The sequence below is a fragment of the Lithobates pipiens genome, unplaced genomic scaffold (genome assembly GCF_037356315.1).
Source record: "Lithobates pipiens isolate NorthernLeopardFrog02 unplaced genomic scaffold, aLitPip1_a1.2 Scaffold_6, whole genome shotgun sequence".
In the NCBI taxonomy this organism is placed as follows: Eukaryota; Metazoa; Chordata; class Amphibia; order Anura; family Ranidae; genus Lithobates; species Lithobates pipiens.
Window position 1 is genome coordinate 11,586,187 of NW_027507881.1, and position 144,179 is coordinate 11,730,365.

At 46.0% G+C, this 144,179-nt stretch overlaps 1 protein-coding gene across 2 annotated transcripts; it reads right to left on the reverse strand.

Annotated features, from left to right (window-relative positions):
* Window positions 1-15,074: 15,074 nt before the first annotated feature.
* LOC143958234 (pleckstrin homology domain-containing family O member 2-like) lies at window positions 15,075-120,882 on the reverse strand. 2 transcript variants are annotated; one of them, XM_077467749.1, is made up of 6 exons: window positions 120,792-120,882; window positions 56,415-56,561; window positions 35,228-35,344; window positions 29,418-29,522; window positions 25,175-25,276; window positions 15,075-17,251 (listed from the first exon to the last, which is right to left on the reverse strand). In XM_077467749.1, exons 1-6 carry the CDS (start codon window positions 120,873-120,875, stop codon window positions 16,013-16,015), a joined length of 1,794 nt encoding a protein of 597 aa, XP_077323875.1. In that variant the 5' UTR covers window positions 120,876-120,882; the 3' UTR covers window positions 15,075-16,012. The 2 variants fall into 2 exon arrangements, with proteins under 2 accessions (XP_077323875.1, XP_077323877.1); XM_077467751.1 differs by lacking the exon at window positions 120,792-120,882 and adding an exon at window positions 120,561-120,756.
* Window positions 120,883-144,179: the final 23,297 nt, after the last annotated feature.

The following is a 144,179-nucleotide window of genomic DNA, read 5'->3' on the forward strand; positions in this document are numbered from 1 at the left end:
CGGGATAGTACCTTCCTGACATGCTCCCGGTGTTCTGCCAGAGAAGAGGAAAAGATCAGGATGTCGTCCAAGTAGGTAATGACGAACAGGTCTAGATAGTCCCTAAAAATATCATTGATAAAGTGCTGGAACGTGGCGGGAGCGTTACATAAGCCGAAGGGCATGACGAGGTACTCGAAGTGCCCGAAGCGAGTACGAAAAGCAGTCTTCCACTCGTCGCCATCACGGATGCGAACCAGATTGTAAGCCCCTCTGAGATCTAATTTTGAAAATACTGCCGCTGACCCCAGTCTCTGAAACAGCTCCGGCACAAGTGGTAGGGGATAACGGTTCTTGATCGTTATTTTATTAAGGGCCCGGTAGTCCACACAGGGGCGCAGGGTCTGGTCCTTTTTTTCTACGAAAAAGATCCCTGCTCCCGCCGGTGAAGTGGAGGGACGAATAAATCCCTTCCTGAGATTATCGTCCAGGTAGGACTTCAAGGTCACCAACTCAGTCTCTGATAGCGGAAAGATCCTCCCAAAGGGAATTTCTGCCCCAGGAAGTAATTCAATGGGACAGTCGTATGGCCTGTGAGGGGGTAAGGTCTCTGCACCCTTCTTGCTAAACACATCTAGATAATCATGGTAGGCAGCAGGTACAACTTGGCGGGTTTCTTCGTCAACTTCCAGACAGAGCAAAGAAGAGGAAGAGGCCTGGTCGGTTCCCGACAGACAGTGTTGGAGGCAGTAAGGTGATGGAAATCTCAGCTCCCCGGTGGTCCAGTCAACAAGGGGGTTATGTGCCCTCAGCCAGGGCATGCCGAGAATGATAGGGAAGAGAGGAGAAGTGATAATGTCCAGACAGAGTAATTCTTGATGGGTTCCGGCAATAGTGGTTAACAGGGGCTGAGTCTGCTGGGTAACAGGTCCGGACTTGAGGGTGGAACCATCGGCCAGATGTATAGAAAGTCCCCTTGCCCTAGGCCGAAGTGGGATGTTATGTTTAGAGGCAAAGGTTAAGTCCATAAAGCCACTGCAAGCACCCGAGTCAATAATGGCGTTGGTCTGGACGTTCCCTCCTGGTAGCTGCAAGGAAATGGACACAGTCAAATGGGAGGCAGCACTAGGACAGTCTAATGTAAGGGCAGGAGAAACGAAGAGGGACTTACGGAGCTTAGCAGGGCAATTGCGCACGAAGTGTCCAGACCCACCACAGTAAAGGCAGAGATTTCCTTCCCGGCGGCGCTGGCGTTCTTCAGGCGTTAAGGAAGGCCGGAGTAAGCCCAGCTGCATGGGCTCCGGGAGGTCTTGACTGGTCGTGGTGACAGCAGGAGGGGTGAAATGAGGAGAGCTGGGGACTCGAGGAAGCATCCATACCGGACGAGAAGTGGTTGAAGACCGCTCCAGGCGGCGTTCTCTCAGCCGTCTGTCAATCTGGATTGCCAGCTCCACTAAGGCTTCTAGAGTCTCTGGAATGCCCACTCGGGCGAGCTCATCCTTCAACGGTTCCGATAGGCCCATCCGGAATTGATAACGTAATGCTGCGTTATTCCAGTCCGTGTCAGAGCTCCAGCGTCGGAACTCTGACACGTAGTCCTCTACAGGCCGGCGACCTTGCTGCAGCGAATGCAGGGCAGCTTCAGCGGTGGCGGTTAGCTGTGGGTCTTCGTATAACCGCGACATGGCCTGGAAGAAAATGTCCAAGGTTTCAAGGGAGTGATCCTTCTTTTCAAGTAGACGGTGGGCCCAAGACTGAGGTTCACCGGTTAGCAAGGAGATCACATAGCCCACCTTGGTGGCCTCGAGGGAGAAGGTCCTCGGCTGTAGAGCAAAGAACAGTTCGCATGAATTCCGAAAAGACCAGAATTTCCCTCGATCTCCGGAGAATCTCTCGGGTGTAGGCACCCTGGGTTCGGGTGGCAACATAACTACGGCAGGAGGAGCAGAAGATCCGGAAGAAGCAGGAGAGGAGGCGGACAGGGCCTGGACCCGTTCCTCCAGTTGACTGTAGCCCTCCTGTAAACTCTTCACTGCTTGAGTGAGGCCTGCGAGGTGGTGGCAAAGTTCGTCCATTGGAGACGCTCCCTGCGTGGGCTCGGACATGGCTGTCCTGTACTGTCACGTACCTGGTGGTGAGAGCCCGGAGTGCAGGGAGCGGCCTCTCGTAAGCCTCTGGCTCGAGACCCCCTGGGAGTGAGAACAGGGGTTCTGGAGGGCAGAGGGCACAAGTGCCAAGTCCGTGTAGGAGGGCCTGGTCCAGGAACTGGCGTCAGACAGTAGTGGAAGAAGACAGGTGACTTCTGGAACGGCTGGAGGTCAGCAGCTGGCAGCGAGCAGGTGGGCACACCGGGAGAGCTGACAGGCAGGCGGTAGGCAGCGGTGGTCACAGAACACGGACTGGAACAGCAGGCAGAAGCTGGGTAAACACAGGCCGGGTCGTCAACGGGCTGGCAGCAGAGGTACCGAAGGAGCAGGCAGAAGAATAGTCAGGAGGTCCGAAGGTCAGGGCTGGCAGCAGGCAGGATAATCAGGAACAAGCCGAGGTGGATCAGAGACAGGAACAATCAGGTAATCGGAGGCAACTCTCAGGAACGCTGTAGACAGGACAGCAACGGGCCACTAGAATGAATCACTTAAGAAGCCTTCTGGGCGCCAAGGGCGGTCGCACGGCACGTCCGTTCGCGCCCACGTCAACCGTGCAACCGACCGTGACCCCGCGCACCCGCGTGCGCACGTTTGCAACCCTGCGCACCCGCGTGCGCCCGATCGTGCCTGCTCGCACCCGCGTGCATCCGTTCGCGTTAACGCGCGCCCGGGAAGACCTATCAGCGCTCAACGGACCAACATTGTGGGTAAGTCTTCCACGGGCTGCTGGGACTCGGGACCGACCATGACACCCGCTTGGTAGCGGCGGATGGGTGAAGATTGTGTCTCGGCCGGCGGAGCTCAGCAGGGATGCGACCTTTCCCCAGCACTTCCGGTCACGCCCCCCCTGGCCACAGATTCTCTATTGGATTTAGGTCTGGACTTTGACTGGGCCATTCTAACACATGAATATCCTTTGATCTAAACCATTCCATTGTAGCTCTGGCTGTATGTTGCGGGTCGTTTTCCTGCTGGAAGGTGAACCTCCGCCCCGGTCTCAAGTCTTTTGCATGCTCTAATGCCACGTACACACGACCGGACTTTTGGGTAGAAAAGGTCTGACGGTCTTCCCGGACGGCGTTCTGACAGACTTTCGACGGACTTCCGACCAAACGGACTTGCCCACAAAAGAACGGACCAAAGTCCAATAGTTTTGAACTTGATGACGTACGATGGGACTAGAAAAGGAAGTTCAATAGCCAGTAGCCAATAGCTGTCCTAGCGTCGTATTTGGTCCATCGGACCAGCATACAGACGAACGGTTTTCCCAGAAATTGGTTCCGTCAGACAGATTTGAAACATGTTCTATTTCTAGGTCCATCTGAATTTTTGAAGAAAAAAAGTCATATGAAGCCCAGACAAGATAGTAATATCCGACGGAATGATTCCATCTGACCTTTCCTGCCGGAAAGTTTGCTTACCAAAAATCTGGCGGACTTTAGAAATAGAACATGTTTTAAATTTTCCCACTGGAACTCCGCCGGACCGAGAAATCCGTTTGTGTGTATGCTAGACCGACGGACAAAAACCAACGCTAGGGCAGCTATTGGCTACTGGCTATGAACTTCCTTATTCTAGTCCGGTCGTACGTCATCACGTTCAAATCTGTCAGACTTTGGTATGATTGTGTGTGGCCAAGTCCGTTCATTCGGAAAGTCCGTCGGAACTCCGCTGAAATTCCGTCGGATAGACTGTCGGACCTAGTCCCTCAAAGTCCGGTCGTGTGTACACGGCATAAGATTGCCCTGCATTTGGCTCCATCCATCTTCCCATCAACTCTGACCAGCTCCCCTTTACCTGCTGAAGACAAGCATCCCCACAACATGATGCTGCCACCACCATGTTTCACGGTGGGGATGGTGTGTTCAGGGTGATGTGCAGTGTTTAGTTTTCTTCCACACATAGTGTTTTGCTTTTAGGCCAAAAAGTTAAATTTTGGTCTCATCTGACCAGAGCACCTTCTTCCACATGTTTGCTGTGTCCTCCACATGGCTTCTCACAAACTGCAAAGGGGACTTCTTATGGCTTTATTTCAACAATGGCTTTCTTCTTGCCACACTTCTATTTACGACTAAGGCCGCGTACACACGCGCGGACTGTTCGCCCAACCTTGTTCGTCAAACAGTTTGACAAACAGTCCGCTCAAAATTAGCATGAGCGGACTTGACCACACACGATGAACGAACAGTCCGCTGAAACCGTGCGCGATGACGTGAACGGCACGTACGACGGGACTAGAAAAACGACGTCCTATACACTGCAATGCAACCTTCGGCGTGTAAATCCTTTCTGAGCATGCGCGGAACTTAGTTTGACGAACAAGCCTACACACGAGCGGACTGTCCGCTCAAACCAAGTTTCAGTGGACAGTTTTACGGGATTTCCGAAAAACTTTGTTCGTCAGACTGTCCGCTGAAACTGTCCGCTGAAGCCCACACACGAGCGGACTGTCCGCTGAAACACTGTTCAGCGGACAAAGTTGGGCGAACAGTCCGCCCGTGTGTACGCGGCCTAATAGTTGTCCTGTGGACAGATTCTCTCTCCTGAGCTGTGGATCTCTGCAGCTCCTCCAGAGTTACCATGGACCTCTTGGCTCTTCTCTGATGAATGTTCTCTTTGCCCGGCCGGCCAGTTTAGGTGGACGGCCATGTCTTGGTAGGTTTGCAGTTGTGCCATACTCTTTACATTTTCAGATGATGGATTGAACAGAGCTCCGTGAGATGTTAAAAGATTGGGATATTTTTTAATAACCTAACCCTGCTTTAAACTTCTCCACAACTTTATCCCTGACCTGTCTGGTCTGTTCCTCGGCCTTCATAATGCTGTTTGTTCACTAAGGTTCTCTAAGAAACCTTTGAGGGCTTCAAAGAACAGCTATATTTATACTGATCTTTAATTACACACAGGTGGACTTTATTTACTAATTAGGTGACTTCTGAAGGCAATTGGTTCCACTAGATTTTAGTTAGGGGTATCAAAGTAAATGGGGCTGAATACAAATGCACCCCCCACACTTTTCACATATTGATTTGCAAAAAATTTTGAAAAAAAATTATAATTTTCCTTCCACTTCACAATTATGTGGCACTTTGTGTTGGTCTATCACATAAACTCCCAATAAAATCCATTTTACGATTTTTGTTGTAAAATGACAAAATGTGGAAAATTTCAATGAATACTTTTTCAAGACAGTGCATATGGAGAAACTAAGCAGTTGCTCTGGAAAAAAAAAAGCCTATCTGAAACAATTATTCATTAGAACAAAAATAAGGATAGGTAGGTTTAAAGACTTGCAATCACTTTTCACTGCACCTACCACCCAATCTGTGTGTTTGTGGCACAGTAGTTTAACATTTCCAGTGTAGTGCCAAGGCACACAATTTTACTGATGGGTCACTGATTACAGCTATGCCAGCCAATGAGGTTTGATGGGCTGCAGCCTCACCTTCTCTCAACACCCAGTAGCACACCTGTGCGCCCCACTGCACCTGCATGGCATGCCTCACTCTGACCACTGAGCCTGACCCCCCACCCCCTCCATGACCATGGTTGAAAGGGTCCATACCACTATCACCTCCATACAGTGCCTTGCGAAAGTATTCGGCCCCCTTGAACTTTTCAACCTTTTGCCACATTTCAGGCTTCAAACATAAAGATATAACATTTTTATATTTTGTGAAGAATCACCAACAAGTGGCACACAATTGTGAAGTGGAATGAAATCTATTGGATTTTTTAAACTTTTTTAACTAATAAAAAAATGAAAAGTGGGGCGTGCAAAATTATTCGGCCCCCTTGCGTTAATACTTTGTAGAGCCACCTTTTGCTGCGATTACAGCTGCAAGTCGCTTGGGGTATGTCTCTATCAGTTTTGCACATCGAGAGACTGAAATTCTTGCTCATTCTTCCTTGCAAAACAGCTCGAGCTCAGTGAGGTTGGATGGAGAGCGTTTGTGAACAGCAGTTTTCAGCTCTTTCCACAGATTCTCGATTGGATTCAGGTCTGGACTTTGACTTGGCCATTCTAACACCTGGATACATTTATTTGTGAACCATTCCTTTGTAGATTTTGCTGTATGTTTGGGATCATTGTCTTGTTGGAAGATAAATCTCCATCCCAGTTTCAGGTCTTTTGCAGACTCCAACAGGTTTTCATCCAGAATGGTCCTGTATTTGGCTGCATCCACCTTCCCCTCAATTTTAACCATCTTCCCTGTCCCTGCTGAAGAAAAGCAGGCCCAAATCATGATGCTGCCACCACCATGTTTGACAGTGGGGATGGTGTGTTGAGGGTGATGAGCTGTGTTGCTTTTACGCCAAACATATCGTTTTGCATTGTGGGCAAAAAGTTTGATTTTGGTTTCATCTGACCAGAGCACCTTCTTCCACGTGTTTGGTGTGTCTCCCAGGTGGCTTGTGGCAAACTTTAGACGAGACTTTTTATGGATATCTTTGAGAAATGGCTTTCTTCTTGCCACTCTTCCATAAAGGCCAGATTTGTGCAGTGTATGACTGATTGTTGTCCTATGGACAGACTCTCCCACCTCAGCTGTAGTTCTCTGCAGTTCATCCAGAGTGATCATGGGCCTCTTGGCTGCATCTCTGATCAGTCTTCTCCTTGTCTGAGCTGAAAGTTTAGAGGGACGGCCAGGTCTTGGTAGATTTGCAGTGGTCTGATACTCCTTCCATTTCAAAATGATCGCTTGCACAGTGCTCCTTGGGATGTTTAAAGCTTGGGAAATCTTTTTGTATCCAAATCTGGCTTTAAACTTCTCCACAACAGTATTACGGACCTGCCTGGTGTGTTCCTTGGTCTTCATGATGCTCTCTGCGCTTTCAACAGAACCCTGAGACTATCACAGAGCAGGTGCATTTATACAGAGACTTGATTACACACAGGTGGATTCTATTTATCACCATCAGTCATTTAGGACAACATTGGATCATTCAGAGATCCTCGCTGAACTTCTGGAGTGAGTTTGCTGCACTGCAAGTAAAGGGGCCAAATAATTTTGCACGCACCACTTTTCAGTTTTTTATTTGCTAATAAAGTTTAAAATATCCAATAGATTTCGTTCCACTTCACAATTGTGTCCCACTTGTTGGTGATTCTTCACAAAAAATTAAAATTTTATATCTTTATGTCTGAAGCCTGAAATGTGGCAAAAGGTTGAAAAGTTCAAGGGGACCGAATACTTTTGCAAGGCACTGTATCTGCCATAACCCCATCACACCTTGACCTAACCTCCATCCTTCAGAAAAAAAAGTCTAAACATACACCCCAGAGCTTAAGAGGCATAGACATCTGGATAGAGACAACTGTGATTATAATGATCTCAAGAAAAGTCTTCAACTAATATTCTCCACCAATGCAGCCCTCCTCAGACAGGGAATCTTGACAGAAAACTGTCAAAAAGAAAAGGGTGGAGCAAACGCCTAGTGCATTGCCAAAAACTTGCTCACAAGTAAGCCAATAGGCAAGAGATGTAAAACACTGTAGAGTTATCCAGCAGTGGGTTGGTGTCACCAGGGCCAAACTGTCACTTCAATCTGCAGGCTTATGTATTTTGGGGGGACACACCCTCTTGCTCATAGCTCTCAAGAAGGGGGTGCATCGCCTGAAACCACACAAGCCTGCCAATTCTAGTGATGGGTTGGGTCTGATAACACTGCCCAGCCCCACTGCTGGATCACTCTACAGTTATGTACATTGCTTGCACATTGACATACTTGTGAGTATGTTTTTGTCTTTGGGTGTTTTACAATAAAGGTTTTTGGTAGTGCACTAGGCATTTGTGCCCCCTTGTTTACGGTAACCACCATCCTTAAAGGAGAAGTACGGGGAAAGCTCGTTTGGCCGTACTTCTCCTGTGGGTCACATGAGTGCAGTTCGTTCTGCACTCCTGTGACCTGTTTTGTGCATCACAGAACCGGTTCAGGCTGGGGAAAGATTGTGATCATGTGGGCAGGATCTGCCCACATGCCTGGGCCGGCACCCAGCTCAGCCTTTCAGTGAGCCGCTGAGAGCCTGTGCCGGCCGCAGGGGCAGAGCAGAAAGCTGGTGACTGACAGTTATCAGCTCTCTGCTCAGGGAGCTCTGAGAACTGAGCGATCGGTGGTGTTTGATCGCTCGGTTCTCAGTGTTAGAGCCAGAAGGGAACTGATGCAGCATCGGGCCGTGGCTGCATCCAGCTAGGTAAGTATGATTATAGAAAAAAAATCCCATACTTCTCTTTTAACCTTGCCTGTTCTGGAACGGGCACACTTTTGCTAGTCTGAATGTCTAGATTAGAAGGTGAGTGCTCCACAATGTTTCTGCATATGAGGAAACATCCAAGAACACCTACAATTGGCTTTTCTATGCCCAGGAATAAAGAATTCAGGAAAGAAAAATGGGCCCTCCAAGATTAAGCTTAATGACATTGTTACTAAGATGACTTAATATGTTGAAGGACTTATATTCAGTAAGGTATGGTTCTGTTTGGACCCTCAGGGAAATGCAGGTTCTATTATTCTTATACTTTGCTTAGTCTTGGTCTTTGAATATTTGGCTTCTTATGTATTTTAGGCATGGCCAGTAATAGGCAAGGGGTTATTGATTATCATATGGTGCAATTTTCTTTATAGCAAGTACTTGCTAAAACTACTTTAAGCAGCATTAACTGAACAATAGGAGTACAGTGAATGCCCTTTTCAAATCTAAACGTGAAAGGGTTTGTTAGATGACCATGAAGGAGACTAATCAATTTGTGGAAAGGATAGATAGATATAGCTTTCCACAGTAATATGTAGCCTATTGCATTAGGGTGTGCACCCCAAAACTAAAACACACGTGTGTGTGTGTGTGTGTGTGTGTGTGTTTGTGTGTATATAGATATATATCTATACACACACACACAGACTCTTTTAAATAAATGTAAAGAAACATTTTGAGTTTTTATACATTTTACATCTTATGACAGAGAGGGCGTTGAGGCGAGGAGAGAGGGGGGTGAGGGTGGGAGGGTGAGAGTGGGAGGGTGAGAGTGAGAGAGAGGGGGTGAGACTGGAAGAGAGGGAATGAGAGAGAGAGGGGGGTGAGAGAGAGAGGGGGTAAGAGAGATGGGGGTGAGAGAGATAAGGGAGAGAAAGAGAGGGGGGTGAGTGGGGGAATGAGAGAGAGAGGGTGAGCAAAAGAGAGAGGGTGGTAGAGGGAGGGGCGTGAGAGAAGGGGTGAGGGGGAGAGATGGGTGAGGGGGGTGAGGGGGAGAGGGGGGAGAGAGAGGGAGAAGGGGGGAGAGAGGGAGGGCCCACTTCTGTATATTGTGACACTTCTGTACACTGGATCATACACTGGATGGCACTGGCACAGGGGATGATTAGGGTGTGCCAAGGCACACCTGGCACCCTCCCCCCGCGCACACGCCTATGGCAGCAAGTATTGTAGGGCCATTGCTGCATCAATGGCCCAAATGTAATCAAGTGGCAGATGTGATACATACAGAAAGCTTTTAACAATGAAATATAATGGCCATTGACTACTCCAGAAGAGTAGTCCCCCCCCCCCCCCCTCACTTGATAGTCTTCTCTTCACATAGCCCAGCATCTCTACCCCTCAACTCCCTATATAACCTCTTATGTACTTGTAAGGAGAGGAGTGAAAGAGAATACTATAAAGCAAGGATCTCCAAACTTTCTGAACAAAGGGGCAGTTTACTGTCCTTCAAACTTTAGGGGGGCTGGACTGTGGTCGGTGGGAGAAATTGTGCCCCACTGATGGTGCCAGTGTAAGGAACAGTGCTTCTTCAATGGTGTCAATGGGAAGAATAGTGCCTCATATCAGTGGGAGGAACCCCCAAAGGGCCAGATAAAAAAAATGCACGGAAAGGGCAACATCTGGTGTTTGAAGACCACTGCCACAGAGTGTCACTTGAGTGACATCTTTAACCACTTCCCGACCACCGCGCGACGATGTACGTCGACAGAATGGCACGGGCAGGCATAAGGGCTTACATGTACGTCCTTGCCTTCCCGCGGCGGTCGGTATTCGTTCGGGAGCGATCCCGGATGAGGGGACGGCCATTCATTCATGGCCACCCCCTCGCGATCGCTCCCGACGAATGAAAATCCTCCGTGACATCACTTCCTCTCCTGTAATGTAAACACAGGAGAGGAAGTGATGTAATCTCTCCTCCGTGTCAGTATTTTTCGTTCCGACACCGAGGAGAGAGGATCGGTGAGTTGCACCAACACGACACTACACAGTAGAACATGCCAGGCACACTCACACCCCCCCGATCACCCCCCCAATTACCCCTGCCCCCCAGTCACAGTGACACCAATGTCATTTTTTTTATTTATTTTTTATTTTTTATTTTTTTTGCATTGGTGTCATTTGTGACTGTAATAACTGTTAGGGCAGTTAGGGTTAGCCCCCTTTAGTTCTAATGTACCCCCCTAACCCCCCCAATAAAGGTTTAACCCCGTGATCACCCCCCGTCGCCAGTGTCACAAAGGCTGGGTTCACATTGCAGCGGTTTATGAGAACGAATGTGATTCGCACCGCACTGCAGTGCAAATCACATCCGATCTCTGTGCGATTCGAGTTCAGCCATACAGATAGTATGGCTGAATTCGCATCGCACCCGCCGCAAATTCGCACGGGACCCTTTTTTTGGCCCGCAGCAGAATCGGATCGCATGGGTGTTCACACCATGCGATCCGAGTTTGCAGATCGCACTGCGATATGCGAACTGATCTGGGGGTGTCATTAACATTTCACTGACACTCCCAGCAGTTCGCATAGGGCAGTGTGAACTGCCGCCGGGAGGCATGCGATGCGGGAACCCGCCGCGGATTTGTGGCGTTCCCGCATCGCTCCAGTGTGAACCCAGCCTAATAAGCGATCGTTTTTCTGATCGCTGTATTAGTGTCACAGGTGACGCTAGTTAGGCAGGTAGGTATTTAGGTTCGCCGCAGCTTTTTATAGCGCCAGGGACCCCCATATACTACCGCATAAAGCCCCCTGATTGCCCCCTAGTTAACCCTTTCACCAGTGATCACCATATAACTGTTACAGGTGACGCTGGTTGGTTAGTTATTTTTTTATAGTTTCAGGGCACCCGCCATTTATTACCTAGTCTCACTAGTGTACCCCTAAATTTAGGGGTGTCTACTTTCCAAAATGGGGTCATTTGGGGGGGGTTTGTGCCATCTTGGCATTTTATGGCCTTCAAAACTGTAACGCCCTTAGAAAGCCTGAAGGCGGTGCTTGGTTTTCGGGGCCCCGTACGCGGCTAGGCTCCCAAAAAGTCCCACATATGTGGTATCCCCGTACTCAGGAGAAGCAGCAGAATTTAACCATTAACCACTTAACGACCAGCGCACGCCGATGTACGTCCTATTTTTCAGCTGCCACAACCGAGATATCCATCTCTACAGGCGTCGGTCGTCTGTACGATAACGGTGGTCTCCACGCCGCGAGATCACCACTATCGGCGGCGGGAGAGGTGACACCCCCCTCCCGCCGTCTCTATACCATAGGAGGGCGGAAACGACGTTGAAACGTCACTTCCGCCCATACCTCTTAAAGGTATATTTTTTTTAAATGTCATTTTTTTTATTTTATTTTTTTGCATTTTAGTCCAAATATGAGATCTGAGGACTTTTTGACCCCAGATCTCATATATTAAGAGGACCTGTCATGCTTTTTTCTATTACAAGGGATGTTTACATTCCTTCTAATAGGAATAAAAAGGATCCATTTTTTTTTAAAACAGTGTAAAAATAAATAAAATCAATTAAAATAAATAAGAAAAAAAAAAAAGGTTTTTAAAAACACCCCGTCACGACGAGCTCGCGCACAGAAGCGAGCGCATACGTGAGTAGCGCCCGCATATAAAAACGGTGGTCAAACCACACATGTGAGATATCGTTACGATTGGTAGAGCGAGAGCAATAATTCTAGCCCTAGACCTCCTCTGTAATGCAAAAAATGCAACCTGTAGAATTTTTTTAAATGTCGCTTATGGAGATTTTTGAGGCTAAAAGTTTGCCGCCATTCCACGAGCGGGCGCAATTTTGAAGCGTGACATGTTGGGTATCAATTTACTCGGCGTAACATTATGTTTCACAATATAAAAAAAAATTGGGCTAATTTTACTGTTATCTTATTTTTTTATTCAAAAAAGTGTTTTTTTTTCCAAAAAAAGTGCGCTTGTAAGATCGCTGCGCAAATACGGTGTGAAAAAAAGTATTTCAATGACCGCCATTTTATTCTCTAGGGTGTTAGAAAAAAACAATATAAAATGTTTGGGGGTTCTAAGTAATTTTCTAGCAAAAAAAACTGTTTTACACCAAATCTGAAAAAAGAGGCCTGGTCCTTAAGTGGTTAAATTATATGTTAAGTGCACATATAACTGTATGAATTTTTTTGTTGAAATTAATGGCCTGGGGACAGTGTGTCTTTAAAGAAAGCAGATAGTGCTTTAATGGGAAAATAAAGCCACCAAAGGGTTTATAGCATATTTGCATTACCATACATGTACTGTCTATAACCCAGTTTGACACTTGGAATTGCTGTTCCAGAACAAGCAAGAAGTTTAGCATGTGGCTAGAGGCAGCTTTCATTGTACCGTCTTTCTGCCAGCCCTGACCAATCACTGCCAGGAAGAAAGACAGATATCTGGACAGATCAAGAGCTGTTCAGGTTGACACTGTTCCCCCTATGTTGGAAGGGTACAATAGGATCTAAACTGGTTTTCTAACCTTTACATTCAAACAAAAGCCTACCTGACCTCAAAGACTTAAAGTGGTTGTAAACCCCATTCGTGAAATCTGACCTAAGCACATATATCCGTAGTGCTTACTTATCTCTCTCCAAAGCTCTGAGAGACATTTCTTTCTGCTGCTCCGTTCCTCTGTTATCATAATGAGTCACTTCTGAGAAGTTCTCTGACACATGAGATAACAGCAGCTGAAAATTTGTGTCGGGGAGGGAGCTTAGAGTTAGGTAAGAAGAGAGCTTGTCTATTCAGACTACAGCCCTGCATGTTCCTTCGTTCCTCTGGAGTGGGGGAATGTGCCTTTCCTCCAATCAGCTCTCACACACTGTAAGCCCAAACTTCCCACCCACTGCTGAAAGAGAAAGAAATATTTCTAACAAGATCTGCACTTTCCAAAGAATGTAGAAAGGGAAAGACAGAAGATATACATGCAAAACTTATGTAGGAGGATTTGTTTCATCTCTGTGTATCATCTGAGGCTGTTCACATCACTGGATATATATGAGGGTTTACATCCACTTTGAAGAAGTCACCCAATTCAGCCAACTATGATCAGCTTAGGTGTGCACAATTCACATAATTTGCCACCGTCTCAGTATATATACACTGATCAGCCATACCATTATGACCATCCACCATAACATTATGACCACCCACCTAATACCGAGTAGGTTCTCCTTTTGCTGCCCAAATAGCCTTGACCCGTTGAGGCATTGAGTTTACTAGATCTCTACAGGTATGCAGTGGTATCTGCCTCCAATGGCTTGCCTTCTTCCCATACTGTATCCTTGTGCCATCTCTTTCCCAGGTAAGCAACACACACCCAGCCAGCCACATAATGTAAAAGAAAATGTTATTCATCAAACCGGGCCACCTTCTTCTATTGCGCCGTGGTCCAGTTCTGATGTTCACGTGCCCATTGTAGATTCTTTTTTCTGTGATCAGCATGGGCACCCTGACCAGTCTGCAGCTATGCAGCCCCATACACAACAAACTGTGTTACTCTGTGTGTTCTGACACCTTTCTAATGGAAACAGCATTAATGTTTTCAGCAATTTAAACTCCAGTAGCTATTCTATTGGATCGGACTACACAGGCCAGCCTATGCTCCCCACGTGCATCAATGAGTCTTGGCCACCCATTATCCTGTCACCAGTTGCCCAGTTTTCCTTCCTTGGACCACTTTTGGCCAGGCCACTGCAGACCTGGAACATTCCACAAAAGCTGCAGTTCTGGAGTTGCTCTGACCTAGTCATCTAGCCATTACAATTTGGCCCTTGTCAAAATCGTTTAAATCCTTATATTTGCCAATTTTTTTCTGCTTTTGAACACATCAACTTCAGGTACAACACGTTGACGTGCTGCCTAATATATCCCACCCACTTTCAGGTGCCATTGTAACAAGATACTGTAATCTGTTTATATTGTCATAAACAGTATCTACAACCAAACTTTTTGTTTTATTTGGATAGAGTGTAGAAGGTGTAGAACCCCTGCCATTTTTTCCCCGCTTGGAAGACTTACCCTCTCTTTGTCCTGGTGGCCATTGTCCTCATCAGGACAAAGAGTGATCAGAAATCTAAAACATTACAATTGTCACCTGAATAGGAAGTGAGTAGAAATCTTCCCATGCATAATCCTGTTCTGGTGAAGCCTGACTAGGCCGAGATTTTCATTAATCTACTTTCTGTTTTTGGAATGGTAATGAGAAGAAATTTGTGACCCCATACAAATAAATGAAGGGTGCCACTTCAGGCTTGAATAGGTCCTTATATGCTGACAACCACTGAGATTGTAGGCAGGGAAAGCACCCATCTCAGCTCCATAGAAGTCAACGAGGAAGGAAAAGAAATGGCAGGAGCCACACATCAAGCTAAATCCTCATGTGATGAGTGGAGGCAGCCTCAGCATAGACTCTGTCCATGCCACAGCTGACATGTTTTGTCCCACCCACAGGGCTTAGTAATGGGAAAGGAAGCCCCCATGAATTGGGTGGGACGAAACATGTTGGATTTTTGGCCAGGATGAACCTACTTCAACTAAGTTTTTTTTTTTGACGTGCTGCTCCTGGGACTTCTTTTCATTCCTCAATGAGAGGAAATTTGCCCAATGGGACACAGAGTGTAAAAAAAAAGCCTGGCAGTTCCTCTCTATCCAAATAAAAATTAAAAATGGGTATAAGTAATTTTATGTTTTGTGATTACCAATGGCTTTATTGTTTTTTTTTTTTTTTTTACATAAACATGGAATCTTTATACACGAAAATGCTTCTGAAATAAGGCTCAAATATAGTAACCCACAGGAACAAATCAGATTTCAGATTTTGCTGACCTATCCCAAGTAGACTAAGCCCCTGTACACACGGTCGGAGATTCTGCCAACCAAATCCATCGGATTTTGTCCGTCGGATTTAGTCCGACAGATTGTGTCCGAAACTGTTGCATACACACGGTCGGACTAAGTTGTCGAAAAATCCGATCTTTCAGAACGTGATTACGTAATTTCGTTACGATGGGACTACATTCAGGCTAGTAGCCAATAGCTTTGATGTAGGAATTTGATCTGAGCACGCGTGGCACTTGGTCCGATCAAAATTCGCTACACATGATCGGAGTATGTCCGATCGAACCAGTTGGTCAGGAAATATTTCCAACATGTTGGAAAATTGGGTCAGACGGATATTCGGACGGAATCAGTCTGATGCATATCACACACAGTCGGATTATCCGACGACACGGTCCGATAGGACACATTCCGACGGATTCTCCGACCGTGTGTACAAGGGCTAAAATGGTTTCGTTATGGTGACTATACTTTGCACATCATCCTAGCTCTTTGAGCTATTTTCTCCAGCAGACCTGAGGGTGTTTTTCTATTAACAGTATATACATTTATTTATTTCAAGTTTCTTGGCTTTTGTGGTCTAGTCCCTCAGAGCCTTCAGAAGATTTCATAATATACAGTAAAAAACATAATAGATTTCTTTACTGCAAAAATATTGGATTTACATGAACTTTAGCTAGTTTGGTCCTCAAGCTGTGCCAGCAGGATTTTAAAGAGTAAAGTGCTAAAGCAGTTTGCATTTCATTCTATCTTCACGTTCTTCCACTTTCTATACATTTACTAAAATGGAACACTTCTCCTTTGCAGTGCCATCAGTTCTTTCTGCTTTTCTTTCTGCTTATCAGTCCCTATATCTGATGCGTTTGAGATATTTCTAGGCTCCTGGTCCTTTATCTCTTGAAGAACTTCAGAGGCTTCTTGAAGTTGGGTCATCAGATCATTTAGAATTGTTTCTGGATTACATTCCACCCCATTTCCTTCTGCAGTCTTTCCAAGTTGTCCCTTCAAGATCTGGTTTAGCAGAGTCTTTGTTCTCTCCTTTCCACAGGCTAGCTTCATCTCCACTTGATCGAAATGGTCTTTAGTTAGATGTAGCATGGTGCTGTCCTTATCTGATGTTGGAGATAAGAGGTCTCCCAAGGAAGACGCTTTCATTTTACCTTTAATGTGATGTGTTTGCGTTGTCACGTGGCCAGTTTTCTTTTTGTGTTTTACATATCTGAACTTCTTCTCATCAGTTGGTTGTGTAGTATTGTGTTCTTGGATGTCACTTGTTGGTGAATGTTTCTTCGCCATCTCATTTTTGTCTTCATCCTTATTGCTGTTACATATACCATCTGCAGATGTCCCCTGAAGAGCTCCTTCATCTGTGTCATCATCATTCAGATATTGAGACGACCTCTTACGCTCTTCTTGAAGGCTATTTGAGAGACTTCTTAACTCCTCTGCTTGTAAGTCTTCTAATGACTCTGCTTGAAGTGGAATTGATGGTTGTTCCAGGTCATCAGACCCAAAGTCAACTAAGTTCTCTTTGCTTCCTCTCTCATCTGACACCGTGTCCTCTTTCTCCTCCAAGTCTGATGATGAACCAACCCACTTAATCGTCATTTTCTCAGAAAGAATTTTCGGAGGTGGTTTGGGAGGAGAACTCATCACTTCATTTAGATTTTCTTTGCTCTCACTTTGAAGAACCTTGACTGCTAAATTTTCTTCCATGCTTGTCTGTTCATTTTCAGACTTTAGCTTCTCACGGGCATAAACATCTTCTTTAAGTTTTTTCGAAGGAGGAGCTGGTGCTGGAGGTGCTCGATCTTTGCTGTCTGTTGTGTCTGGAATGGTAGTCTCCAAAGTTGGGGGAGGATTTGGTTTTGTGGGTGGCATAGGGATCTTTACAGGTTCTTTTTGAGGTTCTGGTTGTGCTTCCTTAGGCTTGGGCATTGGTGGAACTATTGTTAATATTCCAGTGTCCAGCGATTCCAGACCCAACCTTAGGGAGTCATCGTTAGCTGCCTCTGCCACCTGAGTAAGATAGTTAAAAAAATCTGTTAGAAGTTATAAAGACAAAATGTCAACAACTGTATACATGTCTGAAATTACACATACATCCTCAGGTTACTTCACTAGAAAGTGATAATGAACACTACCAACTAATGGGGGTATTGGTTAATACGCCATGTTACTTAGTAAGGTTGAATAAAGACACCAGTCCATCCAGTTCAACCTGAGTGTCTACAATTGTCCCTATCCCTGTACATTGTACACTCACATTGGTCCCTACCCTCAAGGAGCCCTCAATCCAAGGTCCTCATTCACATACTAGGGCCAATTTTTGGACAGAAGCCAATTAACCTACCTGCATGTCTTTGGAGTGTGGGACGAAACCGGAGTACCCGGAGGAAACCCACGCAGGCACAGGGAGAACATGAAAACTCCAGGCAGGTAGTGTCGTAGTTGGCATTCCAACCAGCGACCCTTATTACTGCTAGGTGAGAGTGCTAACCACTACACCACTGTGCCGTCCTCCATGTTGCATGTTGGGAAATCAAATTCTTCACTCATTGGTGCAGTAGAGTAAGAGCACTTGCTACTTCCAGAAATAGAGGGGAAATCTCCCAAATGGATGCACAAGTTCCGGTGACCCTGCTGACAAACAGGGATTCCCCCACTTTGGAGGGATTTCCTCTCACTTCCTGTTTTGGCTGTGGGACAGGAAGTGAAGGTTAATTTCCCCAAGGGAGAAATGACAAAAACAACTGGTTTCATTGTCAAAGTTTAGCCTGCAGTTTCCTGCCTGTGGATTTATTATCCTCTTTGCTGCAGTAGCTCTGCTAGACCTCTGATTCTATTCACATGTGTTGTTTGGCTTCTGTGTTCACCTATGGGCATAGCCTGCTACTCTGTGGGTTTATATTCCTTTCCCTTCTATAACTGCCTAGCCCGCCTTCCAGTTTGGTTCCATATATAAGACATGCTCGGTGCAGCTCGCATTGCCTGAGAAACTTCCTAGTTTCTCTAAGTTCCTGGTTTGCTTTTCTTTACTTGTATTTTGTGTCAGGCTTGTCTGCCGCCTGCCCTGACCTTGGCACATTTCTCAGATCCTCTTCTGTCTCCTGCCATCTGTACTCTGCACAGGTGAGTGGTCTCCGTATTCTCAGCTGGGCGTACCAGGGGGCCACAACCTGGTTCCAGCTCCAGGTCCATCCCCACCAACAGGGACCCGGTTAAAAAAGTAGGCTGGTGCTTAGACTCCACACCCTGGGGAACCCTGAGCTGGTGTTCTATAGGGGCTCATAAGTCACACTTACCTCATCTATCATTCCGTTCGGCGTCCCCTGCGTCTCTTCCTCCTCTGAATCACGGCAGTTTTCACTGTGTGTCTCCTCCCTCCTCCTCATAGGCGACCAATAGGATTGCTTCTCCCTTCGCCCAATTGGGTGAAGGGTCTCAGAACCCGCTTCCTGATTGGCGAGGAGACTCAGGAAGACAATAGCGATATATATTCATTCGCTATTGTCACAACTGGGTGGGCTTGGGGCACGGCGCTCTGCGCCCCGAGCCCACCCTTTTTTGAAGCCAATTAGAGCCTCTGGCTCTAATCATGTGCTTCAAAAAGAAAAAACCCCTATTGAAATCCATGCGTCTGGTGCCCCACATGTAGATTAGGGGGCCGGATGCACGGATAGGGGAGCGACGTCCATGCGCCCTGCATTATGGCCAATGCTAATATGAACACAGAATTAAACCAAAAATTAAAATGAGCTATCTCTGTGCCAACCAATTAGATAGGGGAAAAGGGATATTGCTGCATGCACTGAAAGGGGTTATTCAGACCAAAAAAGGAAAAACAAATGAGGTGTTGAGGTGAGAAAATTAGGCTATATTAATACAAAGCAAAGGAATGCATATAATTTATATGCCATGGCTGCAGTGTTGAAGGAACTAGAGATCACAGTCTGTCTATATAAAAACTCCTTCTAGTGCGAGAATATTCAAATACATTAATATAAATATAAATAAAGTATCTGATTCAATTAAATCGCGAAAAACAATCCAAAAAAGTTCATAAAAAACTCAACATAAATGTCCATGTAAACACTGTAGACCAAACAAAATTTACATCCTTTTTTTCCCACAAATAGAGCTTTCTTTTGGTGGTATTTGATCACCTCTGCGGTTTTTATTTTTTGCGCTATAAACAAAAATAGAGCGACAATTTAAAAAAAAATGCAATATTTTTAAATTTTTGCTATAATAAATATCCCCAAAAAAAACAAAAAAAAACATTTTTTTTCCTCAGTTTAGACCGATACGTATTCTTCTACATATTTTTGGTAAAAAAAAAAAAAAACGCAATTAGGTTTGCGCAAAAGTTATAGCATTTACAAAATAGGGGATAGTTTTATAGCATTTTTATTATTATATTTTTTTTTACTAGTAATGGCGCCGATCAGCGATTTTTATTGTGACTGCGACATTATGGCGGACACATCGGACATTTTGTACACATTTTTGGGACCATTGTCATTTATACAGCAATCAGTGCTATTTAAATGCAAATGTTAAAGCGGAGGTCCACCTTAAAGTGGACCTTCCGCTCATCGGAACCCTCCCCCCCTCCGGTGCCACAATCGGCACCTTTCAGGGGGGAGGGGGGTGCAGTTACCTGGATAATCCAGGTAACTGCACCCACTTCCGGGACAGCTCTCTGCGGAAATGGGCGTAACTTACTCCCCTTTCCGCAAGTGCCCGCCCCTTCCCGCAAGTGCCCCGCTGCCTGCTGGGAAACACACAGCTCCCAGAGGCAGCGGGGAGCGTCCTTATTGCGCAGCGCAATTCGCGCATGCGCAGTAGGGAACCGGGAAATGAAGCCGAAAGGCTCCATTTCCTGATTCCCATACCCAAGATGGCGGCGGCAGGACCCGACAGACGACCTAGCGATCGGCTTCGGGTGCCGACATCGCGGGCGCGCTGGACAGGTAAGTGTCACTATTTTAAAAGTCAGCAGCTGCAGTATTTGTAGCTGCTGGCTTTTAAAAAAAAAAAAAAAAACGCGGAGTCCCGGTGGACTCCCGCTTTAAGTGTAAATGACACTGGCAGTGAAGGAGTTAACCACTAGGGGGCGAGGAGGGGTTATGTATGACGTTATGTGTTTTTTTTTATTGTAGGGGGGTGTGGCCTGGCATGTGACATCACTGATCGTCTTTCCCTATAACAGAGAACAGACGATCGGTGACAGCCACAGTAGGAAGTACAGGGAGAGGTTTGTTTACACAGACCTCTCCTCATTCTTCAGCTCTGTGACCCGATCGTGGGACACCAGCGGCGATCGGGTCCGCTGGTCCTGCGGCCATGGTCACGGAGCTCAGGACCGGGTCGGGAGCGTGCCGCCGGCGCGCTCCTGACCCACGGTTGGGCACTTAAAGAGCAACGTACCTGTACGTGCTTGCGCCCAGCCTTGCCATTCTGCCAACGTATATGTGCAGGAGGCGGTCCTTAAGTGGGTAACCTTACAGCAGTAAGGTAAGGGGACACCCATCCACTTTATTAGCGGAGCAGGAGAAAGAAAAAATCACCCATCACCAGTAGTGCACTACCTAGCAGCACCAGCACTTTATTTGTAAACATTTTGGTCACTTGAAGTTTGTACATCTTTTGCGTTGTTTGCACGGACATTTATTGGCACCTGCACTTTATATGCGTTATTTTGGATCACTACAATTTTGCACTTTATATTTCTTGCAGTGTTTACATGGACATTTATGTTGAGTTTTTTATGAACTTTTTTGGATTGTTTTTCTCGATTTAATTGAATCAGATACTTTATTTATATTTGATATTAATGTATTTTAATATTCTCGCACTAGAAGGAGTTTTTATATAGACAGACTGTGATCTCTATTTCCTAAAACACTGCAGCCACGGCATATAATTTATATGTATTCCTTTGCTTTGTATTAATATAGCCTAATTTTCTCACCTCCACACCCCTCCCCCCCAACCCTACCACCCCCCCTCCCCCCCCCACACTTTTTCATATAGCGCAGCACTACTCTATTGAACACAGAATTATCTGTTTATAATAGTTCTTTATGTAAAAATAAATGTATCAACTTTTTTTTTATGAAATGCAGATTGAATGATGAACTCCAGGCAAAGGACCAAAGCCATACAATTTGCTGGCAAGGGTACAAAGAAGCAAAGAGCGGCGAGAGGTGCGGGCTGAGCTCTCTGCCTCTTCTGTACTCTTGCTGGCAAATCAAAAAGCTGACCTGACCGCGTCCTACCAACCGATGACGTCATGGGTTGCTAAGGACTTGCCAGCTAGAGTACAGAGGGGATGGGGGTGGAGCTCTCTGCCTGCTCCCTACACAGGAGCTAACAGAGGATCGCTCAGATCAGACTGTTGCCGCGGAACCCCTGAGGACCCCTCATGGCACCCGTTTGAGAAGCATCGGGTTAAGCAATACACATTTAGGGTCCAAACCCACTTGCTTAAAAAAAAACGTTGCTTCTAGAGGAGTTTAGCGTTTTTCCTGTAGAAGCAGCTAATGTTATCCCATGGGGCCATGCACATTAGGACATTTAGAGGCATATTGTAAAAAACCCTTCTGGTTTGCATTTTTAAGAAGAGTTTTCTGGCAAAAAAAAAAAAAAAAGGTTAAACAATCCCAAATGTTTCTATGGCGGCATGACGAATGACGGCTACAGCGCGGATCTGCTTTGCTGGGAGGCCGCCAATAGACGTCCTCCCCTTTGCACGCTCCCCGCATGCCCTGCCAATGAGACCGTCAATGAGACTCGGGTGATCACAGACCGGGTCGATCCCCGCCCCTTACCATGTGATCAGCTGTCAGCCAATGACAGGTGATCATGTGATGTAAACAGAAGATCGGTAACAGCGTGTGGAGAAAAAAAGCCGCTCGCCAGCTTCTGTTGAAGGGACATCGGTCCCTCATATGTGCCCACCGGTACTGCCTGTCAGTGCCACCTGCCAGCCCCACAAATCAGTGCCCACAGTGCCAAAAATCAGTGCCCACCAATACATAAGTGCCAACAATCAGTGCCACCTATCAATGGCTACAAGTGCCACCTATCAGTACCCACCAGTGGTGCCAATCAGTGCCTCAGTGCCACCTAGCAGTGCTGCTTATCAGTGTCACCTACCAGTGCCCATCACTGTCACCCATCAGTGTCAATCTCTGCCACCCATCAGTGCCAGCTATCAGTACCACCTATCAGTGCCATCTATTAGTGCCCTTCAGTGCCACCTATCAATGCCCTTCCATACCTCCCCTCAGTGTCCACCAATGCCACCTATCAGTGCCCACCAGTGCCACCTCATCATTGCCCATCTGTGCTGCCTTATCAGTGCCCTTCAGTGCAGCCTATAAGTACCCATCAGTGTAACCTCATCAGCGTACATCAATGAAGGAGAAAAATTACCTGTTTGCAAAATTTATTAACAAAATAAAAAACGATTTTGTATTTTTTTTTTCGGTCTTTTTACATTTTTTTAACAAAAGGTGATAAAATACCACCAAAAGAAAGCTCTATTTGTGGGAAAAAAATTATAAAAATGTCATTTGGGGTGCAGTGTTACATGACCACGCAATTGTCCTTCCTTCCACCTGGCTGCATCCACCCTGTCCTCCCCTAAGACCCGGATTGGCCATAGGGCAAACCGGGCACTTGCCCGGTGGGCCGCGGCCGCCGGGGCCGCCAGGCTGCAAGTTTTTGCGGGGCTTGAGCTGGTGCCTCTGCTCGGCTGCCCGGCTGCTTAGCCATTGGCGCTGGGGGGAGGAGCTAGATGAGACTCCTTCGGCTTCTGCGTGGCCGCCTGTACAGGTCAGCCGTCGGTACAGGGAGGAGGAGCCAGAGCAGACACCTTGGAGCCGGTGAAAATGTGAGTTCAGCCCCCCCCCGTAAACTGCATAGGAGGAGGGCTGGGGGCAGCTGCATATAGAAGAATACTTCTCTCCATCTTCCTCCTGCAGTAGCGGAACGCCTGCGAGAGGGAGAGGAGAAGCATTCAGAGACTGCAGGAGGAGGATGGAGAGAATTATTCTTCTTTATGCAGCCGCCCCCACCGCTCCTCCTATCCTGCTTCTCTCTGCTGCTCCCCCCTGGGCACTCCACGGCACCCATACTCTCTGCCATCGCGTGCTCTCTGCCACCCCCCATGCTCTCCACCACCCCCCATACTCTCCACCTCCCCCCATGTTCTCCACGGCACGCATACTCTCTGCCATCCCCCCATATTTTCCACCTCCCCCATGCTCTCTGCCACCCCCCCATGCTCTCTGTCACCCCCCCATGCTCTCTACCACCCCCCATGCTCTCCACCTCCTCCCCATGCTCTCCACCTCCCCCCCATACTCTCCACCTCCCCCCCATGCTTTCTGCCACCCCCCATGCTCTCCACCTCCCCCCCTCCCCCATGCACTCTGCCACCCCCCATGCTCTCCACCTCCCCCATGCTCTCTGGCCACCCTCCCTGTGCTCTCTCCCCACCCCCCGTGCGCTCCGCCACCCCCATGCTCTCCGCCATCCCCCCATGCTCTCCGCCACCCCCCCATGCTCTCCACCTCCCCCCATGCTCTCCGCCACCTCCCCCCATGCTCTCCGCCACCCCCCCATGCTCTCTGCCACCTCCCCCATGCTCTCCGACACCTCCCCCATGCTCTCCGCCACCCTCCCTGTGCTCTCCACCACCCTCCCTGTGCTCTCTGCACACCCCCCGTGCGCTCCGCTGCCCCCCCATGCTCTCCACCTCCCCCCATGCTCTCCGCCACCTCCCCCCATGCTCTCCGCCACCCCCTCATGCTCTCCGCCACCTCCCCCATGCTCTCCACCACCTCCCCCATGCTCTCTGCCACCCTCCCTGCGCTCTCTGCACACCCCCCGTGCGCTCCGCCGCCCCCCCATGCGCTCCGCCACCCCCCGTGCTCTCCGCCACCCCCCGTGCTCTCTGCCACCCCCCGTGCTCTCTGCCACCCCCCCATGCTCTCCGCCGCCCTTCCTGTGCTCTCCACCTCCCCACATGCTCTCCACTGCCCCCCTGTGCTCTCCACCTCCCCCTATGCTCTACGCTGCCCCCCTGTGTTCTCAAGGTTCTTCCTTGTGCTCTCCAACCCCCCATGCTCTTTCCTGGTCCCACCTCACCCCCTCCACCTCTCAGGGGATCTGTCAGGGGTGGACAGTGGGGAAGGGGCCGGTTAACATGTCATGGGCTGCTCAATGCAAAATGCCCGGGCCTATTTTTTGTCCCAGTCTGGGCCTGCCTCCCCTCCATTTGGCTGCAACCACCAATAATTTTTTAAGACACTGTGTATTTATATGTGTGTGTATATATAATTGCATTTTATAGTTGCCCCCCCCTACTTTTGTCTCTGTCCCCCCATGTGCCCCCGCTAAATATGAAATCTGGAGACGCCACTGTCTCTCACTGCCCCCCTGCATCACTGCATTTCTGCATCTAAAAGAAGACTGTGCAGGGGCAGGCAGCAGAGAGATGACATCATCTCTCACTGCCCACCCTCACTCTGGGACAACAGGGACACTGTCACTGGCCACTGGCAAGTGACAATCCCCATCTGGCGACAGGCAACTGTGGCAAGTGACAAGCTGCATCTGATAACAGGCGACGTTGGCAAGTGACACGCTCAGGGCTCCCACTGATTCTGCATTATGGTGAGTTGAACTATTTCATTTTATATGACAATGTAATAATAGAAATAATGCGCTTCAATCATCCTGACACCATATTAACCATGGTGCCGTGATGATTGAAGTGCCAACACCAGCCATTGCCCCTACAAATTGCCCGCCAAAAATGTTGGCAGTGCCCCTCCCGAGATTAGACTCTGGATCCGCCCCTGCACCAAAGATGTGGCTACATGGATTCAGACACCTTTCAGTCTACATTTGATCTCTATCACATACCTCTTTGAGGTGGATCCTGGTTGGAGGTCTTCTTTTTGCTGCTCCAACTTTAACTCTGTCCCGGGTCACATGTTCCAAAGAGATTGAAGTGTCTACCGTCACCTACCCAACAAACAAAAAATACAGGTCCTCATTAGGTCATGTTAATGTTGTCCACCATCTTGACCAGCTAAACCACCACTTCACTCATTCTATACTGCTGTAAGTATTGTCAATTACTCCACAAACTCTACAGACCTGGACCATTTATATCCTATTAGACATGTGCATTCGTTTTCGTCCGAATTTCAGCTATTTTCGTTTTAGTTTTGACAAACGATAACGAAAGCACAGAATCCGAAAAACGAAAGATCCGACATAAATAAATGCTTTATTTTCGTTTTGGTTGTTACAACAGTTCGATATAGAAAAGGAGATTCAACGTGACTCTGACAATAACAATCTGTGTCTATAGAACCTGTGGTCGAATGTGCCTAACCTTACCTCTATTAGTCCAAGATTATATAGAGAAAATATTCGACAGAGAAAAAAGATTCTGCAAGTTACTGTCCTAAAAAGTGTATGGGCACCTGGGTCCTGCCACAGGGGACATGTATCAATGCAAATTTTTTTTTTTAAAACGGCAGTTTTTTCGGGAGCAGTGATTTTAATAATGATTAAAGTGAAACAATAAAAGTGTAATATTCCTTTAAATTTCATGGGGGGGGGGGAGGGTGTCTATAGTATGCCTGTGAAGGGGCGCATGTTTCTGGTCCTTAGAACTGTCCCTGCACAAAGTGTCATTTATGCAGGAAAAAAAGTCCTTTAAAATCACTCGCAGCTATTATGACTTGTTGGCTCCGTAATACAGAGAACACTCACTGAAAGTCATTGATAAAAAATAAAAATAAAAAAAAAAGCGTGAGAGTCCCCCAAATTCAATTACCAGGCCCTTCAGGTCTGGTATGGATATTAAAGGGAACCCCGCGTCAAATTTAAAAAAAAATTGACGTGGGGGTCCCCCTAAAAATCCATACCAGACCCTTTATCCGAGCACACAACCTGGCAGGCCGCAGGAAAAGAGGGGGGGACGACAGAGCGGCCCCCCTCCCTCCTGAACCGTACCAGGCCACATGCCCTCAACATTGGGAGGATGCTTTGGGGGTCTGTGACCCCTCAAAGAACCTTGTCCCCATGTTGATGAGGACAAGGGCCTCATCCCCACAACCGTGGCCGGTGGTTGTGGGGGTCTGCGGGCAGGGGGGCTTATCAGAATCTGGAAGCCCCCTTTAACAAGGGGACCCCCAGATCCGAAAAAACTCCCGAAAAAAACTGCAGTTTTTAAAACTTTTTTTTGCATTGATACATGTCCCCTGGGGTAGGACCCAGGTCCCCAAACACTTTTTAGGACAGTAACTTGCATATTAGCCTTTAAAATTAGTACTTTCGATTTTGAATGTTGGAGTCCCATAGACTTTAATAGGGTTCTAAAGTTCACACGAAGTATGCTATATACTAGCTCCGTCGAATCTTCTTTATACATTCGACAGACACCATAAGCCTTCAAAGACAGATTCGACCGTAATTCATGTGGATTTTCGTTCGGACGAATGCAATTTTTGAACGAAAAACAAAATAAATAAAAATGAATTTCGGGAGTAACTAAATAAATTTATTTTTCGGACGAAAACGAAATTCCGAAACGAAAAATATTTTACTCTGCACATGTCTATATCCTATACAAATCTTCAATATTTGTCAACTTCAGCAGTCTACAAACATTATTCCTGCCACTGTCAGCAACAGTGGGGCATAGTTACTGACACCAACAATGAGGCACTACTCCTCCCCCTGACACCAATGATGGGGCACTATTCCTCCCACTGATACCAATGATGGGGCACTATTCCTCCCCCTGACACCAATGATGGGGCACTATTCCTCCCAATGATACCAATGATGGGGCACTATTCCTTCCAATGATACCAATGATGGGGCACCATTCCTCCCACTGATACCAATGATGGGGCACTATTCTTCCCACTGATACCAATGATGGGGCACTATTCCCCCCCCCCCTGATACCAATGATGGGACACTATCCCTCCCCCTGATACCAATGATGGGGCACTATTCCTTTCCCTGATAGCAATGATGGGGCACTATTCCTTTCCCTGATACCAATGATGGGGCACTATTCCTCCCCCTGATACCAATGATGGGCATCATTCCTCCCCCTGATACCAATGATGGGGCATCATTCCTCCTGCTGATACTAATGATGAGGAACTATTCCTCCCATTGATACCAATGATGGGGTACTATTCCTCTCACTGATACCAATGATAGGGCACTATTCCTCCCACTGACACCAATGATGGGGCACTATGCCTCCCACTGACACCAATGATGGGGCACTATTCCTCCCACTGATACCAATGATGGGACACTATTCCTCCCACTGATACCAATGATATGGCACTATTCCTCCCACTGATACCAATGATGGGACACTATTCCTCCCACTGATACCAATGATGTGGCACTATTCCTCCCACTGATACCAATGATGGGGCACTATTCCTCCCCCTGATACCAATGATGGGCATCATTCCTCCCCCTGATACCAATGATGGGGCATCATTGCTCCTGCTGATACTAATGATGAGGAACTATTCCTCCCATTGATACCAATGATGGGGCACTATTCCTCTCACTGACACCAATGATAGGGCACTATTCCTCCCACTGACACCAATGATGGGGCACTATGCCTCCCACTGACACCAATGATGGGACACTATTCCTCCCACTGATACCAATGATGGGACACTATTCCTCCCACTGATACCAATGATGTGGCACTATTCCTCCCACTGATACCAATGATGGGACACTATTCCTCCCACTGATACCTATGATGGGGCACTATTCCTCCCACTGATACCAATGATGGGACACTATTCCTCCCACTGATACCAATGATGGGACACTATTCCTCCCACTGATACCTATGATGGGGCACTATTCCTCCCACTGATATTCCTCCCAATGATGGGGAATTGTTCCTCTAAGAGCCCTTTCACATTGAAAGCACGGGGGCGTCTGTAAAGCGCGGCTAAAACTAGAAGAGTTTTATCGTCATTTTAGAGGTGCATTTTTAATGTTCCATTTTTCATTTCTATTTTTAATTTTTATAATTGTATTTATTTTAGTATTATTAATTATTTGTATTTTATTTTATATATATATATATATATATATCTTGTTTTCTTTAGCACTGGCATGTGTTCCTGAAAACAGCACCCCCCCCCCCCATTCTGTTTTTGACACCCCCTTAACAGGCAGAATTAGGACACCCCAGGCACAATATTTAAAGGAATTAGAAATTTTTTATTTCTACTTTAACTTTTATAATTTTGTTTTTTATTTTATTGTTTTCAATAATTTTTATTTTATTATTTTTAATTATTATTTATTTATAGCTACGTAAACAGTCAACGCTATTTAAATCCTGTATAATAATCATACATTTATTTTTTTTTTTTTTTATTTGAACTATTTACATTTTTCATGTTTAAAAAAAATCAATGCATCTGACCCTGATTGGAATTTTTTATTTTTCTATTTTTATTATTATTCTATTTTTTGACACCTCCTTGCTTATTAGCCCAGAAAACGGGTGTTTTTAATTGAACTGATTTGGCTCCCATTGACTTTAATGGGGATTAGGTTTAGCATACAACAAACTTCCTTAATGCCCTGTACACACGGTCGGACATTCCAACGACAAAATCCGTCAGATTTTTTCCAACGGATTTTGGCCCAATCTCATCTTGCATACACACGGTCGCACAAAGTTGTCGGAAAATGCGATCGTTCAGAATGAGGTGACGTACAACATGTACGACGGGACTATAAAGAGGGCCAGTAGCCAATAGCTTTTGTCTTGTAATTTATTCTGAGTGCGCATGGCACTTTGTGCGTCGGAATTATCTACACGCGATCGGAATTTAAACGATTGAATTTTGTTGTCGGAAAATTTATATCCTGCTCTCAAATTTTGTGTGTTGGAAATTTCCGACGGAAAAAGTCAGATGGAGTCCACACAATGTTGGAATTTCCGACAACACAATCCGATCGCACATTTTCCGTCGGAAAGTCCGACCGTGTGTACAGGGCATAACAGTGCTTGAACTGAACCCAGGGCAGTAGGGCTCATCCCCCGTTCTTCACCCAACAGACCAGTGTGAACTGCCCGTACCTCATCTAGGACCTTGTTTTTCCCCCGGTTTATGCCCTCGTTCAAGGCTTGGATCCATGCGTCTCGTTCCTCTGCATTTCTGGCCAGAAATTTGACCTCTTGCACCTAGGACATATTAACATTAAAGTGATTGTAAACTCAGATTTTTTTTTATTAATTTTTTTAATAACAAACATGTTATACTTACCTGCTCTATGTAATGGTTCTGCACAGAGCAGCCCCGATCCTTCTCTTCTCGGGGTCCCTCGCCGGTGCTCCTGGCTCCTCCCCCTTGTGGAGTGCCCACCATAGCAAGTTGCTCTCTCCTGAGCTGGCACACAGAGCCCAGTTCAGCCTCCCCCCCATCTCTTGCGCCCTCCCCACAACCAATGGCTCCCGCTGCTGTCTTTGAGCCAATGAGGAAGGAGAGAGCCAAGAGAGACGCCGCTCTTGTGCACATCTCTGGATCGTGGTCGGACTCAGATCAGTATGGGGGGGGGGGAGTTGTACGCAACAGATTTTTATTTTAATGCATTAAGGTAAAAAAAAAAATTCAGCCTTTAGAACCACTTTAGTGAGTGTTCATTTATCAGAAATGTGCAATAACTGAATGCAGATGGGAGGAAGAAGTTGATTACAAGCATCATTATACTGAATTCTTGCAACACACGTCCCAAAAAAAAGTCGCTGCTTGTGATTGCTCCACATCAGACTTTCCCCGTCCGCTGCTGGCAATGGGCCTTGCTGGTAGACTTTATACTGTATGACATTATCAGTCACACTTTACTTAATCCACTTCCTTCATTAGGATTACTGGAACTGTATGCAAGCAGATACAAAGATCCTAATGGAAATACTTCCTGTTAATGTCACTTGTATATCATTAAAAAAATACAATTAATTAATTTTACGGTGCCTTGAAAAAGTATTCATACCCCTTGAAATTTTCCAAATTGTGTCATGTCACAACCAAAAACGTAAATGTATTTTATTGGGATTTTATGTGAGAGACCAACACAAAGTGGCGCATAATTGTGAAGTGAAAGGAAAATGATAAATGGTTTTCAACATTTTTTTACAAATTAATATGTGGAAAGTGTGGGGGGTACATTTGTATGGCGCCCCCCGGAGTCAATACTTTGTAAAACCGCCTTTCTCAGTAATTACAGCTGCAAGTCTTTTTGAGGATGTCTCTACCAGCTTTAAACATCTAGAGAGGGACATTTTTGCCCATTCTTCTTTGCAACATAGCTCAAGCTCTGTCAGTTTGGATGGAGAGCGTCTGTGAACAGCAGTTTTCAAGTCTTGCCACAGATTCTCAATTGGATTTAGGTCTGGACTTTGACTGGGCCATTCTAACACATAAATATGCTTTGATCTAAACCATTCCATTGTAGCTCTGGTTGTATGTTTCGGATCGTTGTCCTGCTGGAAGGTGAACCTCCACCCCGGTCTCAAGTCTTTTGCAGACTCTAACAGGTTTTCTTCTAAGATTGTCCTGTATTTGTCTCCATCCATCTTCCCATCAACTCTGACCAGCTTCCCTGTCCCTGCTGAAGAAAAGCATCCCCACCACATGATGCTGCCACCACCATGTTTCACGGTGGGGGTGGTGTGTTCAGGGTGATGTGCAGTGTTTTCTGCCACACATAGTGTTTTGCTTTTAGGCCAAAAAGGTAAATTTTGGTCTCATCTGACCAGAGCACCTTCTTCCACATGTTTGCTTTGTCCTCCACATGGCTTCTCACAAACTGCAAACAGGACTTCTTATGGCTTTCTTTCACCAATGTCTTTCTTCTTGTCACTCTTCCATAAAGGTCAGATTTGTGGAGAGCACGACTTATAGTTGTCCTGTGGACAGATTCTCCCCCCTGAGCTGTGGATCTCTGCAGCTCCTCCAGAGTTACCATGGGCCTCTTGGCTGCTTCTCTGATGAATGCTCTCCTTGCCCGGCCGGTCAGTTTAGGTGGACGGCCATGTCTTGGTAGGTTTGCAGTTGTCCCATACTCTTTCCATTTTTGGATGATGGATTGAACAGAGCTCCGTGAGATGTTCAATGCTTGTGATGTTTTATTTAGAACCTAACTCTACTTAAAACTTCTCCATAACTTTATCCCTGACCTGTCTGGTGTGTTCCTTGGCCTTCATGATGCTGTTTGTTCACTAAGGTTCTCTAAAAAGCCCATGAGGGCTTCACAGAACAGCTTTATTTATACTGAGACTAAATTACACACAGACAGACTCTATTTACTAATTAGGTGACTTCTGAAGACTATTGGTTCCACTAGATTCTAGTGAGGGATATCAGAGTAAAGGGGGCTGAATAAAAATGCACGCCACACGTTTCACATATTTATTGATAAAAAATGTTAAAAACCATTTTTCTGCCACTTCACAATTATGTGCCATTTTGTGTTGGTCTATCACATCCCAATATAATACATTTACATTTTTGGATTTAACATGACAAAATGAGGAAAACACCAAGGGGTATGAATTATTTTTCAAGGCACTGTATATCCAGAGGATTAATATAAGTAAAGGGTCTTTCACATCCCCCTTGAAAAAGCCACTGTGATGTAACACATAGGGGAGGGGCTTGCTGATGTCACAAGTGAATCCCCTTGGTGTAGCTCAGAGGCGTAGATAGACCATACCAGTCCTCACTGACCCTAAGGTGAGGGCACATCTGGTGAAGGGAGCCTCACACTGCATGGTAGAAGTTATTTGCACAAGGTGGTGGAACACAAAGATTATTTTCCATTATTTTCATTATTATTAATATATACACTTCATTGGACTACAGTGGGGAAAATAATTATTTGACCCCCCTACCAGTGTTCATTTTGGCAGAAAATTTCTATTTAGTTTCAGACTTTGTCTTAGGACTAAAATGGCATTTTAGTTTTAGTACCATTTTAGTCTTCTGCCATTGTTTTAGTTTTAGTCGTATTTAGTCGACTAAATCTCCAGGACGTTTTAGTCGACTAAAATCTCCAGTACGTTTTAGTCGCCTAAAACTCATTTCAGTCATCTAAAATCCAATAGGTGTAATTAAATTGTAATGCATTATTTAAGCATTTCTCTACAATTTCCAAACTCATTATATACTGCTGGAGTGAAAAATCGAATATGTTATTATTTATGCTATTGAGGTATGAACATGCACTACAGACCAGTGTTCATTTTGACGTCAAATTTCAATTTAATTTTAGTCTTATTCTTTTGACTAAAATTGCATTTTAGTTTTTAGTCGTATTTTAGTCATCTCAATTGTTTTAGTTTTAGTCAACTAAAATGATATTAAGTTAGTTGACTAAAATGTTTTAGTCTGTTGTAGTCAACAAAATTAACACTGCCCCCTACAGATTTTGTAAGTTTTCCTACTTACAAAGAAATTAAGAAATTAAGAGATGTATTTTAAATTATAGACAGAATATCAACCAAAAATCCAGAAAAAACACACAATACAAATGTTTTCTTCCTCCAAGCAGGGTGAGTCGCGTTAATGCCAAAGCGTTCAATTTTGGTCTCATCTGACCACAGCACTTTCTCCCAGTCCTTCTCTGAATCATTTAGATGTTCATTGGCAAACTTCAGACGGGCCTGTACCTGTGTCTTCATGAGATGGGGGAATCATCGTGTTTGGAGGAAGAAAAATTCTGACTATTACCCGAGGAACTCCATCCCTACAGTCAAGCACAGAGGTGGAAATATTATGCTTTGGGGCTATTTTTCTGCTAAAGGTACAGGCCAACTTTGCTGCATTGAGGGGCCTCAAGATCTTCTCCAAATCCTTAAAGTGGAAGTAAACTCCCCTATCGTTTTCATCCACGGAAGCTGACATCTTTGCCTCTGTTTAATCTTCAGTTGCCACGGTGCTGCACATGTGATCCGTTATGACACCAGCCATTGGGTGGTTTGACAGTTTGGTTGAGAGCACAGCCAATGTGCAGTTAGCATTCCCGGCATGCCATTTTTTGAAACTGTTTAAATCGATGGGTTTACTTCCACTTTAAGGTTTCTTGGCTGAGAACCTTCTTCCCTCAGCCAGAATACTGAAGGTGGGTTGTGGATGGGTCTTCCAGCATGAGTATGACCCAAAACATACCGTAAAGGCAACAAAGGAGTGGCCCAAGAAGATGCACATTAAGGTCATGGAGTGGCCTACGCCTAGCCATTCTCTACACAAGGCTTTCTCAACTTTTTAACCCTAGAGGAACCCCAAAAGTTATTTTCAGATCTCGAGGAACCCTTACTAAAACAAATATATCAGCGATCAATAGGAACAATGCCCCTGATACTGGTGGCCAATAGGAAGAATGTCCCCCTTAAAGTGGTACTCAGATTGCCACCCTTAAAGACGGCTAAAAAGATACTTGGTGTCATGCTGCTGGCTTTGCTAAGTGATGCTGAACCTTGAACTCTGTAGGCATCATCAAAAAGGTGGTTTATCAGCCACAGCTCAAGGAACCCCTAGCAACCTCTGGAGGAACCCCAAGGTTTCACGGAACCCTGGTTGAGAATGGCTGCTCTAGACCTTAATTCTATAGATTTATTGAGGGAGATGAAACTTTGAGTTGCCAAGAGGCAGCCAAAAAACCTTAAGGATTTAGAGAAGATCTGTAAAGAAGAGTGGACCAAATCCCTCCTGAGATGTGTGCAGACCTGGTCACCAACTACAAGAAACGTCTTTCTTCTGTGATTGTCAACAAGGGTTTCTCCACCAAGTACTAAGTCATGTTTTGCTTGGGGATCAAATACTTAATTTTACTCACTGAAGTGCAACTCAATTTATTACTTTTGTATTGTGTTTTTTTTTCTGGATTTTTGGTTGATATTCTGTCTCTATCATTCAACAGACACCTATGATAAAGATTATAGACCCTTCATTTCTATGTACCGTATATACTCGAGTATAGGTCGATCCGAATATAAGCCGAGGCCCCTAATTTACCACAAACAAAATGGGAAAACTTATTGACTCGTGTATAAGCCGAGGGTGAGACATGCCTGTCCATCCCTGTGTGTCCATCCATCCCTGTGTGTCCGTCCATCCCTGTGTGTCCGTCCATCCCTGTGTGTCCATCCTACCTGTGTCCTGTGCCTTTGTCCTTCTGCAGCCTGTGTCGATCTGCATGTAAAAACATGCCAGGATCGCCGCACCTCTTCTTGTCTGTGACAGACGGCGGCCATTCCACTGTTCAAAAGCTGCGCCTCCGTCTGTGATAGGCGGAACACTCAATTTCCCAGCAGTCAGTGTTCCGCCTATCACGGACATCCTCTCATCCTCCTCCGTAGTACGAGGATGAGCGGATGTCCGTGATAGGCGGACCACTGACTGCTGGGAAATTGAGTGTTCCGCCTATCACAGACAGGGAGGCGTGGCTTTTGAATTGTGGAATGGCCGCCGTCTGTCTGCTCGACACGCTGATCGGGTAGACAGACGGCGGTGACTCCAGTATAAGCCGAGGGGGGCACTTTCAGCCTCAAAAAAGGGGCTGAAAATCTCAGCTTATACTCGAGTATATACGGTAAGTGGGGAAACATACACAATCTGCTGGGGATCAAATAATTATTTTCCTGCTGTCCTTATGAAAGCACTACAATGGTGTAAACAATTCACTCGGAGATACATTTAATTTTTTTGCTTATGCATTTGTACTGCATTTAAAAAATGTTGACTATATGAACAGTAAAATTTATATTGTATAGATTTCACAAAGAATATAAACTAGGTGTAAAGAAACATAATGAAATGTGAGGAAGCGGCCCTTAAGTGTAATTTAGTTTATTTTTGTCGTAAAGTTCACTTTCTGAATATTTATTACCTTCGTTCCCGCGGACGGAATCAATGAGAAATGCCTTTTGCGTTTTAGGAGGCCTTTTTGGTCCTGACATCGCTCAAAGCTGGCAAGCTCAAATGTCTCCAAACACTTCTGATCACCCTATGGAGACAGAAAGATTCAAGAGACGTTAACCACTTTAAGTCCATGCTTTTTTTCTGACATTTTGTTGTTTAAAAGTAAAAATTAGTACTTTTTGCTAGAAAATTACTTAGAACCTCCAAACATTGCATCATTTTTTTTCTCGCAAAGACACTAGAGAATAAAATGGTGGTCATTGGCAATATTTGAAGTCACACTGTATTTGCACAGATGTCTTTCAAACACAATTTCTTTTGGAAACAATACACTTTAACCACTTGCTTACTGGGCACTTAAACCCCCCTCCTATCCAGACCAATTTTCAGCTTTCGGCGCTGTCGCACTTTGAATGACAATTGCGCGGTCATGCTACACTGTACCCAAATAAATTTTTTAGCATTTATTTCCCCCAAATAGAGCTTTCTTTTGGTGGTATTTGATCACCTGTGCGATATTATTATTATTATTTTTTTTTAATGTAAAAAGACCGCATGAAATTTATTATTTTTTTTTAATTTTGTTTTAAAATTTTAAAACGGGTAATTTTTGTCCGTCATTGATGTACGCTGATGAGTGATGGGCACTGATGGGTGGCAGTGATGGGCACTAATCAGTTACACTGATAGGAAGCACTTCTAGGTGGCACTCATTGGCACCACTGGTGGGCATTAAAAGGTGGCACTGGTGGGCACTGTTAGACGGCATAAATGAGGCATAATTGCCTTTTCCTTTTTCGGGACCGATGTCCTTTTAAGATGAGCCGGCGAACAGCTTTTTTTTTCTCCTCCGCTGTCAGCGTAAGGAGAAAAAAAAAACGATCACTGAGCTTTTGTTTTGATCATGTGATCAGCTGTCATTGGCTGACAGCTGATCACATGGTAAGGGGCCGGGACCAGCCCCTTACTCGGATCAGTGATCACCTGAGTCTCATTGACTCGTGATCACAGTGCGCTCCGCGCGTGACCTGTAGGGCACGCGCAGGAAGCGTGCACAGGGCAGGTGGTTAATGAATTTTAAAAAAAAAACAGTGAAGTTAGCCCAATTGTTTTGTATAATGTGAAAGATGATGTTACGCCGAGTAAATAGATACCTAACATGTCACCGCTTAAAAATTTGCGAGCGCTCATGAAATGGCAGCAAACTACAATAATTAAAAATCTCCATAGACAACGCTTTAATAATTTTTACAGGTTACCGGTTTAGAGTTGCAGAGGAGGTCTTGCACTATAATTATTGTTCTCGCTCTTATTATCGCAGCAATACATATGCGGGTGCGAATTACGTATGCGTTTGCTTCTGCACACGAGTTGGGCGGGATGGGGGCGCTTTAATTTTAATTTTTTTTCTTATTTATTTTACTTTTTATTTTTACACTATGCCCCGATCTCTGATTTACCTTTAAAAGCAGATACAAAAAAATTTAGTTTTTCCTTAGAGAAAAAAAAGCAATCCTTTCTGTCTGCCTAAGAACAGGAAGTGACATTAGACGTCACTCTGGTCCTCCAAGGGCATAGAGCTGAGTATGGGGCTATCTTGCCCTGACTCGGCTTCCTGCCTAGCCATTTTTCACACCGGATCTGTTCCGAGCTTACCGACGGCTCTGGTTAAGCTTGGAAACCATCGGTGTGGGGGTGCACCTCTCCCGCCGCCTATAAGTGATCCCGTGGTGAATCTGCCGCTGGGATCACTGTTATCTTAAAGCTAACCGCCAGAAGAAAAAATATATATACTGGGGGGTTATGGCATCTAGCTGCAGCCACAACCCCGGTATTTTCCTGTAAAGTACTGATGTATATTTACAGTTAGCTGTTTGCTGACCCATCCCCCCATCCCATCTCCTCTTAGCTGTGACGCCCTCATCAGAAAGCAAACTCACCTGCCCAGCGGATCAAGCGCTGCCCTGCTTATGTCTCGCGCCTCTCCCAGGTTCAGGCAGCCCGTCTCTGCTGACGGTTGCCAGCTCAGGCCATCCTCCGCTCCTGCAGCCTCCTGGGATATGTGAAGGGGATATCTCAGGAGGCTGCGGGGGTAAGGCAGGTCATTCTTGCCAATGGCGGCAGGAGGTGGGGCCAGAGCAAAAAAATGAAAACATTTTAGAATGATACAAAAAAAAATATCCGGAGTCAGTTTCAGTTTGAGGGCCACATGTAATTTTACAAATATTTGCACGCCGAAAAAATATGTTTTACAAAAAGTTCCTTCTTACATCCAGGAGTGCCCATCAGAGTCCCCCTTCATCAAAGAGTGCCCATCAGAGCCCCCCCTTCATCAAAGAGTGCCCATCAGAGCCCCCCCTTCATCAAAGAGTGCTGTTAGGACCTGGGCTTGAACCTGGGACCTCTGGTGTGTCTGGCAGTGACTCTGCTTGCTGAGCCACCTGGAATGCTGGACAGCTCCTTGGACAGCTCCTTGAACAATTCCTTTAGTGATCATGTCTTGAATCTTGTTTGCCTTGAACCTTGAACCCTTTGCTCCTCCCATGAACTTCCTATATAAGCCATGTCTCTGCACTTCCCCCTTGCCAGAATATTGTGCCTTTACCAGCCAATATCTTGCTTCTATCTCTCCTGCTGCCGACCGTATCCTTGCTACCTTTCGTTACCGACATTTGGCTTGCTTCTGGACTACGCTTCTGCTGAATCCCAACCTGCAACTATTGGTTACCGACTTTTGGCTTGTTTCTCAACTACGCTTCTGCTTGATCTCTACCTGCTATATCTGCTACCAGACCCCCAGCTTGCTCACCTCCTGGTGGGGCTATCCTAAGGACCGCGACCTGGCACTAACACGCAGCCAAGCCCATCTCCACCTTTGGGAGCTCTGGTGAATACCGGTTAGTGCTTAGACCCCGCACCTCAGGTGAACCCGTGCCATCAGCCAGGGTGACCTGTGTGAATATCTGCTCTGCTGCTATAGCTATTGGTCTCTGAGCCTGACTCCAGATCGTGACAAGTGCCCATCAGAGCCCCCCCTTCATCAGAGTGCCCATCAGAGCCCCCCTTCATCAAAGAGTGCCCATCAGAGCCCCACTCTACATCCAGCAGTGTCCCTGCTTATATCCAAGAGTCCCCCCCCCACATACGGTTGCCAGCTGTTTGGGATTCACCCGGACAGCCCAGGTTTTGCATCTTGTGTCCAGTTTCAGGTGGACTGAAACCTGGATACATGATTCAAAACCCGGACACATTATTTAGACAGGATTGTGGCTCAGAACAGGGCCTGACAGGAGGGTGAGGGGGCACATTACTATTCTCTTTGGAGCGCCAAAGGTTTCCCGGGTCTGTTACAATTCTACAGTGTGTACTGAAAAAAATTGTGTTCGGGTTTGGCTTGAAGAAAATGTGATAACCCTACCCCCACATCAAGGAAGGCCCATTAGAGTCCCTGCTTATATCCAGGAGTCCCCCCCCCCCCCCCCACATCAAGGAAGGCCCATCAGAGTCCCTTCCCCCACATCAAGGAAGGCCCATCAGAGTCCCTTCCCCCACATCAAGGAAGGCCCATCAGAGTCCCTTCCCCCACATCAAGGAAGGCCCATCAGAGTCCCTTCCCCCACATCAAGGAAGGCCCATCAGAGTCCCTTCCCCCACATCAAGGAAGGCCCATCAGAGTCCCTTCCCCCACATCAAGGAAGGCCCATCAGAGTCCCTTCCCCCACATCAAGGAAGGCCCATCAGAGTCCCTTCCCCCACATCAAGGAAGGCCCATCAGAGTCCCTTCCCCCACATCAAGGAAGGCCCATCAGAGTCCCTTCCCCCACATCAAGGAAGGCCCATCAAAGTCCCTTCCCCTAAATCAAGGAAGGCCCATCAAAGTCCCTTCCCCTAAATCAAGGAAGGCCCATCAGAGTCCCTGCTTATATCCAGGATCCCCCCTGAATCAAAGAGTGCCCATCAGGGTTCCCTCTCCACATCAGGGAAGGCCCATCCATGCCCTCTCCCACATCAAGGAAGGCCAATTAGAGTCCCTGCTTACATCCAGGAGTCCCTCCTCCACATCAAGGAAAGCTCAGAGTCTCCCCCCCCCCACAACAAGGAGTACCCATCAGAGTCCCCCATACATCAAGGAAAGCCCATCAGAGTCCCTGCTTATATCCAGGAGTCTTCCCTCTACATCAAGCAAGGCCCATCAGAGTCCCCCCCCCCCCCCACATCAAGGAGCACCCATCAGAGTTCCCCCCCCCCCATCAAGGAAGGTCCATCAGAGTCCCTGCTTATATCCTGGAATCCTCCCTCCACATCAAGGATTGCCCATCAAAGTCCCCCCTATATGAAGTCCCTGCTTATATCCGGGAGTCCCCCCCAAATCAAGCCATGCCCATCAGAGCCCCCCCCCCCCCATCCAGGAAGACCCACCAAGATCCCTGCTTATATCCAGGAGTCTCCCCATACACGTCAAGGAAGGCCCATCTTAGCCCCCCCACATCAAGGATTGATCATCAGAGTCCCTACCTACATCAAGGAGTGCCCATCGCACCCCCCCCCTCATCAAACAAGGCCCATCAGAGTCCCTGCTTACATCAGGAGTGCCCATCAGGCTCCACCCCCCCCCCTTACGTGTAAGCCCGTGTACACGGGCGGACATTCCAACAGAGAATGTCCAATCGGACCGTGCTGTCGTATAATCCAACCGTGTGTGGGCTCCATCGGACTTTTTCCGTCGGAATGTCCGACCAACAAAGTTTGAGAGCTGGATATAAAATTTTCCGACAACAAAATCCGATCGGACTTTGTCCGATCGTTTGTAGAGAATTCCGATCGGACAAAGTGCCACGCATGCTCAGATCAAATTATGAGACCAAAGCTATTGGCTACTAGCCTGAATGTAGTCCCGTCTAAACGAACGAACGTCATCACGTTCCAAACGATCTGATTTTCCGACAACTTTGGGCGACCGTGTGTATGCAACACCAGTTTCGGACAAAATCCGTCAGAAAAAATCAGATGGATTTTGTGGTCGGAATGTCCAACCGTGTGTACAAGGGCTAAAAGAGTCCAGCTGAGTCCCTCCTTACATCCAGGCGTGTCTATCAGAGTCCTTTCTTAAAACATAGGGTGCCTATTAGAGCCCCTCCTTACATCCATGAGTGTCCAGCATAGTACCCACATATATATGTAGAAGGGTGATGGCTAGCTGTCTGGCAGTGGATGTGCCAATCGCCATATTGGGATACACAGACCAGCACATCCACTGCCAGCCAGCCAGCCGGGGTATTGTACTGGACAGTTGTTGTGGGCCGGATAAAATCTTGTAGTGGCCCAGATGTGGCCAAAGCTGGGAGACCCCTGCCCTGGTTTGGACAATGGAAGGCATGGCCAAGGCAGGGACTTAAAGCTCCTATCTATGGTGAAGCTCCACTTTAACCCCCTCCCTGCCTTGGCCAATTTTCAGCTTTGAGCGCTGTCACACTTTGAATGACAATTGCGAAATCATGCAACACTGTACCTGTATGAAATCTGTATCTTTTTTTCTTTTAGACAGATAAACAATTTTTTTTTTCGCTAAACAAATAAATTTTTTTTTTTGGTTTCTGTTGTAAAATTTTGTAAATAAAAATGTTTTCTCCTTCACTGGGCACTGATGAGGTTGTACTAATATTCAGCACTGATGGGCACTAACAGTGCAGCTTATCAGTGCACTGATGAGCACTGATAAGCTGCACTGATGGGCACTGATAAGCTGCACTGATGAGCACTGATAAGCTGCACTGATGAGCACTGATAAGCTGCACTGATGGGCACTGATAGGCGGCACTGATGGGCACTGATAAGCTGCACTGTTAGGCACTGATAAGCTGCACTGTTGGGCACTGATAGGCGGCACTGATGGGCACTGATATGCTGCACTGATGGGCACTGATAAGCTGCACTGATGGGCACTGATATGCTGCACTGTTGGGCACTGATAAGCTGCACTGTTGGGCACTGATAGGCGGCACTGTTGGGCACTGATAGGTGGCACTGATGGGCACTGATAAGCTGCACTGTTGGGCACTGATGAAGCTGAACTGATAAGGTGGCACTGATATGCTGATATGCTGAACTGATGATCTGTGGCCTGCTTATCGTAACTGCGAAGCTGGTTATCAGCTTTCCTTTCCTCGGACAGTGACAGCACTGAAGAAAGGAAATGCCGATAACCGGCATTTGTTTACCTGGGATTGGCTGTGATTGGACACAGTTGATCACATGGTAAAGAGCCTACATCATCATCTTTTTACCCTGGGTTGACAGGTTGAGAGGTATCTTGATATAGCACAATCTTACCCCGAAGGGTCCCGACGCGCTTGACTAGGGCCAATTTAGACGGGAGCAAATTAACTTGCCAGCATGTCTTTATAGTTGCCCTGATTAGTGATGCACTGTGTCCAAGGGACACGTCTCACCACTGATCGCCGCACTGCATGCCCCCGGGGCGTGCACGAGCAGGACACGTGAATGATGTCATATAACATCCAGTCAGGATCTTAAAGCTACCGCTGTCATTCTGCTGTAGGCCAGGCTAGAAGGTGTTAAACAACATTAGGTAAGTGGGAGAAAACCGCAGTTATTTTGGTACATAAATGAAAGCTTGCCAGTCACTTCCAAGCTTAAGTAACTGCAGTCTGCTTACGTAATTTGTAATAAAAACATCTTTGCCATTCTGAAGCTTCCCTCCAACCACTTTTCATATTATTTTATATACAGTGGAACCTTGGTTAATGAGTAACATGGTTAACGAGCATTTTGAAAGTAACGTTAAAAAAAAAAAAATCTTGACTCGGTTTCCGAGTGTTCTCTCGCAAAATGAGCAGAATTCAAGCTAATGTGCTGTGCAGTACTGCATTTGGCCAGAGGTGCGGGGGCGCAGGTGACAGAAATACTTGGAATCAGCCTTTCCGAGGGTTTCCGAGTTCAGCTGAGCTGTCCCGGAGTATTTCTGAGGTTCTCCGGCGCCCCACCCCACCTCTGGCCACATTTGGTATTGCATGCAATAGAAGTCGTGGAACTAATTATCTTAAATTTCCATTGACTTCTATAGGGAAACTCGCTTTGATATGCGAGTGCTTTGGTTTACAAGCATTCTCCTGGAACAGATTATGTAGCCCAAGGTTCCACTGTATACCGTGATTCTGTACTTGCCAAGTATGCTGCAGAAATCTCCCTCCACTGAGACTGGCGACAACCATTTTAACTGTGGGCAGCTGAAGCTGCCGGCTGTTTACTTCCTGGATTTACACAGACACACAGAGGCACACCTCCAGCTCTGCAGTTTTCATTGGCCCTCCAATGACTCACCCCCCTTCCTTCCTGGCAAACTCTCACCAGAGTGTGAGAGAGAGCTGTGCATGATGTCATAAGCCTAGGCTAATGACCAGACAAGAAACAGGAAGGGGGCTGTATAAGGTTTTTACTGGCAGAAAAAGTTTACTATCCATAGTTAAAATAACAACAAAGGCAGAAGAATTAATAGATGGAAAGTTGAAAAAAATGACTGTAGTTTCACTTTAATTGGGCTATTAACACGCCCCCCACAGGTAGAAGAGGGAATCACGTGCAACAATTTCACCTCCATCCCACAAGACTCCCATTATCTTCTTTCTACATGTATAGGGAGTTTATAGATTACAGTATCAGGTTATAAGTGACAGAAGTTCCTTTTTTGTTTTAAACTGGGTAAGGGGAAATGATATTTTGTAGAATGATCTTCCCCGAGTACCAATTAGTTGCAGACAAGAAGGTACTTTCCACCTCAGAGTTTATCGTTTTTTTTTTTTTTATCTGCCGGCTTTTCCATGTTTCATTAAGTGGGAAATCAGAACCCCGGAGATAAGATTAAGGGAGAAAAAGGGATGACAGGCGCAGGCAGCAAAGATAATTGTCATCTTCATAAGTGTCATCAAAGAAAGTGCTTCACAAGTATCTATTCCACACAGGCAATCACAAATAATTGGTAATAAGAAAATAAAAAAATAAAACGGTAAACTGTTTTGAAGAGGAACTCACCTGTATGGTGTGGTTGTGCCTCACATAATGAGCAGAAAAAAAAAAAAAAGGAGAGAGATAGTGATAGAGCACACTATGCAAAAAAAGGTGGGCACCTAAAACCCAAGCCGTTCGATTCAATTATTTTATTAATTAAATTTAGAATTTGTCGGGTGACAAATTCCAATCGAAATCACCTTTAATACTTTAGAAAACATAAAACATACAAAAAACATTTAATAAAAAGACAATCCGGATTGTTGACCCACATGCTGGAAATTCTATCATATAATTAGGTATCTAAAGATGGAGGAATTGAAATATACTGTAAAGTGCACACTGCCAAAGATATAGGCTATACAGCAATATAAATTAACTTGTATATGAGGAACACATGAATCGTAAAATAATTGCCAGAGAATATCTCATATATAGCCACAGTTTAGATATGGAGCAAATGTCTTAAAGAGTGGTAACTTTCAATGTATAGCCAAACAATCCTATATATTGCGGTTAATCACACATTGTTAATAACCAGCATTCAGTCCTATCCACGGCCGCCACATCCTAATTAATGCTCTATGATCAATAACAGCTACCCCCATTCATGCATCCAGCCCCTGAATTACAACGGACAGGGGGTGGCGGGGGGGGGGGGGGGTTTAAGCACCTGATTAGAGCCAGAAGCTCAGAGCTTCAAATTAGGGTGGGCTAGTGGTGCAGAGCATTGTACCATGAGCCCACCCAGGTGTTACATCAGAAAATTAATATTCGCTGTTGCAACACTGATCCTCCTGGCAAATCGAGAAGCGGGTCTGATATCCGTCATCCGATTGGCTGAAAGGACAGGCAATCCTATTGGATGCCTAGAAGGAGGAGAGGTAACGCACAGAGGAAATAAGAAGGAAAAGACACAGGAGCCGATGCCTGCTGCAACCTGATGTCCGCCGATGACCCGATCCCTGTCGCTGCCTAATGTGCCCGCTGCTGCCCAATGTGCCCCCCTGCCTAGATGGGGTAAGTGGCAGTGGACCGGCAGACAGCAAGGGGGGTTGAGGTGCCGAGGGGTGGTTGTTTGTGCCCCCCAAACAAAAAAACAGCTGCCACCACTGGCTGGATGTAGGATCCCCTAAGCTTGCACATCATGAGCGGGGGAGGGGATGCATTTTGGGATCTCTGCCCTGGGCGCGCATCCTTAACAAGGGATGACTCATCAGCTGTCAGTTGGGTTCCCCATACTCATTCACACAGGGGGAATGGCGGGATCTGGGGGCTTCCAGATTCCAAAAAGCCTCCTGCCTACAAAACCCCACAACCTCAGGCCAGGGTTGTTGGGAAGAGGCCTTTGTCCTCATCAACATGGGGACAAGGTGCTTTGGGGGGCAGTGCCCCTATCCCAAATCACCCTCCCTATGCTGAGGGTATGCGGCCTGGTATGGTTCAGGAGGGAGGTTGCTCACTCGCCCCCCCTCCCCTGAATACTCGGGTAAGAGTCTTGATAGATTTTTTTTGGGGGGGGGACCCAAAGCCATTTTTTAAATTTTGTAGTTCCCCTTAAAATCTGTAGCAGACCGAAAGGGGCCTGGTAGATATTAATGGGAAACCCCACACTCTTTTTATGGAAGACGATATCGCTCCTAAACACTTGTAAACGCTCCTAAACACTGCAAAAACGCGAAATATTTTAATGTTTTTTTTAGCGTCTATTGTGCATGGAGCCTCGGTGTGTTTTACTTAGGATACAAAAAAAAATAAAAATGCTCACCATTGTTTCTGGGCTGTACTATGGGTACAAACAACAAATAACACATACCGTCAGGTCCATAAATATTGGGCCATCGACACAATTCTAATCTTTTTGGCTCTATACAGCACCACAATGGATTTGAAATTAAACAAGCACGATGTGCTTTAACTGCAGACTTTCAGCTTTAATTTGAGGGTATTTACATCCAAATCAGGTGAACGGTATAGGAATTACAACAGTTTGTATATGTCCCTCCCACTTTTTAAGGGACCAAAAGTAATGGGACAATTGGCTGCTCAGCTGTTCCATGGCCAGGTGTGTGTTATTCCCTCATTATCCCATTTACGATAATGAGCAGATAAAAGGTCCAGAGTTCATTTCAAGTGTGCCATTTGCATTTGGAATCTGTTGCTCTCAACTCTCAATATGAGATCCAAAGAGCTGTCACTCTCAGTGAAGCAAGCCATCATTAGGCTGAAAAAAACAAAACAAACCCATCAGAGAGATAGCAAAAACATTAGGTGTGGCCAAATCAACTGTCTGGAACATCCTTAAAAAGAAAGAACGCCCCTGTGAGCTCAGCAACACCAAAACACCCAAAAGACCACGGAAAACAACTGTGGTGGATGACAGAAGAATTCTTTCCCTGGTGAAGAAAACACCCTTCACTCTTCTCTCCAGGAGGTAGGTGGTGTATGTGTGTCAAAGTCAACAATCAAGAGAAGACTTCACCAGAGTGAATACAGAGGGTTCACCACAAGATGTAAACCATTGGTGAGCCTCAAAACCAGGAAGGCCAGATTAGAGTTTGACAAACAACATCTAAAAAATCCTTCACAGTTCTGGAACAACATCCTATGGACAGATGAGACCAAGGTCAACTTGTACCAGAGTGATGGGAAGAGAAGAGTATGGAGAAGGAAAGGAACTGCTCATGATCCAAAGCATACCACCTCATCGGTGAAGCATAGTGGTAGTAGTGTCATGGTGTGGGCATGTATGGCTGCCAATGGTACTGGTTCTCTTGTATTTATTGATGATGTGACTGCTGACAAAAGCAGCAGGATGAATTCTGAAGCGTTTCTGGCAATATTATCCGCTCATATTCAGCAAAATGCTTCAGAACTCATTGGACGGTGCTTCATAGTGCAGATGGACAATGACCCGAAGCATACTGCAAAAGCAACCAAAGAGTTTTTTTAAGGGAAAGAAGTGGAATGTTATGCAATGGCCAAGTCCATCACCTGACCTGAATCCGATTGAGCATGCATTTCACTTGCTAAAGACAAAACTGAAGGGAAAATGCCCCAAGAATAAGCAGGAACTGAAGTGAAACCCAGCGTCTGGTGATGTCTATGCCTTCCAGACTTCAGGCTGTAATTGACTGCAAAGGATTTGCAACCAAATATTAAAAAGTGAAAGTTTGATGGATGATTGTTAATCTGTCCCATTACTTTTGGTCCCTTAAAAAGTGCGAGGCACATATACAAACTGTTGTAATTCCTACACCGTTCACCTGATTTGGATGTAAATACCCTCAAATTAAAGCTGAAAGTCTGCAGTTAAAGCACATCTTGTTGGTTTCATTTCAAATCCATTGTGGTGCTGTATAGAGCCAAAAAGATTAGAATTGTGTCGATGTCCCAATATTTATGGACCTGACTGTATGTGGTTAGAGATGGCCTTGCATTTCGCCCGGCAGTCGGTTCGTGGCGAACTTTGCTCGTTCGCGATTCGCCAAACCGGCGGACTTCTGGCGCTGTTCGCGGCTGACATATTCGTTTACATTGTCAAGAACTTTGACCCATGACACATCCATCATGGGGTACAGGACAGCCAATTGAGACATTTCAGCACATGGACATACCCCCTACCTTTTTAACCACTTGCTTACTGGGCACTTAAACCCCCCTCAGTCCCAGACCAATTTTCAGCTTTCAGCGCTGATGCACTTTGAATGACAATTGCGCGGTCATACAACACTGTACCCAAATGAAATTTTTATCACAACAAACAAAAAAAGATGCAAAAAAAAATAAATAAATAAATCATGTTTTAATAGTTTGTTATAAAATTTTGCAAACGGGTCATTTTTCTCCTTCATTGAAGTGCGCTGATTAGGCGGCACTGATGGCTGCATTGGTGGGCACTGATGGGCTGCATTGGTGGGCACTGATGGGCTGCACTGGTGGGCACTGATAGGCTGCACTGGTGGGCACTGATAGGCATAGTTAAGGCGGCACTAATAGGCACAGATAAGGCGGCACCGATGGGCACAGATAAGGCGGCACTGATGGGCAAAGATGGGCACAGATAAGATGGCATGGATGGGTGGCACGGATAAGTGGCACGGATGGGTGGCACGGATGGGCACTGATAGGTACCACTGATAGATGGGACTGATGGGCACTGATAGGTGGCACTGATAGGTGGCTCTGATAGGTGGCACTGCTGGGCACTGATGGGCGGCACTGCTGGGCACTGATGGGCGGCACTGCTGGGCACTGATGGGCGGCACTGGGTCGCAGCACCTTTGAGGCAGATTGTGGGCACTGTGGGTGGCACTGTTGGTGGCACTGCTGGATGGCACTGTGGGTGGCATTGTGGGTGGCACTGTAGGTGGCACTGTGGGCACTATGGGCACTGATGGGGGGCACTTACTTTTATTCAGGATGGCACGGCGGTGGGCAGGTGGGCACTGGCAGGGGGCAGGTGGTCAGCTGTATTGCTGGCCGTGATCGGGACTGATGTCCCGATCACGGCCGCCGGTGATCGGCTTTTTTTTTCTCTCCTCGCGCTGTCAGCGCGAGGAGGAATAATAGCCGATTACCGGCTCCGTTTTATCACATGATCAGCTGTCATTGGCTGACAGCTGATCACGTGATAAGGGGTCGGGATCGACCCCTTGCACGGATCGGTGATCAGGCGAGTCTCACGGACTCGCCGATCACAGAGCGCGCCGCGCGCGCCCCTCAGGGGGCGCGCAGGCCGCTCGTATCCGGGACGACGTCAATAGACGTCGTCCCGGAAATGTAGGTCCGCGCTAATGCCGTCATTTGGCAATAGCGCGGATCTGTAGTGGTTAAATAGACCTGATCTGGCTGCAATTTTAAATTCTGTCTGTTCTCAGTGTAGGGAAAGGACGCTGTGTGGAGCAGGGACAGTCAGTCTGTAATCACTAGCTATTACTATTAGGCCCACAAAAGTCCCTTTAAGGACTGGTATAGGTGTACAGTATATAGGGTTATAATATACTTTCTTTCAAATATAGAAAGCATATTATAGTGCACTGCAGTGCTGAAGTGACCGATTCTGCAGCTGTCTTTTCTCAGTGTAGGGATAGAGTTTGCTGTTTGGAGCAGGGACAGTCTGTAATTCACTAGCTACTAGCTAGCTACTATTAGGTCCACAAACGTCCTTTTAAGGGCTGGTATAGGTGTACAGTATATAGGGTTGTAATACATATATAATATACTTTCTTTCAAGTATAGAAAGCATATTATAATGCACTGCAGTGCTGACCGATTCTGCAGCTGTCTTTTCTCAGTGTAGGGATAGAGCATGCTGTTTGGAGCAGGGACAGTCTGTAATTCACTAGCTAGCTACTATTAGGTCCACAAAGGTCCTTTTAAGGACTGGTATAGGTGTACTATTTGGTGTGCAGTATATAGGTGTGTAATACACGTATAAAATACTTTCAAATATAGAAAGCATAGTATAGTGCATTTCCACTGTGCAGCATTGTGACTGCTGAGCGGTTCTGCAGCGATACTACAAAGAGTGACAAACGCAATTAGAAAAAACTATTATAACTGGTGTGATAGACCAGTGGCCCCCAAAAACGACAAATTGAAGCGGGGTGTTATATACCTTCTTCCACATATACTGCACTTCTCTAGAGACTTTTGTCACAGGGTCATTTAAAAAAAGACAGGCAGAGGAAGAGGCAGGCCTTTCCGCAGGGGTGGTAGGGGTAGGGCAGGAGCAACAGGCTTGAGCCAAAGTGGAAAATTGCAGAAGTGCTCTCTATCTCGGTGCTGGTGTCAGTGCTCTCTATCTCGGTGCTGGTGTCAGTGCTCTCTATCTCGGTGCTGGTGTCAGTGCTCTCTATCGCGGTGCTGGTGTTAGTGCTCTCTATCGCGGTGCTGGTGTCAGTGCTCTCTATCGCGGTGCTGGTGTCAGTGCTCTCTATCGCGGTGCTGGTGTCAGTGCTCTCTATCGCGGTGCTGGTGTCAGTGCCCTCTATCGCGGTGCTGGTGTCAGTGCTCTTTATCTCGGTGCTGGTGTCAGTGCTTAGTCTCTATCGCGTTGCTGGTGTCAGTGTCAGACAGTGAGGGAGATAGTAGCGGAGAAGCCAATCAGCAGGCAGTGCCAGCACCATGGCTGAGGATCAGCACTGGACTGGCCCCTCCAGACCACCGCAGTGGAGACCTGCATAGGTGGGGGTAAGGGCCAGGCAGAGGGAGGGGCTCAAGCACAGGTTGGGACACTGGCACAGGACTGCGCTGCCCTGACTGTGGCACTGATCATCTCCTGCACCCCCTTCATAGCCTGGCCTGACCTTGCCTCTCCTCCATGGAATGCTTGTCGTTGTCGATTCCAGATTCACTTAATACTTTTGTTATGTAAGTCTCCATGTTGTGGGACTATGTGTGTACAGCTAGTAAGTATTTTGTGGCTGAAAATATGACCTGGAGGTTTTTAAGGTTCGCCTGCCATTAAAGTGAATGGGGTCCACTGCGAACTTGAGGTTCGCGAACATTTGGGCACGTTCGCGGATCGCGTTCACGAAACGTCCTATCGGAAGTTCGTCCATCACTATATGTGGTATCATTGCAATCGTCAGGAGCAGGAGAATGGGGGTTCTTTGCTTGTGGGTTATGGTAATAGCATGCAATATACAGCTATTTATTTATTTTTTATTATATTTTTTACTAGTTTTTGCCAGTTTTTCTTTGATAAAAAAAAAAAAAAAAGGAGATATGCATAACCATTTACCAACAAATGAAAGACCATTTTTTTCTGAAACATGTCAAAGGTGCAAAATTGGGTTCAGGTGTTAGAATTTGTTTTACCTTCGTCATGAAGGGGTAAATGGTATTAAAAACAATCCTTCCATTTCAGTCTGTAATTTTCTGTAAAATACAATGCAATATGGCAACCGCTGGTATACAGAACGCCCCCAAAAATGACGTCTCCTGCTTGTGTGATTGGCTCACTGGCAGGGCTGGCGCTCTTTCTAGGAAATTTAGGCAGCCATCTAGGGAGCACTGCTGCCTTGGGGGCACAGCCTTGGCCACTGACTTCTCCACTAGCCTAGCTGCAGAACACGAGGGGCCCTACACAGGGGCTGGGGCGCTGACTGACTCTCCAGAGAAAGCAGCAGCCGTGGAGGAGGAGGTCTCCATCAGTTCAGCCTGCGAGGAGGGTGACAGCTGGGAAGGCGCAGGAGGTGGGCACGTAGACAGGTGGGGAGGCAGAGGAGGTGGGCGCGAGGACAGGTGTGACGGCGGAGGAGGCGGGCACGAGGACAGGCAAGGTGGTGGGCAGACGGGTGGGGAGACGGAGGAGGCGGGCATGAGGACAGCTGGGGAGGCGGAGGAGGCAGGCACAAGGACAGTTGGGGCGGGGGAGGAGGTGGACACAAGGACAGGTGGGAAGACAGAGGAGGCGGGAACAAGGGCAGGTGGGGAGGCGGAGGAGGAGGGCATTAGGACAGGTGGGGCGGCGGAGGAGGCGGGCACGAGGACAGGTGAGGAGGCAGGCACAAGGACAGGTGGGGAGGCAGGCATAAGGACAGATGGGGAGGTAGGCACAAGGACAGATGGGGAGACAGGCATGAGGACAGGTGGGGAGACAGGCATGAGGACAGGTGGGGAGGCGGGGGAGGTGGGCATGAGGACAGCTGAGGAGTTGGGCACGAGGACAGGTGGGGAGGTGGAGGAGGCAGGCACGAGGACAGGTGGGGCAGGAGAGAAGGTGGATACAAGGACAAGTGGGAAGGCGGAGGTGGTGGGAACAAGGGGAGGTGGAGGAGGCAGGCGCAAGGACAGGTGGGGAGGCGGAGCAGGCAGGCACGAGGACAGCTGGGGAGGCGGAGGAGGAGGGCATTAGGACAGGTGAGGCGGCGGGCACGGAGACAGGTGAGGAGGCAGGCACAAGGACAGGCGGGGAGGCAGGCACAAGGACAGATGGGGAGACAGGCACGAGGACAGGTGGGGAGGCAGAGGAGGCGGGCATGAGGACAGCTCGGGAGGCGGACAAGGCGTGCACAAGGACAGGTGGGGTGGCGGAGGAGGTGAACACAAGGACAGGTGGGAAGGCAGACTAGGCAGGAACAAAGACAAGTGGGGAGGTGGAGGAGGCGGGTGCAAGGACAGGTGGGGAGGCGGAGGAGGCGGGCATTAGGACAGGTGGGGCGGCGGAGGAGGCAGGCACAAGGACAGGCAAGGAGGCAGGCACAAGGTCAGGCAGGGAGACAGGCATGAGGACAGGTGGGGAGGTGGAGGAGGCGGGCAGGAGGACAGGCGAGGAGGCAGGCACGAGGACAGGAGGGGAGGCAGGCATGAGGACAGCTGAGGATTTGGACACGAGGACAGCTGGGGAGGTGGAGGAGGCAGGCACGAGGACAGCTGGGGAGTTGGTCATGAGGACAGGTGGGGAGGCGGAGGAGGCCGCACGAGGACAAGGTGGGGCGTCGGAGGAAACGGGCACGAGGACAGGTGAGGAGGCTGGGGAGGTGGGGTGAGATGGTATTCTGCATACATTGGATGTAACAAGTGGTTATTTGAGTTACTGTTGCCTTTCTATCATCTGGAACCATTGCTCTGCCCATTCTTCTCTGACAACAACAAGGCATTTTCCTCCACACAACTGCCGCTCACTGGATATTTTCTCTTTTTTGGACCATTCTCTGTAAACCCGAGAGATGGTTTTGTGTGAAAATCCCAGTAGATCAGCAGTTTTTGAAATACTCAGACCAGCCCGTGTGGCACTAACCACCATGCCACGTTCAAAGTCACATCACATCTCCTTTCTTCCCCCATTCTGATGCTCAGTTTGAACTTCAGAAAGTCATCTTCACCACGTCTAGATGCCTAAATGCATTTAGTTGCTGCCATGTGATTGGCTGATTAGCATTTTGTGTTACCAAGCAATTGAACCACCTCTACCTAATAAAGTGTCCGGTGAGTGTATATCCTGTGTATATATATATATATATATATATATATATATATATATATATATATATATATATATATATATATATTGGGTTCAGTGTGGCTCTGTCCCTGCCTAGGAACGGTCATGTTTTTCATGTTTTTACAGGAGTGACAGGTGTCAGACAAATGAATCCAGCAGATCCGTCCTGTACGGAGAGCAGATTTATTTCCATCCCCGGCAATGCCAAGTTTCCTTTTACAAGGAAAAAAAAAGTCGTTCTTGGCAGAAGGTGCCTGAAATTCCCCGATGAAGAGGAGGCCGATGGTGAGAGCCGAGGCCATAGAGGCCGTATACCCACCCCGAGATCCGTCACTTTCCAGACATTACTGAGCCTTCCACACGTTTCCTGTCTGAGGTTTATGGAGATAAATAAATACTCAGATTTAAAGCCAACACCGAGGTCTGTTTGATGTAACAAGATGCTGAGCTGCATTTTTTTAAACCACTTAAAAAAAAAAAAAAAAATCTCCACCGGTAACCATCAGTTTCCCAACTATATTAGATCATCACTTGCTGATGTCGAAGTCATAATTTGGTACATCACAGCAATCTAGTAAATTAATTAATTGAATACTCCTTTATTTCATGGAATGATTGTTCATAGGCACTATGGACATTCATAGGCAATATAATAAAGCGATATGTAAAATAATAAATAATAATAAAGCGGTATTAAACCCAAAAGCAAACATGTATTATAGTGCAGCTCACCAATCATTAGATGTGACGGCTGCATTTGTTTTCTTTTTTTTAGACTTTCTTTCTTCTATTTGCATCTGGTGATCGAGCCAGCACGTCTGTTGTGCTTTTTCAAAAGCCCAAGCCTTCCAGTAGATGTATTCGTTTACATGGATAAGGCAAACCCTTTACCACTAGACATGTGCGGTTCGTTTCGTTCCGAATTGAAATTCGGACGAATTTCTGTTTTTTCAATAGTACCGAATTTAAACGAGTCAGAAATAATTAACAGAAAATTCTGATGGAATTTGAATTCAAATAATTTTCAAAGATTTTTCGAACAGTTTTCGAATTTGAACACAAATAAGATAGAATATAAAATAAAGGAGTAGAATAGAAAAAAAAAATAATAGAAAAGAATATAACAGAGAATAAAATAATAGAATATAATAGAGTAAAACAGAACAAAAAAAGAATAGAAAATAAAAGAACAGAATAGGATAGAATAGAATAGAAACAAATATAAACATCTTCTGAAATTCGAATTTCAAATAGAATAAATTCGAATTCGAATACATAGAAAAAACAACAGAATAGAATATAAAGGATATAACCATCTTCTGAAATTCTAATTTCTAATAGAATAAATTTGAATAGAAAAGAATAGAAAATAAAATAATAGAAGAGAAAAGAATAGAATAGAACAAACAAGTAGAAAAAGAATACAACAAAAAAAAAACAATAGCATAGAATAGAAAGACTATAACCGTTTCCCAAAATGCAATCTGGATGCTGCATATATGTGTCTCATTGAAAGCCCCGGGTTTCACATTTACGATCAGGACCCGGGACCATCGGTTGCCGGTCACCTGATTGCTGTGATAGCCTCTGATTGGCTATCACAATGATTAGTCACTGTGCAACCCACCCCTGTGTTTTCTTTCTCTTCTATTATTATTATTAGTAAAGATACATTGTATCTACATTGTACATTTTTGAATGACATTGTACATTGTATCTTTCTCTCCTTGCAGGATGGAAATAAACAAAAATGTGTAGATTTTTAAAGAAAAAAATACCTAGATCAAGGTTTGATCTAAGTCGGGCTTAGTGTTAGGGTCAATGTAAGGGTCAAATGTCAAGACCATGGTCAAAGGTCAGCCTATTCTAGCTAGGTTTTTTTTTTTTTAAATGCATTTTTAAGAATTTGTATCAGTGTCAGTTTCACTGCCACGACTTGAAAGTCACGTGATTTTGCCGCGATTTCGGGGAATGCCTGTGTAAACTTGAGGTCTATGGACCTCAACCCCCATCAAAGTCGGACCAAAGTAGTGCAGGGACTACTTTGAAGTCGGTGCGACTTGAAGTCGCACAGATATGAATGTTTATCATTGGGAATCATGGGGTACGACTTGTCATGTAATTTTGATTTCCAAAGTCGCAGGAAAAGTCGAACAAGTGTGAAAGGGACCTTAGTGTCAGTGTGTTTCAGGTAGGATGAAAAAAAAAAAAAGAAGCAAAATGCGCACTATATTTTCTTGGCGCTACTATGGGCACAACCCATAAATACATTCACATATGTGGTATCATTGCGATCGTCAGGAGTAGGAGAATTTATTTTGGTTGTTCTTTGGGGATAGGTTATGGGTAGAAATATATAGCTAAATAAAAAATAAATATTTTTTACTATTTTAAGTTTTTCTTTATAATAATAATTAAAAAAAAAAAAATCTTTAATTTAACGTTCTATAAGGGAATCAACCCCATAAGTGTGGCAGAATTTTAATTCAAAATATAATTAAAAATATAAAGTTTATTACAAAAAAAATACATTTTCTATTTTTTTTTTTTTAAAGAAAATGTCTGTTTTAAAAAAAATTTTTTTGTAATAAACTTTATATTTTTAATTATATTTTGGATTAGTGCCATTAAAATCCTGCCACCCTTATTGGGTTGATTGCATTTTAGAATTTTAAATACTTTAATTAGGGATGTGGCACTCAAAGGCCAACCTTAAAAGCTTACCAGGAGATATCCGTTACCGTTTACCACCAAATGAAAGCCCAATTTGTCCTGGAAAAAAAAAACCTTCAGGTATAATCCACCTGGATGCACAAACACATTTGCAAAAATTGGGTCTAGGCATTGGGGGTTTGTTTTACCCTCAGTCATGAAGGGGTTAATAATCATATTAACCACTACCCGCCCGGCCTATAGCATATTGATGCCCGGGAAGTGGTTCTGTTATCCTGACTGGGTGTCATATGACATCCAGCAGGATAACATGCCGGCACACGCCTGTGGGGGGCACGCAGCGCGGCGATCACGAGTGCGGCGTGCCAGTCTGACACCCCGCATCTCGGATCGTGATAAGAAGCCTCTGTCAGACGCTTCTTACCACGTGATCAGCTGTGACCAATCACAGCTGATCATCGCGTGAACCAGGAAGAGCCGGTAAACGGCATTCCTCGGTTCACACTGACAAGGAGGGTCGATCAGCGGCTCTCTCTGTCCGAGGGGGGTCTGTGCTGATAATCAGCACATTGATTATCAGCACAGCCCCCTCAGATGTGCCAGTCATCTGTCAACCAGTGACCAGCGATGTCCCAAGATTAAAATCTGCCAGTGCCCACCACAGTGCCAGTCACTGCCCACCACAGTGCCAGTCACTGCCCACCAGTAACACCTGTCAGTACTTATCAATTCCTCATCATCAGTACTGCCCATAAGTGCCACCTGTCAGTGCCAATCAGTACTGCCTATCAGTGCCAATCAGTACCACCTATCAGTGCCAATCAGTGCTGCCAGTTAGTGCCCATTACAGCCGCCTGTCAGTGCCCATCACAACTGCCTGTCAGTGCTTATCAGTGCGGCTTATTGGTGCCCATCAGTGCTGCATATCAGTGCCTCCTATCAGTGCCCATCATTTCTACATATGAGTACCTCCTCATCGGTGCCCATCAGTGCCACTTTATCAGTACCAACTCATCAGTGCCCGTCAGTGAAGGGGAAAACAAAATTTTATGACAGAAATGAAGAAAAACAAATTTTTTAGTTTGCTTAGCAAAAAATAAAAACCCCAGTAGTGATCAAATACCACCAAAAGAAAATGATAAAAATGTAGGTTGGGTACAGTGTTGCATGACCGTGCAATTGTCCTGACAGCGCTGAAAGCAGAAAATTGTCCTGGGCAGGAAGGGGCGTAAGTGCCCGGTATTGAAGCGGTTAAAAGTGGAGCGTTTTTATACAATTACGTTTGTTGCCTTTAAAGCCCCAGATGGAATTTTTCTGTATGGATCGATGATTGGATGGATGGCGGTAACTTCTGTCCGCACCAGTAACTCGTTTTTTGAATTACCTACACTAGTTGTTTTCAAAATACAATTGAGAAAGTCTTAGCATTGGGAAATGTATCATTCCAGGTTTCTTGAACCCTGAGAAGACATAGTTGCAATTTGTTGTCCTTGGGATTCCTTACCTCATGGTCACATATGAGGAACTGTGTCTTCAGTATCTGAATGTAGCGATCCTTCCATAGACCGAGCATTCCGCTGCTCTTCTTCAGCCAGCCAGCCTTGTAGGTCTTCGCAGGTTCTGGTGGGGAGACACTCTTCCCGTTTATTCCCTGAGAACAAATACATAAGAATATGTTAACATGAGCGATTGAGAAACCCAGAAATGAGAAGTCACTATCACCCCAGGGTTTCCTTATTACTGCGGAACGTCTTGACCCTTTCACTGCCAAAGCCTTTTTTAGCAATTTTTTTTTGCAAACGTTTAAAAATTTATTTTAGGTCTGAAGATTACTTAAAGAGGAGGGCCACCTTAAAAAAAAAATTGTCAAATACTGCAGCTGCTGACTTTTAATAAATGGACACTTACCTGTCCAGGGTGCCTGCGATGTCGGCAGCAGATGACGAGCAATCGATCATCTCTCAGCTGCCATCCTCTGTCAGGGAATCAGGAAGCATTGCGGCTTCACTTCCCGGTTCCCTACTGCGCATGCGCGAGCGTGCTGCACGTCTTCACTGGTCCCCGTTGTGTTCTGGGAACTGTGTTTCCCAGAACACAACCGGGGGGGGGGGGGGGGGGCGTGCATCTGTGGCTAGCTGCAGCTAACTATTCCTGGAAGTGGGTGCAGATACCTGGATTATACAGGTATCTGCACCCCCCTTCCCCCCTGAAAGGTGCCATTTGTAGCACCGGAGGGGGGGGAGGAATCCGATGAGCGGAAGTTCCACCTTAGGATTGAACTCCGCTTTAAGCCCCCTCCAAACAGTATTTATCTTCTGAAAGCAGACTGCCTGGAGAATAACGTAATGGTAGTTCAAGATTTTTATGTCATGCGATATTAGCGCAATGGTTTATCAAGTGCAAAATTTCAGTAAAAAAAATACACTAACGTTGGTTTTAGATCATAGAAACGCAATACAGTGGCGAGAATAATTATTTGATCCCCTACAGATTTTGTAAGTTTAAGTTAATACATTGATGTTTTTGGTTGTAACATGGCAAAATGAGGAAAATATCAAGAGTTATGAATACTTTTTCAAGGCACTGTATATCCAGAGGATAAATATAAGTAGAGGGTCTTTCACACCCCCCTGAAAAAGCCACATGGCCCTGTGGCGTAACATGTAGGGGAGGGGCTTGCTGATGTCACAACTGAATGCCCTTGGTGTGGATCAGAGGCGCAGATAGACCATACCAGTGGTTACCCTAAGGCGAGGGCACATCTGGTGAAGGAAACCTCACACTGCACGGTAGAAGTTATTTGCACAAGGTGGTTGAACATGAAGAGGATTATTTTCATTATTCTTGATATATACACTACGTGGGACTACAGTGGCAAAAAAAAATATTTTACCCCCTGCAGATTTTGTAAGTTTTCCTACTTACAAAGAAATGAGGGGTCTATAATTTTTATCATAGGTGTATCACAGACCATATTGGCCCCATAAATAATGAGGAAGGACATCCAGTTGCAAAGGATTAGGAGATGGCGAAGGTATTGAAATTCTTCTTCTCCTCAGTCTTCACGAGGAAATACGGGGGGCTTCAGTAACTAAAACTGCAATGTTTATCCTCAAGACACATCACAGGCAGCACCTCCATGGTTAACAGAGAACAGAATTAAAATTAGACTTGGGAAACTTAATATTAATAAATCACCGGGACCAGATGGTTTGCATCCAAGGGTACTTGGGGAACTCAGCCAAGTAATTGCCAGACCATTGTTCCTAATTTTTACTGACAGTCTACTGACTGGAATAGTACCAGGTGATTGGAGAAAAGCCAATGTAGCACCAATATTTAAAAAGGGCCCAAAATACATCCCTGGAAATTACAGACCAGTTAGCCTAACATCAATATTGCCAAACCAATCTACTAACCTTCTATGAGGAGGTGAGTTGCCATCTAGATAAAGGAAGGCCTGTAGACGTGGTGTATTTGGATTTTGCAAAAGCATTTGACACAGTTCCCCATAAACGTTTACTGTACAAAATAAGGTCCCTTGGCATGGACCATAGGGTGAGTACATGGATTGAAAACTGGCTACAAAGGCGAGTTCAGAGGGTGGTGATAAATGGGGAGTACTCGGAATGGTCAGGGGTGGGTAGTGGGGTCCCCCAGGGTTCTGTGCTGGAACATAAATGACCTGGAGGATGGGGTAAACAGTTCAATCTCTGTATTTGCGGACGATACTAAGCTAAGCAGGGCAATAACTTCTCCGCAGGATGTGGAAACCTTGCAAGAAGATCTGAACAAATTAATAGGATGGGCAACAAATGAGGTTCAATGTAGAAAAATGTAAAATAATGCATTTGGGTGGCAAAAATATGAATGCAATCTATACACTGGGGGGAGAACCTCTGGGGGGATCTAAGATGGAAAAGGACCTGGGGGTCCTAGTAGATGTTGGGCTCAGCAATGGCATGCAAAGCCAAGATGCAGCCTCAGGAAGGATGTACTGGAAATGGAGCGAGTACAAAGAAGGGCAACAAAGCTAATAAAGGGTCTGGAGGATATTAGTTATGAGGAAAGGTTGTGAGCACTGAACTTATTCTCTCTGGAGAAAAGACGCTTGAGAGGGGATATGATTTCAATTTATAAATACTGTACTGGCGACCCCACAATAGGGCTAAAACTTTTTCAAGGAAGGGAGTTTAACAAGACACGTGGCCACTCATTAAAGTTAGAAGAAAAGAGGTTTAACCGTAAGAGTGGTAAGGATGTGGAATTCCCTTCAACAGGCGGTGGTCTCAGCGGAGAGCATCGATAGTTTCAAAAAACTATTAAGCCCTGTACACACACGATCGAACTTTCCGACATCAAAACCATGGAATTTTGTTCGAAGGGTGTTGGCTCAAACTTGTCTTGCATACGCACGGTCACACAAATGTTGGCCAACAATTACGAACGTAGTGACGTACTACGTGTTTTTTCAGCTCTTTAGCGCCAACCTTTGGGCTCCTTCTGCTAATTTTGTGTTAGTAGAAGTTTGGTGAGTGTTGACTTGCGCTTTTCTTTTCGCGTTTTTCATTTCGTGCTTTTCAGTTAGTTTCTGAAAGGCCCTTCGTGAACCAGACATGTTGCGGAATCGCAGGAGATAACGTGTTATTTATTATTGGCCATGGAGTTATTGCTTTGGCATTATTTTTTTGGTTGAATAATGATTTAATCTGGTATATTTTCTATATTTTTGGATGCCCTTTCTGGTTAAGTTCTATTGGCATGTCTATTTTTTTTTTTAATGCACAAATAAAAAAAATAAAAACATAACAATATTATTCTTGATAAAAAGCCTTTGAAAATTCCTTTGCAATAACTCCATCAGTATCACCAGCAAAGCAGCTTCATTATCCCATTAAAGAAGAGAATTGTGCGCTGCATTTCTAGATTTCTGAATTTGCCATGTCACGAATATTAATTCTCCAATACAAACGCGAGTTTACAAGACCGACCGCTTCTGCTTTCGAGCATACATGTTTGTACTTTGGACTTTTGTCCGACGCACTTGTGTACACATGATCGGAAAGTCCCACAACGCAAATTTGTTGGTGGAAAATTTGAGAACGTGCTAGCCAAAATGTATTGGTGGAAAGTCCGACAACAATTGTCCGATGGAACGTACACATGGTCAGACTTTCTGCCAACAAGCTCACATCACACAATTCCCAACAGAAAATCTGATCGTGTGTACGCGGCATTAGATAAGCACCTGAACGACTGCAACATATAGGGATATACAATGTAATACTGACATATAATCACACACATAGGTTGGACTTGATGGACTTGTGTCTTTTTTCAACCTCACCTACTATGTAACTATGTTTTTTTAATGATAGAGACAGAATATCAACCAAAAATCCCCAAAAAAACACATGATACAAATGTTATAAAATGAGTTGCAGTTGAGTGAGTAAAATAAGTATTTGATAGTCTACCAATCAACAATAATTCTGGGTCCCACAAACTGGCTAATAAGGATGGGTGAACGGTTCGGCCCCAAGCATAAGTTTGGGCCGAACTTTCGTTATTCGGAGGTTCGCGCAACATCTGAACAAACGGGTTGTTCGACCATTTGTTCGGCCCCCTGAACCGACCACAGTGCATTGTGGCGCTGAGCAGTGCATTGCAAGCCCTAATTGGCTGAAGCTTTCACTGCTTCAGCCAATCAGGGCACAGAGCTCTGCCAGAGTCTTGATTGGACACCGTCATCGTGACTTTATCCAATCATGGCTCATTCCCACCACAGTATAAAAGTATTCTTTCAATGGCAGCCATTTTCTGTGTGATTTCGGCATGGAGAGAGATAGAACAGGGCTCTGTTCAGTGCTATTAGTTAGTTAGTGTGCTATTCTGTACTATTTTGCTTCAATTGTCAGTGTAGAATATTAGTTTAGTGTCAGTCTAGGGATAGTGTGAGTGTAGTGAGGAGGACCATCATTCTAGCTTTGCGCTAGATTGGGGACAGCTCAGATAGTTTCACTGTAGTGTAGTGAGACCATGTCATTCATACATACATTAGTGTAGAGTAGGGACAGCTCATATAGTTTCAGTGTAGTGTAGTGAGACCGTGTCAGTAATATTTGCATTAGTGTATAGCTAGAGTAGGGACAGTTCAGATAGCGTTAGTGTAGTGACGTTTGAACATTGTCTATTTGATTGTATTACTGCCAGTTTAACGCCATTTACTTCTGTGTGTGTTACTGCCAGTTTAGCGCCATTTACTTCTGTTTGCGTTACTGCCAGTTTAACGCCATATCGTTTTGTGTGCATTACTGCCAGTTTAACGCCATATAGTTCTGTGTGCCCTACTGCCAGGTTAGCACCATATAGTTCTGTGTGCGTTACTGCCAGTTTAGCGCAATATCGTTTTGTGTGCGTTACTGCCAGTTTAACGCCATATAGTTAGTTCTGTGTGCGTTACTGCCAGTTTAACGCCATATAGTTTTGTGTGTTACTGCCAGTTTAATGTCATTTACTTCTGTGTGTGTTACTGTCAGTTTAACGCCATATAGTTCTGTGTGTTACTGCCAGTTTAACGCCATATAGTTCTGTGTGTTACTGCCAGTTTAACGCCATATAGTTCTGTGTGCATTACTGCCAGTTTAATGCCATTTACTTCTGTGTGTGTTATGCTATGTACACACGATTGGACTTTACGTCAGACTTGGTCCGGCGGACCGGAATCTGGCGGTCAATTCAATCGTGTGTGGGCTCCAGCGGACTTTTTTTCCCCAAAAGTCAGACGGACCTAGAAATAAAACACATTTCAAATCTATCCGACGGACTCAAGTCTGACGGACTAAAAATCATGAAAACCATTCGTCCAGATACAACGCAAGGACAGCTATTGAACTTCCTTGTTTAGTCCCATTTACGTCATCAAGTTCAAATTGAACAGACTTTCGAACGGACTTAGGCCGCGTACACACGGGCGGATTGTCTGTCCAACTTAGTCCGCTGAACCGTGTTTCAGCGGACAATCCGCTCGTGTGTGGGCTTCAGCGGACTTTTTCAGCGGACAATCTGACGAACAAAGTCTTACGGAATTTCCGTAAGACAGTCCGTTCAAACTTGGTTTTGTCCGTCCAAACTTTGTTTCAGCGGACAGTCCGCTCGTGTGTAGGCAAGTTGGACGGACTAAGTATGGTGCATGCTCAGAAAGGGTTTACACGGCCGAAGGTTGCATTGCAGTGTATAGGACGTCGTTTTTCTAGTCCCGTCGTACGTGCTGTACACGTCATTACGCACGCTTTCAGCGGACTGTCTGTTCATCGTGTGTGGTCAAGTCCGTTCATGCTAATTTTGAACGGACTGTCTGTCGGATTGTCTGCCGAACTTAGTTGGGCAGACAATCCGCCCGTATGTACGCGGCCTAAGTCCGGTCATGTGTGGCCAAGTCCGTTAGTTCAGAAAGTCCGTCCGACCTCTGGCCAAAAGTCTGTCGGGAAGACCGTCAGACCTAGTCCATCCAAAAGTCCGGTCGTGTGTACGCGACATTACTGCCAATTCAACGCCATATAGTTCTGTGCGTTACTGTATGTTTGACATATTATATTGCAGTATATTATAGTGTATCCATGGATTGTGTCTGTGTAGTGTGAGTACTCAAATTAAAGTGCACCAAACACTACTTTACATTGATTACAGTGCGTCTAAGTACAGATTTCCACTTCTTCTTTACATTTGCTTATAAGCACCACCCCCTCTCTCCCAATAATGTCCGGGAGGACAACAAGGAGAGGGAGACGTTCCCTTGTCACTGTAAGGGGACCAGCAACAAATGTATCCACAGGTAAAGGTGGACGTGGTTGTCAGTCCTCAGGCAGGGCATCATTTCCTCTGTTTAGTGAGTTTTCCTGTGCTATCCAACCACAGCATGCAGAGGAGGTGGTGGACTGGCTTACTAAACCTTCCTCATCCTCCTCGTCCTCTGTCATGCAAGCAGAGACAAGTGTGCAGTCCCCTGCAGTTGCCAGAGCGGATAAACCTGCCTCCTTGTCCACATCTATTCCTGATATAGCCTAGAGTTATTTGACCACAGGGTCAGCCACTTGCTCGTTGATGATGCCCAGCCATTACTGGATTCAGATGTTGGTTCTGAGGTTGAGGATGACAGGAACATGAGCCTAGAGAGAGGGAGGAACACTGGTAGACAAATTGGCATTCATGTTCCCCAAGCCGCAGCGTATTGCAAAGTTGTGTGCAGTGGTAATGATGAAGATGGTGGAGATGGAGATGATGATGATGAGGTCCCTAAGAACACCATCGCTACAGTCAAGCACGGAGGTGGAAATGTTATGCTTTGGGGCTGTTTCTCTGCTAAAGGTACAGGCTAACTTTGCTGCATTGAGGGGGCCAATGGACGGGGCCATGTATTGTAAAATCTTGGATGAGATCCTTCTTCCCTCAGCCAGAACACTGAAGATGGGTAGTGGATGGGCCTTCCAGCATAACAATGACTTAAAACATACCGCCAAGGCAACAAAGGAGCAGGCTAAGAAGAAGCACACTAAGGTCATGGAGTGGCCCAGCCAGTCTCCAGACCTTAACCACTTAAGGATTTACCCCCTTAAAGTGGTTTTAAACCTAGTTACACCACTTTTACTTACAGGTAAGCATGATTGCGCTGTTTGTAAAGGGCCCGTGCCATGACCGGCGGCTCCCACGAGCATGCGCGGGAGTGACGTCACACAGCTCCTGGCCAGTTACAGAGCTGGAGTCCACAGCCCTGGAACGAAGAGGGGTGAAGACAGATGCGGCATCACAGGCTTCATTTGTAGGTAAGTGCAACAAAATGGGCTAGTATGTGATGCATTCTAGCCCATTATGCTTTTACTTTGCAAGGTAAAAAAAGGATTTAAAACCCATCAGGGTTTTCTTCCTCTTTAACCACTTCCCACCCGGCCAATGCATATATACGGCCGGGTGGGAGCCGTCTACTTCTGATAGGACGTTCAGGAACGTCCTTCGGAAGGAGCGGGATCGCGCGCGCGCGTTCCTGCGCAGTGGCGCGATCCCGATGTGCTCGTGTCACCCGGACACGACACATCTCAGATCGGCAGGAGGGCTCTGTGATTGGCCCTCCTGATCACATGACGGCCGTGTCAATCACGGCCGTCATGTGATGTAAACAAACAGCCGGTTGCTAGGCAATCGGCTCCTCCTCTCCTCACACAGAAGTCATCGCTGAGGAGAGGAGAACAGATCGCTGCAGCCGGCTGATGATCAGTGAGTATGAGCTGTTTTTTACAGCTTTTTACTCACTGATCATCAGTCTAGTAGTGTAATACACACAACACACCACACAGTACAAACACAATGTCCCCACATATGTCCCCAAAACACACATGTCCCCAAAACATACATGTCCCCAAATAATAAAACACATGTCCCTAATAATAAAAACATGTCCCCCACATATGTCCCACTAAAATCACATGTCCCAATGATTATCTGCACACATATGTCCGTGATCACACAAACCAATTATTATACACTTAACGGAATTTTTTTTACCAAAAACATGTAGCAGAATACATTTTGGCTTAAATTTATGACAAAATTAGATTTTATTGGATTTCTTTTAAAATAGAAAAAAGAAAATATTGTTTTTTTTCCAAATTTCCGCTATTTTTGCGCTTATATCGCAAAAAATAAAAAACGGAGTCGTGAATAAATACCACCAAAATAAAGCTCTATTTGTGCGAACAAAATGATAAAAATTTCATTTGAGTACAGTGTAGCATGACCGCGCAATTGTCATTGAAAGCGCTAGAGCGATGAAAGCTGAAAATTGGGCTGGGAAGGAAGGGGGCGAAAGTGCCCGGTATTGTAGTGGTTAATGACCAGGCCATTTTTTTGCAATGCGGCACTACGTCGTTTTAACTGTACCCAAACACAATTTATTTCCTTTTTTTCCCACAAATAGAGCTTTCTTTTAGTGGTATTTAACCACTTGCTTACTTTGCACTTAAACACCCTTCCTGCCCAGACCAATTTTCAGCTTTCACTGCTCTCACACTTTGAATAACAATTACTTGGTCATGCGACACAGTACCCAAATGAATTTTTTGTCCTTTTTTTCCCACAAATAGAGCTTTCTTTTGGTGGTATTTGATCACCTCTGCGGTTTTTATTTTTTGCGCTATAAACAAATACATTTTGAAAAAAAACAAACTGTATTTTTTTAATTTTTACTATAATAAATATCCAAAAGACCCCAAAAATATCCAAAAATCCCCCCCAAAAAAACAAACAACTTTATTCATCAGTTTAGGCCAATATGTTTTATTCTACATATTTTTTGTAAAAAAAATCGCAATAAGTGCAATAATAAATATCCAAAAACCCCCAAAAATATCCAAAAATCCAAAAAAACAAAACAAAAAAATATGTATTTATCAGTTTAGGCCAATATGTTTTATTCTACATATTTTTTGTAAAAAAAAAAATCGCAATGAGCGTATATTGATTGGTTAGTGCAAAAGTTATAGCGTCTACAAAATAGAGGATAGGTTTATGCATTTTTTTTTTTTTTTTACTAGTAATGGCGGTGATCTGTGATCTTTAGCGGGACTGCGACATTGCGGCAAACAGATCGGAAACATTTGACACTGTTTTGGGACCAGTGACGAAGAGTGGACCAAAACACCTCCTGAGATGTGTGCAAACCTGGTAACCAACTACAAGAAACATCTTAGCTCCGTGTTTGCCAACAAGGGTTTCTCCACCAAGTCATGTTTTGCTTGGGGAATCAAATACTTATTTTACTCACTGAACTGCAACTCAATTTATAACATTTGTATTGTGTTTTTTTTCAGAATTTTTGGTTTGATATTCTGTCTCTATCATTTAAAATACACCTATGATACAAAGAAATGAAGAGTCTATAATTTTTTTTTTTTTTAAGTGGGCAAACTTGCAAAACCTGCAGGGGATCAACAAATTATTTTCCCCAGTGTATATTACCCGATTTTTAGTAAAATATAAAAGATAAGGTTGTGCCGCAAAAAATAGATACCGTTGTTTGTCATCTGTACAGTTTTAAAAAATCGTCCCAGTTGGCTTGGCATGCGGCCCATTCTCTGTCTCAGTGCCCGCCCCAGAGACTTCTCTGCCTATGAGTTACATCAGTTTATCTTACTACTGCAACGCCTCCTCTTCTGTCCTGATGAAGCCGCAATGGGAAACGCGTTGACTGATGGAGAAACATTCCCAACAGATTATTATGTTCTAACAAGCATACATTATTTATTATACCTATTTGGAGAGTTCTTTTACGTGGGGAAATATTTGCAGTATGTAATTTTATGTACTGTTGGCATATTTCATAACCCTTAATAGGTCTTAATGTATTTTAATATCTTTTTTGAACACAATTTTGTTATGGTTTTACCTACACGAGTGTCCAAATCCGTGTGTCAGTAAAGTCCGTTAAGCTAATGCCTTAGGGGTTTTGGTTTGTGGTTATGTAGATGGAAAGGATGTGGCACTTTGAGTGGTTATTTATAGTTGGAAGAATATAAAAGATGAGGTTGTGCCAAAAAAATTGACACTGAATATGTGAAGCGTTTAAAATGACATGCATCCGTGAAAGCAGCGGCAAACATATTTTACGTTCTAAATGCCCCCTACAGGTCATCGGTTTAGAGTTAACCATCCATGAATAATGAACTTAGAATTATTAATCTCACTCCGGCGTGCGCAAGCGACATGTAACATGTGTAGCACATACAATGATTTCACGTGTTTGTGTTCATATGTGCGTATCTGCGGCAGTCGGGCGGGGGCACAAACATTTTTGGAGGGGATTTTAAGTGCTAGGGTGTAATTTTTGTACACTTTTTTTTTTCAGTAAACTTTATTTTTCGACACGTAGGTAACAAAAAAATCCCTAGGTGATTTTTTTTTTGGGGGGGGGGGACATGTTTTTATTAAAAGAGGTATTGGGGGTCTTGTAGACCTGATGTCTCACCTGCTGCCCTTCAATGAAACGATTGAAGCACAGAACACGTTCCATTAGCTTCCTTGGGCTGGAGAAAGTGACAGCAGAACCTGGAAGTGTATTTTCACACATCGCTTCCAGGTTCTTACCAGGTAGGGGAGATCAGCGAATGGGTGTTTACTGATCTTCCTCCCCTGCACCCAGTGGCACCCATGCCAGTTTCGGTGTCTGCCCATGGGAGGGCGGAAACAAGGCAAGGGTGTGCAAGGAGGGGATGAAGGACACTGTTGCCCAGGTGCGTGGAAGCGATCGGGTGGCGCTACAAGGCTCCTCACAGCTCCTTGTGTCTCCTTCACCACCACTGCCTAGCCCAAGCTGCTACTACTACTACACCAGTGGCGGCCCGTCCATTTGTGGCACCCGAGCACCACCCCCTCTATACATGGCCACCACCCCCATGCTCCATCCTCGGCCGCTATTTTGACAGAACACCGCCACTCCCTGTTCATGCATCCGGCCCCTTTCAGGATGGCAGGGAGCATGAATTACAGCGGCGGGGGTGTTTTTTTTTTTTTTAAGCACCTGTTTAGAGCCAGAGGCTCTAACAGGCTTCAAATTAGGGTGCAAAGCATTGCGCCAGGAGCCCACCCAGGTGTTAAAACAGCGAATAAATATTTGCTATTGCAACACTGATCCTCAATCTGGCCAATCAGAAGCAGGTGTGAGACACGTTTTCCAATTGGCCGAAAAGAGAAGAGTCCCAATTGGCCGCCGAGGGGCAGAGGAAGGGAAAGCCGTCGCCGTTGAGTAATGGAAGCCGCCGGTGAAGCTTGGGAGAAGCGCTGCCCACCATAGATAAGGTAAGTGCACCAGACCCCCCCCCCCCCCCCGGCCGACTGACCGGTGAAGGGAGGGGGGAGGAGTTGGATGGTACTGTACAACAACAACAAAAAAATGACCGCCGGCCGCTACTGTACTACACTGTTCTACTGATGTATGAGCATCAGGCACTGCTGGCGGAAAAAAACTCGAGGATGGGCTGCAAAACCACAGGTTGCAGGAAAGAAAATTGCTTGATTCCGCCATCAACGCAGTTCCCCCAGGGAGCAGCTGGAATTCAAATCTATGGCCGGGGAGTACTAAGATCATTAGATCAGCATGACAGCCAAGTAGCTAGAATTTTCAGAAGCAGGTCAGAAATAGCAGCCTTTATATATATATATATATATATATATATATATATATATATATATATATATATATATATATATATATATTTTATATATAACAACTTAATGCCCATAATTCCAATGATTCCTTTACTAAAATCCTGACCGTGCATGTCAGGGCAAAACACAAATGCAGTAAATCTCAGCGATTCATGCACAGTTGCCTGCGATTTATTCCCTTCAGAGACCCTGCAGAGACGAGACCGGTCACTCTGCACAAGGAGAGAGAAGGGCGGCGGTGACCCGCAGGAGACTCCCGCACACAGCAAAGGGTCACACGGGATTACGGCACAGATCTGGAAGAAATACACAAAGCTCACCGAGAAGAATACCAATGACTGTTCTATTTATACAACAGTAAAAGAGAGAAAATCAGGCGAACCTTTTTGTTTCGAGGAACGATCGTACGATTTTCGGATAGTGAGTACACCACATTCGACAGCCGATTCCCACCGTCCGAATGAAAATTTCCGAAGAAACAAACTCCAAAAAGAAATTCTCATATGGGAACAGAACAAACAATCATTTTCGCTTAACCACCTCCTGCCCACCGTATAGACTGATGACAATGGGTGGGATGCACGCTCGTTCCGGGGAGATGTCACATGACGTCGCCTCAGTCTCACTGGGCAGTGCGGCAATCCCGGCGCGCTGTATCCCTGGGATCTCGGTAAGAAGCCGATGACGAGGATCTTTACTCATGTGGAACAGCCGATCACATGTAAACAAGGAAATGACGGTTATCGCCATTTCTTTCCTTACACTAACAGAGTGTGAGGAGAGGAGAGCCAATCAGTAGCATTTCCTCACATGGGGAGACCTGTATAGATAATCAGTGCCCTCCTTATCAGTGCAGCCCCGACAGTGCCCAGCAGTGATATCAATCAGTGCCCATCAGTGATGCCAGTTTGTGCCCATCAGTGATGCCAGTCAGTGCTGCCTTTCAGTGCCCATCAGTGCTGCCCATAAGTGCCGCCTATCACTGCCCATCAGTGCCACCTATCAGTGCCACCTATCAGTGCCCATCAGTGCTGCATATTTGTGCCTCCTCCTCAGTGCCCCCTTCAGTGCTGCCTCATCAGTGCCCATCAGTGCAACCTATTAGCGCTTATCAGTGCCCATCAGTGATGCCAGACAGTGCTCAGTGATGCCAATTTGTGCCCATCAGTGATGCCAGTCAGTGCTGCCTTTCAGTGCCCATAAGTGCCGCCTATCATTGCCCATCAGTGCCACCTATCAGTGCTTATCAGTGCCACCTATCAGTGCTGCATATTAGTGCCTCCTCCTCAGTGCCCCCTTCAGTGCTGTCTCATCAGTGCTGCCTCATCAGTGCCCATCAGTGCAACCTATTAGTGCTTATCAGTGTCCGTTAGTGATGCCAAACAGTGCTCAGTGATGCCAATGTGTGCCCATCAGTGCCACCTATCAGTGCCCATCAGTACTGCATATTAGCACCTCCTCAGTGCCCTTCAGTGCTGTCTCGTCAGTGCCCATCAGTGCTGCCTCATTAGTGCCCATTGATGCTGCCTCATCAATGCCCATTGATGCAGCCTATTTGTGTCCATAAGTGCCACCTATCAGTGCTTATCAGTGCCCATCAGTGCTGCATCAGTGGCACCTCAACAGTGCCCTTCAGTGCAGCCTCATCAGTGCCAATTGGTGCAGCCTATCAGTGCCCATCAGTGAAAGAGAAAAATTACTTATTTACAAAATTTTCTGACAAACTAAGAAAAAATAAATTCAATTTTTTTTTTTAAAGCAAAAAATAAAAAATCCAGTGGTGATTAAATACCACCAAAAGAAAGCTCTATTTGTGTGAAAAAAAATTAGTAAAATATCATTTGAGTACAGTGTTGCATGACCGCGCAATTGTCAATCAATCAAAATGTGACAGCGCTGAAAGCTGAAAATTGGCCTGGGCAGGAAGGGGGTGAAAGTGCCCGGTATTGAAGTGGTTATTGTGTACCATTTTCATATGATTTCCATACAAGAAATATCAGATACAAAGGATTGCGCGTGACCAGAAACAACAAATAACGAAAAAAAAAAAGCCTTTTGCCGCACGAGAATTTTCATACATTATTTCTATCCTCGGGTTTCGACTTGCTGTGAAACATCGATGAAAAAACAGCCAATCGGTCGCCCTATTGTCTCATAGTGTGTGCGGGGCTTCATTCATCCCAGTTCCTCTTTAAACAAAAATATTTTGTTACAGTTCTTTATATATTTTATTCTGTTCTCCGTTCACACTTGTGCGACTTCAAAGTTGCGCGATATCCAGTGCGACTTTGATGCGACCTTACACACTCCTCTCTAGCACTCAAGTCGCCTCAAAGTAGTGCAGAAACCTCTTCAAAGTCGCAGCGACTTTAAGTCACATAGATCCAAACTGGTGCCATTGAAAACAATGGGCTGTGACTTGTCATGCGACTTTCTGTGTCCAAAGTCGCATGACAAGTCACACAAGTGTGAATGGAGCCTCAGATGGAGTATTTATAATTACTATGTATATAGCACATCCGCCATGTATGTACTAGGTCGGGGGGTAGATATGAATAGTCCGGGTGAAAACACCCGGGCTGATGGAATTTCATGTTGATGGGAAAGTGAGAGGGGAATATGAAGTGGAAATAAGCAGGTAACAAGGACAAAGGGAAATCGCAGAGAGGAAGCTGGATAAACAATGAGATATCGCCAGAAATAGCAGTAAGGAGTGGCTGCATAGAGGGGTTACAGGGAGAGGCAACAGACAGGGATGGAAACTATTTACAGATTCCTCCTTTCTGTTAGGACTATGATAGACATGAGTCCAAACTTCACATATCTCTGTGTAGCTGTGAGCCAATCTAAGTCCTGTGTAGGTGCTACAAGTCATATACACTATATCACCAAAAGTATTGGGACGCTTGCCTTTACACGCACATGAACTTTAATGGCATCCCAGTCTTAGTCCGTAGGGTTCAATATTGAGTTGGCCCACCCTTTGCAGCTATAACAGCTTCACCTCTTCTGGGAAGGCCATCCACAAGGTTTAGGAGTGTGTCTATGGCAATGTTTGACCATTCTTCCAGAAGCACATTTGTGAGGTCAGGCACTGATGTTGGACGAGAAGGCCTGGCTTGCAGTCTTCGCTCTAATTCATTCCAAAGGTGTTCTAGGTTAGGACTCTGTGCAGGCCAGTCAAGTACCACAGGAGGGGGGAAGAGATGAATAAGCGGAAGTTTCACTTTTGGGTGGAACTCCGCTTAAAGAGAAAGAGTGTAATAAGTATCACCATTAGTGTCAGTAATTATAATCCCTAGCATTGGTGCCTGTGGCCGCAATAAAATCCCTGGAGCAATGGTGTCAGTGGACGCAGTAATAATCCCCAGCATTGGTGTCAGTGGAATGCAAAAATAACCCCCAGCAATGGTGTCAGTGGCCACCAAAATAACCCCCAGCATTGGTGTCAGTGGCTACAATACTAACCCTCCCCCTGCCCAGCATTGGTGCCTGTGCCTACAATAATATCCATGAACATTGGTGTCAGTGACTACAATAATAGCCCCCAGCATTGGTGTAAGTGATCGCAATAAGAACCTCTCAGTATTGGGGGCATCAGTGATCAAAATAATATATCTAAACAGTGGTTTCAGTGATCGCAATAATAACCCCCAGCATTGGTGTCAGTGATCGCAATAATAACCCCCAGCATTGGTGTCAGTGATTGTAATAACCCCCAGCATTGGTGTCAGTGATTGTAATAATAACCCCCAGCATTGGTGTCAGTGATCGTAATAATAACCCCCAGCATTGGTGCCTGTGCCTGCAATAATATCCCTAAAAATTGGTGTCAGTGACTGCAATAATAGTCACCAGCATTGGTGTAAGTAGCCACAACTAAAAACCCCAGCATTGGTGCCAGTGTTCACAATAATAACCCCCAGCATTGGTGTCAGTGATCGCAATAATAACCCCTGGCATTGGTGTCAGTGATCACAATAATAACCCCTGGCATTGGTGTCAGTGATCACAATAATAACCCCCAGCATTGGTGTCAGTGATCACAATAAGAACCTCCCATTATTGGGGGGTGTCAGTGATGAAAATATTATCTCTAACCATTGGTGTCAGTGATCGCAATAATAACCCCCAGTACTGGTGCCTGTGTCTGCAATAATAACCCCCAGCATTGGTGTCAGTGATCGAAATAATAACCCCCAGCATTGGTGTCAGTGATCGTAATAATAACCCCCAGCATTGGTGCCTGTGCCTGCAATAATATCCCTAAAAATTGGTGTCAGTGACTGCAATAATAGTCACCAGCATTGGTGTAAGTAGCCACAACTAAAAACCCCAGCATTGGTGCCAGTGTTCACAATAATAACCCCCAGCATTGGTGTCAGTGATCGCAATAATAACCCCCAGCATTGGTGTGAGTGATCGCAATAATAACCCCTGGCATTGGTGTCAGTGATCACAATAATAACCCCTGGCATTGGTGTCAGTGATCACAATAATAACCCCTGGCATTGGTGTCAGTGATCACAATAATAACCCCCAGCATTGGTGTCAGTGATCACAATAAGAACCTCCCATTATTGGGGGGTGTCAGTGATGAAAATATTATCTCTAACCATTGGTGTCAGTGATCGCAATAATAACCCCCAGTACTGGTGCCTGTGTCTGCGATAATATCCCTGAACATTGGTGTCAGTGGCTGCAATATTAACCCCCAACATTGATGTCAGAGGGTCCAACATCATAAAACATTTTGTGGCTCAGCCCTAAAATGTACAAAAAAAAAAGCAAAAATGTCTCTGGCAGCAAAAGGGTTAAATATAATGTTTAATGTAGTAATTCGTGTTTATTCTCACAATGGAGATGAAAAGAGCAGTGTTGTGTTGTGTTGTGGGTTTTTTTTTTCTATAGATGTACATTTCAGATGTCAAGGACCTTTGGCTACATAAAACAGGTCCATTATAACTTTATTTCACAGATGATGTTCTGCTGATTCTCTGTCAGATGTAATGTGCTTAGCAAACATTTCCAGGAAAAACAGCTCAGTAAGAGAAAAGCATCTCCTGCTCTCATTTCCTGTTTCTCTTTAAAAAATATGATTGACGAGCATGAAGATTGCTGAAGGGAAATTATTTTTTTGTACAAGATGATTTTTATTTTATTTATTAAGAAAACAAAGAATTATTATTTCTTTCTTGGTTGTTGTAAATGCTGACTGCAGGGTAGGGGTAACCCATGAAGAACACGCAAATAATCTCTTTTCCAGAAACCCTTCTTTATACAATTAACCAACATACACTATCTTGTCAAAAGTATTGGGACACCCACTTTTACACGCACATGAACTTTAACCACCTCAATACAGTGCACTTACACCCCCTTCCTGACCAGACCAATTTTCAGCTTTCAGCGCTCTAAGGCGGCGTACACACGCGGGGACTGTCTGCCGAAACTAAGTTCGTCAAACAGTCCGCTCAAACTTTTGAATGAACGAACACGCCCACACACGGCACTTTTTAAGCGGACAAATACGGCAAACTTTGTTCGTCGTACTAAGTCCGCGCAACTTTTGAAATGAGCGGACTCGCCCACACACGAGGCAACAGTCCGCTCATTTCGAGCGCGTGTGCAGGTAGGCGGGGGCCCGCGACGGAGACGTCGCGGGCTCCGCCGCCTGGAATGGACTTAAAGGGGAACCCCAACGTCGAAAAAAATCAGCGTGGGGGTCCCCCCAAAGTCCACAACAGACCCTTGTCCGAGCACGCTACCCGGCCGGCCAGGAAAGGGGGGCGAGCGAGCGCGCCCCCCCCTCCTGAGCCGTACCAGGCCGCGTGCCCTCAACATGGGGGGTGCCTTGGGGAAGGGGGGCCGCGCGGCCCCCCCACCCCAAAGCACCTTGTCCCCATGTTGATGAGGACAAGGGCCTCTTCCCGACAACCCTGGCCGTTGGTTGTCGGGGTCTGCGGGCGGGGGGCTTATCGGAATCCGGGAGCCCCCTTTAATAAGGGGGCCCCCGGATACCGGCCCCCCACCCTATGTGAATGAGTATGGGGTACAATGTACCCCTACCCATTCACCTGTAAAATAAAAGTACCCAAAAAAAAACACAACACACGAGATAAAATATTTTATTGCACAGCTCCGGGGGTCTTCCGTCTTCGGGGGTCTTCTCGCCGGACTCCTCCGCTATCTTCTTGTAGCTCTTTTGCTAGCGGAGGAGTCCGGCTTTCTTCCTCCCCGCCGCCGGCCTCTTCTCCCGACTTCGGGGGTCTTGTCCCCCACTTCGGTTCTTCTGCCGGGCCACCGCGCCTTCTTATAGCTCTTTTGCAGGCGGTGGCCCGGTCTTCTGTCGCCGCTGTCGCCGCCGCCTTCCGTTCTTGTTCTTCTTCTTGTTCTTCTTGTTCTTCTCCAGGAGATGTTGACACGTCGCTCTCTCCGGCCGGAATGCCAGAGCCGCGCTGTGCGGCCACTTATATAGTGACAATGGGGCGGTGTCACATGGTATATGTCACATGGGTTGGTCACATGGGTTGATGTCACATGGGGACTATGACATCGTAAGGGGGCGGGGTCACCATGTGACCAACCCATGTGACATATACCATGTGACACCGCCCCATTGTCACTATATAAGTGGCCGCACAGCGCGGCTCTGGCATTCCGGCCGGAGAGAGCGACGTGTCAACATCTCCTGGAGAAGAACAAGAAGAACAAGAAGAACAAGAAGAAGAACAAGAACGGAAGGCGGCGGCGACAGCGGCGGCAGAAGACCGGGCCACCGCCTGCAAAAGAGCTATAAGAAGGCGCGGTGGCCCGGCAGAAGAACCGAAGTGGGGGACAAGACCCCCGAAGTCGGGAGAAGAGGCCGGCAGCGGGGAGGAAGAAAGCCGGGCTCCTCCGCTAGCAAAAGAGCTACAAGAAGATAGCGGAGGAGTCCGGCGAGAAGACCCCCGAAGACGGAAGACCCCCGGAGCTGTGCAATAAAATATTTTATCTCGTGTGTTGTGTTTTTTTTTGGGTACTTTTATTTTAAAGGTGAATGGGTAGGGGTACATTGTACCCCATACTCATTCACATAGGGTGGGGGGCCGGTATCCGGAGGCCCCCTTATTAAAGGGGGCTCCCGGATTCCGATAAGCCCCCCGCCCGCAGACCCCGACAACCAACGGCCAGGGTTGTCGGGAAGAGGCCCTTGTCCTCATCAACATGGGAACAAGGTGCTTTGGGGTGGGGGGGCCGCGCGGCCCCCCCTTCCCCAAGGCACCCCCCATGTTGAGGGCACGCGGCCTGGTACGGCTCAGGAGGGGGGGCGCGCTCGCTCGCCCCCCTTTCCTGGCCGGCCGGGTAGCGTGCTCGGACAAGGGTCTGTTGTGGACTTTGGGGGGACCCCCACGCCGATTTTTTTCGGCGTTGGGGTTCCCCTTTAAGTCCATTCCAGGCGGCAGAGCCCGCGACGTCTCCGTCGCGGGCCCCGCCTGCCTGCACACGCGCTCGAAATGAGCAGACTTCCCTCCGAGCGGGAACAGTTTGCTCATTTCGAAAGTAGCCCACACACGGGCGGACTGTTCGCTCAAACCAAGTTTCAGCGGACAGTTTTTCGGAATTTCCGAAAAACTTTGTTCGTCAAACTGTCCGCTGAAACTGTCTGCTGAAGCCCCACACACGAGCGGACTGTCCGCTGAAACACTGTTCAGCGGACAAAGTTGAGCCAACAGTCCGCCCGTGTGTACGCGGCCTCACAGTTTGAATGACAATTACTCAGTCATCCTACACTGTATCCATATGAAACTTGCTTCCTTTTTTCCACACAAATAGAGCTTTCTTTTGGTGGTATTTAATCACTAGTGGGTTTTTTATTTTTTGTGCTATAAATAAAATAAAACGTAAATTTTGTGAAAAAAATGCCCTTTTCTTTGTTTCTGTCATAAAGTTTTGCTAATTAGTAATTTTTCTTCATACATTTTGGCCAAAATTTATACTGCTACATATCTTTGGTAAAAATAACCCACATTAGTGTATATTATTTGGTCTTTGTGAAAGTTATAGAGTCTACAAACTATGGTGCCAATCACTGAAAATTGATCACATCTGATCAGGCCTTCAGTACATCAGGTGTACCTCATTTCTTGAGACACTAACAAGTCAGGAAAGTACAAATACCCCCCAAATGACCCCTTTTTACAAAGTAGACATTCCAAGGTATTAAGTAAGTAGCATGGTGAGTTTTTTTAAGTTGTCATTTTTTCCCACAATTCTTTGCAAAATGAAGATTTTTTTTATTATTGTTTTTTTTTTTACAAAATTGTCATATTATCCGGTTATTTCTCACACACAGCATATGCATACAACAAATTACACCCCAAAATACATTCTGCTACTCTTCCCGAGTACGGCGATACCACATGTGTGAGACTTTTACACAGGGTGGCCACATACAGAGCACCAACATTGAAGTAGTACCTTCAGACGTTCTACGAGCAAAAATGACGCATCTCATTCCTCAACCACCTATTACACTTTTGAAGGCCCTGGAGTACCAGGACAATGGAATTTCCCATAAAATTTTGGAAAGCAAACACCCCAACGTATAATTTGTGAGGCATAATGATTCTTTTGAACGGTTCATTTTTTTCCAGAAGTTTATGGAATATGTGGAAAAAAATTAAAACGCATTTTTTTTTTTTTACACAAAATTGTCAATTTATAAGATATTTCTAACACATAGCATGTATATAGCAAAAATTACACCCCAAAATACATTCTGCTACTCCTCCCGAGTATGGCGATAACACAGCCTGGCCACATAGAGAGGCCGAACATTGAAGTAGTACGTTCAGGCGTTCTAGGAGCATAAATGACACATCTCATTTCGTTCCTACCCAACACACTTTTGAAGATCCTGGACCACCAGGACAGTGAAATTACCCACAAAATGACCCCATACCCCAACGTATATTCTATGAGACATGGGCTGCAAATAGGTACTCGGGTACTCTGATGGCCTGGTGACAGGTACTCTGATGGCTTGGTGACTGGTATTTGGGTACTCTGATGGGCCGTGACAGGTACTCGGGTACTCTGATGGGCCGTGACAGGTACTCGGGTACTCTGATGGGCCGTGACAGGTACTCGGGTACTCAGATGAACTGTGACAGTTACTCGGGTACTCAGATGGGCTGTGACAGGTACTCAAATACTCTAATGGACTGTGACAGGTACTCTGATGGACTGTGAGTGACAGGTACTATGAGGGGTGGTGACAGGTCCTCTTTATTGGGGGGGGGAATCAGTGTGATTGGTGTACACTGAGCGGTAACGAGATGTTACTGCAATCTCCTCCTCGCACACGATCGGTGTGTGAGGAGGAAAACCCGGTAACATCTCGTTACCGCGGTTTGTTTACATTTTTGTGATCGGCTGTGAAAGGATCACAGCCGATCACGTGGGTAAACAGATGGCCAATGGCTGTTTACCAGTGTCGGTGACGAGCAGTGTTCCCGGGGAACACGCCGCCACCGAGGTGCACACGCAGCGCGCTCACGATCGCGCGCATGCGCCATGCAAAGTCGGGGTGTGACCATCTGTGATCGGCCGTGACTTCATCATGGCCGATCATGTGGTAAACAGCCATAACCAAAATCTCCGTGACACGCCGCCACCGAAGAAACAGGGATGCGCGCGCACGATCGCGTGCATTCCCTGTTTAAACGGAGGGCCGTCATATGACGGCCTCCCACCGCAATAGGTGCGCCGCCTGGCCGTCATTTGACAGCCGGTGGTCAGCAACTAGTTAATAGCATCCCAGTCTTAGTCCGTAGGGATCAATATTGAGTTGGCCCACCATTTGCAGCTATAACAGCTTCAAATCTTCTGGGAAGGCCGTCCACAAGGTTTAGGAGTGTGTCTATGGGAATGTTTGAATATTCTTCCAGAAGCACAATTGTGAGGTCAGACATTGATGTTTAAAGAGAAGGCCTGACTCACAGTTTCTGCTCTAATTCATTCCAAAGGTGTTCTATCGGGTTGAGGTCAGGACTCTGTGCAGGCCAGCCAAGTTCCTCCACCCAAAACTCGCTCATCCATGTCTTTATGGACCTTGCTTTGTGCACTGGTGCGCAGTCATGTTGGAACAGGAAGGGTCCGTCCCCAAACTGTTCCCACAAAGTTGGGAGCATGAAATTATCCAAAATACCTTTGTATGCTGACGCTTTAAGCTTTCCCTTCATTGGAACTAAGGGGCCAAACCCAACCCCTGAAAAACAACCCCACACCATAATCCCCCCTCCACCAAATGATTTGGACCAGTACATAAAGAAAGGTCCATAAAGACATGGAAGAGCAAGTTTGGGGTGGAGGAACTTGACTGGCCTGCACAGAGTCCTGACCTCAACCCAAAAGAACACCTTTGGGATGAATTAGAGTGGAAATTATGAGCCAAGCCTTCTTGTTCAACATCAGTGCCTGACCTCACAAATGCGCTTCTGCAAGAATGGTCAAACATTCCCATAGACCAGTGATGGCGAACCTTGGCACCCCAGATGTTTTGAAACTACATTTCCCATGATGCTTCACTACACTGCAGAGTGCATGAGCATCATGGGAAATGTAGTTCCAAAACATCTGGGGTGCCAAGGGTCACCATCACTGCCATAGACACACTCCTAAACCTTGTGGACGGCCTTCCCAGAAGAGTTGAAGCTGTTTTAGCTGCAAAGGGTGGGCCAACTCAGTATTGAACCCTACGGACTAAGACTGGGATACCATTAAAGTTCATGTGTGTGTAAGCCCTTGTACACACGGACATTCCGACAACCAAATCCGTCTGATTTTTTTTAGACGGATTTTGTCCGAAACTGTTGCATACACGCGATCGGACAAAGTTGTCGGAAACAGCACACATTATGGCTCACTGTTATTTTATAGAGGTTACAGCACATGACTTCTGCTTGTTTATTGGTTGCTAGAGATAACTGTACATCAATACTGCTCACTGATTGATTGCTAGAGGTTACTGAACACCTATACCACTCACTAATTGGTCGTTAGAGGTTACGGCACATTATTACTGCTCACTGATTGGTTGCAAGAGGTTAGTGCACAGCATTACTGCTCACTGATTGGTTGCTAAAGGTTACAGCACATCATCTCTTCACTGCCTGCCTCCATATTCATATGCACCAAAATTCAGGGTGCTCTGGCACAATGTTATTTTGAAAAAAGGGTTCCACCTCCAATTTTCTTACTTTTGCAGAACAGGCTGATGTTCAGCTTAATGACCACAGTTGCAGGCAGGACTTTCAAGCATGCCCCTTTACCTACCCAGTGGGCAGCATTCAACAGAAGTAATGGTGGATGTGACCTCAGAGGGACAGGATGTACATATGAATTCTGCCTCTATTTACATATCAATGCCGCAGTCCACGACTATTTACATATTACTGCCGCCACTATTTACATTTCAATGCAGGTTATTTACATGTAAACACAGGGTCTGCAGGTGAGTCATCTGTACATGGCAATAGGGCAGATCTGGGCAGCAGCAGCAGAATTTTACACTGAGATATCGGCACACAGCACGGGACTAAAATAGGGAAAAGGGAATTTAAACTGGCATAGTTGGCAAGTATGAGGCAGCTGCTTTGAGCCCCACTACAATGATGGGGCCCAGGGCAGCTGCCCCTTTTGCCCTGCCTTAAAAAACGGCCCTGGCATGGAGCACAAGTGGCCAGCATTTGAGGCCATTCGTAAGTAGGAGTTGTTTGTAACTCAGGTGTTCGAAACTCGGGGACTGCCTGTAATGGGTTGGAAGAGGCAGATCTTTGGTCTGAATATTTATGTGGTCTGAGCCAGTCCATGGGGGAGAATGCCCAGTGGCTGAGGGGTGAATTTAGGCCGCGTAGACACGAGCGAAAATTCCGCCAGCAAAAGTCTCATGAGAGCTTTTGGTCCGAAAATGCGACCATGTGTAGGCTCCATTAGGCTTTTGCTGGCAGAATTCCGGCCAGCAAAAGATTGAGAGCAGATTTCCGATCGTCTGTACCAGTCCCGTCGCACAAGATTCATACACACGCTCGGAAACAATTCGACTCATTCTGGGAAATATTGAACTTCATTTTCTCGGCTTGCCGTAGTGTTGTACATCACCACGTTCTTGACGGTCGAAAGTTCAGCGAACTTTTGTCTGACCGTGTGTATGCAAGACAAGCTTGAGCGGAATTCCGTCGGAAAAAAACATCCAAGATTTTTCCAATGGAAATTCCACTTGTGTGTATGGGGCATAATAGTTTGAGGCCTGGGGCAGCAGGGTTCTGGTCCAGGAGGAGAAGATACCAGCATGGATGTCATAAACCATAAGAATAATGAAGGTCCCCCCTCTACTGATAATTTACTTTTGTGCTCCATGTATTTCACTAATAAGTACATTTAGGGCAATTGTCTGCAATCTAAGGCAGTGGTTACATTGCCCAAATGTGGTCTTTACTTCCTTTTTTCCTGCCCTTGGGGAACTATTACTCCCACTGATACAGTACACTATTAAGCCTCATACACACGATAGGACTTTGTACAAACTTTCCCTTGGATTTTTGTACAAAGGGCGTCGGCCCTGAACTTGTATTGCATACACACAGCAGGACTTTTTCAGCCAACTTTCACCAAACCACGTGGTTTTTCTGCTCTTTACCGCCACCTTTGGTCAACTTCTGTATTGTTGTCTGATCTTTTGCATTGGTTCTGAGCATGCCTGTTTGCACTTTGTACAAAAGTCCTATGGTTTTCTGTACACACGATCAGACTTTGCTCCATCGGACTTTTGTTGCCAGAAAGTTTGTCCGTTCGCACAGCCAACAAAAGTCCGATGAAAACCAAAAAAGTTTGTCCGATGGAGCGTACACACAGTCGGATGTTGCTCCAAAACAGCTAATTTGCATGTTTGTTGTCAAAAAGTCTGATCGTGTGTATGGGCCTTTACAGTGCCTTGCGAAAGTATTCGGCCCCCTTGAAATTTTCAACATTTTGCCACATTTCAGGCTTCAAACATAAAGATATAAAATTTTAATTTTTTGTGAAGAATCACCAACAAGTGGGACACAATTGTGAAGTGGAACGAAATCTATTGGATATTTTAAACTTTTTTAGCAAATAAAAAACTGAAAAGTGGTGCGTGCAAAATTATTCGGCCCCTTTACTTTCAGTGCAGCAAACTCACTCCAGAAGTTCAGCGAGGATCTCTGAATGATCCAATGTTGTCCTAAATGACTGATGGTGATAAATAGAATCCACCTGTGTGTAATCAAGTCTCTGTATAAATGCACCTGCTCTGTGATAGTCTCAGGGTTCTGTTGAAAGCGCAGAGAGCATCATGAAGACCAAGGAACACACCAGGCAGGTCCATAATACTGTTGTGGAGAAGTTTAAAGCCGGATTTGGAAACAAAAAGATTTCCCAAGCTTTAAACATCCCAAGGAGCACTGTGCAAGCGATCATTTTGAAATGGAAGGAGTATCAGACCACTGCAAATCTACCAAGACCTGGCCGTCCCTCTAAACTTTCAGCTCAGACAAGAAGACTGATCAGAGATGCAGCCAAGAGGCCCATGATCACTCTGGATGAACTGCAGAGAACTACAGCTGAGGTGGGAGAGTCTGTCCATAGGACAACAATCAGTCGTACACTGCACAAATCTGGCCTTTTTGGAAGAGTGGCAAGAAGAAAGCCATTTCTCAAAGATATCCATAAAAAGTCTGGTCTAAAGTTTGCCACAAACCACCTGGGAGACACACCAAACATGTGGAAGAAGGTGCTCTGGTCAGATGAAACCAAAATCCAACTTTTTGCCCACAATGCAAAACGATTTGTTTGGCGTAAAAGCAACACAGCTCATCACCATCAACACACCATCCCCACTGTCAAACATGGTGGTGGCAGCATCATGGTTTGGGCCTGCTTTTCTTCAGCAGGGACAGGGAAGATGGTTAAAATTGAGGGGAAGATGGATGCAGCCAAATACAGGACCATTCTGGATGAAAACCTGTTGGAGTCTGCAAAAGACCTGAAACTGGGACGGAGATTTATCTTCCAACAAGACAATGATCCCAAACATACAGCAAATTCTACAAAGGAATGGTTCACAAATAAACGTATCCAGGTGTTAGAATGGCCAAGTCAAAGTCCAGACCTGAATCCAATCGAGAATCTGTGGAAAGAGCTGAAAACTGCTGTTCACAAATGCTCTCCATCCAACCTCACTGAGCTCGAGCTGTTTTGCAAGGAAGAATGGGCAAGAGTATGTCTCTGGGGTATGTCTCTATCAGTTTTTCACATCTTTTCCAAAAATACAACACAAATACATTACAACACATGGCATCACTTCCGATATTTTTTTCTGGCCTACGAGAGTTTTCGGAAACTTTAGTAACCTATTCAATTTCTACTCGCGAAAAGTGTACTCACTTTTTTCATATACTGCATATGTACTGTATACGGTCAGCAAGCGGTTAAGGTAAAAAAACCTTTCTTAGTGCCCCCCCCATACTTTTTTATACACACCTGAGCTCTCTCTTCTCCTCCCTCCTAATAGGCAGCAGAGCAAGTGAGGAGGGAGCGGGGGGGAGGGGTGGGGCGGAGAAGTGCTCTGTGTGTCAATAGACAGTGTAAAGAACTCTTTATTAGTGATGGACGAACTTCCGACGGGACGTTTCGCGAACGCGAAACGCGAACGGACACAAACGTTCGCGAAAACGACCGTTCGCCGCGGGCTCCATTGACTTCAATGGGAGGCGAATTTCGCAAACCTTTAGGTCGAATTTGCGGCCACGGGGTAATTATTAGGGGGTAGCACGTAGTCCCACCACCTGGACAATAGCATAATACATGTATGAGGTGAATTTGGGATCGATAACTACAAGCATTTTTTTTTTATTTGGGAAATTGTTCTGACAATTCAGGACTATGGAGCTAATGAAGGCAATGGAGGAGAGGGAAGGTCAGGGACCAGGGTAGGCAAACAAGAGGGTGCAGGAGATACAGAGCACTGACAGCAGCACCGTAATACAGAGCACTGACATCAGCACCGTGACATACAGCGCTGACAGCAGCTCCGTGACATACAGCGCTGACAGCAGCTCCGTGACATACAGCGCTGACAGCAGCTCCGTGACATACAGCGCTGACAGCAGCTCCGTGACATACAGCGCTGACAGCAGCTCCGTGACATACAGCGCTGACAGCAGCACCGTGACATACAGCGCTGACAGCAGCTCCGTGACATACAGCGCTGACAGCAGCTCCGTGACATACAGCGCTGACAGCAGCTCCGTGACATACAGCACTGACAGCAGCTCCGTGACATACAGCGCTGACAGCAGCTCCGTGACATACAGCGCTGACAGCAGCACCGTGACATACAGCGCTGACAGCAGCTCCGTGACATACAGCGCTGACAGCAGCTCCGTGACATACAGCGCTGACAGCAGCTCCGTGACATACAGCGCTGACAGCAGCTCCGTGACATACAGCGCTGACAGCAGCTCCGTGACATACAGCGCTGACAGCAGCACCGTGACATACAGCGCTGACAGCAGCTCCGTGACATACAGCGCTGACAGCAGCTCCGTGACATACAGCGCTGACAGCAGCTCCGTGACATACAGCACTGACAGCAGCTCCGTGACATACAGCGCTGACAGCAGCTCCGTGACATACAGCGCTGACAGCAGCACCGTGACATACAGCGCTGACAGCAGCTCCGTGACATACAGCGCTGACAGCAGCTCCGTGACATACAGCGCTGACAGCAGCTCCGTGACATACAGCGCTGACAGCAGCTCCGTGACATACAGCGCTGACAGCAGCTCCGTGACATACAGCGCTGACAGCAGCTCCGTGACATACAGCGCTGACAGCAGCTCCGTGACATACAGCGCTGACAGCAGCTCCGTGACATACAGCGCTGACAGCAGCTCCGTGACATACAGCGCTGACAGCAGCTCCGTGACATACAGCGCTGACAGCAGCTCCGTGACATACAGCGCTGACAGCAGCTCCGTGACATACAGCGCTGACAGCAGCACCGTAAGCAGCCCCAGGAGGAAGTCAGCACAGCACAGGGATGGTGTGATCCCCTCATAATAAGAACCCCCAGGAGGAAGTCAGCACAGCACAGGGATGGTGGGAGCCCCTCATAATAAGAACACCCAGGAGGAAGTCAGCACAGCACAGGGATGGTGGGAACCCCTCATAATAAGCAGCCCCAGTAGAAATATGACACCGCTCAACCTCTTCAAAGAGGAGGGTAGGGGCATATAGTACGGTGTGCTTTTTTGGGTCAGGGAAGTGAGCCAAATGAATTAAGAAGGTCTGTGTGCTTGATTCCAAAAATTGTTTATAGACATATACATGGTCTACTGATCACATGTGTTGAATTCCTCCGAGATCCATGCCTCATTCATTTTTAGAAATGTGAGGTAGTTAACACTGTGGTGAGCTAGGCGAGTACGCTTATCGGTCACAATCCCCCCTGCTGCGCTGAACGTCCTTTCGGACAGGACACTGGATGAGGGGCAAGCCAACAGTTCGATTGCAAATTGGGCAAGCTCTGGCCAGAGGTCAAGCCTGCCCACCCAGTAGTCTAGGGGTTCATCACTCCTCAGAGCGTCCACATCGGCCGTTAACCCAATGTAGTCGGACACCTGACGGTCTAGGCGTTCCCTGATGCTGGATCCGGATGACACCTGTCGATGGGTCGGCTGAAAGAATGACCTCATATCCGAAGTCACCAACACATCTTCAAACCGGCCTCTTCTTGCAGGCGCTGTTGGATTGGTACCCGCAAATCCTTCTCTGGGAGTGGGAATTGCTCCTCTGCCAGCGCACGCAAAAGCAGAATGCAGCATTTCTCGAAGCAAGGCCTGGAAGTGCTGCATTCTGACAGCCCTCTGCGACGGCGGTAACATTTCCGCCATTTTGTGTTTGTACCGGGGGTCTAAGTACGTTGCCACCCAGTACTGGTCCTTGACCCTCATGCTTTTTATACGGGGGTCCCTATTAAAACACTGGAGCATGAAGGCCCCCATTTGCACTAAAGTGGAAGCGGTGTGGTGGCCTGGCTCCTGCTCATCATCCAGGATAATGTCGTCCTCTTCATTCTCCTCTCCCCATCCTCGCACAACAGGGATCCCAGAAAGGTTTAAAGCATGCTCTTCTTGCTCCTGCTCATCCGCCCCGGCACCATCCTCCTCTGACTCCTCATCAGACTCCTGTTGTTGACTTGTCTCAGATAGAGTAGCCCCCCCTGGGAATTCATCCAGCATTGCGACTTCCTCATCTTCCCGCTCCTGCTCCTCCACAGCCTGATCAATGACACGACGCAATGCACGCTCCAGAAAGAAGGCATAAGGTACCATGTCACTGATGGCGCCATGGCTGCGACTGACCAGTTTGGTGATCTCCTCAAATGGCCGCAGAAGTCTGCATGTGTCGCGCATGAGCAGCCACTGGCGCGGTGAAAAAAAACCCAGCTCCCCAGAACCGTTTCTTTCGCAGAGTTCATACAGGTAGACGTTAACTGCACGTTTCTGCTGGAGCAGCCTATCAAGCATATAGAAGGTTGAGTTCCATCGCGTCGGGCAATCGCAAATAAGACGTCTGACCGGCAGATGGTGTCGCCGCTGAATGTCAGCAAGGCGAGCCATGGCCGTGTAAGATCTTCTGAAATGGGCCGAGATTTTCCTTGCCTGCCGCAAGATGTCCTGGACCCCAGGGTATTTGACAAGGAATCGCTGCACGACCAAGTTTAAGACGTGTGCCATGCACGGCACGTGCGTGATTTTGCCCTGTTTCAATGCGCTAAGCAGATTGGCACCGTTGTCACACACCACTTTACCAACTGTCAAATTGAGCGGTGTTAGCCACTCATCTGCCTGTGAACGCAAAGCTGAAAGGAGTGCCGGGCCAGTGTGGCTCTTTGCTTCCAGGCACAACAGACGCAGCACGGCATGGCAACGTCTCACCTGGCATGTGGAATAGGTTCTGGGGAGCTTGGGCGGTGCAGTGGAAGAGACGCTAGCAGCGGAAAAGGAGGAGGCAGCTGAGGAGGAGAGGGAGGAGGATGGAGTAGGAGGAGGAGAAGAAGAGTCAGGCCTGCATGCAATCCGTGGCGGTAAAACCAAATCTACACGGGTGCCACGGGTTACATGCTTGACGGCCGTCAGAAGGTTCACCCAGTGGGCAGTAAAACTGATATACCTTCCCTGCCCGTGTTTGCTAGACCACGTGTCTGTGGTCAGATGTATCTTGGCACCGACACTGTGTGCCAGAGATACATTCACTTGCCGCTGAACATGGCCATATAGCTCTGGGATGCCCTTCTCTGAGAAATACTTCCTTCCTGGGACCTTCCATTGTGGTGTTCCAATGGCCACAAATTTGCGAAAGGCCTCCGAGTCCACCAGTTTATATGGCAGTAGTTGGCGGGCTATGAGTTCTGACAAGCCAGCCGCCAACCGTTGGGCAAGAGGGTTATCCGGCGTCATCATTTTTTTACGCTCAAACATTAGGCCCACGGAAGCCTGCCTTTTTGCAGAAAAATGTGAGCTTGGCGTGATGGAAGGTGGAGTGGAGGACAATTGTGAGGAGAGAGGAGAAGGAGAAGTAGAAGACGAGGCTGGACGGTGAGAGCCTGCAGTGTGGCTTTGTGTGTTCCGTTGCTCCCACTGGGCTCGGTGATGGCTGCTCATGTGCCTTCTTAAGGCGGTCGTCCCTAGGTGAGTATTGGGCTTACCGCGACTAACGCGTTGACTGCAAAGATTGCAGATGGCAACGCTATTGTCAGCAGCGGACACGTTAAAAAAAGCCCACACTGCGGAGCCATGTGCCGGTGTCCTGGGAGCGCCAGATGTGACCGTACATGGTCGATGACTCGCTCCTGATACATTTGCAGTCTGCTTTGTCCCTGCTGTGCAATGTAAGTCATTGCTGCTTCTCCTCCCTATCTGCTGGTCCATATCTCCCTCTGAACTCCCCTCCTCTTCCTCTCTTGTGGGCACCCACGTGACATCACTAGACACGTCATCATCAACGTCACCTTCCCCACCGCTATAAGTAGAGTAGGCAGCAACACCGGGGACCAACCTCCTCCTTGGGCTGATCTGGGTACTGGCGTCAGACTGCTGAGTAGCGCTTGTTGCTACCTCCTCTTCCTGATCCAATACCAAGAGTGGCTGCGCATCAGAAATGTCCTCTTGATATGGATCGGAAAATAATTCCAGTGACTCAAGCGGAAGGTATGTGGTGGTGGTGGTGGTGGTCGTGTTGTTGGTGGTAGTGTCTTTGGGGGTGCACATAGCAGAGAGTGAAGAAGAGGGTGCAGATCGAGAGGATGAGGAGGGTGCAGAAGAGTAAGGCTGAGCGAGCCACTCAACCAAGTCTGGTGCATCCTTTAAAGTAATTGAACGCACCTTCTGCAACTTCCCACTTTGGCTCAAGCCTGTTGCTCCTGCCCTACCCCTACCACCCCTGCGGAAGGGCCTGCCTCTTCCTCTGCATGTCATTTTTTAAATGACCCTGTGACAAAACTCTTAGTCCCTATACCGCTGAAGGACTGCTGCAGTATAGGTGAGCGGTCAGCAGTGGTGCACGTCAACCCTATCTATTGTGGACCTATAGCGGTCCTTACAGAACAGCAGACTGTACCGCACTCAAGCCTATGTACCGTAGCACCCTATACCAAGTTACCAGTCCTTATAAGAACTTTTGTGGACCAAGCAGGTTGTGTATTAGTGTTTAGCAGACTGTACGTCAGTCCCTATACCGCTGAAGGACTGCTGCAGTATAGGGCAGCGGTCAGCAGTGGTGCACGTCAACCCTATCTATTGTGGACCGATAGCGGTCCTTACAGAACAGCAGACTGTACCGCACTCAAGCCTATGTACCGTAGCACCCTATACCAAGTTACCAGTCCTTATAAGAACTTTTGTGGACCAAGCAGGTTGTGTATTAGTGTTTAGCAGACTGTACGTCAGTCCCTATACCGCTGAAGGACTGCTGCAGTATAGGGCAGCGGTCAGCAGTGGTGCACGTCAACCCTATCTATTGTGGACCGATAGCGGTCCTTACAGAACAGCAGACTGTACCGCACTCAAGCCTATGTACCGTAGCACCCTATACCAAGTTACCAGTCCTTATAAGAACTTTTGTGGAACAAGCAGGTTGTGTGTTAGTGATTAGCAGACTGTACGTCAGTCCCTATACCAATGAAGGACTGCTGCAGTATAGGGCAGCGGTCAGCAGTAGTGCACGGCAACCCTATGTATTGTGGACCGATAGCGGTCCTTACAGAACAGCAGACTGTACCGCACTCAAGCCTATGTACCGTAGCACCCTATACCAAGTTACCAGTCCTTATAAGAACTTTTGTGGACCAAGCAGGTTGTGTATTAGTGTTTAGCAGACTGTACGTCAGTCCCTATACCGCTGAAGGACTGCTGCAGTATAGGGCAGCGGTCAGCAGTGGTGCACGTCAACCCTATGTATTGTGGACCGATAGCGGTCCTTACAGAACAGCAGACTGTAACGCACTCAGGCCTATGTACCGTAGCACCCTATACCAAGTTACCAGTCCTTATAAGAACTTTTGTGGACCAAGCAGGTTGTGTGTTAGTGATTAGCAGACTGTACGTCAGTCCCTATACCAATGAAGGACTGCTGCAGTATAGGGCAGCGGTCAGCAGTAGTGCACGGCAACCCTATGTATTGTGGACCGATAGCGGTCCTTACAGAACAGCAGACTGTAACGCACTCAGGCCTATGTACCGTAGCACCCTATACCAAGTTACCAGTCCTTATAAAAACTTTTGTGGACCAAGCAGGTTGTGTGTTAGTGTTTAGCAGACTGTGCGTCAGTCCCTATACCGCTGAAGGACTGCTGCAGTATAGGGCAGCGGTCAGCAGTGGTGCACGTCAACCCTATCTATTGTGGACCGATAGCGGTCCTTACAGAACAGCAGACTGTACCGCACTCAAGCCTATGTACCGTAGCACCCTATACCAAGTTACCAGTCCTTATAAGAACTTTTGTGGACCAAGCAGGTTGTGTATTAGTGTTTAGCAGACTGTACGTCAGTCCCTATACCGCTGAAGGACTGCTGCAGTATAGGGCAGCGGTCAGCAGTGGTGCACGTCAACCCTATGTATTGTGGACCGATAGCGGTCCTTACAGAACAGCAGACTGTAACGCACTCAGGCCTATGTACCGTAGCACCCTATACCAAGTTACCAGTCCTTATAAGAACTTTTGTGGACCAAGCAGGTTGTGTGTTAGTGATTAGCAGACTGTACGTCAGTCCCTATACCAATGAAGGACTGCTGCAGTATAGGGCAGCGGTCAGCAGTAGTGCACGGCAACCCTATGTATTGTGGACCGATAGCGGTCCTTACAGAACAGCAGACTGTACTGCACTCAGGCCTATGTACCGTAGCACCCTATACCAAGTTACCAGTCCTTATAAAAACTTTTGTGGACCAAGCAGGTTGTGTGTTAGTGTTTAGCAGACTGTGCGTCAGTCCCTATACCGCTGAAGGACTGCTGCAGTATAGGGCAGCGGTCAGCAGTAGTGCACGGCAACCCTATGTATTGTGGACCGATAGCGGTCCTTACAGAACAGCAGACTGTAACGCACTCAGGCCTATGTACCGTAGCACCCTATACCAAGTTACCAGTCCTTATAAGAACTTTTGTGGACCAAGCAGGTTGTGTGTTAGTGATTAGCAGACTGTACGTCAGTCCCTATACCAATGAAGGACTGCTGCAGTATAGGGCAGCGGTCAGCAGTAGTGCACGGCAACCCTATGTATTGTGGACCGATAGCGGTCCTTACAGAACAGCAGACTGTACCGCACCCAAGCCTATGTACCGTAGCACCCTAGACAGACCAAGTTACCAGTCCTGATAAAGAGCTTTGTGGAACAAGTGAGTTGTGAATGATTAGCAGACTGCAGCAGAAGGGCAGCAGTCAAGTATAATATTCTTTCTATATTTGGAAGAAAGAATATTATACGTGTACAAGCCTATTACCGTACCACTGATACCAGTCCTGAAAAGAACCTTTGTGGAACTAATAGTAACAGCAAGTCTTTAAAATTATCCTCACTGCCTGACACACTGCTTCCTGCCTGTCCCTATACAAATTGGCAAAAAAGAGTAGGCTGGAACGATTAGCTGGAACAGCTCTTTTGTGGACCTGATAGTAACAGCTAATGATGATGATGATGATGATGATGAAGAAAGACTAATCTGGCTGAGCTGTCCCTAAAATAGCAGCATACAGCGCTCTGTCCCTTTATCTAAACTGACAAAAGAAACTCAGGCTGCTGACCTAACACCTATACCAGTCCTGAAAAGAACTTTTGTGTACCAAATAGCTAGCGTTTTCTCTGTCCCTACTCCACACAGGATCCTTTCCCTACAGTGACAGAAGAAAGAATGTAAAATGGCCACCGGATCGGGTGTATTTATAGGTTAGGGGGAATGTCCAAGTGTCCATGAGCTGTCATGTCTCAATTGGTTGTCCTGTAACACATGATAAACGTGTCACGAAAGGTTAAAGTTCTTGTATACATTAAACACGTAAGTCCGCCGGGGCGAACGACGGAAAAAGGCGTTCGAACCCGCGGACGGCGAAAGTCGGAAATTCGCCGCGAAACGACCGCCGGGCGAACCGTTCGGCCATCACTACTCTTTATGGCCTTGGAGGACCTGAGCGATGTCATGAAATCAATTCCGGTTCAGGCTGGAATTAGATATATATATATATTTTTTTTGATCTTTTGCTTTTAACAGTAAAGGAGAGAGGTGAGGTCTTTTTGACCGCAGATCTCTCCATAAAGAGGACCTGTCATCCATTATTTCATATTTGAAGGGATGTTTACATTTCTTGTAACAGGAATAAAAGTGATAAAAAAATAAAATAAAATAAAAAAAGGGACACTGTAAAAATAAGAAGTAAAATTAATCAAATTTAAAATTATAGCGCCCCCCCACCCCTCCGTGCTCGCGCGCAGAAGCGAACGCATACGTAAGTCACACACGCATATGTAAACCTTGTTCGCACCACACATGTGAGGTATTGTCGCGAACGTTAGAGCGAGAGCAATAATTCTAGTACCAGAGCTCCTCTGTAACTCTCTAAATAGGTAACCTGTAAACAAAATGTGAAAGCTCCACCTATGGAAATTTTTAAAGAAGAAATGAAGAGCACTCACATAATTTTTAATAAAAACATCTTTGCCATTCTGAAGCTTCCCTCCAACCACTTTGCATATTATTTTATATATACTGTGATTTTGTACTTGCCAAATCTCCCTCCACTGAGTCTGGCTGCAGCCATTTTAACTGTGGGCAGCTGAAGCTGCTGCCTGTTCACTTCCTGGATTTACACAGACACGCAGAGGCACGCCTCCAGCTCTGCAGCTTTCATTGGCCCTCTTATGACTCATTCCCCCTCCCTTCCTGGCAAACTACTACTAGAGTGAGAGAGAGAGAGCTGTGCATGATGTCATGAGCCTAGGCTTTTTACTAGACAAGAAACAGAAAGTGGGCTGTATAAGGTATTTACTGGAAAATATATATATATATATTTTTTTTTTTACTATTCAAAGTTTAAACAACAACAAGGGCAGAAGATTTAATAGATGGAAAGATAAAAAAATCACGGAAGTTCTGCTTTAACCACTTAAAGCGGAGTTCCGCCTAAAAATGGAACTTCTGCTCATTTGTCTCCTCTCCCCCTCCGGTGCCACAATTGACACCTTTTGGGGGGGGAGGGGGGAAAGCATACCCGTCTTTGACAGGTATCCTGTTCCCACTTTCGTGAGTCCGGGCCGCGGACCGTGACATCGCCGCGGGGCTCTCTCCTCCTCTCCCTGTCGCCGGGCCAGTAGAAGAGAGGTGCGGGGCCTTGCCCAAGCGCAGTAGGGTTCCCAGCGTGAAGCCGTAAGGCTACCCTGCAGGGAACCCTTGCCCGCAATGGCGGCGGCAGCACCCGGCAGCTGGACACCAGGACAGGTAAGAGTCCTATTGTTAAAAGGCAGAAGCTAAAAACAAAAGAAACAAAGTGCAGCGCTTGGCCACTAAATGTGAATGTGACCTGAAAAAATGTGCAAAAAAATATCAAAAAAGACTGTGAAACCAAATGTACAAATACTGTGAAAAAATATTGTGAAAAAAATCTTATTAAACTCAAGTGTCCAATGAGATAATAAAACAACAAGTTGTGAGTTCAAATGTCCATATGTAAATTAATACAAAAAATATGAGTAATACCCAGTGTATATATAAAGTGGAAATAACTAGAGCTTGTTTATTCAATTAAATATTACTTGACCATGTGGACCCTTCACCTCTAAGCACCACTAATAGATGGAGGCTTACCAGATCCCCAGTGACCCCCCTGTTAGGGGAGGTCAAACTGCACAAATTGGATTACAGATCACATAGACGTCCCAATAACCAGATGCCGGAGATTGTACTGCATGCGCAGTACACAGCGGACACTATCCGATGGGGGACCATATATGGGGGACACCGGCCGCGCCATCACACACAGCCCCTCCCCCTTGTCTGGGCACTTTGATAGACAGATCAGGATTGGACGGATGATCTGTCTATCAAAGTGCCCGGACAAAGGAGAAGGGACTGTGTGTGACGGCGCGGCTGGGAACACACAGCTATTGAAATGAAAGCTGTGATGTTCCCGGCCCTGTGATCAAACAGGCGGCGGAGGCGGCTCTCTTCCCTTCACAGGCTGGCTGCAATATGGGGCACACTGGCTACACTATGGGGCACACTGGCTGCACTATGGGGCACACTGGCTGCACTATGGGGCACACTGGCTGCAATATGGGGCACACTGGCTGCAATGGGGGACACCTCCTGTACCACGTCCTCTGTCTCTGACCATCTCCTGTACCACGTCCTCTGTCTCTGACCATCTCCTGTACCATGTCCCCAGTCTGACCATCTTCTGTACCATGTCCCCAGTCTCTGACCATCTCCTGTATAAAAATATTTTTCTTTAAATATGTTTCGGTATCGGTTTTGGTTTTCGGCCTAGTGTATTTTTCATTTTCGGTATCGATTTCGGCACCAAAAAAAACATTTCGGTGCACCCCTAGGATATATATATATATGTATACATATATATATATATATACATATATATATATATATATATATATATATATATATATATATATAATATAGATCCTACATATATATATATTTATTGTTTATTTTTTTATTTCTATTTTTATAAAATGTTTTTCTTTCAAAGAAAATTGTGCATGGCGGTCACCGTTTCACAAGCATGCACAATTTTAAAGCTTGACATGTTTGGTATCTATTTACTTACTTTGTGTAACAACAACTTTCACATTTAAAAACAAATGGATATATATATATATATATATATATATATATATATATATATATATATATATATATATATATATATTGTTTCTTTTATTTTTATTGAATAAAGTGTATTTAAAAAAATAAATAAATGCGTGTGGTGGTCCAGAAGTGGTTAAGTACCGTCGTTTGTCACCATTTCACAAGTGTGCACAATTTTAGAGCTTGACATGTTACTTGATATATATATATATATATTTTTTTTATTATTATTATTTTATTATTATTTTTTTATTTATTTTTTATCGAATAAAGTGTATTTTTTTTTTTTAAACTGTGTTTGCAAAAATGCTGCGTAAATACAGTGTGACATAAAATATTTTAACGATCATCCATTTTATTCTCTATGGTCTCTAACTAAAAAAAAAAAACGTATAATGTTTGTGGGTTATTAAGTAATTTTCTAGCAAAAAACGTATAATTTACACTTGTAAACAAAAAGAGACAGAAAAAGGCCTGGTCGGCAAGGTCATTGGTGTGATTAAGCAGGAAGAAAGGGGCCACACATTCCTCAGTGTATCCCGTGTATAACGTCCCTTGTTATCCCAGGTTTATAGTTTCAGTTAATTTCTTGTGAACTTCGCTGTGTTGAGCAACAAGTTCTATAGGCAGTTACAGGGTGACTCAGCGAGCGCGTCCGAGCACCAATCATACCGCAAGCCTGAGCAAAAAATAGTACCCAGTGCTGCTCTCGTCTTCTCTATACATCCTGTTTGTACACAGGACTGTCATTGGTTACACTTTGCAAACCTTGCAACACAGCGAAGCTCAAACACAACCCGATTATAATCACAATGCAGACGCTGCATCGTGATTTTAATGGGGTTGTGTTTGAACTTCCACCAATCACCGTCTGCGTACACACAGGATGTATAGAGAACACGAGTGCAGCACTGGGTACTATTTTTTTTCTCAGACTTGCATCACCTAAACACTGAAAACAAGAGAATTCGATGGGCTCAACCAACGATTTTTACATTTCAAATGTTCAAATAACTTCAATCTTAAAGTTCTTAAAGCGTTACAAAACCCACACCAATCACGTGCCAGCAAAAATGCTGATTTTTTTTTATTTTCCTTGCACCTGATTGGGTATTCTTTGCAAACTGAAACTCAACCTCATTTATTATGCCGCGTACACGCGACCGGACTTTCCGGCAGACTAGGTCCGACGGTCTTCCCGACTGACTTTTGGCAGAGTTACGATGAACTTTCCAAATGAATGGACTTGGCCACACACAATCACACCAAAGTCCAACAGATTCGAACGTGATGACGTACGACTGGACTAGAATAAGGAAGTTCATAGCCAGTAGCCAATAGCTGCCCTCGCGTCGGGTTTCGTCCGTCAGACTAGCACACAGATGAGCGGATTTCTCCATAGGAACTGGGACTGGCGGAGTTTCGGCGGAAAAATTTGCAACATGTTCTATCTCTAAGGTCTGTCAGATTTTTGGACAGCAAAGGTCCGATGGAGCCCACACACGATCGAATTGTCTGACGGATTAGTTCCATCGGACCTTTGCTATTGAAAAGTCCGGTTCGTGTGTACGCGCCATAAGGGCCGGTTCACACTGCGGCGCGAGGCGAGGCGACACGGCTCGCCTCGCCTCGCTCCCGCAAGTTGTCCCCATTGAGTACAATGGAACCGTTCTGAGAGGAGCGACTCGAGTCGCTCCGACTCAGAAAAAAGGTTCCTGTACTACTTCGGGGCGACTTCGGGGGCGACTTGCATTGACTTCTATGCAGAAGTCCTCTGCAAGTCGCCGCTGACCCCCCCTGCAAGTCGCGGCGAGGAAGTCGGAGACGCCTCGCCGCGGCTCGCAGTGTGAACCGGCCCTTAGGCTCTGGAGCAACTGCCCTTTGCCTTTGTCTATTTGTCTTTAGTTAATCAAACCCATTATGTCACTGGGTCAGGTGTACTCTTTTTGTGGACACAGCAAACTACCGGCATTGCCTATCTACATGTTTGGAAGAGCCTATGTGAAACCCAATGTAAAGGCACTGTTGGCCACAGATGATCTTCAGCTTTTACCGGGACCCTTCCGAGGTCACTGGGTCATTACTAAACTTCTCCGTACTATGATGCAAAAATGCTTCCTCATCGTTAAAGAACTGAAGGCAGGACTATTTTTTTTTTTTTGTAAACTGTGGAGAGGGATTAGAACATCTGTTTTTTTTTGTTTTTTGTTTTTTGCTGTCTGTACAGCAAACAGCAGATAGCTGAGTGTAATGTTAGTCCTGAGTGAAGGGAATGGACATCCCCTCCTCTACACAGTCTCATAGGGAAACCTTTTTTTTTTTTTTTTTTAGCTGTCTGTACAGCATAGAGCAGATAGCTGAGTGTAATCTGAGTCTTGAGTGAAGGGAATGGACATCCCCCTCTACACAGTCTCATAGGGAAACCTTTTTTTTTGCTGTCTGTACAGCATAGACCAGATAGCTGAGTGTAATCTGAGTCCTGAGTGAAGGGAATGGACATCCCCCTCTACACAGTCTCATAGGGAAACCTTTTTTTTTTTTTTTTTAGCTGTCTGTACAGCATAGAGCAGATAGCTGAGTGTAATCTGAGTCTTGAGTGAAGGGAATGGACATCCCCCTCTACACAGTCTCATAGGGAAACCTTTTTTTTTGCTGTCTGTACAGCATAGACCAGATAGCTGAGTGTAATCTGAGTCCTGAGTGAAGGGAATGGACATCCCCCTCTACACAGTCTCATAGGGAAACCTTTTTTTTGCTGTCTGTACAGCATAGACCAGATAGCTGAGTGTAATCTGATACCTGAGTGACGAGAATTGACAGGACCACCCCCGCTCTACTCAGTCTCATAGGGAAACATGCACAGAAACCCCCCCCCCCCCCCGCACACGGGGGGTGATTGACAGCCTCATCTGTGCATGTTTCCCATTATCACCGAAAGTTAAAAATGCTTGTGAACCCCTGAAATGAAAAATCCAAAGCCCTGATTGTGATTTCTGTTTGCTATCTGCATGAGTTACATTTGACAATCTATGCCAACACCAGACAATGGGGGGGGGGGGGGTCCCATGTCCCGTCCCCTCACCAGCACACAGCAGATGATTAACAGCCTCAGCTGTGCATGTTTCCCTATGAGACTGTGCAGAAGGGGGGGGGGGGGGGGGTGTGCGTTCCATCCACTCGGGTCTCAGATTACATTTGGCTATTTGTTCAACGTTGTGCAGTGTGTGACATCAGAAAATTCAGCCACAGTGACCCCATGTGGTGGGATGACTATTGCACAACATAACTGAACCAGAATTTGCAGCAGACTTTCAGAATGTTTGCAAAGTAAGTTGATCTGGAGTTACATAGCTCCCAACTGTCCCTGATTTCGAGGAACTGTCCCTAATTTGCAGTAATGTCCCTCTTTCCTCCTCATTTGTCCCTCATTTTGGTCTAATTTATAAAATGTTATATAAAATGCAGTTTTTATCTATCAAAGATGTTTTCCAGTGCTAAACCTTTCATTTGATTTCTGAATGGCTCCATTTGTAAATTCCAAAAGCCAATATAAAAGGAAAAGCGGTGTTTTTTTGTACAATTCTCCTTTAAGGGGGCGTGACAAGGGGTGTGTCCTATGCCTGCATACTTTTGCTGATAGGTGTCCCTCATTCTCATCTCAAAAAGTTGGGAGGTATGGAGTTATGCAATGCAGACTTTCTGCAAATGGAGGGGGTCGTCCCCCACCAGCACACAGCAGATGATTGACAGCCTCAGCTGCGCATGTTTCTCTATGAGACTGTGTAGGGGAGGTGTACATTCCATCCACTCAAGTCTCAGATTACACTTGGCTATTTGTTCAATATTGTGCAGTGTGTGTGACATCAGAAAATTCTGCCACAGTGACCCCCTGTGGTGGGATGACTATATTGCACAACATAACTGAACCAGAATTTGCAGCAGACTAGCTACTCAATGTTGTACAGTGTGTGACATCAGATCCCTGCCCCCTGCCTTCTGAAGCTCAGAAATGCTGTGTATATTCTGTACTTTGAACAGATGTAGAGGAGAGAGGGCTGGAAAAAAAAAAAAGGTACAACGTACGTTGGATTACATTGGAGGATTTATTTCATCTCTGTGAAGAAGCATTTCACTGGGTATAATTGTTTATAACCACTTTAATGTGAAAGAAAATTCCAAATTTTTGGAGTTGTCCTCATGAATAGAAATAGAAGGAAGTCCTTCAATGGGGACACTAGTTCTGGTATTTGGTTTGGCCAAATACGGACATCCCTTTCACATGTACAAAGCCTAAAGACCTGATTGAACGACTTTGGTGTGGATGGGCACAGAGCCCCAACCCAAGATCGCAAGGATACCTTGCCAAAATTTTGTGGCGATGTTGAATTGTAAGCCTGTTAACTTGCCGCACATTTTCACCGGCAAGTTGTACACTTGCAGAGCACTTGAAGCACAAGTTCTAGTTGACACTTTTTCAATTTGTAGCAAATTTGCAAGTCTCTAGCAAGAGCAAAGTTGCAGTGGGGAGTCTACAGCAAGAGCTCTGCAAGCCAACAGCATGGAAATTCAGCCACAGTGACCCCCTGTGGTGGGATGACTATATTGCACAACATAACTGAACCAGAATTTGCAGCAGACTTGCGGAATGTTTGCAAAGAAAGTTGATCTGCAGTCATGCAATGCGGACTTTCTGCAATTGTAGAACAAACGTGTGAAGCCTGCCAAGTCTAGCAATAGCTTAGCAAGTCATTTTCACAAACTTGCAGCACAATTGCTTGCTGTCTGGGATCCTCAGCCCTACTGAACAACTCAGGGATGAATTAGAACTCTGACTGCAAGGCAGGCCTTCTCATCCAAAATAAGTTCTTGACCTCAAATGCTCCCTTGGAGACAAATTTCCACGGACATACTCCAAGATCTTGTGGAAATCCTTTCCGATAGGAATGGAGGCTGTTAAAACATCAAAAGAGGAGAGGAAGGGAAGTCCAACTCCATATTAATGCCAATGGCTTTGGAATAGGATGTCCCACAAATTCATGTAGGTGTGATGGCCCGATAAAACACAAATGAACCAATATTTTCTTAAAGCCCAATTCTAGGAATTGGATGAAATCTACCCTTGCAATGGACACCCCCCCCCCCAACCCCCACTTCAATGGTTAAATGCTTGATAGGTCTAGAGCACTGGTGCCCAACCACCACCTTACCAACCATTCAGTGTCCTCCATTCCTCTCTGCCCATCCTACCACTGGCTTCCACTCGCCCAACGAATAAAATTCAAAGCAGTAACAATAATTTACAAAGCCGTCCATAACTCTGCCCCCAGCTACATCACTAACCTAGTCCTAAAATACCAAGCCGCTCTCTTTGGTCATCCCAAGACCTCCTGCTCTCTAGCTCCCTTGTCACCTCCTCCCATGCTCGCCTCCAGGATTTCTCCAGAGCTTCTCCCATCCTTTGGAACTCCCTACCCCAATCTGTCCGACTGTCCTCCTAATCTATCCATCTTTAGGCGATCCCTGAAAACCCTTCTCTTCAAAGAAGCCTATCCTGCTTCTAACTAATACACTGTTTTACTTCCTCTATCAGCTCATCCCCCACAGCTATTATCTTTTGCGACCCTTCCTTTTTAGATTGTAAGCTCTGAGGAGCAGAGCCCTCCGATTCCTCTTGTACCAAATTGTAATGTAACTCTAATGTCTGTCCTCATGTTGTAAAGCGCTGTGCAAACTGTTGGCATTATATAAAACATGTATAATAATAAAAATAATAATACTTCAGGATGATCTTCCACTGGTACAACAAAAAGGGAAAATTGAGGCTTTCAGGGACCACTGGGCTGCTACCATTGCTATCCATGTTGCCACACCACTGTCCACACATTTACAAAGGAATGTAGACCAAAAGCAAAAAAAAAAAAATGCACCGCCACAGGAGATTCAGTATAAACACCAAAATACTTTTATCACTATATACCTAATGCCGGTGTTCTGGCAGATAGTGTCCTGCCATCATATAGCGTCCGCCCCGTACTGCGCATGCGCAGTACGGGGAAGAGAAAGCTTCGGAAAATCTCCGAAGCTGAACGGCGCCTGCGCCGTGAGTGGAGGTGGTAGCCCCACCATCCAAGCGGACATAGGGTTGTGAAAATTAGACGGCCCCTCGCGGGCGAGCTTCGCTCGCCACGCTGCGCTCGGCTCTTTTTTATTCCTACTCTATGTCCACTTGGATGGTGGGGCTAGAACCTGAACTCCCGGCGCAGGCGGCGTTCATCCTCGGCTATTTTCGGAATCTGTGTTGCTGTGTACTGCGCATGCGCAGTACACAGCGGACACTATCTCATGGGGGACCTTATATAATGGGACACCGGCCATACACGGTTCGAAATTTTTAAATAATTTTCTTTCGAAAATCGTATCTAAGAATATTCGTTTGAGTTTCGCACCATTAGCAACAACAGTAGCAACAGCTGATTTTCATGCGGAAGTCAAATTTGAGGAATCGGACATGTTGGTAATTTTTTGAAAAACGAACGATTTTCTAATCAATGATGTGAGAATCGTGCGAAAAATGTAATAAGAAAAGAAAATTTACAGAGAGAAAAGAAGATTCCCGGCCAAGAAAATTATTTTCTGTAGCAACATGAGGTGAAATTGAAGGCTTGGTCGGCCGAATTTCGAAAATCAATGGTGGCGTCATCGGATCACAAAAAAAACAAAAAACTTTCTGATTTTGAAAAGAAAATTTGTTCGACCATGTATGGCCTGCATAACTCCCAGCCATAAAGTAAAAAATACCACTTTATTATATCCACCAATAATGATAAATACATATCAGCCCTTCTAAAACATAGCCCATCATTCCATGCGTGGGACCCTGCTACAACCAATACCATATGAACATAGAAAAGATACAAACATATACAAAGGAACCCATTCAGTGGTTTCGATGTTGGAGGACACAAAAGATGACCCATGACCATAAAAGGTCAGAAGTCTGCAAGCCCCGTCATTTCATACAGGCCAGGAAGTACTGAGTAGCCTCTAATATAGAATATGAATGCATTACATTATACTCACACATTTCTATATTCAATCAGAGAACACCATTGCAAAGATTAAAGTGATACACACATACTCTTTAATTTACAGTCCCCCTTCTATTTCTGTATGGGGATGATGGCTCTGTAATTATTTTAATTAAAAAAAACAAAAAAACAACAACAAAAAAACATCTAAGTATCTTTTTCCTAATCGATACATAGCTGTCACATGACCCAGCTCTCTCCCAGCCTGTCTGCAGGGAAACATAAGCAGGAGGAGCTTTTAGTCCTCTGCTGCTGGTCATATGTTCAACAAAATACAAAAAACAAAAAAAACAAAAAAAAAAAACTGCCTTTTGAATACAGAGTAAAACAATAATATCAATTTACTGTTTTAAATTGGCATACAGGTATATGTTTGAAATCAAAATCTTTATTATTTTGTGGAAATAACATGGGGTGGGTAGATTTCTGCCAGTCACAGGCTGTGTCATGTCCCTCCAGCCTGTGTCCTTGAATAAGAGGGAAGTGAAGCCTCCATCAATCTATATATAATACCCCACTCCCATTGTGTTTAGCAGGTTAGTGAGCATGGAGGAGGGGGGAGGGGAGGGAGTGGGCTGTCATTTACCACTGTGTATACACCCACATGTGTGACTCTAAAGTTACATGGGCTGCTCAGATGTGATAGGGAGGAAATGCTCAGCATAGAAACTCACTGAAAACTGAGCATGTGCAGAGCTGCCAACACACATGCAAAATCCCTAGCTGAATTGGAGACATGGACAGAAGGTGGAGACAGAGAGCAGCAGGATCAACCAGGTTTTTTGCAGAATACAGAAAAGGAATCCCATAGTGATGGAGTTAGTATGAACAGCATGTAATACACCATTTATTGATAGTTTTTATGATGTGGGTTTAGTGACAATTTATCCCCTTCATGCCCGTGCTATAGCCGAAAGATGGCTAAAGCGTAGGCTTAATTTTCCAGGAGGGCATACATGGACCTCCCGTGATCGCGCTACCCATGCACCCTCTTCGGACTGAGCTGATCACAGAGCGGAATAAAGGGCCAATCACAGCAGCCCTTTGCCCCGTGATCAGCTATGTCCAATGACAGCTGATCACTGAAGTAAACACAAGCCAGTTATTGGCTTTTCTTTGCTCATGCTGACAGTATGAGGTGAGAAAAAGAGAGCTGATAACCTGCTTGTGTTAAAGGGACATCGGCACTGATTATCAGTGTAGTCCCAAAAGTGCCCACCAGTGCTGCCGATCAGTGCCGTCTACCAGTGCCTATCAGTGTCCATCGGTGCTGCCTTTAAGTTCCCATCGGTGCCGCCTATCAGTACTGCCTATCAGTGCCACTTATCAGTGCCCTTCAGCGCTGCCTATCAGAGCCGATCAGTACCACCTATCAGTGCCCATCAGTGCTGCCTATTAGGACTAGCTATCAGTGCCACCTATCAGTGCCCATCAGTGCTGCCTATCAGTGCCACCTACCAGTGCTGCCTATCAGAGCCCATCAGTGCTGCCTATTACTACTGCCTATCAGTGCCCTTCAGTGCCGCCTATCAGAGCCCATCAGTGCCATCTGGCAGTGCCCATCAGTGCCACCTATCAGTGCCCATCAGTGCTACCTCATCAGTGTCCATTAGTGCCACCTCATCAGCGCAGCTCATTAGTGAAGGAGAAAATTCATCTGTTTGCAAAATTTATAACAAACTATAAAAAAAGTTTGTTTTTTCATACATTTTCTGTCTTTATTTGTTTGTTTAGCAAAAAATAAAAACACGATGGTGATTAAATACCACCAAAAAGAAAGCTCTATTTGTGTGAAAAAAAAATGATAAAAATGTAATTTGGGTAAAGTGCTGCATGTCATTCACAGTGCGACAGCGCTTAAAGCTGAAAGTTGGCCTGGCTAGGAAAGGGGTGAAAGTTCCCAGTAGGCAAGTGGTTAAATAAATCAGGGACAACCATTGCTCTTCAAATCAGATTATGTTTTACAATTTGATTTTCATTATATTACATTGGAGTTGATCAAGCCTTCTAAAGCTGGCCCTACACTGTTTGAATTTCGACCAGTTCCACCAGTGGGTGGCGCTATCATGTGTGGGACCCTGCTACAATGGATGCAATATGAACATAGAAACATAGAACATAGATACAATATGTTAAAACAAATTCAAGTGTAGCGCAGCCAAAAAAAATAAAAATAATAATACATCAAGTCCTCATAATAAGCAAATTCCACCGTCGTGCAACTTTAGGTGACAGCTCATAATATCCAGTGACTTCAGTGGCCACCACCTCTAGCTGGAATGCCTGCTCACCTCCAAGAGTTGACCTACAGAGTCATGCATAGGGTTGCATAGGCACCTTTTCTACAAGCCAATCCCGAACAATCTTGTACCCATAAAATACGCTTAGAATGCTGTGCCACAAGTAAGACTCTCACAGACATGCATAAACCTCAGCACAATATTTAAAAAAATAAAACTCTTCCAATACATATGATTTGTGGACTGAATGAAAAAAAATGGATTCTTCTATCCACACAAATTAGGTGGATGGAGGTATTCCTTCCCTCCTTAGGGGGAGGGGGGCCAGAGAATGCGGCCATTTCTGATTAGTGCTCTGTGTGGCCAATCAACAGATCGCCTGACTCTGTGAAGGGGGCGGGGGTGTAGTAGAGTGCTTCTTTTGCCCGAGACAGTTAGCCACGGTTCGGTGTGAATAAATGTGTCCGGGTTTCATGCTGTCTGAAACCCGGACACATGGTTCAAAACCCAGACTGTCCAGGTGAATCCTGGACAGGTGGCAACCCTAGTCGTGCACGCTTGTTATTATATCACTCAGGAGGCCACGGGAATAACCAAATCCTCCTCCTGGCGTTCCTGGGCTAAACCGACCTCCTCCTCAACTCCCCGAATGTAGACCCCACTACAGAGTGACACACGCCTGATGATCTCTCTCTTGGGACACCCTGAGAACATAAGTCCTCCTCCTGGTATTTGTGGGCAGTGCAGACCTCCCCTTGCGATCTCAATCAGTCATGTGTGGCCATATAATGACAAGGGCAAACCATAGTGCTCTCTGCCATTGGCATTCATTTATTAAAACTTGACATAGGGATTCAAAATACTCACATAAATATGTGACAAACGAGGCATATCATCAATGAGATCAAGAGAGAGATATTATGAACTGTCACCTAAAATAGCACAACGGTGGAATTTGCTTATTATGAGGACTTGATTTATTACTAGTGTAGCACCCTATACCTTGGGTAGGTATTAGAGTTTTAGGTTTTTGGCCAGTGCAGGTAAATTTAGGCAGGCCTAGCCGAAAACTAGGCCTGTTTGTGTTGATCTGGGAGCTGGGGAGTGGTTTAGTCTAGGCTGGTGACTCACAGGCAGTGTCCCTTCTTGGTTACCACCCGGAAAGGAGAAGATTCTGGAAGCAGAGGAGGGGAAGAGAGGTGGAGCTGTCTGGAGTGTGTTAAGGAGCCCTGACCAATCCCCAATTAGAATTGGCAGGGGGCAGACCTTCTTAAATATCTTGTGTCAGCCCAGCTAGGGAGGAGTTGTTCGGGTGGAAGAACTGAGAGGTGGAGTGTTAGGCTGTCGGGACCTTGGAGGGAGCCCTTGGGCCGTGGGCCCGGAGCTGTAAGGGAACCCCTCCATACAACCCAAAAGAGGGATGCCTTGAACAGGAGCAGGAAAGGACAGCGGGGAACACTGCCGGGCAAATCTTCAGGAAGGATTCACCTGTTTGGCCCAATCGGGAGATCTGGGAGAGGCATGCTAGGAGTGGATGTAGAGCCAGAGGGAGAGACTGTGATGTTACTGGCGTTGAAGTTGGGCTGCTACAGCCAGGAGGGCTAGCAAGGTTTGCACAGGACTGACTGGGACCAGTAGTCCACCTAGATACAGCTAGCACAAAAAGGACACTTTCTATTGCTATTGGTTGCTAAACCAAAGGGGTCCTGCCACCAAATGGCAAATCTAAAAACTTAGGCTTAATTCAGTCGGGACTGACCATGTTCTACCTGCGATAGGAACCAAGTATTGCACAGTAGAGGAAGTAACAGTTCACCAAGAAGCATTGTGCTGGAGGAGTCTGGGGCTTTAGAGACTGTGAATAGAGGTTCCAATCTACATTTTCATTGCTTAAATACAGTAAAACCTTGGTTTGAGAGCAACTTTGTTTGAGAGCATTTTGCAAGACAAGCAACATTTTTAAATCAATTTTGACTTCATATACAAGCGATGTCTTGATATACAAGCAGTGTCATGTCACAACTGAATATAAAACAGAACAGAGGCGCCTCTAAGTATAGCTATATGATTACATTTAATGAAGGTACAACATTTAGCAAGTCACATGGTTGATGATTAAAACCGGCACATCTGAGTATGCAGGCATCCAGGGTAAAGCTGTCCATATAGACCGCCCCCCCCCCCCCCCCCGCCATTGAAGGTCATCCCTTCCACGCTGCGCTCCACGAGCTCTTCAAGCCTCGCTTTTGAAATCGCTATACTGCAGGGTAGTCTTCCCGATCACGATTGCAGACTGACATCGGTAAGAGCGGAGGATGGTCTATGTGGACAGCTTTACCCCGGATGCCTGCATACTTAGATGTGCCCCTTTTAATCATCAACCATGTAAGTTGTAAATGTTGTCCCTTAATTAAATGTAACTATATTACTACACTTAGAGGCGCCTCTCTTCTCTTTTATACTCCGGTTGGATTTTGCTTTTAATCCCCTTGTGGAGGCTTCCATTTGTGGATGGACATTTTATGGTTACACAACCTGGTCACATTGCTCTAATATTTTTTATATGGACTATAAACTGAAGGATTTATGAATAAATGGTTGTGGAACAAATGATCTGAGTTTCCATTATTTCTTATGGGGAAATTCGCTTTGATATACAAGCATGTTTCCGGAACAAATTATGCTTGCAATCCAAGGTTTTACTGTACTATTGATCTGGGCATCCCATATTCCCTTTACCCCATCCAAGTTTAATCCCTCAATAAAACAACAAAAACAAAGCAGATGGACTGTTCATTGTCTGGAGAGTGACTGGAAGTGAATGCTGGGCTGGGCAGGGTGACAGGTGGAACTACTACACTCAGCGGCCCCACAAGGGTACCGCTACATTATTATTTTTTTATTTTTTTTGTTCTACACTTGAATTTTTTTTAAAGTATAGAACTAAGAGTCACATGTGGATGCACTCTGATGCCGCTTACACACAGTCGGAATTTCGGCCATGCAAAAGACAGATGCAAGCTTTTCGTCGGAAAATGCGACCGTATGTATGCTACATCGGAATTTTGCTGGCCGAATTCAGCAAAAGATTGAGAGCATGTTCTCAATTTTTCCAACAGAAAAAGTTTCTATTGGAAATTCCGATCGTGTGTATGCAATTCGGACACGCAAAAACTCACGCATGCTCAGATTCAACTACGAGACGGAAGCTATTGGCTACTGGCTATTGAACTTAGTTTTTCTAGTCCCGTCCTACAAGTTGTACGTCACCACATTCTTGACGGTCGGAATTAGGTGTGATCGTGTGTATGCAAGACAGCTTGAGCGAAATCCCCTCGGAATTCCATCTGGAAAACCATCAGAGCTTTTTCCGGGCAAAATTCTGATTTTGGCTTTCGACCACCTTCGGCCGTTCTCGGCGGCCAAAAACTGCGAGAAAGGCCGAGAACGGCCGAAAGCTGACGAGAACGGCCGAAGGTGGCCGAAAGCCGCCGAGAATGGCCGAAAGCCGGGTGAAGGCCCGAAGGCTGGAAGAAAGCCACAGAGAACGGCCGAAGGTGGCCAAAAACCGCGAGAAGGGCCGAAGGCGGCCGATTACTACCAGGCGCCACCGAGATACACAGGACATCTCAGCGGCGCCATTTTTAAAATATGAAATGAACACTTACAAGGGGACAATGATGCACAAGGCTGCATTACAAGGCTGCAATGATGAACAGGCTGCATGACAAGGCTGCATGAAGGACAGGCTGCATGACAAGGCTGCAATGATGGACAAGGCTGCAAATGACACTGATAAGGCTGCATTGATGGGCATTTAAATGTAAGTTTTTTTCCTTAAAATTCCCTCCTAAACTTGGGGTGCGTGTTATACGCCAGCGCGTGTTATACGCCGATAAATACGGTACTTAATGTCTTAATAGTTATTTTGCACTATTTTCCATTATTATTGAGTTTCAATATTGTGCTGAATATATATTTTCTTTAATTCATAGATACAATACGAACATTGAATAGATACAAAACATTTACAAAGGAACCCATTCAGTAATCTAGATGTTGGAGGCCACAAAAGTGACCCATGACCATAACAGGACAGAAGTCTGTAAGTCTCGTCATTTCCTACAGGTCAGGAAGGGCTGAGTAACCTCTAATATACAGTATGAATGCATTACATTATACTAACACATTGCTATATTAACCACTACTATACAGGGCACTTTTGCCCCCTTCCTTCCCAGCCCAATTTTCAGCTTTCCGCGCTCTCGCACTTTCAATGGCAATTGCGCGGTCATGCTACACTGTACCCAAATGAAATTTTTATCATTTTGTTCACACAAATAGAGCTTTATTTTGGTGGTATTTAATCACGACTCAGTTATTTATTTATTTTTTGCGATATAAGCGCAAAAAGTGCGTAACTTTGGAAAAAAAAAACAATATTTTCTTCTTTCTATTTTAAAAGAAATCCAATAAAATCAAATTTTGTCGTAAATTTAAGCCAAAATGTATTCTGCGACATATTTTTGGTAAAAAAATTCCGTTAAGTGTATAATAATTGGTTTGTGTGATCACGGACATATGTACGCAAATGATCATGTACAGATGTGTGCAGGTGATCACTTACATATGTGTGCAGATAAACATTGGGACATGTGATTTTAGTGGGACATATATGTGGAGGACATGTCTTTTTATTATTTGGGGACATGTGTGTTTTGGGGACATGTGTGTTTTACACTAGACTGGTGATCAGTTAGTAAAAAGCTGTAAAAACAGCTCATACTCACTGATCACCAGCCGGCTGCAGCGATCCGCTCTCCTCTCCTCAGCGACGACTTCCGTGTGAGGAGAGGAGAGCCGATTGCCTAGCAACCGGCTGTTTGTTTACATCACATGACGGCTGTGATTGGACACGGCCGTCATGTGATCAGGAGGGCCAATCACAGAGCCCTCCTGCCGATCCGAGATGCACCATATCTAGGTGACACGAGCACATCGGGATTGCGCTGCTGTGCGGGCACACGCGTGTGCGATCCCCCTCCTTCTGAAGGACGTTCCTGAAGGAGGAGGCTCCCACCCGGCCGTATATATACATTGGCCGGGTGGGAAGTAGGTAAGTCACAGAACACCGTCACAACTTAAATAACCAAGGGGCAACCAACGCTCTTCAAATCGGATTATGTTTTACAATTTATAGGGGTCTCCAAACTACGGCCCTCCAATTGTTCAGGAACTACAATTCCCATCAAGCCTACTCATATACATTAGCTGTTAGCGGGAGATTCCTCCATTTACGCTGCTTAGTGTGGATGAAGGAATCTATAGATTCCACTCATTGAGACCAGGGGGTCATTTGCTTGTGTATGGCTAGCTTAAAGGAGGACTTGAACTTGAACAGATAGATAGAAACCTAGGTACAGGAAGCGATCTCAGGTGGCTCAGCAAAAAAAAGAGACACCACCAGACACAGCAGAAATTGCAGGTTTATACCTGGGTCCTGATCGATAGCTATACACACACAGATATATCCAGAGGGGAAAATAATTATTTCATCCCCTACAGATTTTGAAAGAAAAAAGACCAAAAATCCAGAAAAAAACCCCATGATACAAATGTTATCAATTGCAGTTCAGTGAGTAAAATAAGTATTTGATCCTCAAGCGAAACATGACTTAGTACTTGGTGGAGAAATCCTTGTTGGGAAGCACAGAGGTCACATATTTCTTGTAGTTGGTGACCAGGATTGCACACATCTCAGGAGGGATTTTGATCCACTCGTCTTTACAGATTTTCTCTAAATCCTTATGCCGCGTACACACGACCGGACTTTCCAGCAGAAAAGGTCAGACGGTCTTCCCGATGGAGTTCTGGCGGAGTTACGACGGACTTCCAACCGAACGGACTTGCCCACCCATGAACGGACCAAAGTTTTGAACGTGATGAGGTACGACGGGACCAGAAAAGGAAGTTCAATAGCCAGTAGCCAATAGCTGCCCTTGCGTCTTATTTGGTCCATCGGACCAGCATACAGACAAATGGTTTTCCCGATAGAAATTAATTCCGTTGGACAGATTTGAAACATGTTCTATTTCTAGGTCCGTCTGATTTTTTGAAGAAAAAAAGTCAGATGAAGCCCACACACACGATCATAATATCCGACGAAATGATTCCGTCTGACCTTTTCTGACGGAAAGTTCGGTTGTGTGTACGTGGCACTAAGGTTTCTTGGTTGTCTCTTGACAACTCAAAGTTGTAACTCCCTCCATACATTTTCTATAGGATTAAGGTCTGGAGACTGACTAGGCCACTCCATAGCCTTAAAGCGGACCTCCACCCTGAAGTGGAAGTTCCGCTCATCTGATCCCTCCCCCCCTCCGGTGCCACAATCGGCACCTTTCAGGGAGGAGGGGGGTGCAGATACCTGGATAATCCAGGTATCTGCACCCATTTCCGGGACAAGCTCGCCGCAGATGCCCCCCCCCCCCCCCCACCCCGTTGTGTTCTGGGAAACACACAGTTCCCAGGACACAGAGGGGACCAGTACAGACGCGCAGCGCGACTCGCACATGCGCAGTAGGGAACCGGGCAGTGAAGCCGCAATGATTCACTTCCCGATTCCCTGACAGAGGATGGCGGCGGAGGCGGCGGAGAGACGAGCGATTGCTTGTCATCTGCCGCCGACATCGCTGGACCCTGGGACAGGTAAGTGTCAATTTATTAAAAGTCAGCAGCTTCAATATTTGTAGCTGCTGGCTTTTAATATTTTTTTTAAAGGTGCAGCTCCTCTTTAATGTGCTTATTCTTGAGCCACTTTGTTGCCTTGGTGGTATGTTTTGGGTCATTGTCATGCTGAAAGACCCATCGACGACCCATCTTCTGTGTTCTGGCTGAGGGAAGAAGGTTCTCCTCCAATATTATACAATACATGGCCCCGTCCATTGGTCCCTCTTTGCTTGCCTTTAACCAGCCCTTGAGGCACTATTCCATTGCATCCACTGACACCAATGATGGGGCACCATTCCACCCACAGACACCAATTATAGGGCACTATTCCTCCCCCTAACTACCAACGATAGAACACCATTTCTCCCACTCATCCACTCATACCAACAATGAGGCACTATTCCTCCCACTAAAACCAATGAGGAGGCACTGTTTTCCTCCACTGATGTCAAGGAGTTTTATATTCCCATTGGCCACAGTCTGGCCACCCAAAAGCTTGGCCTGTACCTTTAGCAGAGAAACAGCCCCAAATCATAATGTTTCCACCTCCGTACTTGATATAGGGATGGTGTTCTTATGCCGCGTACACACGATCGAATTGTCCGGCGTACTTAGTCTGGCAAACAATCCGGCGGATAGTCTGGCGGACTTTCTACCGAACGGACTTGGCCACACACGGACACACAGAAAGTCCGGCGTTTGCTAGCACGATGACGTACAGCACATACGACGGGACTAGAAAAAGGAAGTTCAATAGCCAGTAGCCAATAGCTTCCTTTTTCGTACTTACTTCTGAGCATGCGTCATTATTCGTCCGCCGGACTAGCATACTCACGAACGTATTGTCCGCTGAAACCCAAGATCGGCGGAAAGATTGGAGTGCAAAGCTACTTTCTAAGTCCGCCGGACTTTACGCTGGAAAAGTCCGCTGAAGCCCACACACACGATCGAATTGTCCGCTGAAATGCGTTTCGGCGGACTAAGTACGCCGGACAATTTGCTCGTGTGTACGCGGCATTAGGGTCATAGCATTTTTCTTCCGCCAAACTCAGCAAGTCAAATTAATTCTGAAGAACTCAGTTTTAGTCTCATCTGACCGCAACAGTTTCTCCCAATCCTTCTCTGAATCATTTAGATGTTCATTGGCATGACTGTACATGTACAGAAAAAACAAACAAAAATATCGCACTGGGGCAAAACCTAAAAAGCTGCAACTAAAAACCATCAAATATCATTATGGATCAAGTCAGAAAATTATGTGTAAAGTTGCGCTGAATATACGTGAAATCTATAGTGTAAAAAAGCAATGAAATCCAATATAGATCATATATGGAACATGAGTCAAAAATACACCATATAGAAAATCCAAGTTTACATCTCCAATCCCAAAGTCCTCATATGTGAAAAATTATGGTTGTGATTTAAGTCCCCAAATTTTAGAGAACAAGGAAATCAGTCTTCTCAGAAGCTTGATGAGACCTTCCAAGTTTTGCCAGTATCACTTCCTGACCGGAAAAAAGTTGGACTCTTACCGCAATGGATGGACTCCGGACCAATGGAGTCGTTAGCGCTGGCAGACAAAACCCTCTGCAGGGATCACAGGTGCGTACTCCGCTCTCACACGTCGCTGAGGGCGTGAGCACGTGTGGATCTTCCGGAGATTTCCGACATGGGCCGAAAGTTTCCGGAACCAGCCGATCGTCCTCCTTCCCTCTCAGTTGACGCTGAGCAGATAGACAGGGTAACCGTCCAATCACTATTAGTTTCTGGAGTTTTGGAGAGCTCTCCGATAGGTTATCATATACGAAGGTTCCTCAATAAACAAGCCGTCCTCCTGGGGCTTCAGGTACTGTGTATCCCTCCCCCCCCCCCAGCCGAGGCCCTCCCTCCTGGGGCTTCAGGTACTGTGTATCTCCACCCCCCCAGCCAAGGCCCTCCCTCCTGGGGCTTTAGGTACTGTGTATCTCCCCCCCAGCCAAGGCCCTCCCTCCTGGGGCTTCAGGTACTGTGTATCTCCCCCTCCAGCCGAGGCCCTCCCTCCTGGGGCTTCAGTTACTGTGTATCTCCCCCCCCCCAGCCGAGGCCCTCCCTCCTGGAGCTTCAGGTACTGTGTATCTCCCCCCCCAGCCGAGGCCCTCCCTCCTGGGGCTTCAGGTACTGTGTATCTCGCCCCCCAGCCGAGGCCCTCCCTCCTGGGGCTTCAGGTACTGTGTATCTCCCCCCCCCCAGCCGAGGCCCTCCCTCCTGGGGCTTTAGGTACTGTGTATCTCCTCCCCAGCCAAGGCCCTCCCTCCTGGGGCTTCAGGTACTGTGTATCTCCCCCCCCAGCCGAGGCCCTCCCTCCTGGGGCTTCAGGTACTGTGTATCTCCCCCCCCCAGCCGATGCCCTCCCTCCTGGAGCTTCAGGTACTGTGTATCTCCCCCCCCAGCCGAGGCCCTCCCTCCTGGGGCTTCAGGTACTGTGTATCTCCCCCCCCAGCCGAGGCCCTCCCTCCTGGGGCTTCAGGTACTGTGTATCTCCCCCCCCCAGCCGAGGCCCTCCCTCCTGGGGCTTCAGGTACTGTGTATCTCCCCCCCCCAGCCAAGGCCCTCCCTCCTGGGGCTTTAGGTACTGTGTATCTCCTCCCCAGCCAAGGCCCTCCCTCCTGGGGCTTCAGGTACTGTGTATCTCCCCCCCCCCAGCCGAGGCCCTCCCTCCTGGGGCTTCAGGTACTGTGTTCTCCCCCCCCCCCAGCCGAGGCCCTCCCTCCTGGGGCTTCAGGTACTGTGTATCCCCCCCCCCCAGCCGAGGCCCTCCCTCCTGGGGCTTCAGGTACTGTGTATCCCCCCCCCAGCCGAGGCCCTCCCTCCTGGGGCTTCAGGTACTGTGTATCCCCCCCCCAGCCGAGGCCCTCCCTCCTGGGGCTTCAGGTACTGTGTATCTCCCCCCCCCCCCCCAGCCGAGGCCTCCCTCCTGGGGCTTCAGGTACAGGTACTGTGTATCTCCCCCAGCCGAGGCCCTCCCTCCTGGAGCTTCAGGTACTGTGTACCTCCCCCCCCCCAGCCGAGGCCCTCCCTCCTGGGGCTTCAGGTACTGTGTATCTCCCCCCCCCCCCCCAGCCGAGGCCCTCCCTTCTGGGGCTTCAGGTACTGTGTATCTCCCCCCCCCCAGCCGAGGCCCTCCCTCCTGGAGCTTCAGGTACTGTGTATCTCCCCCCCCCCCAGCCGAGGCCCTCCCTCCTGGGGCTTCAGGTACTGTGTATCTCCCCCCCCAGCCGAGGTCCTCCCTTCTGGGGCTTCAGGTACTGTGTATCTCCCCCCCCCCCAGCCGAGGCCCTCCCTCCTGGAGCTTCAGGTACTGTGTATCTCCCCCCCCAGCCGAGGCCCTCCCTCCTGGGGCTTCAGGTACTGTGTATCTCCCCCCCCCAGCCGAGGCCCTCCCTCCTGGGCTTCAGGTACTGTGTATCTCCCCCCCCAGCCGAGGCCCTCCCTCCTGGGGCTTCAGATACTGTGTATCTCCCCCCCCAGCCAAGGCCCTCCTCCTGGGGCTTTAGGTACTGTGTATCTCCTCCCCAGCCAAGGCCCTCCCCTCCTGGGGCTTCAGGTACTGTGTATCTCCCCCCCCCCCCAGCCGAGGCCCTCCCTCCTGGGGCTTCAGGTACTGTGTATCTCCCCCCCCCCCAGCCGAGGCCCTCCCTCCTGGGGCTTTAGGTACTGTGTATCCCCCCCCCCCAGCCGAGGCCCTCCCTCCTGGAGCTTCAGGTACTGTGTACCTCCCCCCCCCCAGCCGAGGCCCTCCCTCCTGGGGCTTCAGGTACTGTGTATCTCCCCCCCCCCCAGCCGAGGCCCTCCCTTCTGGGGCTTCAGGTACTGTGTATCTCCCCCCCCCCCCCAGCCGAGGCCCTCCCTCCTGGAGCTTCAGGTACTGTGTATCTCCCTCCCCCCCAGCCGAGGCCCTCCCTCCTGGGGCTTCAGGTACTGTGTATCTCCCCCCCCCCCCCCAGCCGAGGCCCTCCCTCCTGGGGCTTCAGGTACTGTGTATCTCTAAAATTTGGATTTTCTATATGGTGTATTTTTGACTCATGTTCCATATATGATCTATATTGGATTTCATTGCTTTTTTACACTATAGATGACTGTACATGTGCCTTCTTGAAGAGGGGGACTCGTAACACCCAAGGTATGCAGAATACCATCTCTGAACGCACAACAAATCGAATTTTGAAGCAGATGCACTACAGCAGCAGAAGACCACACCGGGTGTCACTCCTGTCAGCTAAGAACAGGAAACCGAGGCTACAGTTCGCACAGGATCACCAAAATTGGACAATAGAAGATTGAAAAAATGTTGCCTGGTCTGATGAGTCTGGATTTCAGCTGCGACATATTCGGAGAAAGAAAAATATTGTCCATGACCCTAAGAACACCATCTCTACAGTCAAGCACGGAGGTGGAAACATTATGCTTTGGGGATTTTTCTCTGCTAAAGGTACAGGCCGACTTTGCCGCATTGAGGGGCCAATGGACGGGGCCATGTATTGTAAAGTCTTAGATGAGAGCCTTCTTCCCTCAGCCAGAACATTGCAGATGGGTCATGGATGGGTCTTCCAGCATGACGATGACCCAAAACATACCGCCAAGGCAACAAAGAGTGGCCTCAAGAAGAAGCACATTAAGGTCCTGGAGTGGCCTAGCCAGTATCCAGACCTTAATCCTACTAAAAATACATGGAGGAAGCTGAAACTTTGAGTTGCAGAGCGACAGCCAAGAAACCTTAAAGCGGAGTTCCACCCAAAGTTGAGCTTTCCGCTTATGCGTCTTCTCACCCCTTCCGGTGCCACATTAGGGGGGGGGGGGGAAGGGGACCTGTCATTGATAGGTCCCCTTTCCCACTTCCGGTAAGACCGGGCCGCGGCGAAGTACGTCAGCAGCTTGGCCCCCCTCCTCCCTCCCCTTCTACTGGGCCAGTGAGAGAGCGCAGTGTGCTTCACGCATGTACAGTAGGGACCCTGCCCTGAAGCCGAAAGGCTACACTGCCGGGCTACACTTACCAGCAATGGTGACGTCAGCACCCGACCAGCCGATGTAAACATGAGCTGCAGTGCTGACATCGCTGCACTCCAGGACAGGTAAGTGTCCTAATGTTAAAAGTCAGCAGCTATAGAATGTGATCAAATACTTATTTTACTCACTGAACTGCAACTCAATTTATAACATTTGTATCGTGTGTTTTTTCTGGATTTTTGGTTGATATTCTGTCTCTATCATTTAAAATCTAAAATTATAGACCCTTCATTTCTTTGTAAGTGAGCAAATTTACAAAATCTGCAGGGGATCAAATAATTATTCCCCACTGTATATATATATATATATATATATATATATATATATATATATATATATATATATATACCGTACACACACATATACACTCAACGGCCACTTTATTGGGTCCACCTTGCTAATAGCGTGTTGGACCCCCTTTTGCCTTCATTCTTGGTGGCATAGATACATCAAGGTGTTGGAAACATTCCTCAGAGGTTTTGCTCCATAGTGACATGATAACATCACACAGTTGCTGCAGATTTTTTCGGATGCACATCCATGATGCCAATCTCCCATTCCACCACATCCCTCAGGTGCTCTATTGGATGAGATCTGATGAGTGTGGAGGCCATTGGAGGACAGTGACCTCATAGTCCAGTGGTGAGATGATTGGAGCTTTGTGACATGGTGCATTATCCTGCTGGAAGGAGCCATCAGAAGATGGGGACACTAGTCATAAAGGGATGGACATGGTCAGCAACAATACTCAGGTAGGTCGTGGTGTTTAAATGATGCTCAATTGGTACTAAGGGGCCCAAAGTGTGCCAAGAAAATATCCCCTCCACACCATTACACCCCCACCAGCCTGAACCGGTGATACAAGGCAGGATGGATCCATGCGCTAAATTCTGGCCCTTCCATCTGAATGTTGCAGCTGAAATCCAGATTCATCAGACCAGGCAACATTTCTCGAATCGTGTCCAATTTTGGTGATCCTGTGCCAATTGTAGCCTCAGTTTCCTGTTCTTAGCTGACAAAAGTGGCACCCCGGTGTGGTCTTCTGCTGCTGTAGCCCATCTGCTTCAAAATTCGATGTCTTGTGTGTTCAGAGATGGTATTCTGCATACCTTGGATGTAATGAGTGGTTATTTGAGTTTCTGTTGCCTTTCTATCATCTGGGACCAGTCTACCCATTCTCCTCTGAACTCAACAAGGCATGTTGCTCCACACAACTGGATATTTTCTCTTTTTTGGACCATTCTCTGTAAACCCGAGAGATGATTGTGTGTTCCAATAGATCAGCAGTTATTGAAATACTCAGACCAGCCCGTCTGGCACCAACAATCATGCCACGTTCAAAGTCATTTAAATCCCCCATTCTTCCCCATTCTGATGCTCAATTTCAACTTCAGCAAGTCGTCTTCACCATGTCTAGATGCCTAAATGCATTGAGTTGCTGCCATGTGATTGGCTGATTAGCAATTTGTGTTATCATGCAGTTAAACAGGTGTACCTAATAAAGTGGCCGGTGTGTGAATGTGCGACTTAAAGTCACAGCGATGTCAAAGTAGTTCAGGCACTACTTTGGTCAGACTTTCATGTGACTTAAGTGCCAAAGACTGCAATGTAAACCCTCAAAAGTCGCATGAAAGTCGCACCTGAATTTTAAACATCCAACAGTTGTCCATTATCATTGGTCAAAGCCAAAGTCGCACCCATCTAAAGTCTGCGTTAAAGTTCCACTCCAAAGTTGAGTGACTTTGGAGTCCTACAAGTGTGAATGGGGCCTAAAAAAAAAGTCACTGCAACAATGTAACAATATTCAATTATACAGAAGTATCCGGCTTGTTCCCTTTATATTGTATATTTCTTTTGCATCCTTTCTTAAGGTTGTAATAAACCCAAAAGCAGAAATTTGATATATTGCAGCTTACCAATCATTAGATGTGGTGGCTGCATTAGTTTTCTTTTTTAAAGTGGTTGTAAAGCCACTCTAACCTGTATGCACCATCAGCACTGCCTCCTATTGTAGTCTCCCCCTCTGTTTGTTACTTATAAAAATAAATGCTGCAAATACCTCATTTTATTGCCGAGCTTGCGATCACATGACTGGTCAGCTTTCTCCTTTCCTCCCCTGAGAGGTGCAGGGGGCGGGGCTGAGATTCCCCTGCTGATGCCAGTCTGGAGGGGAGGAGGAGAGAGCTGGCTGGTCATGTGATCACACTCTTGCCTCTTAAATTAGGCATTTACAGCATTTATATTTATAAATCATTCACAGAGGGGGACACTGCAATAGGAGGCAGTGCTGATGGTGTATACAGGTTAGTGTTATGAGAGCAGAGGTGGGTGGTGGGTCACACACAGACAGAGGGGGAGGGAGGAGGAGGACACAGGAGCAGAGAGCAGATAGCAGGCTGCTGTTGATGGAGGCATGTAAACTGACCACGGTGTCAGGGCTCAGCAGCCATGCTACACCGTGGTCAGTTTACAGAGGGGTAGGGAGAAACTGGCAGGATCAGTCAGGTTTTTTAGGTGTTACAGGTGGGCAACTTACACAGGATAAGCACTGTGTCATATAGCATGCTTTAAAGGAGCAGGATACATTTTTTTGTTGGGTTAACAAATGCTTTAAGGCCCCCCTCCCCTCTGTTTTCACCTAGTGATCTGGCCAGTAACACACCTCCTGTATTAGAGTGCCCCCCCCCACTCTGGATGAAGGAGCACAAGGGTCACCTTTGGACAGCAGCATTGTCAGTCTGGTTGGATAAGGGAGTGTTAAATGTATTAGCAGATTTAAATACACTAACAAACCAAAGCCAAACTCCAACTCACATTGTATAATCAGTTACAGCAAAAAAAAATTTTTTTTTGCTTTTTGGGATAAAGCTGATAATTGTAATCACCCCTGCGTTAAGTGGTTTATCTCATCCCTGTAAGCTGATACATTTGGAGGAGAGCTTGTGCTTTTGAAAAAACAACAGACTTACTGACTGGATCACCAGATGAAAAAAAAGGAAAGAAAAGGAAAAAAAGGAAAAGGAATGCAGCCATCTAGGAATTGGTAAGCTGCAATATAGAAAATGTTTGATTTTGGGTTTAATATCGCTTTAACAAGCCGTCTTCTGCCCCTTCTACAATAACAACTGTGCCGTAATTGCCGGGTGAAAGTGCGGTGAACGAGTTCTGGGACGGAGCTGGAAACTTTTAATCAGCTACAAAACATTTGTGATTTCAGAGCACAATCTGCTCGCTGTACAAGAGAAGCTACAACAGCTTGACGCACAGCTGTTGTGAGAGTAACCCTTGCTATGCCGGGAGCTCAGTGTGCGTTCCTCTCCTTACTGGCCAGCCACATAGGCTGTTGGTTGTAGGGTGGGACGTCGTCTACGGATCTCATCCCAAAGCCCAGCATGTATTATTAAAGGGCTGATTCTCTTCTTCCTGGCAGCAGACAGCAATTTCCTATAAATCTCAAAGAACTGAGAATCTGTGCATCTATTAGATTGTAAGCTCTTGGGAGCAGGGCCCTCTAAACCCTCTTGTAGTTTACTATATTGTATCTGAACTGTCTCCCTTTATATTGTAAATATTTTTATTTATATTGTATAATAATAACAATAATAATTACAGTCAGAATATTAATAATAATAATAATAATAATATAATAATGTTTTGCTCTCAACATTATTAATTATTATATGCCCAATAAAACTAGTAGAGTGCATGTCAATGTAAAGGTATAATAAGACTATAATACTAATAATAATAATAGTCATAATAATAATAATTAAAAAAAAAATAATAATGTTTGCTCATGGCATCTTCATTATATGCCCAACCAAACATGTAGTGTGCATGCCAATGTAAAGATACTATAGGACTATAATAATAATAGTCATATTAATGGTAATATTAAAATAATAATAATATTTGGTCTCTGCATCTTTATTATATGCCCAACCCAACTGGTAGAGTACATGCCAAAGTAAAGGTATAATACCACTATAATAATAATAATAATAATAATAATAATAATAATAATAATAGTCATAATAATAATACAATAATAATAATAATTAAAAAAAAATAATGTTTGCTCGTGGCATCTTCATTATATGCCCAACCAAACAGGTAGTGTACATGCTAATGTAAAGGTATAATAAGACTATAATAAAAATAATAATAATAGCAATAATAATAGTAATAATAATAATAGTAATAATATAATAATAATAATATTTGTTCTTGGCATCTTTATTATATGCCCAACCGAACTGGTAGAGTGTATGCCAATGTAAAGGTATAATAAGACTAATAAAAATAATAATAATAGTCACAATAATAATAATAATAGTAATAATATAATAATAATAATATTTTCTCTTGGCATTTTTATTATATGCCCAACTGAACTGGTAGTGTGCATGCCAATGTAAAGGTATGATAAGACTATAGTAATAATAGTCATCATAATAATAAAAAAATGTATAATAATGTTTCCTCTCAGCATGTTTAGTATATGCTCAACCAAACTGGTACAGTGTATGCCAATGTAAAGGTATAATAATAATAGTCACAATAATATTAATAATAATAATAGTCACAATAATAATAATAATAATAATAATAGTCACAATAATAATAATAATCACAACAATAATAATATTTGCTCTCGGCATCTTTATTATATGCCCAACCGAACTGGTAGAGTGTACGCCAATGTAAGGCTGTCCATGCATTATACAATTTTCTTGTACACTTTCCTTTAGATTTACCAAAACCATATAATATGAGGTCACACCTAAACACTTTCAATTTGTATGCAATCAGGCAGGCCCCTGCACTGCATAGTTGAAGGTAAATCTAAAGGAAATTGAATAAGAAAATTGAATAATGTATGGCCAGCCTTAAGATATAATAACACCATAATAATAATAATAAAATTATAATAATACTTGCTCTCTGCATCTTTATTATATGGTCAATATGCACGCCAATATATCGGTACCCGTCCTGCTATAGAAGAAGTTTATTGCTGCTATTTAAACAATTTTGGACTTGTCTATCTTGGCAAAACATTGTACCACGTGGTTTGCGATTGGTGCCTGGGCTTACTTTACATATTTTCCCATACCTCCCAACTTTTTGAGATGGGAATGAGGGACACCTATCAGAAAAAGTATGCAGGCCTAGGACACACCCCCTTGCCACGCCCCCTTAAAGGAGAATTGTACAAAAAAAACAAGATTGGTTAAACAAACAAGTGCTTCTTTTTTTTTTACCACTACTATTCCTTTATATCGGCTTTTGGAATTTACAAATGCAGCAATTTAGAAATCAGATGAAAGGTTTAGCGCTGGAAAAACACTTTTTGATAGATAAAGAGTACATTTTATATACATCTATATAGATCAGACCAAAATGAGGGACAAATGAGGAGGAATGGGGGACGGAGGAACATTGCTCCAAATCAGGGACAGTCCCTCCAAATCAGGGACAGTTGGTATAGCTATGACTTTCCTATTACATCCCTGTGCTTTGGGAGGAGATGCGGAGACGCCGTCCCATCGTACAACACACGGAGGATGGAGCTGGCCAGTAAGGAGAGGAACGTGTCCTGAGCTCTCCGGCATATCACGGGTTACTCCTCCAACAGCCGTGCGTCAAGCCGGGGGCGCAGCGTTCACAGGGTTAAAATAGGCGCCTCCTCACCGCCTGTCAAATGCAATGTTAGCCGCACGTCTAAACGTAGCCTTGCTCAATCAGGAGAAGGGATTAGCGAGGACCAAGGCGGGGAAGGGGGGGGGATGCGAGAGCATCCTTCAGCAAGGAAAGGGTTAAAGCAGGGACCAGGAGAAGACAGGTGACAGAGCGAAAAGCTTGGCAGGGGGGGAGAGAGATGGGTCACTTACATCGTCCATGGTCAGCCTGTGCCCAGGAGACGCAGATCTACGACCTGAGACTACAGGAAGGGAAGGCAGATGTCCTCCTCCATGCAGCCCCTTCCCTGCACACCCCACCCACCCAGGCTGGACCTCAGGCCCTGACAGGCTGAGCAAAGAGGAACCTTTCTAAGCCCAGAACAGCTCAGCTCTCCACCCTCCGCTCGCCTTCGATTCCTCTTTTCTCTGCTGCTCACAAACCTCGGCTCTAAAAAAAGTTGGGTTTCCGGTGGTTGGGCTGAAAATTGAGTCAGTGAACTGAAAGTGCAAAGCAGCTGAGTACATAAGAGAAGCCGTACACCGCCCAACAGAGACGTGCGCAGCGCTGCATAATAAATATGGCTTTGTACCGGAAAATCAAAAAAATGACATTAGCCACTTCAAGACCCGGCCTTTTCTGGCACTTTTTGTTTACATGTGAAAATCTTTTTTTTTTTTTGCTAGAAAATTACTTAAAACCCCCAAACATTATATACTTTTTACTTATATAAACATTATATATTTTTTACTTACGGAAACATTATACATTTTTTACTTATATAAACATCACTCATTTTTTTACATATACAAACATTATATATTTTTATTTATGGAAACATCATACATTTTTTACTTGTGGTAACATTATACATTTTTTACTTATATAATGTTTGTATATGTAAAAAAATGTATGATGTTTATATGAGTAAAAAAAATTATAATGTTTCCATAAGTAAAAAATGTATGATGTTTCCATAAATAAAAATATATAATGTTTGTATATGTAAAAAAATGTATCATGTTTATATATTTTTTTTTATGGAAACGTCATACATTTTTTACTTATATAAACATTGTATATTTTTTACTTATACAAACATTATACATTTTTACTTATGGAAACATTATATATTTTTTACTTATATAAACATTATATATTTTTTACTTATACAAACATTATACATTTTTACTTATGGAAACATTATACATTTCTACTTATGGAAACATTATACATTTTTGACTTATATAAACATTATATATTTTTTACTTATGAAAACATTATACATTTTTTACTTACATAAACTTTATATATTTTTTACTTATATAAACATTATACTTTTTTTACATGTACAAACATGATATATTTTTATTTATCGAAACATCATACATTTTTTTACTTATGGAAACATACATGTTTTACTGATATAAACTTTTTACTTACGCAAGCATTATATATTTTTTACTTATACAAACATTATACATTTTTACTTATGGAAACAATACTGTATATATTTTTTACTTGTACAAACATTATACATTTCTTACTTATACAAACATTATACATTTTTTACTTATGCAATCATTATACATTTTTTACTTATGCACAAACATTATACATATTTTGTAGTCGAGACCCTAGGGAATAAAATGGAGATCGTTGCAATTTTTTTTTATCAAACAGTATTTGCGCAGAAGTTTTGCAAATGCAATTTTTTGAGGGAAAAAAATACACTTTAATGAATAAAAAAAAAAAAAAAAAAACACAATAGTTAGCCCAATTTTCTTATATATTGTGGAAGATGATTCTACGCCGAGTAAATAGATCCCTAACATGCAACGCTTTAAAACTGCGCACGCTCGTGGAGTAGCGTCAAACTACGCTACTTAAAAATCTCCGTAAGCGGCGCTTTAAACGCCTTTACAAATGACCTGTTTTGTGTTACAGAGGAGGTCTAGTGCTAGAATTATTGCTATCGCTCTAGCAATCGCGGCGATATCTTACAAGTGTGGTGACATACGTATGTGTGTGTGACTTGCGTATGCATTCGCTTCTGCGCACGAGCAGGCAGGGATGGGGCGCGACATGAGTACCAACTATTTGAACAGTTCCATTGCCAGCTGTCAGATCGCAGGACAAATCGCACCAGTGTAAATGGGGGGCTAAATGCCCCTCCATGTTACCTTATCGGGTGGATTTACTAAAATTGGAGAGTGCAAAATCTGCTGCATAGAAACCACAGATCAGTCTGATTTGCACATCCGATTTCATTGCGGCTTGCGACTTTATTTATAAGTTGCAGTGTAAACAGGAATCTTTTTCAAAGTTGCCACGACGTGACGTCGCTCAATTTTTATATACGATTTCAGTGCGGCTTACGACTTCACTTAGCAGAAGTCAAAGCAAGTCGCAGTGAAATATTTCATTGCCAGCATTGAGGTACAACGTGTCATGTCATGCAATTTGGGACTGTAAAATCGCATGACAAATTGCACGGGCGTAAACAGGGGATAAATGCCCCTCCATGTTAGCCTATGGGGAAGATTTAGTAGAACCGGAGAGTGCAAAACCTCAGCTTCCAGGTTTTAGCCCCCCCCCCCCCCCCAGTTCACACTGGTGCGGTTTTGAAATTGCGCTACTTCAACGAGATTGTATAAAAGCAGCTTATGAGTGTTTTTGAAAAGCTGCTGGGGAGAAACATTTACAAGGAGCCCCAGTGTGCATGAGGCCTATTGCCAAGGCTGCGCTCACACTTCGTGCGCTTTGCGCGAAATCGTGCACTTTCGAGACACGCACAGAAATGCTGTGGCCTATATCTGGTTCACAGCTATGCGGTTGATGCGGTTTTCATGCACGTTTTGCGTTTTTTTTTTCTTTCTTTAACAAACTGTTTTGAGCTGGTTGTTAAAGGGATTGTAAAGTGAATTTGTTTATTTTTTAAAAATAACAAACATGTTATACTTACCTCCACTGTGCAGCTCGTTTTGCACAGAGTGGCCCCGAACCTGCTCTTCCGGGGTCCCTCGGCGGCTGTCTCGGCTTCCTCCCGCAGGTGCTTCTCACGTTCATGTGAGCTCCCTCGCATGGTGAGAAGCATCTGCGGGCGCGCTCCCGTGATACAGCCGGCGGCTATAGCCGCTCGCTGTATCACACAGCCCCGCCCCCGATGCTCCGCGTCAGTGGATGTGATTGACAGCAGCGCGAGCCAATGGCTGCGCTGCTTTCCATCCATCCACTCCAGCCAATCAGCGACCAGGCTGAACGGTGGAAAGGACATCGGGGGACGAGCGCGGGACTTTCGAGGGGTGAGGTAAGTAAAACGGGGGGTGGGGGGCTGGGGGTGCAGGCAGTGTCAGATGTTTTTTCACCTTAATGCATAGAATGCATTAAGGTGAAAAAACATTTACCTTTACAACCCCTTTAAGGAGCGGGCTGGAAAACCGGCCACCACAACCTTAACAACTGATTAGTCATAAAAGCAAGAATTGTCGGCCATTTAAAAACTGGTATAAAAAACGGTGTGTGGGGTCCCCCCAATCCACACCGGGCCCTTCGAGTCTGGTATGGATTTTGAGGGGAACACCACACCAATTAATTTTTTTTTAAATGGCGTGGGGTCCCCCTTAGTTCATACCGGGCCCTTTGCATCTGCTATGGATTTTGAGGGGAACCCCACACCAAAATGTAAAAAAAAAAAAACGGCGTGGGGTCTCCCCCCCAGTCCATACCAGGCCCTTTGGCTCTTTGGGTCTGGTATAGATTTTGAGGGGAATCCCACGCCAATTTTTTTTTTTTTTAATGACATGGGGTCCCCCCCAGTCAATGACATGGGGTCCCCCCCAGTCAATGACATGGGGTCCCCCCCAGTCTGGTATGGATTTCGAGGGGAACCTCACACCAAAATTTAAAAAAAAATGGCATGGGGTCCCCCCAGTCCATACCGGGCCCCTCGAGTCTGGTATGGATTTTGAGGGTAACACCACACCAATTTTTTTTTAAATGGCGTGGGTTCCCCCTTAGTCCATACTGGGTCCTTTGCAACTGGTATGGATTTTGAGGGGAACCCCACACCAAAATGTAAAAAAAAATGACGTGGGGTCCCCCCAGTCCATACCAGGCCCTTTGGGTCTGGTATGAATTTTGAGGGGAACCCCACACCAAAATTTTAAAAAAATGACGTGGGGTCCCCCCAGTCCATACCAGGCCCTTCGAGTCTGGTATGGATTTTGAGGGGAACCCCACGCCAATTTTTTTTTTAAATGGCGTGGGGTCCCCCCCAGTCCATACTGGGCCCTTCCAGTCTAGTATGGATTTTGAGGGGAACCCCACACCAAAATGAGAAAAAAACAGCATTGGGGTCCCCCCAGCGAAGGGGCTGGTATGGATTTTGAGGGGAACCCCACACCAAAATTTTATAAAAAAACGGTGTGAGCTCCCCCCAGTCCATACCAGGCCCTTCAAGTCTTGTATGGATTTTGAGGGGAACCCCACACCAAAATTTTAAAAAAATTGCGTAGGGTCACCCCCCTGAACCATACCAGGCCACATGCCCAAAGACAAGGCCTCTCCCCGACAACCCTGGCCGGTGGTTGTGGGGATCTGCGGGCAGGGGAGCTTATTCAACAAGGCTTATTTAATAAGGGGGCCTCCAGATCCCGCCCCATCATGTGATCGAGTATGAGGTACTTAGTACCCCTACTCATTTGCTAAAACAGTGTAAAATTTTAATAAAAATGCAAGCAATAAAATACCACAAAATAAAAAAGCTATTTAAATTTTTGTTTTCAAAGCAAACTCCCCCATCCATCCATCCATTTCTCCATACTTTATTTTACTGGAAAATCACTTTGAAAACCCCCGCTAGCATTTCTGGTTTTGACCATTTTAAGTAAGGGTAGATGATACATGTTGTTTCCTGGAATCTATCTGCCCTTAGCTCAGGTATGCAGGCAGGAGGGTGTGCTTAGCTGAGAAAGCCCCTCCTCCTCTCCTGAAAACTCCTGAGCAGCATAAGGCTTAAAAATAGACAATGCTGATTGAGAAAGTGAAGTTCCACTTTAAGGGCACCCCCATGCAATTCCTAACGCCCGCGTTTTTGTGCCTTCCATGATGCCGGAGTCCTATGTGCCTAGATTTGGTGTGATTTAGCAAAACAATCAGGGACTTCTTTTGCACATTTCTCACGTGTAGGGCAACCCATTCCCTTCAATGCAGTTGGGGGGTGGTGAAAACACCCACCTAAGCCACTTTTTTACCCCCCCCCCCCCCCCATTAAACTGCATTAGGCAATGGAAAGCTATGTATGGCTTAAAAAAAATGATCCCCCCATCAAATTTGGTGGCAGTCACCACCTGTCAGGTTCCCCTGAAAAGTGATTCATCATGGATCGCTTTTCAGAGGCACAGCAGTGCCAGCTGCTAGTGTCCATGGGGCCTAAGGGTTCATTAATGCATGCATCTATGAGAGCTATGCTCTCTGAAAAGTGATCCATGATAGATCATATTTCAGAGGCGGTGAGGAGGCACTGCTCCTGCTCACTGGCCACATTAACCCTTAAAATGCAAACCCACCATGGCACAATAGCATGCATTGCATGCTGTGGCAGGGTAGTTATAGCGCGGCCCCGATAAACTTGAATGGGGTGTGTTTGGTGGTAGTATGGCCAGTCGATAGTAACAGGCTGTTTAATTTCCACTACAGCCCAGGAGCAGAGTATCACGCCTGCAGCATGCGCACTGCCCTGAGTGCATCAGTGTAGGTGGGTGGTCAGGGAGCAATAAAACTGTACCTGGTTTTTAGGAGCACCACCCCCCCAATCTATGCGCCCGGCCCCCTAATCTACATGCAGGGCTCCGGACGCATGGATATCAATGGAGTGTTTTTTCTTTTTTTGAAGCACATGATTAGAGCCAGAGGTTTTAATTGGCTTAAAAAAAAGGGTGGGCTCGGGGCGCAGAGGACTGTACCCTGAGCCCACCCAGTTGTGTGACATTAGCAAATTAATATTCGCTATTGTCTTCCTGCTTCTCCTCCCAGCCAATCAGAAAGCGGGTCCTGAGACCCAATTGGCCGGGAGTCCTAAGACTCCCTGGCCAATCGCGTCTCAGGACTTGCTTCCTGTTCACCCGGGAGGAGAAGCAAAGGCAGGGGCTCTTCCCTCTGCAAACTGCAGCAGGTGGAGGGGCAGAGGAGCAGCTTCCAGGAGCCCTACCCTGGATCCAGCACCACCTTCTAAGGTAAGGACATGGCTGGCCGCCTACCCGCCAGACCCATCCAGGTGGGGGGGGGGGAGTTGGGTGCTAGTGCGAGTAAGGGGGCCAGGGGCAGCTTCCAGGAGCCCGAACCAACTCTGATCATGGCCCACAGTCCGATCGCCACCTTCCTGTCTGTCTCCCGTGGGAGGGGGTGGTAGCATACCTCCCAAATGTCCCTGATTTCGAGGGACTGTCCCTGATTTCGAGTGATGTCCCTCTATCCCCCTCATTTGTCCCTCATTTTGGTCTGATCCATATAGTTGTAAGTAAAATGCACTTTTTATCTTTCAGTGCTAAACCTTTCATCCAAATTTTACATTTTAAAAGCCAATATAAAGGAATAGTAGTGGTAAAAAAAAAGCACTTGTGCATTTAATTAACTTTTTTTGGTTAATTCTCCTTTAAGGGGGTGTGGCCGGGGGCGTGTCCTATGCCTACATACGTTTGTTAGTAGGTGTCCCTCATTCCCATCTCAAAATATTGGGAGGTATGTGTCAGTTGTGTGATTGAGGGGGGCAGATTTGTTTGCTGCCCTCCCCCGCCCCCCAAAATATTGAGCACCAGCTGCCACTGATTTTTTCCTTCATTTTAAAAGCAATCCACTCCCCCCCCCCCCCAGTGATTGTTCCAGGGACTCTGTCCGACCGCCTACGGGGATCAGGAAGGAATTTTTGCCCCACTGGTGCATTTGGCTGCTACTGTCAGGGGGTTTTTCGCCTTCCTCTGGAACAACCATAGGTTAGCCTACCCCTACCTCCGGCCTCCTTTCCATTTTTTACGTTATCCTAGGACGACTATTCCAGATCACAGCCAGACTTCTTTTCTAAGCGGAGACCTCCACCTTAAGTAAAGGCAGCTGGAACAGCCAGCAACCGAATACAACAACTCCTTCCGCATCCATATAGGCATCCCCTGATCAACTTGCGCGCTAATAGCCTCAAGCACGGCGGCAAGTCTGATACCTAGCCCCACCTCAGGATCAATACCCTGATCAGGATCATCATCTTAGGCCCATAGTACCATCAACAGCATCCACAAACCATGTGCTACTTCAAATACTCAGCTGAAGTTCTGCACAGACTAAGGAACATCAACACCACATTGCCATCTTCCATACAAAAAATACTTCAAAGAGAACAACTATTAAAAACCGGACGACAAGCAGCTCCCAACCACAGGAAGACATCTACTCGACCACTACAATTAGATTGCGCCTTGATTAACGCCAGGTCTGCAGTCAAACATAGACTGGAAGTACACGACTTCATCATCGAGAACAATGTAGATTGTCTCTTCATCACCGAAAGCTGGTTAACCTCTGACTGCAACACCATCCTCACCGAATTGGTGCCGGAAAACTACAGGATCCTAACCGAACACCGGATAGGGAAAAAAGGAGGAGGCCTAGCAGTGATCTTTAAAGGTCACCTAGATCTCACTAAACCATCATCTCAGAACCCAGTGTCTTTTATGGAAACCCTGACGCTACATTTTCAACCAACACCCCATGACACCACTCATATTCTACTGTGCTACAGACCACCGGGACCAAAGTCCAATCTTCTTTCACCCCTCACGGAATCCTTTGCAATGCACACCCTAAAATTCAAAAATTTCCTGGCACTCGGAGATTTCAACCTTTGGGCAAACGAGCCTAAAGACCCCATCGCGACTGCCTGCATCAATCAACTAGAAGAACTGGGTCTACAGCAACTGATAAAGACTCCCACGCATGGGTCAGGACACACCCTGGACCTCATTTTCAAACAGAACATCGACGTCAACATATGCGACAACATAACTCTGCCATGGACGGATCACCACGCCATCAAATTCAAAATCACTACCAACATCACCAACGCAAAACGGAAACCTGTAACAACGCACTGGACCAGATCGCATAAAAAACTGTACTCCGAAGCCTTCAAAACCACTCTGTCCAAAAAAATATCTACAATAACCTTAAACCACTCTACAGAGGAAACACTCAACTCCCTGAACAAGGCATTACTGCAATCAGCAGACTCGGTAGCACCAAAACGCAGGGCTCTCATCAGGAAGAAAAATGCTGGATGGTTTAATAGCTCCCTCTCCGTACTAAAGCAAGAACGCAGAAGAGCGGAAAGAACATGGAGAAGAAATCCCACCGAGGAAAACCTATTTAACTACAAAGGTCTGACAGAGAATTATCGGAAAGCAATCTTCAAAGCCAAAAAGGACCACTTCTCACATACAATCTCAACGGCCGCAAACCAACCACGGGAACTGTTTAAACTGGTTAATCAATCAATGAATCCGGTGTGCCTAGAACCCCCAGAAAGCGAATCCCAGGATTACTGTGACAAACTGTCGGATTTTTTCATCGATAAAGTCAAAACCATCAGGGAAACAATTTGTCAGAAGAAAACATCCAACCTCAGCCAGCAAATACATAAAGAGGATGTCCGCACCAACATACCGCAACCGCCAAAATTTTCACTATCCCCAATTACCGTAGACACCGCAAAAAACATCATTAATAAACTGCGTGACAGTACCTCACCTATTGACATCATCCCCACAAAACTACTGAAAGAATGCTCCGACATCGTGGCTCCAACCATAACCCACCTCATAAACCGATCATTCCACGAAGGGATTGTTCCCAGCATCCTCAAACAAGGCATCGTCAAACCTCTACTCAAGAAACCAAACCTGGACCCTCAGGATCCAAACAACCGTAGGCCAATTACAAGCCTCAACACCATTTCTAAGATCATGGAGAAAGCTGTAGTACATCAGCTACAACTTCACCTGGATACTCACAAACTCCTGGACCCGCTGCAATCAGGCTTCCGCCCGGGTCATGGAACAGAAACAGCTCTCCTCAAGATTTGGGATGACGCCCTCGAAGCGGCAGATGACGGAGAGCCGTGTCTCCTCGTACTGCTAGACCTAAGTGCAGCGTTTGATACAGTAGATCACAATACTCTACTCGTCCGCCTCACAGAAGTAGCCGGAGTCCAAGACATAGATCTCCATTGGTTCGCGTCCTTCCTAGGAAATCGGTCACAGACAGTGAAACTAGGAAAATTCCTCTCCGAAACTCGGGCAGTCACCTGCGGAGTCCCTCAAGGCTCTCCGTTGTCACCCGTTCTCTTCAACATTTACATTCGCCCACTCCTTCAAATCATCAGATGCTCAGATCTCTGCTTCCACTCTTACGCTGACGACACGCAACTTTATTTCCGGATCAATGGAAAAAAAGATCACCAACAACAACTTGAAAACTGCCTCAAATCAATAGAGGACTGGATGACCACCAACTCCCTCCAGCTGAACCAATCAAAGACAGAGCTTCTTATCTTACACCCAAATCATAAGCCCGCAACCAAAACCTCCTGGTCTCCACCAACCGTCTTTGGGCAGACTATCTCCCCAAAGACCAAAGCGAAGAGTCTCGGGGTTATTTTAGACGCACAAATGTCAATGGATGCGCAAATAGGAGCAGTAGTCAGTCGATCTCACCATCTGCTGCGCATGCTTCGCAGACTCATCCCTTTTATCCCAAAGAATGACAAAGCAGTGGTAGTTGGAACAATCATTAATTCACGACTGGACTACGCAAACTCGCTTTACATAGGATTACCACAATATCAACTTGCGCGATTACAACTGATCCAAAACACGGCGGCAAGGCTGATAACAGGAAAAAAACCCTGGGAATCCATTTCTCCTTCACTGAGGAGCTTACATTGGCTAACCGTAAAAAATCGGATCACGTTCAAGACCCTTTGCCTCACCCACAAATGCGTGCATAGAGAAGCTCCGCAATACCTAATGGAGAAAATAAATCATTACACACCAAACCGCAGTCTTCGATCAGCCAACAAAAACCTCCTCCTCGTGCCCAAAGCCCGGTATAAATCCAAGGGGGATCGGAGATTCGCTGTCCAAGGGCCTCGGCTATGGAATGCTCTACCAATAAACATCCGCCTGGAAGAAAATCACCTGGCTTTTAGGAAAAAACTCAAGACCTTCCTCTTTTAGCAGATGATCAAAGCTCGCCACAGCGCCTAGAGGCGATTCAGTTCGCATTGTGCGCTATATAAGTATTTCATTCATTCATTCATTCATTAACTCACTTCCTGTCCTAGGGTGCCAACCGTACCGAGCAGCATTGTCACCCCCGTACAGGAAGTGTGTTAGGACTATAAAACTGGGGGAAGATTTACTAAAACTGGAGCACTCAGAATCTGGTGCAGCTGGGCATGGCAGCCAATCAGCTTCAAATTCAGTTTGTTCAATAAGAGCCGGTTCACACAGGGGCAACTCAGATCCGACTTCAGGTCGCCCCTAGTCACCTCAGGTCGCGCTACATGTAAAAATCAATGTAAGTGAATGAGAGCCGTCTTAATGCACACTACTGAAGTCGCTCCGACTTCAGAAAAGGTTCCTGTACTACTTCTATCTGACTTGTAGGCGACTGGTACCCGTTGATTTCAATGGAAGTCGCCTCCAAGTCGGATCTCCGTCTATATGGAGGCCACTCTTACAGAATTATCAGCTCGAGAGAGGGAACTCCACGCCAAATTTATTTTAAAAAATTGGCGTGGGTTCCCCCTCCGGGAGCATACCAGGCCCTTAGGTCTGTTATGGATTTTAAGGGGAACCCCCTACGCCGAAAAAACGGCAGATCCATACCAGACCCTTATCTGAGCACGAAGCCTGGCCGGTCAGGAAGGGGATGGGGACGAGCGAGCACGCCCTCCCCCTCCTGGACCATACCAGGCCGTGTGCCCTCAACATGGGAGGGTTGGTGCTTTGGGGAAGGGGGCGCCCTGCGGCCCCCCCACCCCAAAGCACCTTGTCCCCATGTTGATGAGGACAAGGGCCTCTTCCCAACAACCCTGGCCGTTGGTTGTCGGGGTCTGCGGGCGGGGGGTTAATCGGAATCCAGGAGCCCCCTTTAATAAGGGGGCCCCCAGATCCCAGCCCCCCACCCTATGTGAATGAGTAAGGGGTACATCGTACCCCTACCCATTCACCTGGGGGAAAAAATGTCAATAAAAAAACACTACACAAGTTTTAAAAGTCCTTTATTAAGCAGCTCCGGGGGTCTTCTTCTGACGACTTCTCCGCTCTGTTCGGCCTCTTCTCCCGGTGTCCGGCCTCTTCTCCTGGTGTCCGGCCTCTTCTCCCGGTGTCCAGCGTCTTCTCCCGCTCTCCGGCGTCTTCTCCCGGGCTCCTCCACTGTCTTCTTGCAGCTCTTTTACTAGCGGAGGAGCCCGGTCCCCTCCGCCCTCTGTCCTTCTTCTCTCTTCTTTCTTCTTCCGATGTTGACCCGGCGCTGTCTTCCGCTGTACTGGCTTGTGCGACGTGCGCGGTGACTTATATATGTATGGGGCGTGGTCACCGGATGATGTCACACGGTGACCCCGCCCCTTTATGACGTCACAGTCCTGCGCACGTCGCACAAGCCAGTACAGCGGAAGACAGCGCCGGGTCAACATCGGAAGAAGAAAGAAGAGAGAAGGACAGAGGGCGGAGGAGACCGGGCTCCTCCGCTAGTAAAAGAGCTGCAAGAAGACAGCGGAGGAGCCCGGGAGAAGACGCCGGAGAGCGGGAGAAGAGGCCTGACACCGGGAGAAGAGGCCGAACAGAGCGGAGAAGTCGTCAGAAGACCCCCGACTTCGGAAGAAGACCCCCGGAGCTGCTTAATAAGGGACTTTTGTGAAATTTGTGTTGTGTTTTTTATTGACATTTTTTTCTCCCAGGTGAATGGGTAGGGGTACGATTTACCCCTTACTCATCCACATAGGGTGGGGGGCCGGGATCTGGGGGCCCCCTTATTAAAGGGGGCTCCCGGATTCCGATAAGCCCCCCGCCCGCAGACCCCGACAACCAACGGCCAGGGTTGTCGGGAAGAGGACCTTGTCCTCATCAACATGGGGACAAGGTGCTTTGGGGTGGGGGGGCCGCAGGGCACCCCCCTTCCCCAAAGTACCAACCCCCCCATGTTGAGGGCACGCGGCCTGGTACGGTCCAGGAGGGGGGGGGGGGCGGTCGCTCGTCCCCACCCTCTTCCTGACCGGCCAGGCTTCGTGCTCGGAAAAGGGTCTGGTATGGATCTGGGGGGATCCCCACGCCATTTTTTTCGGCGTACGGGGTTCCCCTTAAAATCCATACCAGACCTAAGGGCCTGGTATGCTCCCGGAGGGGGAACCCACGCCAAATTTTTAAAATAAATTTGCCGTGGAGTTCCCTCTCAAGAGCTGATAATTCTGTGAGAGTCGCCTCCATATAGATGGAGACCCGACTTGGAGGCGACTTCCATTGAAATCAACGGGTACCAGTCGCCTACAAGTCAGATACAAGTAGTACAGGAACCTTTTCTGAAGTCGGAGCGACTTCAGTAGTGTGCATTAAGACGGCTCTCATTCACTTACATTGATTTTTACATGTAGCGCGACCTAAGGCGACTAGGGGCGACCTGAAGTCGGATCTGAGTTTCCCCTGTGTGAACCGGTGTTCTGCCCAATTGAGTCCGACCATCGATATGTGTCCGTTCCGTACTGCGCATGCGCAGTACGGAGCAGACGAAGCTTCGGAAAATCTCCGAAGCTGAACGGCGCCTGCGCCGTGAGTGGAGGAGGTAGCCCCACTATCCAAGCGGACATAGGGTTTAGAATTTTAGAGGGCCCCTCGCGGGCGAGCTTCGCTCGCCATGCTTCGGGCTCGGCCTCGCTGCGCTCGGCCTCGCTTCGCTCGGCTCTTTTTTATTCTAACTCTATGTCCACTTGGATAGTGGGGATAGAACCTGGACTCACGGCGCAGGCGCCGTTCGTCCTCGGCAATTTTCGGAATCTGTGCTCCTGTGTACTGCGCATGCGCAGTACGCAGAGGACAGCATCTGATGGAGGACCCTATTTTACAAGACACCGGCTCTTAGGCTTTGACAACAAAACCCGGAAGCTAACTGATAACAGTCCAGAGACAGAAAGTGCTGGACTTTATCGGCTTACAAGATTTATGGTTGGATGAACAGCTATTTGTTTGCGCTTGTTGGACTGATATAACCAGTTCAGGAATTTTTTTTATTTATTTAATTTTTTGCTATTCAGCACTGCGCTACTTTGACTTGTAATTGTACAGTCATGCGACACTGTACCCAAATAACACTTATATATTTTTGTTCACACAAATAGAGCTTTCTTTTGGTGGTATTTGATCACCACTGCATTTTGAATTATTTTTATTTTTTTGCTAAATAAATGAAAAAAGACCGATCATTTTTACTTTCTGCTATAAAACATACAGTGCCTTGAAAAAGTATTCATACCCCTTCAAATTTTTCACATTTTGTCATGTTACAACCAAAATTTTATTTTATTGGGATTTTATGTAATAGACCAACACAAAGCGGCACATAATTTTGAAGTGGAAAATTGTAAATAGTTTTCAACATTTTTTTACAAATAAATATGTGAAAAGTGTGGGGGGACATTTGTATAGCGCCCCCCGGAGTCAATACTTTGTAGAACCTCCTTTCACTGCAATTACAGCTGCAAGTCTTTTTGGGTATGTCTCTACCAGATTTGCACATCTAGAGAGGACATTTCTGCCCATTCTTCTCTGCAAAATATCTCAAGCTCTGTCAGATTGGATGCAGTGTCTGTGAACAGCAATTTTCAAGTCTTTCCACAGATTCTCAATTGGATTTAGGTCTGGACTGTGACTGGGCCATTCTAACACATGAATATGCTTTGATCTAAACCATTCCATTGTAGCTCTGGCTGTATGTTTAGGGTCATTGTTCTGCTGGAAGGTGAACCTCCACCCCGGTCTCAAGTCTTTTTCAGACAGGTTGTCTTCTAAGATTGTCCTGTATTTGGCTCCATTCATCTTCCCACCAACTCTGACCAGTTTCCTTGTCCCTGCTGAAGAAAAGCATCCCCACCACATGATTCTGCCACCACCATGGGGATGGTGTGTTCAGGGTGATGTGCAGTGTTAAATTTCTGCCACACATAGCGTTTTGCTTTTAGGTAAAAAATGTCAATTTTGGTCTCATTTGACCAGAGCACCTTCTTCCACATGTTTGCTGTGTCCCCCACATGGCTTCTCACAAACTACAAACAGGACTTCCTATGGCTTTCTTTCACCAATGGCTTCTATTAAGGCAAGATTTGTGGAATACATGACTTATGTCCGGTCGTGTGTACCGTGTACACATGACCAGACTTTCCAGCAGGCTAGGTCCAACAGTCTTCCTGAAGGACTTTCGGCGGAGTTCCAACTGACTTTCCGAATGAACGGACTTGGCCACACACAATCACACCAAAGTCCGACGGATTCAACCGCGATGACGTACGACCGGACTAGAATAAGGAAGTTCATAGCCAGTAGCCAATAGCTGCCCTAGCATCGGTTTTCGTCTGTCGGACTAGCATACAGACGAGCGGATTTCTCCATAGGAACTGGGTCCGGCAGAGTTCCGGAAGAAAAATTTGAAACAAGTTCTATTTCTAAAGTCTGTCAGATTTTTGGACAGCAAAGGTCCAATGGAGTCCACATAAGATTGAATTGTCTGACGTATTCGTTCCGTCGGACCTTTGCTGTCGAAAAGTCCGGACATGTGTACACTGCATAATAGTTGTCCTGTGGATAGATTCTCCCACCTGAGCTGTGGATCTCTGCAGCTCCTCCAGAATTTCCATGGGCCTCTTGGCTGCTTCTCTGATGAATGCTCTCCTTGCCCGGCCGGTCAGTTTAGGTGGACGGCCATGTCTTGGTAGGTTTGCAGTTGTGCCATACTCTTTCCATTTTCGGATGATGGATTGAACAGAGCTCCGTGAGATGTTCAAAGTTTGGGATATTTTATTATAACCTAACCCTGCTTTAAACTTCTCCACAACTTTATCCCTGACCTGTCTGGTGTATTCCTTGGCCTTCATGAGGCTTTTTGTTCACTAAGGTTCTCTAACAAACCTCAGAGGGCTTCACAGAACAGCTGTATATATACTGAGATTAAATTACACACAGGTGGACTCTATTTACTAATTAGGTGACTTCTAAGGGCAATCAGTTCCACTAGATTTTAGTTAGGGGGTATCAGGAGTAAAGGGGGCTGAATACAAATGCACGCCACACTTTTCACATATTTATTTGTAAAAAAAAAACACCATTTATCATTTTCCTTCCACTTCACAATTATGTGCCACTTTGTGTTGGTCTATCACATAAAATCCCAATAAAATACATTTATGTTTTTGGTTGTAACATGACAAAAATATTGAACATTTCAAGGGGTATGAATACTTTTTCAAGCCACTGTATCCAAAAAAAATGTCTTTCCTGTTTAATGTTGCCCCTGCGTGGGCAAGCCATGGATTGTTATGATTCCTCCTCCTGGGCCCCTCTGTTCACCTCATGGGGCCTGGGAAAATGTAATTATATACCCCCCCAAAGCAAGTAGGAACGGTGGTTTAGTTTAGCAACAAGGGCTAGTGGTCATTTTTTTTCATAGGCAGAAATGAACTATAAAGCTGCCTGGGCCCCCCTGTTGAGCTGATGGGGCCGGGGCCAGGGGCCCAGTACAACATGACCAGTTGTACTGCCTTGTACTGCCTTATCAGCGGCCCTGCCAAAGGAAACAACTTCTATGGAGGATGGGCAGAGCCGGCACTACCATAAGGTGGCTTAAGCAGCTGCCTTTAGGGTGCCAGGATAGGCGGGCGGTAAAACCTGAATCCCCAGCCGCTTGCTGGGGATTTGGATTCTTACAGTGCTGCAGACATGTTTTTTTTCTGCACACTTCCAGCCGCTATAGGGACCGGCAGTGTGTGTACTTTAGAATAAAGAGATGGAGCTACCACCGCTCCAGGTAGGTCTGCTGAAACAAAAAGGTTTTTCCTCCAGGAAATGAAGAGCCCCAGTTGCCGGCTAATGCATATAGCAAATCAAGGTGAGTATAAATTTGTGGACAGCCGCACTCCAAATTAAATTTCTCATGCCTTTATTAGAACATCAGGATCACACTGTACATGTCCCAGCACAGTAATACAGAACCAAAAACAGCTGACGCGTTTCACACTAAACGTAGTGCTTACTCATAGCTCTCTGAAACGCGTCAGCTGTTTCTGATTCTGTATTACTGTGCTGTGACATGTACAGTGTGATCCTGATGTTCTAATAAAGGCATGAGAAATTTCATTTGGAGTGTGGCTGTCCAGAATTTTCTACTCACCTTGATTTGTCTGCTTTTATGTGGAAGTAATACAATCAGCGGTGACCCCGCCTATCACTTCCACCACCACTGTAATGTTACGCTTTCCCTAGGCTACCGCCCCCCACCACGCAACCTCCCGCCATGTTCACTGGGCTCCACTGTTCCATCTGCAGGCCCAGTAGTCTCATGACGGGTGTTGCTAATAAGGGCAGCGAGAGCTCAGAGGACTTCTGTCCGCTCAGCCTCCTTCCTGTGCACAGACCGGGAAGTGACGTGTGTGCGACGTCACTTCCTGCACTGGAGCTGTCATTCTCCTGCTGGGGGAAGCAGCTGATGGAGCACAGTCTGTGTTCCATCAGCTGCAGAGGATTAGAGAGGAGACATCCAGGGTCTAATAGACCCTGCGTGTCTCCATAAAGAGAAGCTGTCACCTACTGTATATGCTATCACATAGAGGGCTATTGATCCTTTATGTCAGTGGTCATCAGCCCTGTCCTCAGTTTACCAAAAAAAAAAAAAAAGCAGGTAATAAATTGCATTTATGTGCCCAGAAAATAACTTTATTATATTTTTACTGACAATCAGTTGTGCTTATGTTGTGTAACATAAAAAAATTAGAACTACCAACATTATTCTCTAGGACAGGGATATGCAATTAGCGGACCTCCAGCTGTTGCAAAACTACAAGTCCCATCATGCCTCTGCCTTTGGGTGTCATGTTTGTGGCTGTCAGAGTCTTGATATGCCTCATGGGAATTGTAGTTCTGCAACAGCTGGAGGTGCGCTAATTGCACATCCCTGCTCTAGGGTGTAATATGTTGGGGGGTTTTAAGTAATCTTTAGGCCCAAAAACATTTAAACAAAAAATAAATAAAAAAAATGGCTCCAGGACTGCCATTGTGGAAGGACTGGGGCTGCAAAATGCATCTTCGCCTAAGTGGACCAAAATACTTGCAGCGCCCCGGGGGGGGAGGGACAACTGAAATCAGTGCAGGGGGGGAGGGGAGCACGGCCATCACCATAATCTCCCCCAAGATCCAGCCATGCCACATATATATTTTCCACTACTACTACTATTCAGTAGGCATGGCCACATCTCCCAGGAGAGGAGAAACAGAAAGGGGGGGGATTGCTGAAGTTGTAACCGTCCCCTCTAAACTTTAAAACTGCAAAAGGACCATAAAAGGGACCTACATGATAGAAGTGCCCCTGCTGGAAAACACTAAAGGAGGGAGGAAAGAAATAACAGCTGGTTCGCGATTAGCCTAAGTTTCCACTATTGCGACCTGAAAGTCGCACGTTTTTTCTGCAATTTTGATGCAACTTGAAGCAATGCCGGTGTATTCTTTAGGTCTATGAACCTCAAGGTGCATCAAAGTGGGACCAAAATTAGTGCAGGGACTACTTAGAAGTCGCTGCGACTTGGAGTTGCACAGCTGTGAACAGTACTCACTGGAAACCATTGGGGTACGACTTGTCATGCGACTTTGTAGTCCCAAGTCACATGACAAGTCGCACTAGTGGAAACTGAGCCTTGTGGAAATATTTGTTAATTATTTAGCCTCTCCTATACTTCTCCTTTAACCACTTCAGCCCCGGAAGATTTGGCTGCTGAATGACCGGGCCATTTTTTTTGCGATTCGACACTACGCCGATTTAACTGACAATTGCGCGGTCATGTGGCGTTGCACCCAAACAAAATTGACGTCCTTTTTTTTCCCCACAAATAGAGCTTTCTTTTGGTGGTAGTTGATCATCTCTGCGTTTTTTATTTTTTGCGCTATAAACAAAAAAAAGAGCGATAATTTTGAAAAAAACACAATATTTTGTACTTTTTGCTATCATAAATACCCCCATTTAAAAAAATAAATAAATAAATACATTTCTCCATTTAGGTCGATATGTATTCTAAATATTTTTGGTAATAACCATCTATTTGCGTATATTGATTGGTTTGCACAAAAGTTATAGTGTCTACAAAATAGGAAATAGATTTATGGCATTTAATATTACTATTTTTTTTTTTACTAGTAATGGCGGCGATCTGCGATTTTTATCGGCACTGCGACATTAAGGTGGATACATCGGATACTTTTGACACATTTTTGGGACCATTGTCATTTATACAGCTTTAAAAAATGCACTGATTACTGTAGAAATGTCACTGGCAGGGAAGGGGCTAACACTAGGGGGCGATCAAGGGGTTACCTGTGTTCCCTGACTGTGTTCTTACTGTAGGGGGAGGGGACTGACCTAGAGGAAGTGACGGATCGTGATTCCTAGCTATTAGGAACTCGCGATCTGTCTCTGCTCACAGAACATAGATATGTGTGTTTACACATATACACGTCCCTGTTCTGCCTCTTGTGTCCACGATCGCTTCCGGCTGGCGGTCATCACGGCCGTTGGTCATGAGCAGCAGCAACCCCGCAATGCAGCGTGCGCGCCTGCTATCCCGCTTAAAGGGGAAGGGAAGGGGATCACCGCTCCAGGTGGAAATGTGGGTCTAAAACCCTCCTCGGAACTGGAACCTGGTGCTGGCTAAGCATATAGCAACATGAGGCAAAAAGGAAGTTCTGTACAGCTGCATTTCTGCTTCCTTACATAAGAGAAACATTGTAACAAAATCAATACAAGGTGACTGTCTGCTTTTCACTTATCTTCTCCTACACCCAGATCTGTCTTTGGCCTCACTCGGCTCCTCTGAACGCCATTCTCCTGACAAGAGAAAAGCAGCGTTAACCGCTTGCCGACCAGCCGCCGGCATTATACTGCGGCAGGTCGGCACGATCCCGCGAACCATCGTAGCTATACGCCAGTCCCTTTAAGTGGGATGAGGCAAAAAAATGAAGTTCTGGACAGCTGCACACCAGAATATCGCCGTTATTTGTAAAAAGTTCAACAGATACAAGCCACAGCAAAAAAAAAAAAAAAAATGGGACAAACCAGATGACGTATTTCACACTTAACAGTGCTTAGTCCTAGCCATGACTAAGCACTGTTAAGTGTGAAACGCGTCAGTCGCCTGTCACATTTTTTTGCTGTGGCTTGTATCTGTTGGACTTTTTACAAATAAAGGCGGTATTCTGGTGTGCAGCTGTCCAGAACTTCATTTTTTGCCTCATCCCGCTTAAAGGGACTGACGTATAGCTACGATGGTTCGTGGGATTGTGCCGACCTGCCGCAGTATAATGCCGGCGGATGGTCGGCAAGCAGTTAAAGCGGGAGTCCGCCGTTTTTTTTTTTAAAGCCAGCAGCTACAAATACTGCAGCTGCTGACTTTTAAAATAATGACACTTACCCGCCCAGCGCGCCCACGATGTCGGCACCCGAAGCCGATCTCTCGATCGTCTCTCGGGTGCTGCCGCCGCCATCTTGGGTATTGGAATCAGGAAGTGGAGCCTTGCGGCTTCATTTCCCAGTTCCCTACTGCGCATGCCCGAGTCGCGCTGTGCAATAAGGATGGTCCCCGCTGTCTCTGGGATCCGTGTGTTTCCCAGCAGACAGCGGGGGACCTTTGGAAAGGGGTGTAGATTCTGCGGAAAGGGGTGTACCTTCTGCAGATATCTATGCCGGAAGTGGGTGCAGATACCTGTACTGTACAGGTACCTGCACCCCCCTGAAAGGCGCCAATTGTGGCACCAGAGGGGGGGGGGGGGTTCCAATGAGCGGAAGCTCCACTTTAGGGTGGACCTCCGCTTTAACGCTGCTTTTCTCTTGTCAGGAGAATGGCGTTCAGAGGAGCCGAGTGAGGCCAAAGACAGATCTGGGTGTAGGAGAAGATAAGTGAAAAGCAGACAGTCACCTTGTATTGATTTTGTTACAAGGTTTCTCTTATGTAAGGAAGCAGAAATGAAACAATCAAGAATTACTATTCATAGATACATGGAGAAGAGACTTTCTTGTTTTAGGAGGAACACGAAACTCTGCAGATAACATTATGGGCAGACAAGGACTACGGAGTGAAAGTGACCTATGAGAGCAGAACCCCAAAAACATCACAACCTCAGACAAACGAATACATACAGAGCATCCGGAAAGCATTCACAGAGCTTCACTTTTTCCACATTTTGTTGTGTTACAGCCTTATTCCAAAATGGATTAAATTCATTATTTTCCTCAAACTTCTACAAACAATACCCCATAATGACAACGTGAAAGAAGTTTGTTTGCAAATTTATTAAAAATAAAATACAAGAAAAAATCCCATGTACATAAGTATCACAGCCTTTGCTCAATACTGAAGCCCTTTTGGCAACAATTACAGCCTTAAGTCTTGTTGAGTATGATGCTACAAGCTCGGCACAACTATTTTTGGGCAGTTTCTTCCATTCTTCTCTGCAGGACCTCTCAAGCTCCATCAGGATGGATAGGGAGTGTTGGTGCACAGCCATCTTCAGATCTCTCCAGAGATGTTCAATCAGGTTCAAGTCTGGGCTCCGGCTGGGCCACTCAAGGACATTCACAGAGTTGTCCCAGAGCCACTCCTTTGTTATCTTGGCTGTGTGCTTAAGGTCGTTGTCCTGTTGGATGATGAACCTTCACCCCAGTTTGAGATCCAGAACACTCTGGAGAAGGTTTTCCTTAAAGGGGTTGTAAACCCTTGTTTTTTTCACCTTAAAACGGAGGTCCACCCTAAAGTGGAACTTCCGCTCATTGGAACCCTCCCCCCCCTCCGGCGCCACAATTGGCACCTTTCAGGGGGGAGGGGGGTGCAGGTACCTGTGCAGTACAGGTATCTGCACCAACTTCCGGCGTAGATTCTGCAGAAGCTACGCCCCTCTCCGTAGAATCTACGCCCCTTTCCGAAAGTCCCCCGCTGCCTGCTGGGAAACAAACGGATCCCAGAGACAGCGGGGACCATCCTTATTGCGCAGCGCGACTCACGCATGCGCAGTAGGGAACCGGGAAATGAAGCCGCAAGGCTCCACTTCCTGATTCCCATACCCAAGATGGCGGCGGCAGCACCCGAGAGACGATCGAGAGATCGGCTTCGGGTGCCGACATCGTGGGCGCGCTGGGCGGGTGAGTATCATTATTTTAAAAGTCAGCAGCTGCAGTATTTGTAGCTGCTGGCTTTAAAAAAAAAAAAATGGCGGACTCCCGCTTTAATGCATCCTGTGCATTAGGGCTAAAGAACACCTGGCAGTGATCGCCCCCCCCCCCCATTTTACTTACCCAAGTCCCTTCATCTCCTTGGCGGGGACACGCTGTCCCTCTCTCCATGGGGTCCTTGCTCTTGAGTGGATAGATTGATAGCAGCGCTGCCATTGGCTCCCGCTGCTGTCAATCAAATCCAATAACGCGGGCGCCAGGGGGCGGGGCTGAGTCCGGCATTCGTGTCTGTGGACGCAAAGGCTCGACTTGCGCCCGCAAGTTCACCCCCTCGGGAGAGCGCTTCTCCTGGGGGGTTGGGGGGATGATCCATCGGGGGAGCCCAGAAGAAGATGTTTGGGGCCACTCTGTGCAAAACGAGCTGCACAGTGGAGGTATGACATGTTTGCTAATTTTAAAAAAACGATCCTTTACAATCACTTTCAGGATGTCTCTGTACATTCATCTTTCCTTCGATCCTGACTAGTCTCCCAGTTCCTGCTGCTGAAAAACATCCCTACAGCATGATGCTGCCTAGTTTCCTCCAGACAGGACGCTTGCCATTTAGGCCAAAGAGCTCAATCTTTGTTTCATCAGACCAGAGTGCCCTTTGGCAAACTCCGGGCAGGCTGTGTGCCTTTTCCAGAGGATTGACTTCCATCTGGCCCCTCTTCTATACCGGCCTGATTGGTAGAGTGCTTCATAGATGGTTGTTCTCCTCTCTCCACAGAGAAAGACTGGAGATCTGTCAGAGTGACCATCGGGTTCTTGAGTCACCTCCCTGACTAAGGCCCTTCTCCCCCGATAGCTCAGTTTGGCCGGGCGGCCCACTCTAGGAAGAGCTCTGGTGGTTCCAAACTTCTTCCATTTATGGATGATGGAGGCCACTGTGCTCATTGGGACCTTCAAAGCTGCAGAAAATTTTCTGTACCCTTCCCCAGATCTGTGCCTCCATACAATCCTGTCTCGTAAGTCTACAGACAATTGTAGGCGTGGCTTGGTTTGTGCTCTGACATGCACTGTTAACTGCGGGACCTTATATAGACAGGTGTGTGGCCTTTCCAAATCATGTCCAATCAACTGAATTTACCACAGGTGGACTCCAATCGAGTTGTAGAAACATCTGGGAATACTTATGTACATGGGATTTCTTCGTTTTTTTATTCTCAATAAATTTGTAATGATTTCAAACAAACTTCTTTCACGTTGTCATTATGGGGTATTGTTTGTAGAATTTCGAGGAAAATAATGAATTTAATCTATTTTGGAATAAGGCTGTAAAATAACAAAATGTGGAAAAAGTGAAGCGCTGTGAATACTTTCCGGATGCACTGTGCATACTGTGCAAGAAGTGGAATGGCTGCACACTCCACTGAAACGCCAAATCCTTTATTGCAAAAGTCAAAAGCTCAATTTAACAACATCACAGCACAGAGCGCACAGATAGGTTGGAGGGCTGACATGTTTCACGCAAACCAGCACTTAATCACTTCAGCCCCAGAAGATTTGGCTGCTCAATGACCGGGCCATTTTTTGCGATGCAGCACTGCGTCACTTTAACTGACAATTGCGCGGTCGTGCGACGCTGTACCCAAACAAAATTGACGTCCTTTTTTCCCCCACAAATAGAGCTTTCTTTTTGGTGGTATTTGATCACCTCTGCTGTTTTTATTTTATAAACAAAAAAATAGCAACAATTTTGAAAAAAAAACACGTCTTTTACTTTTTGCTATAATAAATATCTCACATTTTTTTTCAAAAATTTTTTTTTTTTTACCCTCAGTTTAGGCCAATATGTATTTTTCTACATATTTTTGGTAAAAAAAAAAAAAAAAAAATCGCAATAAGCGTATATTAGTGGTTTGTGGAAAAGATATGGCGTCTGCAAAATAGGTAATAGATTTATGGCATTTTTAGTATTATTATTTTTTAATAATATTTAAGTTATAGCGTCTACAAACTATGGGAAAGATTTATGGCATTTTTATGGCATTTTTTAATTTTTTTTTACTAGAAATGGCGCTGATCTGTGATTTTTATTGGAAACTGCGATATTGCGGCAGAAAAATTGGACACTTTTGACACATTTTTGGGACCATTAACAACTATACAGCGATCAGTGCTATAAAAATGCACTGATTACTGTTTAAATGTCACTGGCAGGGAGGGGCTAACACTAGGGGTTAACTGTGTTCCCTAGGTGTGTTCTAACTGTGTGGGGGGATGGGACTGACCAGGGCAAGAGGGAGATCGGTGTTTATACTTTGTATGAA

Bases quoted from the DNA above. Each gene is read 5' to 3' on its own strand.
- LOC143958234 (XM_077467749.1), bottom strand. From the start codon at position 120,875: ATGTACTCAGCTGCTTTGCACTTTCAGTTCACTGACTCAATTTTCAGC. The intron at 35,345-56,414 runs GTAAGGAATCCC...CTGTCTCCATAG, and splicing joins TCCTCATATGTGACCATGAG to GGTGATCAGAAGTGTTTGGA. The intron at 29,523-35,227 runs GTAATAAATATT...AATATGTCCTAG, and splicing joins TTCCGTCCGCGGGAACGAAG to GTGCAAGAGGTCAAATTTCT.